Genomic DNA, 144,179 nt, shown 5'->3' with positions numbered 1-144,179 from the left:
TATAGTTTTCATTTGTTCACTTGTTTCAAACCGCTTTGTGTTGAACTATATTCCGAAGCTGATGCTATAGCTGTTCTGTTTATTAAACTTGGTGATTCAACACTAGCGCAAGCGGGAAGTTCAAAAGATATTCGTGTAGTGTTTTGAATTTGAATGATCTTAATGGAATTATAAGTAATAAACTGTTACCAGATTGGATAAACAGTTGATATGAATCTCATCCGCCAGAAAGATAAAAATTCATGGCGCGCCATTCTATTTATCTTCCTTCCGGATGGGTTTCATATCAACTGTATGCCCAATTTGGTAACAATTTATTGCTTAAATACCGTCCAACGTTTTACCAAGACAAACTATTTACATATTATTAACAGAATCGTAGTTGAGTAAAGGAGTGTAAATCAGATACGCGAATTTTGTTTATAGATACCCGCTTATGCTTACAGAACTGTAGGACAAAATTATTTCTGCATTACAACATTTTATAACAAAGTATTTGAGCTATTTCATCTACGGTCTGAAGATATAATGATGTATTAAAGTGTTGTACTTACATCAGGTAACAGACATACCTGTAAAGGTTTGGACGGCCGTGGATTCTACTACAGATGTACTTGGCAAAGTAGACGATAGTACATCAGAGTTGTCCATTTCTACACGCGTTGATGTTATCACCACAGAATCTGACGTCAGCGCATAAGTGTGATGACGTGTTAAAGATGGCGTTGTCATCGGCCTAGATAACAGTGTCTGATGAACTGAGTCGTCTGGCGGTAACGTTGTCTCTATCGTTGGCAGCTCTTGTGGCGGACAAGGGTTCTGTGTCAGACTCGCTGTGTGTGTTAACGTTATGATGTCCGTCCGATATAAGTCTTAAAATATAAAATACAATTCACAAATGGTTAACGGTAAGATAACTTAACAGTATGTAGGTTGTATGAATGGTAACTGTCAACAAGGTCGTTAGTGTCTAGATGGCTGTATGACTGGTCACTGTCAGCCGTTCCTGTTCAGTTGACTCTATGGCTATTGCCGGCCAGTGACATAAAAAGTTATGTTAATGCTATGGAGACTGTTTAATGGTGCTTATCTTTCTAAAAATAACAGGACATCAGGTGTAGCAAGGATGTATATTATAAACAGATTTATCTGAAAATTAAAATAAAATAGAAAAAATAACTATAATTTAAACAATTTATAGGAAAAATACGTGTCTTACCTTTTATGAATTTTAGTGACCCTTTTGTGTAGGTAGAACCATACCTACGTGTGTATAATCGGCATAAACCATGGTCATAAAAACGGTATCCAACACAATTGTTGAAAGTACACCAGTGCCCACAATCAGAAGCTACTGTTTCTGTAGGGTAGCTGTTGGTTTGGATTGCTGCATCGTACATTGTACTCACTTCCGTATAGCACGATTGATACTCTGAAATGGTGAATGGTACACTTTACTAGACGTATAGATATATTGAAAACATCAGTCCTTATGGTGGCTTATTTCTTCAATCGTGTTATTTTAGGTCGAGTTATGTAACGTAACTTAACGAGATAATTATGTCATCCATTAGAGTTATAACATGACTTGTTGAAATAGTTATGTCTGCAAGTCGACTTATATCCTGGAAAATTGACTTACCTTATCACGACGAGATCCACAATAGTCAGTCGCGATTGTGTAACTTGACTTTCCAATATGATTATGTGGATATGTCGTGTTAAAACTCATCTTAGCTACATTAATATCTGGTCAAAGTTGCGTTACCGTAATTCGACCTAAACTGACTCGATGGCAGAAATATGCAACCATACGTCATACAATAGCAACTAAGGATACCAGGGGGTGTATAATAGTAAGGATATTTGGCCACGATCATTAAACTTTTACCGTTTTACTATATTTTTTCCAGATTAATCCGTTTCAACCATTCCAGTCTTGAACTATTGTGAGTGTTTTGATCGATCAACTGGTAATTTCGAAATACATTTTTCAAAATCCTTTCTGCATTGATCACATCTTTGCTAGGATTTGGTAATGAAATATGTTTTATCTCTAACCTCCATACGTTTTTATATACCTAATATCAGAGAAAATGTTTATTTTAAAACCTAATGCCGTTGAACCCTATCTGTGAATGCAGAAAGTGTAATACAATTACGACAAGTATCGATAGTACATGATCAAAGACAAGAAGTCCGCGGCGTCGAGTATCAAAATGTTTTCATATTGGATGGTTCGTGTACAAGGTGGGCGGGGCCAAATATGACTTGAAGGGCACGTGGGTTAGGATGTTACAATTTGGTGTTTGTTTCGAAGATGCACGGGGCCTTCATATGTATACATGTATCAGCGAGGACCGATGATATGTCAATATATTTATAATATTCTAAGATTGATCAAATTATCGTTGGTATTATTTTCTTTACTAATTAGTACTCGTCTTAGTTTTTATTATCGACAATATGAATTCGGGAAGGTCAGGAGACTCATGATCTTTACACATAATTTAACCTGAATGCAGTTTAAGTTTGGAGATACACACACATATAATGTACGACTCGTAGTACTGTACGTACATGTAGAAATCTTCATCTTACATCTCTGGGATTTTTGGTATATTTTGACTACCATACTGAAAGGTTATAATTTTGTCGCATGCATAGGCCTATAACATCTAATTTGAAATTGTAGGTGAATGATTGTGAAATAAGGAAAATTAAGACGCGGGGATTGTTTAAATTCTAATACCTCTCAAATTTGACCTGAATATAAATTTACGATTTAAAGATGCTCCACCGCCGACAGAGCATAAATGATATTCATCACTTGAACAATAATTGGTGTTTAATCGTGTATATATGTGTCTAATTAACACAAAAAATAATATAGAATAATTTATTTTGGCATTTGGTGCATGCATAATCAGTACTTCATTCCATATAGAATATAGTGCCACGAAATTTTTTCGGGATGCAATTAATTGTTTTTTTTTGTAATTTTAACTTGAAGTAAAATTAGAAGCTCAAACTTTCCAATGGTGGTAATGGTGTAAAGTAAGTAACTTTTGTAACTGAAGAAAAATACTAAATCGTCTGCTCCTGTTTTTGATAGTGAAAAAATACCATTTGTCAGCGGTGGAGCATCTTTAAATTTAAAAATTTCGGATTTCTGTAATTAACTGGTACAAATTAGAGTTTATGTTTGCAATACAGATATATGTAAACTTATAATTAGGTACCGTGAAACCCATAATGATGTAATAACTAAAGTTTTAAAAATGAAAGGCAAATACGTATACGAAAAACCGTAATAATTTCTCTTAACAACCGATGCAATATTTGCTAAATGTACTTTTGTTAAAGCGAATGTATAATTGAAGTAATAAAAACCCGTTTCATGGTAAAGAACTTAATTTCAACGATGATATAAATTACAACACAATTTTTAAATCCAGGTGGATTTGATATCGTTGGGTTTTGAAAATAATTAATTTTATTTTAAAATGTTTAAAGTCGGATAAGCAGCGAACTTTTATAAAATGCCAGCATGTTACCATCTCCAAATATCATATAAAAAATAAACCAAGAAATATAATGATTTAAACACATTTAGGTAAAATCATCCCGGGCTATACTCGTCATGTAATTTTGATATTTTTATGTGTTTTAGATCTTGATTAATGTTCTATGTAATGAGTTGATTTGAAACTATCCATTCTACATTCCAGGTCTGTGTCCATCTACACTTTGGTCTATGTTGTGCTGCAGGTTTTGTCTTTCATCCATAGAGTTGATTTTGGAGTTTAACTTTGTGTCATCAGCAAAATTTTTAATTGGACAGTTTAGCATATCAAAAGCGGATTGGCCCTAGTACATTCCCCTGTGGTACTCCACTTGTAACTGGATGGGGTTCTGATGTTGCTCCATTTACCGATACTGCTGAGATATTAGTTGTGTAGTTTCTCAGATGATAGGAATCCTCGTCGAGATGAAGGCTTGTGTGTTTTGGAAAATATTCAGTTAAACAGATGATATCTGGCTTGTCATTTTCAATAATTTCTAATAGTTCCAGTTTTTTGTCCGATGATAAAGTGTCAACATTTGAATAGAAGATTTTGATGTATTGCCTGTAGATTCTGATGGAAGTGTCTTGATTTGGTAAGGTATTAAAATAGTTAAAACCTGAATCCTATGTTCTACCCACTACAGGTGATGTAGGTTGTTCTGGTGAGGGACTACCCGATAGGCATGATTCAGAGTAAATTATGGTAGAGTCTTCGTTATTTGTGTCATCCATAATGGTGTTGTAGTGGTATGCACTGTTATTCTGCATGCTTGATGAACTTTCATTTTTTATTGGACTCAATTGGAGTTGCATCTGATGTTTTACTTTTTGCTGGGTTTCCCTAGGTTGTTGCCATTCCATATTTTGACTGGTGATACTCTAGGGATTTGCCCGTGGGACATCTCTGTTTGAGACTTGGAGAGTTCGGCCAGGATTTTTGGCAGACATTTTCATAGAACTTGAGTCGGAGCATTCCCCAAACATCAGATTACTACTGAATGCCCTGCTAAAATTTTCTACATGAGAAACGATATGGCCCGAGTCGGAGCATTCCCCAAACATCAGATTACTACTGAATGCCCTGCTAAAATTTTCTACATGAGAAACGATATGGCCCGAGTCGGAGCTTTCCCCAAACATTGGGTTACATCTCGTCCTACGTAGAGCTGATTGTGTTGTATCTTTTTTACTGTAGTTCGATCTCCCCGGTCTTTTAGTGCCTTTTTATGCTTTCTTTCCCTCCTTTGTTCTTGTGTTAAGTCCAGAGTTAAGATTACACGCCTCAAATTTTCTGGTACAGAGTCGTTTATATTTTAGTTTTTTTTTATTTATTTTCTCTGCTATTTGTGTTCTAAGACAGCAACAAGTGGTCTGTTTTGTCGCTGTTTTCTTTTACATATCCAAAACTGGGCAACAATAGCGAAGTCGTCTATAGTGATGAGGTAATTGTCTGTATGGTTCTTTCGTCTTTCCGTTTGTTGTCCAGTGGGTCTTGACTGGTTTGCTTTGGAAGGTTAAATAGGATGAAACTATTACTTTCGGTTTTCCTGTCCTCAAGTTCCTTATGCCTGGCATCTACTAAAGAAGTAACATTTGTTGCTAGGGTTGTCTGGATGTCCTGCTTGGCCTTGGTGATTTCGTTATGTAGCAACTGTGGAGTGTTTACTTTCAGTTTATTTACTCTCACATCTATTTCTTTTTAACGTGTTTCGTTGGTAATCATCAGTTTTCTCATTGAGTCATCAATGTTTTGTAATGTTGGTTGAATTTTTTTACAAGACTTACAGTGGTATGAAGTACCTACTGTTATATTACCTGCTAGGTGAGTGTAAACTTCTTTAGTGATTCCAGTATAGACCTGACAGAAGAATAACCACAACAATCACATTCAATATGGTTTGTGTCATTTCTCAGTTGTAAGTCACACTGTCCACAATACTTTGAGTAATCTCTTCTTCTCTTGTTGATGCTAGATAGGTTATCATCTTCACCACTGTACTCCATTTGTATAACATTTACACACTGTGTGATGTGGGAATGAAGTCACAGTAGTTCATTTATGACAGTTAAATGTGTTCATACACAGTGAGTTTTCACCAGTGTTAACATCAACCTCCTCAGCCGTCAATATATAGCTAACATATCACCTGGGTAAACTCCATTTTTAAGTAGATTGTAGGAGATGTTCTTGGATGTATTGCTAATGTTGTGTTTTCGAGATATATACATATCTTTAGGAAATTTAGGGGCACGAATTTCAAGTGACCCATTTAGGTCTCGATTGATTTTTTTTTTCCTGTATTTTTTTTTTAAAATTATCTTTTTATTCATGATTTTCATTCAGTACAATTAAATATACAAATACACTCAATAGACTCTCAAACACATACATACTTATTTTAAAAAAACCATACACTCATATATTTAACACATGCATATACATTCACACACATACAAATACGAAGCTTTAATTTCTAGTACATAAGGAGAAAAAATGCTACACATTAGGAGTTTGGAGATGAGGGGAAAAATTATATTGTACTGAATATTAAGGAAAGGAATCAAAGACAGTGACCCATTTAGGTCTCGATTGATGTTGTTGAGTTCATCAATAGTCCCTTCTAGTTTTTTTGTATTACTTTTGAATATTTCGCTGGTGTTCTGACCTTTCAGACGATTCCAAATTTCGATCGAATAATAGGGCACTCCAGAAACACTCTTTGAAGGTTATTTGCATAACGTTGACCGATTTGTGTTAAACTTTCATATTGTTCAACGATGGATTGAGGTGTGACTCTGTAGACCGATCAACCTCCCTTGCCAAATCACAAGTCCTTGTCCAAATGGCCAATAAAATGGATCCATATATTCTTATCCAGGATTTTATATTTCAATCACAAAATAGATGATGTATCGTGAACCTTTTCCTAGTTTTATGTACCAAACTATGTACTTTCTCTCGTTGCTGGAGGCCTACTCAAGTAATTGTCTCCCTCTTCTGTCCGATACAATTATCAATTTACGTGATTTGCTCCCCAAATCTACAAGATCTCGTTCAGTTCTTTCCAGATATTTGGACAGTCTTTGAACACTCATTTATATACACTTTAGTTAGCTACATATACTCACAAAGTATTGGTGTCCTCACTGACATTTCGCCATATCAAAAACGGTGAGTAGATCGCACCTCCAAATTCAGACATATACTTACACATTTAACGCTTAAGCGTAGAAGCCTGATAGTTCTGTTAACCATTTAACCATTTTTCCAAAGATTTCTCACTAAAATTTCCTTTTTTTAACAATGATCCTTCCTCGATTTTTTTTCCATTCGCCATTAATGCGCGCGCAACCGGAAGTCCAAATGGTTTGTACATTACCTACCACTTCCTCGGACATCACGTAGCTTTGGATTTTCGGGACATCGCGTGTATTTTATAGCAAGGGTATAAAGTATCGGGTTTTTATCAGGTTTTGATATATAGATTTTCCTTCAAAAGTGATTATGACGTCACATCTAAAGGGAGTTTCCCTCGATCTATTTTTGACACAGGTTACTGGACTAGTAACCTCGCGTGCTTTTCGCCGGCGATTTAGGGGTTGATATCGCAGTTGATTAATACGTTTGAGAAACGTATCGGCCAATCAAATCACAGCAAAAACACCAGTCATATAATAATACATAATAAATTATGGCAAACTCCGCATTAAAATCATAAATAAGTTCTTCAAATATAGGGATTGGATTTCGCTTTTATTGTATGGACCAATTTCTATATATTCTATAGGATATATTCTACGGGGCGCTTTAGCACCCAACATTGGATATATTCTCAGAGGAATTGCTCCATTCATTATCCAATAAAATCGTCATTTGAAAGTGACGTATTTATTCAATAAAAGTCGATCAAAAGTGAGAGGAGCTTACTCAATTGAACAGCAAATGATGACTCTTCACGTAAGGTAGAATTATTCATCCGCGACGACAAAAAAGTTCAATATTGTAGTGTAAAATAAACATGACAAACAAAGGAACTTTCAGAGTTAATTCTATTTAATCAGATCAGTTAAGATATAGCATATAACAATAAAGTATTTATACTCGACCACATGTGTGAACTTGGCGACCGTTATTGTGCAACGAGGCGAAGCTAGCGCACGCTTTCACACTGGAGTTTGCCGAAGTTGTCAAAACACCGGTGTTCAAGTAGCTTAATGTGTTTGAGATTGTCGTCCTACTTGACGATATTATAATCTACGGTAGATTCATCGATAGATGGAACAACTTCACATCTGTTCGATTTGTTCGATTTATACAATGTATTTGTGGTGACGCGCAATTGTCAACACGTGGATTACTAGGCCTAGCGGTGCATGTTTTATTATACTAATGATTCAATTCTCAAAGAACAAAGACAAGAGAATATGTTTATAACAGACCGCTGTCAGAGGGCCTCACGCCCGTCCACACCAAAGACTCGATTGTAGGACAAATACAGACACAGAGGTAATGTTTATATTTGACATCCATCCTTTTTAACAAAAATGAAAGCACTGCACGTCGCCCCAGTCGGGATATTTTCCCCGTTTCTTTATACAATTGTTAATGTTAAAAAATTGTTAATATATTACATATATGTATTAGTTTTATTTTCCCAAAATTCTATGAAAAACAATAATATACACGTAATATTGCATCAGAATGTAAACAAATCCATGTGCTTCTTTAAAAAAAATTAGCATAGCAAAGCATCGCACATTTTCATACGCAAGTTCAAAGTTCAATGTTACCATGCAGTTATGGTAAACAAACTCGGCTATTATGTATAGGAGAAACACCTCAAACTGTAGATTAGTCAAGATAATGGACAATGCGAGGACCGAAGGGCCGACCATTGTTCATTATCTTGACTAATCTACAGTTTGAGGTGTTTCTCTTACTTAAGACATGGCACTCTAATGTACAGGGCTAACTATGGCTATCCCGCTATTGTGTAACTAATCTACAGCTACAGGTAAGGCATTCAACCACCTTTGACACAACATCTCAAAACATTTGTATAATGTCTACTCTGACATTTTCATGAAATTCCATTCCAATGTTTTTACAATAGAATTTTGTTGTGAGTTTGAATTCTCTTCATTCTGAGTGGAGCTGTACAAGAAGCAACATGGCAGACAGTGCAGATCAGATCTTTATGAAGTCAAACTATTTAAAATGAATATCAAATATCCATTAAGGAAGTTTATTTTGTGATATGTTAATTTAACTGCTGTTTATGTCAAAAGCAGACAATTCACTTGGATATAACTTCTCGGAAATTTACAAGGTAAAGAGGATTACCATGAAAAGGAAATAATTTTGAATATACCGCTCTACGTAATGAAATGAAGCAATAACAACAGTTAAAGAATATGATTGGTCCTTTTAAAAACCACAATATCAAGATTGAGTGAATTCTAAAGGAAAATGCATTGGAATTAAGTGAAAACGGAAAAGTGATAAAAAGAAACTAAAGCTTAATTTTTCAAATGTGTTCAGTATGCTGTGTGTGAATCTTGGATAAGGAATCACACAATCAATCACTGAAAGTATTCAATTTCGGGAAACGTGGATTTATGTGTTATGTGTATGCATTCAAGAAATGAAGTAATTTATTGGGACAAGAAATTTAATGAAAGCATTCAATTTTTCAAAGAAAGAAAGTGCATGTTTCTACTAAAAATCAAACCATCATTTTAGGAATGCCTGTGCTGTCAAAATACATGTACTAAGGAGTTTGGATTTTCAATACAAGGAGTAATTATTAGCTTTGGGGTTGATATAATTTGATTTAAGCCGATGTCTGCAAATCAATGTATTAAACAGAAAATATGTAATAATATGTATTATTGAAGTCTTGTATTACATTTATATTGAATTTAATTTGATTTATTTGTTATTTATCTGTCTTTTCACAATGCTGCATGCAGTTTTGCTCTCTACCTTTCATTGTACATAAGTTTACCTGTAGATTATATACATAATTAGTTGAAACTAATCTACAGCTACAGGTAAACTAATGTACAGTGAAAGGTGTACTTATCTACAGACAGAACAAGTACTTGAACAATAGTCCAACTAAAGCACGGGTGACAACAAAAGATGACATCATAGCCATATTTTAATTGCGTATAAGCCTAGCAAGTGTACATATAATGTAATCAAAATAGAGGCTATATCAATAAAAATGTTTTTTTCTTCAAATTTTATAACACATTAGACAGGACAAAAGACATTTTCACTCTACACATTTACACTCTAATTGAGGTTTACATACTAAAATACGTTTATTTTCATGGTAATTTAATAAAATACTGTAATAATATGAATGTTTACAGTACGAAGAAGTTTTTGGTAAAACTACAATTTGCACCCTGGCTATAAATGAAAAGCAAATATACTCTATGATAAACAATACATGACGAATGTTATTGTAATAATATCCAAGGATACAATATACAGGGCCAATAGTCATTTCTTACCAAGGGTTTCTGCCTGGCATATAAACGGCCTTGACACGTTACAATCCTCTTCTACATAAGTCGACACCTCTTCATGTAACATATAACAGGCTTCGTTAGCTCTATATGTAGGAACAGGATTATACCCAGAACTCAGACCATCGTAGTCATCTTGCCAAAGTGGGTGTTCCGAACACATCTTGTGCAAACCGATCCACAGTGTTGGTCTATAACATAAAACGTACATAGGGGTTTGGTATTTGGAATGAGTCATTTTGTTATCTAATATTACATAAAAAACGAAACCCGTACCGAGTTCATTTTAAACAAATGGACATTAGGAACATTATTTTACGATCAAGGAAACCCAAAGTAAAAGGTATGTTTTGTAGTTAAACCAATCTTAGTTTAAAATGCAACTGATAATAAGTATAAAGGCGTGTGCGAATGTCTAACCAGTAACATGTAGTATGTTGTCGGATAACATACCTGTATTAGTTCCTAGATAATCGTAAACCGGAAATTGTATAAATGCGCACATGTTGATTACGCATCACTTGAATAACGTCAGCCATGTTGTTCAGTTTAAAAGCTGTGGTCTAGTGATGATTCCTGCTTGTAAGAAGACTAACAAACTAATGCCATGCGTGTACTACAGCATGAGACAAAACCTGACGGAGATATCAATAAACCATGCAAGTGATGCTTCACCATATATAAGGATGTGGTATGATGTAAGTAAATTCTTTATATGCTTTAAATATTCCACGTGCGATATACAATGTGCTTCAAACCTAGAACTATCATCATAATTTTACAAATCTCAAAAATGTTCGTTTGTGGAATTAATTTGTATCTGCGACGTGTAAACCGTTGTACATTCATTGAATGGCAGGCGTATTTTCAATGTGTTCTACTGAATGACATTCCATCGTACAAACTTTACAAAGTTTTACTTCCCTATATTAACATCTGCTCCTATAGAAATATTAGAACAGTTGTTGCGCTAAATTAAGCGCCATTACTAATAGGCGGAGACAGTTAGCAATGAAATATAATCATTTCTTCATGGAAGACGGATTCCAATTGAATAACAAAGGGTTGTTATTAAGATAAACAAAATATGTCTTCAGAACGTGGTTCGATAGTAAACAAAACATGAATCACTGTGCGAGAAAATTACGTCCCACTGAATATTAGGGGAAGTCCGTAGTTTACGGCACTACTGTCACTCTAGTATATAGGACATCTGATTGGAGAACAAATCCGGAAGCTTCTCGAGGAAACGGCTTTTAAACGAACTATAAAATTGAGATTTTTTTTTATTATCTTACTACTTTATTATCTGTCCCTTTGTATTCAATACACACCATTCACATATACATGTACATGTAAATGACGTTCCGCAACGCTCGTCTCTCCTCCTTAAAACAAAATGAAAGTTATGGATACGAATAATCTGGGTTTGGATCTATATCGCGTTCGTAGACCGATAAACACATTATATACGTTAGGTGGCTCATGCATCATGGGTCCACATTATGATACCAACGGTCATACTACCAATGTTGCATACTGTCTTCAGCTAGATTTATAGGGACGTGATCCAATTCATATCGCATAGCTACTCCGACATCTCCGCCTTAGTCTTCAATATTCAATAGTTTTTGAAGACTAAGGCGGAGATTTAAAATTGACATAACCTAATTATTTAATTCATCTGAACACTATCCTTGTAATATGTTCAAATTACACGGCAGCTATCACGTTCAACAAGCGATACTACATGTTTGGTCATCATTACTACATTGGTTCCGAACTTTGCGACCAACCGATGACGAAATTATATAAATCTATACATTGAACAGTGCTGCTATTACGTTCATACCATCGTTAACACGATAACATCATTGAATACGTTTGTATCCAAATGCATTTTACCACGGTAAATGCCAGAAAAAAACACTGATGATTCACTATTTAGAGAAATCTATTGGGACATCTCACCAATTCAATTTCTTAAAAAAATGAAGTAAAGAAAGATCCATGTTGCTATTTATTAAGCACTTGATGTGTATAAAGTTAGATATATATAGTCAAAATAACATTTTTCTATGTAATGTGATCGTCTATTTTAAGCTGGACTTATAATAATAATTCAAATGAAAATAAATATTTTGATTTCAATAACAAGAATCACGACAACAATAAACATCTTTGACGATATAAATCAAACCTTGGAGGGTATGCGTAGAGAGCTGGTAGACTGTTCCGAATCAGCGATGCAAGGTAGTCATGCTGTCGTTGGTCGTTGATGTGGGCCAATTCCAATTTTGGGTTGTTCTGTCGACATATATCTCGTGCCTCGTGCCAGGTCCTCGGGTGAGAGTAGAACCGATACCAGCACCAACTATAATCTAAAACAATACTGCTATTTAATACCAAAATTGAACAAACAAAAGCGCAAATGATGAAAATCATTCCAATCTTAAAATATCTTCATAATGTTATTACTTGAGTTTCTCGCCCCTGTGAGGAAGGCTCTGGGTTCTGACCCCTGGCCGACACACCAAAGTCTATAAAAGTGGTAGTTTCTGCTCCTGCTTAGCGTTCAGCATACAGGGAGTGGGACGACTGGTTCGCCCGTTGTCAGTATAATGTGACCGGGTGGGGTGTGTTGCTTGGTGTCTTCGGCGGCATGCTTCAGTTATATAGCACTATAAAAAGGGCAACAGTTCCACTATACAAGTCTCAACAGTAATACTATACAAGTCTCCCAGTACCCTCACCTCGCACAACATGCACGCAACACACCGCATGCATGGGAGGCCGTCCTTACATGACCATAGCTGTTAATAGGACGTAAATAAATCAAACAAACAAACAAAAAAGTTTCAACCGATGGTATTGACTTTTTATGGAGATACTTCTCTTTTTTGCATATTTATCAGTGTGTCTGATCTTTAACATAGACCATACAAAATAAGGACTTAGTAGACTCCATGGTATGATTTACCAGTATGATGTTTTACATATAACGTGTACCAAACTGCCTTTTCAGTTAACGATGATAAATCGACGAACCATTTTCGCAAAATCTAAATATCATACAGGGGCCTATTTAATGGCCACAATGTTTAATAAGTTGCCTGTAGAAAAATAAGTCAAAAGTTAGATATTAGAAAGTTGGTCTCGTATTTTAGATATGTTGAAAAGAATTGTACCACTTTTTGAAACATATGGTGATTAGTTATCACTGAGATATCCGATTCCAATGAAACAATGACTTTTTTTGAAATAGCGAATGCAATGGTTTGACTATCGGGCGTTTACGGGACTTCTGTAGCAGTCTAATGCTAAAATATTACTTGAAAAATTGCGTATTCAACACAAGTATTTAAATAATATTTATTTCGTCATGACCTACACAACAGTTACAATAGTAATACAATTGTTTATTACCTTCTAAAGATACTGTCAGTCCAGTAAAGTTAAGGACCAGTATAAAAAAGCCAACTGCGGCCAACCAGCCATCTGAAATATTTTGAAAAAAAAACATTTTATTTCCTTCTGTCACTTTAAACACATCGTCGAACTCTAGATCTGGTGTTACATATATTTAGAGCAACGAAATGATATTTGGGAATATTTTTTTTAATACGTACCAGGCTTCTTCATGTTCAACAAACGGACTAAGGGGATTATTTTTGTTAGCAATCCTTATTTCTTAAACTTTCATCCGCCTTCTCATTCTGTAGGGTGCATGACAGTTTTACATAGGTAATATAGAATAATAAAGCATAGCTGCATCATTGTAGCTCAAAAGACTTTCAATATATAGCCTAATGATGTCTCCTTAGGACGCGCGTCATTTAAAATATCTGTACAAAAAATGGCGTTTACACACCAGTAAACAACAAAAATAAATATTATTCCTTAATTATACATGTAATTAATATATGCAAATGGCCTTTACCATTGCCATGTAATACAATATTTCTATAAGAGAAATTATACGGCAGGTTGGAAGTGTTTGTATATCCAATCTGATTAAAATACAGATCCTTATTATAACTACGTTTAATAAGAGCCTCTATTGAACGGAGTGGTTATAAGGATCTGTATTTTAATCATAATCAGATTGTTGCATATCAGGAAGAAACACAAGTCCGCCAACCCCAATTCGTCTGTGATAAAGTCATTGACAGAAGTACAAATGAAAGTGAAAATTTCTCTTAGTAGTTATCATTGTTACTTGAATATCTGGAATTTAAATATTAGGCCAAAAATATGTATGTCTGTTTAGGGTTACATTGGCAAAAAACAGGGTCGGTAGGTCGGGATTTTTTTTTCTTTTTCTTCTTTTATTATTGTTTTTCATTCTGAAATAATGGCCGACACCGGAGTCTGAGATCGAAATCCCGATTTTTGATATTTTTTTTTTCGGGTCGGGGGTAAAACATGTGGTAGGTTGGGTAACCGTAAATAGACATGTATTTTTTGGCCTTACGTGATGTATTAGTTTATGTATCCTTATTGCTTCTGGATTTCATAAAAAAAACCATTAAACAAACATTGGAGAATAACAGGATGCCTTTCATTGTGTTTCGATACATTTCTGTAAGGCAGAATTGTGAACGAATATCTCACATTTTATCGTTATATTGATACTTATAATTTCATAGTGTACATTAAGATAGTCTAGTTTAAACAATTATTAACAATAAGTGTTTAATATATAATAGTCATAATCTAGGTCAATAAACGTAAAGGCGAAAAAACAGGTATATGAAAGATTAAACCAGAGCATAGACCTTGATACAACATTTCAATGCCAACTTCCTGAAACAGAACCCTTTTAAAATCCAATTCGAGTGGCTCGCCACAGCACGTTTGTAGAATTCATGAAAATAAGGCACATGGTTTAGAATTTGTTTGTTTGTTTGATTATTTTAACGTCCTATTAACAGCCAGGGTCATGTAAGGACGGCCTCCCATGTATGCAGTGTGTAGCGTGAGTGAAGTGCGAGGTGCGTATTTTGGGAGACTGCGGTATTTTCGTGTTGTGTCTTCTTGTAAAGTGGAAGTGTTGCCCTTTTTATAGTGCTATATCACTGAAGCATGACACTGAAGACACCAAACAAAACACCCCAACCGGTCAAATTATACTGACAAAGGACGAACCAGTCGACCCACTCCCAAGCAGGATAAGAAACTACCACTTTTATAGACTTTGGTGTGTCTCGGCCAGGGGACAGAACCCAGAGCCTTCCTCACAGGGGCGAACGCTCAACTCAAGGCCAAAAGTGAGGCATTAGGAAAATAGAGGTTCCCCAACAAGTGACTGTTGTTTATCATGTTTATCAAACTCGAGTTAGTTAAATTTCAAATTTTGAAAAGACACGAGCTTTGGCGAGTGTCTTTTAAAAATTTGAAAATTAACTAACGAGAGTTTAGATAAACATCATAAACAACAGTCACGCGTTGGGGAACTTATCTATCCCATAACTTTAGCTCTATAGTTATACCGTGGTGACCATTTTCTCGTCTTCATTCAGGGAAACTTACCGTCATACATTGTGTTGTGATACATGTATCTTTGCACCATAAAATATAGTGCCTAAATAGAGAGCCAATATTCTATTGTTTTATACTTTGAATAAGCAACTATCTGCTAAATAGTAAATACAATGCTATTTAAAAGAAAATGCGCTATGAAAAGTAGCCCGAACTTGAGAGCCAATCGGAATCGAGAGATCTTGAAATTGACCAATCAGAGGCGCCGAAGTAAACGGTGTTTACACACTGGAGTGTGTAAACATAAACGATAGCCAACTGCTATGAAATTTATCACATCGGTTTTCTATTGTGAAACATGCATAGTTATGGGATAATATAAAGTCAGTTATGAAGAAGAGAAAAGATAAGATCCTTAATTTAGTCGCCTTTTACGATCATGCAATAGATGCAGCAGGTACAATTCTAACGCCCTATGTACAAGAACAAGGACTTACCTGCTACAAAGCATGAACTTCCTTCCCGTCAACTTACCTCCTTTCTGTAGACCATGTTCGCGTAGACTAACGTTCAAAAAAGAAGCGAAGTCCGGATAATAGCTGAAAATATTTTATTACATAATTTGTTTACACCAATCTATATATGAGGAAATATGTTATTTTCAACTATATTATCCCGACTGTTCAATAAAACCTTGTTATATTGCACAGTTCGAAGTTATATTGCACGCTTCCATGGAAACGTTATATTGCACGGTTCGGGAAGTTATATTGCACAGCTTTAGAGGAACACCTCGCTGTTGCTGTCTAGTTTTATGAAAAACGTCCGGGGAATCGCTCGCAACAGTGAGTTACGTTATTATGACGTCAGAATGGTTCACGCTCGATTTCGCGGTAGCTTTATAGATCTCGAATCAGACACGTCATGTAGACGTTTATCGAGTAGAGGACGCACACGGCGAATATATAAGATTAAAAGGCTGCATGCAGGTCTAATAATGTTAAAGACAATAAGACATCCAAACCGGAGTTATAACGTGACGTACGTGGGTTATACGTCAGTCTTCAATAAACTTTAAGTTTTTCCGTAATTTTGTTATGTGATTGTCATTATCATACTAATACACTTTATTATGTTTAATATATAAGATGTACTTTATAAAAATATTACCGATCAAATTCGGTCTAATTGTGAAAAAAAGTATTTTTTTAGAGGATAGGGGTATAGAAAGGCTAATTATTAAAAAAAAATTATATTCTTTCATCCTAATCCAAACAACTGCCTTATTAAGTGGACAAAAAATTAAACGACATAATTTTTTGAAATTAGGTATTTAAGTTGAAATTCAAATGCAAAAATTGGCCATTTTTGGGTCTCATTTATACGCATTCGCGTAAAAAATTCACAATTAATGTATTTTTAAGAGTGGAAACGACATTGAGGTCATTGATAGCCATATAAACTTACATATTAAGGGTAAAAAATGCTGTTGTTTGTAATATTTCAGTCAAGTAGGGTTATTGAGAGTACAATATTTCCAAATTTCAAATAAAAGCCTTAATAAACAGTTTATCAACCAATCTTTCAGTGAGCAAATTTTAAAGAAAATTAAAAGAGGGGAAATTTTAGACCTACAATGTACCTGTATCGAATCACCTTAAACCTGTAATTATACGTATTATATAAGTTGCATTGACTCCAAAAGGTCACTTTCTGTCTGGGTACAATTTGACCCACACGTTACTAACATACTCGAGAATAGGCTGTATAAAAGAGGTATATATTGTTGTTAAAGACTTTCTATCAGTATACATCAATTCGATCAAAAATATCTTTGTGTAGGGAAGAAGACGAGAATTGGAATGTTAAATGCCGTTTATCATCGGTACAACGAATCTATGGCGAAATAAAAAATGGAGAGTGAACAATCACGTTATTTACTATGAAGCGCGATCCGTGGAATTTGTCTAAAAAGCAGGCAAAAAGTGTATGGTGTTCCTAAGCCGTGCAATAGAACGTTTACATGGTACCGTACGGTATTGTACAATATAACAAGATTTTATTGAACGCTTGGGATGATATTTGAAAATACCCTATCTCTTTATAAATAGATTGGTATAATCCAATTATGTAATGAAAGTAAACCGTTGTAGGATAAACAGAAAACAGCATACGTGAACAGAGAAAGCCGAGATGACGAAGCTTTCCGATGTTTAAAAAAATCAAAATACATATTTACAGAAAAAATGATAATGAATTAAGTCCAATTAGGTATTATGGACATGCTTAATGACGTATGTCGTACACTTTTCAACGTCTGTTTTAATGTGTTCATGCTTCTTGGATGGGTACCAACTATGACAGCGTGACTAATTAGAATCATTTAGAGATATATATCGATTTTATATATTAATAATTTCTGTTGCGAATACCTAGTGATGTTATTCTCTCATAAGTTGGTGTTAAATAATTAAAATAAACTGATCATTCCCGTTCGAGCTCTATGAAAATACGAAATATTGCTTCTGAATAAAAATGGCCATTTATGTCTCCAATAAAATACCGTCATGCATACTTGTATGAAATATCATGTAGATTACAGGTGGTATCGTCCTCATCCACTCTCAGAGTGTCACACGAGTGTTGAGGATTACGTTCCAGCAGATTTGCAACTGTTTACACCAGCGTAGGGTATTTCGATTGTAAAGAATAAGTTATCCTGGTTATCTTTATGAAAAGCGTCTTTGAATAATGTGATTTGGTTTACATTTTTTAATCCAAGATTTCTATAGTGTCATTGTACAAGTGTACACTATTCCACAAACTCTAAGAACATTTATATGCAATATATTGGAAAAGAATCATCTCTACGTCGCCATCGCATATACAAATTAGAATTCGGACTAAGTCAGAAAAAATATTTCTTCGAATTCCCTCCAGAACAACGTCTTTCCAAGCTGCATATTGAACTATTAAAATGGCCTTTTTGTCGGGATGTCAGGCTGGTTGCACTACAATCCTGGAGGATGTGCGTCCGCATTATATACGTGTCCAAGAAGGTTTTCTAAGGACCTCAAATGACCTCTTTCACGAATCCTAATGGATTTGTCCACTAACTAATTAACCCACTAATTGTAATATGTAGTAACATTAATGACAACCCTTGAAATAGGCCCCTGAAATTCGAGACTAGACTAACTTTATGACTAAAATCCGTTTCACTAGTGGTGCAGATAAGTGCATAAATTGTGCACATTATGATAATCAAAGTACTGAAAGTACTGAGACTTAAGCCTAAAAAGACGTTACAAATCAAGAATTCTGATTTGCGTTGATAGCATAAATGATAAATCTCAATGTACAACAGCATGGCCATCAATTGTTGTCAAATTAAAATGGTAAAGAATTTTTTGATATACTTTTTTAGAGTTAATTTTCTATTTCCTTCTACTCAAAACAAAGAACATGCGTTATGCAATACAATAATCCAAAAACATTGCAATTCCTTAGATAAATTAATTTGATATTGGTGAACATCATATCATACACAAAATGTAAATTCCCAGTTGGACAACTGTAAATTCCATGTAAAAGTGTTGCATTATAAATGCAAGCACTCTATCATAAAATGACAATTTATTTCATTATTGATAAACAAATAGCAAATCACAAAGTAGGGTCGACCATGAGTCAATGATTTATAAATTTTTCCTTCTTTCTTCTTTTGATAATATCCTATATATATATATTCTTCGTGCTTATGCATATTATTTCTTTCATTCCTGCATATTTGATTGATATTGATTGAAAGGCTTTTTTGTATCATTAGCAATGTCCATGAAGCTAGAGCGCATCATGAAATTTGCCTCCCTCCAGTTGGTATTCATATTGACTATGAATGCCAACTGAAAGCCAATGCTTATATTAATATTTACATCCTGAATTCACTCAAGGTTATCTGTATTTTACACAATATCATAAGCCACCTATTATATAATAGTAAAACAAATAATAATTTTCTAATGATTAATATATGACTAATTCATTATAAAAACATTAAGCTGTTAGCAGATTTCTATTCCACAGAAAATAGATACTGTGTGTTATATGAAAATTAAGCTTAATTCAAAGATTTGTGTATCTATCAGCAGTCAAATGTCTTGTGACCGACTTTGATATCGATTATTTCAACAATATTCAACTGATCACAGAAAAACCATATATATGTTCATTTTACATTCTTCTTTATCAAAATTCTTATAAATAAAAGAAAAGATTTTAAAATAAAGAAAGCAAAAGTTTTATATTCATTAAAAAAAGTTTTTTTACTACACTCTTGTGTTGCTCACTTATCTATGCAAGTGGAACCATGCACACATAAATTGTAAAGACAGCCTTATATTGTCTTTAACCTCAGGTCTGTTTTCAAAAGCATTTTTCAATGTACACGGAAAGAAAGTTTGATTAATTAACTTTTTTTATTATAACTTTTAGGTCTATACGACTTAGATAGCAAGATCAGTAACAGAGATTATGTGTTTAAGTTAGATGAGGGAGACACCAGTGTGTATAGATTGTGTGGACAGCAGTTATGCTGGAAGGTAAGGTACTAGCATAGCTGTGTATTAGGTGCCATTATACACATGCAGGCACATGGGTGGTAGGAGGGGAAAGGGGGAGTAGGAAGGGGGAGAGGATTGAGATGTAGTACACTGTATAGATCAACAGCATTTAAATTAGAGGAGAGGGGTGAGATGTAGTACACAGTATAGGTCAACGGCATTTAAATTAGCGTGTCATAGGTCAATGGCATTTAAATTACTGAGTTGAAAGGATCCTGAAAGTAGTGCCTATGACTCAAGCTATAAAAAGTATGGCTTAAGTCAAAAACATGAAACTTGGCACAAATGAAGTTTTGGCCAAAAGAAAAATTTTTGGCCTCTGAGTCATCGCAAATTATACATATGACGTCATTGGTGGTCATTTTCCAATATGGCCGCCAAAACACTTGCATATAAAAAACCCATTTCAGATTAATTGTAAGTCTTTTTTCTGACATTTTTCGTCCTTAATCCTTCTTAAACAATGTTTAAATGACTGTATAAATTATTGACTTTATTATTTTTTAAACGCAGTATTAAGCGACATTTTCTGGTGATGTCAATGGCAGCAATTTTTCAAGATGGCCGCCAACATTGATTAAAACCAGGTAATAGATTGATTGATTTTTAAAGGATTTACTAATTTCTAAAAAACGAGTTCCTTCGTAAATGATACTAAAATTTTGAAAATGAATTAATAAACATTTAGTTTCTAAATAAAAATAAAAAAAAAAAAAAATAAAAGCGACATGAACACTTGCCAAGATGGCCGCCAACATTGATTAAAACCCCGTAATAGATTGATTTTAGAGGTTTTACTAGTTTTTTTTAAAAACTTGTTCCTTCGTAAAAAATGCTAAAATGTAGAAAATGAATAAATTAACATTTTGTTTCTTAATTAAAAAACATTACAGACAATAATACGCCGTCACTGCAGACCATTCTCCAAGATGGCCGCCAAAAACACTTAAATAGACCATTTCAAAATGTAATTGTAAGTCTTTTTTTTCTAAATTTTTTCACCCTTGATCCTTTTCAAACAATGTTTAAATGATTAAATTATTTATTGACTTTATTCTTTCACAGGTTGTATTTAGCGACAATTTCCGATGACGTCAATGGCAGCCATTTTCCAATATGGCCGCCAACATTGATTTAAACCCCTCGATTGATTTTTAGAGGATTTGTTGGTTTTTTTTCTAAAATGTTAAAACTGAATTATTTTAGATATGTTTTTATCAATATAAATATGATTTATGAGATCAATAAACATCATGGTTGCCACATTTTATTGTTACAGATTAATTCTTGGCTGTTTTCATCAATTTTTGAAACCTTATTTCTTTTCAAACCAAGTTCTGCAAAATGGCCGTACAAAAACTCCTATTGTCGTAACCAGATAATTTAAAATCAATTGTTAGGGCTTCGGGTGAAAGACCTATTTTTTTTCTTTGTTTTTATTCTTCTGCATATAAAGTTGTATAAAATTAAACGATCTCATAAATGGTTAAAGATATGCCAATGAACGTGTCACCATTATGTATGGCATGAGTTGAACGTGTGATAGCAGCCATTTTATCTTGGTCAAAAATCCAATATGGCGCTCTGAATTCACTTTCTGTTTTTAACTTATATTTGTCAATATTTTGTTAACGGCTTAACGAATTTCTTTGTTTTTTGGATCTGTTATTTAGAATGAAAATGCAACCAACAACTAATGTAATAATTTTCTTTAAAAGGACAACTTCTAGTTAGAAATAAAGGTCAAAGTTCAAAAGTGGAATTCTTTGAAAAATTAATCAAAATTTCCTTGTCAAGTTCTGGAACGCCAATATACCTGTTATTGCACGTAGAGCGCTGGGATAAAGGACTACCAAGTTTGTTAACATGAATGAACTTGACCTTCATTCAAAGTCAACGAGCCCAAAACACCTACAACTTTCAAACGACATCTTGTCAAGTTCTGGAATGTCTGGAAGGGGGTCTACGGCATGCTGAAATAAATTAAGGGCTACCACAAGTTAATATGTTAATATGGATGACCTTGCCATTTGTTTAAGGTCACATATGCTTTGGCATAAACATTAATCTTTAAACCATTGACATGTTATTTGGCCTGTAACATACTGATATAATGGGCTACCAGGATTCTTAATATGGATGACCTTGACCTATTTGTCAGTTTGTACTTTCAGACGTAAGGCTGAAATAAAGCATTTAAATGTTTTGAGAGTTATATATTTAGAATGCCCAAAGAAAACTACTGAAATAAATATTCAGAACTCTTTAATTCTATTGATTATGTGCCAAATTGTTTTTGTGTTCTACGTGGATAACTATGTACTACATTTGAATGTGATTGTATCAACCAACCTTTATAGCAATAGTATTAAGTTTAGCATGATAAAAAATAGATGTTTATGATTATTTTAAAAATAATCTATGTTCTTATCTTTAAACTGTCACCCTAATACTGTACCAAAGTTTTATTGTGTACATTCATGTACATGTATGTGCCTATAAACAGATCATATACTTTCATTGGCATGTATTTCTAGGTCTAATGTCGAATCATAAATGAAGGATTAAAAACAATTCAAAGTAAAAGTCACTGCTCTCTTTTGGATGGAAAGATCAATGAAAATTATTATACATAATAATTATAATAATAGGTCAATGTGTTTTAGAATTTGTTTTAGGTAACAGTAAAATTTGCATTTGCATTCCATTAGTATACAATCTGATTAAAATACAGATCCTTCTAACAACTCCGTTGACCACATCCCATAAGGGGTCATGTTCAAATGACCTTATACCACCTGCACTTCAAATCAAATGCATTTCTATTACTTGTTACATTACATTAATTGAAAACGTCCCATTATACATACAACGCACAGTTAGCTTTGTTGAGCTCTTTGGACAAGATGATTAGTCGTACATATACGGAAATGATTCGGCAGCTTTTTCAAAAAGGTTCGTCTCCAGTCAAGGTTCTAGCAACAGCAATGAATTGGCCATTTCAAAGGTCACCTGAACGAGACCACTACAATGTAAAGGGATTTTGTGAGATCATCTTATTAAACGTAGTGATGATAAAGGATCTGTATTTTAATCGGTTTGATTAGGTATATCACAGTTTGATTTCTATGGGTTCCAGAACAGTTCTTGAATTGTTCTGGAGTTGAGTGATTGGAGTCACATGACTACTATATTATTGCCTAGGCGACACTTTTTCATCTACATTGTATATGTTGATGTGAAGAGGGAGAGAACTTTTCTTTGCAAAATGCAATTTGCAGTTTGAATTACAAGGATTACAAAGACTTGTATGCTATTTTGAGTTAGTCCTATTAGCATACATGAATTACAACTGATTCGAAAATATATGGCCAATTTGCCCTTTAATGCGACAAATGGTTTAGACGGTAAATGCTGGATAATTTGACAGATCGGCCAAATAATAAATCATTAATATGGCGATTTTAGCGGCATCTTGTAAAAAAGAAGTCAATGCCGTCATATGCAATTTCCCTGAAGCACTTTTGTCAAAATAATTATTTGAAATGTAATAAATTACTTGCTAAATGTTCAAACATCATTTGAGAAAAAAATTAGTTCAATAGACTTCAAAGAAAAAAAGGAAAACGGTCAGTAGTTTGGGCAGCCATCTTAGGAATGGCGTCATATAGCATTCTTTAGTACATGTGCTGATATTGAACTGGCGTCATATAGCATTCTTTAGTACATGTGCTGATATTGAACTGGTTCTCCTAATTAATTCGTATGAAGCACAATTCCTCAATCTTGTGAACCCTCAGTGACCATAGATGGCACAGCTGGATTCTTTGAGGTCATAAATGAGGTCTGCAGTGGAGTTCCAATATTTGCCAAGTCTGGAAAGCACTGTAGAGAACTCTTTTTCTGGATAGTCTTCAAAAGTTCTTTTACGCATACATCAGATGTGACACAACCAGCACGTTCAGTGGGAAAGTCAGACCAATGAAAAACATAACATTTATGGCCTAATTAATGACCTCGATGATGTCATCTGTGCCATTTATTGTCGCACGAGGGTCCACAAGATTGATGAATGGTACTTTATATGAATTATGAAACTATGTGCTAAGGAGAACAAAATCCACCATTCGAAGAAAGTGGATCTGGTGAAATTTCCATTATGCCGGAGAAGTCGGAAACACCATATACGATATATAAGAATCTGAGGGAGATCCCACATCTCTGAACCTGTTGTTCCTGATATAAACATTGATGGATCATGAAAGATGACAAGCTAGAACAACACTGGTAATGTAGTGTCACATCAGCTCATCGACATTAAAGACGGTGCTCTGGCTCTCGACGAATTTGATACTGATATCTCGATTTCTCTGATTTGGACTATCAGCTACCAGACAAGTGAGCAGTGATCAGCTACCAGACAAGTGAGCAGTGAGCGGAGAAAGCACGCACAATGATAATTAAGAACCAGCGAAAGAAATATGTGACACTTTAGTATCCATCTGACATTTTGTTTATGCTATGCATAGGAAATAAACAATGAATGTGCTCACTTTCAAAGACACAAACGTTCTGGTAACTGTTCATGATATTGACGGAAACACAGGTTTAGCTTAGGTTATGTATTTGTTTTTCTATTGTGGTCATTTTGATACATCATTTGTCTACTTCGGTTGAAAAATATGAATGTTATGACTATTTTTCACTTTATATGACATTCGAGTTGGCGGCCATTTTGATACATAATAACAGGAACTTATACAATGTAAACATTTGTTTCTGTTGTTGATTGATAAGTGATCAAAAAACTGAATAGAAATAATAGTATGCTGTTGGAAAACATTTTTGCTGCGTCAAGCCAAATATGAAAAATTTGCTAAAAAATTACCATTTTTGAGCTTAAAATTCGATTTTATCATTTCCTGCGTAGAAATCACTACATATATTCGATTATTTTATCCTAATATGTATCTGTTGTCCTATTGTCATATTGTGGTCATTTTGATACCTTATTTGTCTACTTCAGTTGAAAAGTGTCAATGTTATTACTATTTTTCATTTTTAGTAAAATTCGATATGGCGGCCATCTTGATGACGTCATAACCGGATACTCATCCCAATTTATGCAATGTTAACATTTTGATTTGTGATCAGTGGGTCATAAGGGTTTAGAAAAGTATTAGTTCGAAGGTTGGGGGGTGTACATGTGGGACCCTCCTAGTAGGCCGGGATCTAGGGGCCCCCCCCCCCCCCCCACAACTTAACGAACCAGTGTTTTTCTGAAGCCTTATGACCCACTGATAACGAAATCGAGAGGTAACATTGTATAAACTGGGATGAACTTCGGTTATGACGTCATTAAGATGGCCGCCATCTCGAATTTCACTAACAATTGACAATAGTCATAACATTGACATTTTTTCAACCGAAGAAGACAATGAGGCATCAAAATGACCGCAATAGAACAACAAATACATATCAGGACCATATAATCCAATATATGTAGTTATTTCTACGCAGCAATGAAAAAATCGGATTTTAAGCTCAAAAATGGTAATTTTTTAGCCAATTTTTCATATTTGGCTTGACACAGCAAAAATGTTTGCCAACAGCAAACTATTATTCTAATCAGTTATTTGACTCTTATCAATCAGTAAAAACAACACCAACAAAAAAACACCATGTTAACATTTTATAAGCTCTAGTTATGACGTCATCAAGATGGCCGCCATCTCGAATTTCACTAACAATTGAAAATAGTCATAACATTAGCATTTTTCAACGAAGTAGACAAATAAGGTATCAAAATGATCATAATAGAACAACAAATTCATATCGGGACCACATAACTCAATATATGTAGTGATTTTAGGTAGGAATGAAAAAATCGGATTTTAAGACTCACAAATGATAATTTTTTAACAAATTTTTATTTGGCTTGACGCAGCAAAAATGTTTACAACAACAAACTATTATTCGTAAACAATAATTTGACCTCTAATTACTCAGTAAAACAATAAAAATGTATAGAGATACAAAAAAGAATTTTTTTATACCATCATTAAGTTTACAAAACATCTCCGGGTGCGTATACTGGGTATATGCTATTTTTCTTACTCCAAACCGCTGACACTACAGTTTCCTGGTGTATTATACGTTCCTCAAATAAGTTTGACTATTGACGATTTATAAGTAGGAAACATGAATGTAAAGTTGACAGAATATCTAGGTAGGACAAGTCATAGTTTCGTTTATTTCCTATGCATAGTATAAGCAAAATGTCAGATGGTTACCACAATGTCACATATTTCTTTCACTGGTTCTCAATTATAACCATTATCATTGTGCGTGCTTTCCCGCCTCACTGCACTATCCTCTCACTACAAATTACCAGTGGTGTTCTAGCCTGTCATCTTTCATGTAGACCCATCCATGGCCAGAGGTTTATATCAGGAACAACAGGTTCAGGGATGTGGGATCTCCTTCAGATTCTAACATATCGTATATGCTGTTTCAGACTTCTCAGGAAATTACACCAGATCCAGATTCTTCGAATGGTGGAATGATTCAAGCACCATTCATCAACCTTGTGGACACTCGTGCGACTATAGATGGCACAGGTGATATCCTCGAGGTCTTTAATGAAGTCATAAATGTTAAATTTCATTGGTCAGACTTGCCCCAGTCCCTTGAAGGTACTGGTTGTGTCGCATCTGGTGTATGCGTGGATACACCATTGAAGACTCTCCAGAAAAAAAGTTTTCTACAGTGCTCTCCAGACTTGGCAAAGAGAGGAACTTCACTGTAGACCTCATTTATGACCTCAAAGAATCCACCTGTGCCATCTATGGTCACTGAGGGTTCACAAGAATGAGGATTTGTGCTTCATACGAATTAAGGAAAAGCAACTCAACCCTTTGCAGAATGTGGCTCTGGTGTCTTTTCCATCCTACCAGAGGTCTGGAACATCATATGCGATATGTGAATCACTAGGTTGAAAACAGGATCAGCTCCCACATCCGCGAACCCGATGTTATTGATGTTACCTCTGGCCATGGACGGTTGACAAGTTAGAACTACGATGGTAAACCGGTAATGTAATGTCACATCAGCTCATCAGCTCATCGACACTCTGGCGAGAAAGCACGCACAAAGATAATGCTTATCATTAAGAAATATGTGATACTGCAGTAACCATCTGACAGTTCCTTACGTTATACACAGAAAAATAAAGTTAATAGTGGATGCGCTATTTTTAAAAGAAACAAATTTCGGAAAGTGTCGTGGTATTAACGGAAACAAATGCTTTCTTCAGTTTTAATTTGATACCCTATTAGTTGGCGTTGTGCAGTAAAAAATCATTTTGAGACGCTACTAGTCTACAAACTTTCGAACATGAAAATGGATTACAGGAAATTTCAAGTCCCACTTAGATATTAAGCCAACTTAAAATTCAAATGTGTTAAGATATGAATCGTCAATTGCCAATGTTATCTTGTAAATTCTAAGACATCCGGAAACTGTAGTGTCAGCGGTTTGGAAAAAACAGCAATAATTCTGTATACGCACCCGGTGATGTTTTGTAAACCAAATGATGGTATAACAATGATTCTCTTTTGCATTTCTGTATATTTTTGTTGTTGTTGTTTTTACTAATTGATAAGAAGTCAAATAACTGATTACGAATAATAGTTTCTTGATTGAGAAACAATTATAGCTGCGTCAAGCCAAATATGGAAAATTTGCTAAAATATTATTTTTGAGCTTAAAATCTTATCTTTTAATTTCCTGCGTACACATCACTATTTATATAGGATTATTTGGTCCCTATATGTATTTGTTGTTCGATTGTGGTAATTTTGATACCTCATTTGTCTACTTCGGTTGAAAAATGTTATTGACTATTTTTCACTTTTCCGTGAAATTCGAGATAGCGGCCATCTTGATGACGTCATAACCGGAGCTTATACAATGTTAACATTGCTTTTTTGTTGTTGTTGATTTTACTGATTGATAAGATGTCAAATAACTGATCAGAAATAATAGTTTGCTGTTGGCAAACATTTTTGCTGTGTCAAGCCAAATATGAAAAATTGGCTAAAAAATTACCATTCTTGAGCTTAAAATCCGATTTTTTCATTTCCTGCGTAGAAATAACTACATATATTGGATTATATGGTCCTGATATGTATTGTGTCTTGTGCATTTTGATGCCTCATTTGTCTTTTTCGGTTGAAAAATGTCGATGTTATGACTATTTTTCAATATTTAGTGAAATTCGAGATGGCGGCCATCTTGATGACGTCATAACCGGAAGTTCATCCCAGTTTATGCAATGTTACCTCTCGATTTCGTTATCAGTGGGTCATAAGGCTTCAGATAAAACATTGGTTCGTAGTGGGGGGGCCATGTGACCCCCAGATCCGTACCATCTATATATCGTATTGGCCATGTTTTATTAACCGGCGAATCGACACCGAAGCCATCAGTTATTTATAAATGATAAAATGCGGATAAAGTTTTGTCACGCCATGTATCATACATTTCGAAATAAAGTAGTTAACCATCATTTATTCAATCTAAAATGAGTAAGTGTTTTATTCCAATATAATGCAAAAGAATTATCTAAAGTTGTATTTTGAAGTAAAAATAAGCAGAAAATATACATATTCTTTGCGGTGGCAAAAATCGATTTATTGGCATTAATTATGTACATGTACTTAGGGATATCAGTAACAGATTAAGCGGATCGAGGCTTGGCAATGAGTTTAGCAGATAGAAAAAAATATATTTAGAAGTAAGGACCACATATTTACATAATGATATCCATCCATATCGAAACAAGCAGTGGACAGTAGTAGCTTTTTTAGATTAAATAAGTCCATACGAACATTTTATATTTTTTTCGTACTTCAACATACACTGAGTCTATTACTCACTCTGAAAACATGACGTTAAAAGTTGTATACTAGAAAACGATGTATACCGAAAGGTAGTCAGGATATCGCTTTAAACCGTTTGGAAGATACCAATATTGACCCTTACAATGTAAATTCTTGTTCCATAATATACATAGCTCTGGTAAACATTAAGCCTTGCATTAGCAAAAAACGTATTGCTGACGTCTGTGTAAAATGTCAATTTATATACTTTAAAACAGTTCTTAATTTTAATTTGCGTAAAATATGATTAACAACTTAAAGTCAAGATGTCGTTATAAAAAGGCACTTTATACTCTGAACTATCGAACGGCCATCTCAAGGTCTTGGGTTACCTGCCGATATTTTTAATTTGTTTATTATATAAGAAATAATGAATTATCACATCTGCCAAATAGTTTCGAACTCATTACATACTTAACGTAAATGTGAAAGAGAGAACTTACTTAGGCATTGTCTGGTGTTTAATACCCTTTCAATCTAATTTTACTGAAATAAAATTTTGTTGAAATTGAAACTGAGTACACTGTAAATGTGATCTTGTCGAGTAAATGCGATCTATACAAACATATGGCGAAATGGATTACGGAACAAAATATTAATTAATGGTATTAATGGCAAAATGTTTAGAATCATTTATAAAACTATCAGGGCATTACGACGAATTCTGCCTTTAATGGTTGAAGGTTCTACGTTAGTCCCTGTGAAAACAGTTTGAGACAAGGAGAACATATTTCATTTTCTTATTTAGTTTATATTTAAATGATATGGAAGAGTATATACTTCGAAGTAATGTTCAGGGAATGACAAATATCTGTACCATAGGGTAACAGGTAAGAAAATTAACTACAAAATTATTTAAAATTGTAATAATGAGTTTCAATTGCAATTGAATGTTTTATTGGTTATTGTAAAAAAATGGAAATGAATGAAATAAATATTGAAGATACAGAAGTAATACGTTTCACTTTGATAAAGCGGATAAAGAAACTGGTGATGACGATCACGAAATTTTAGGCTAATATCTTTCTCGTTTTTACATTTAAATGAACATAATTGATAAATAGTATGAATGTATGAAATTTCAATATTCTTTCTATGGACATAGTATGTTCTGATTTATTGATAACTCTTTAAAACCTATACATCCTTACTGATATGTTATAAGATAAAGATCTTTTCAAATAATTTTCTTCTCAAAAGGTAAATCAATTACTTGGACTAAAAATGTATAAAACTCCTAAACATGAAGGCATATGGAACTTTAGCGAATGATATTCAAAAAGGGAGAATTAAATGATACTATTAGGCATGAACTCTTTATGTTTTAGATTCATAGTGTTTTTTTAAACTAATCATCAATTTTAATAATATTTGAATAATAAATTGATAAGACATATTACATTTTTCGTAGTGAAATATATTTTCCACCTCACTCCTTGAAATATATAACTGGTATTCACCAAGAAACAAGGAATATCCTCTATATATTTGTTTTGAAGAAGGAAAATGTCCGCAGTGTACTACTCAAAGCATAGGTAACGAATTATATTACTTGCTTAAATGTTTATCATTATGTATATATATATGTGTGTCTTTTTTTATAAAATATCAAAGAAATACAATTTCACAAAGCATGACAATTTATTGACTCGTGCCCTATCCGGGCACCCAACCGCCTAGCCAAACATACCTGCGCCTTCTACCACTGCGCCACATCCACGTCCCCAAAAGAGGACGTTTCTATGAAGAAGTGATAGTCGGTTTAATATGCTGACATGATCACTGTGGAAATTGTCAAATTTAATCTTTGGATCAACAACACATAGTGTATATGATACACTGTGTTTAGTAAATATTAAATATCAAAGAAACACAATTTAACAAAGCATGACAATTTATTGACTCGTTCCTATACGGGCCTCGAACTCACGATCCCTTTTTATAGATAGCTTCTTTTGAAAAAGCCAAATATATTGAAATTTAATGAATTAATGAATATCACCAAAATTGGCACTTAAGTATTATAAGTATTTGTATTACAATTATTTACAAACATGTTTTTCCTCCTTCATGATATGTTATGTATTCGTTTGTTTAAATCATTGAACGTTTTCTTAATGATACATAATTATTTCACCATAAACACTTATTGTATATAATCAAAACTTGTGCTCACTGTATACATAAGAAGTGGATAACAGAATCTAACCACATACCATTTTATACAATATTGTAATACATTAGAAGATGTGAAGACACCAACTCTGGAAAGGATTAGATGATAAGTTTACTTACGGATAGGGTGTCTATGGCCAATGTCGATCTAGTCTATTGGTATCTAGATAGTAGTGCGCTTAGTCTACACCATTAGGACAAAGTGAAATTGAAGAAAATGAACTTCCATGCAGGGCATCTATGTCACACACTTCTCACTATTTAACTCTGGTTAGCGCTTGCATTCCCCGAAACCCTTTTGCTTTTAACCACAAATGATTGCGTATATATATATATATATATATATAAATGATAAATTATCTACCAATCGTCTTTGTGCTATGGCATTGTGGTCCCCATAGAGAACTCACCGGGGTAAATATTTTATGCGCATATAACACATTCATTTAAACTGGATTATGTCGTTTCGATATAAAACGACTATATTATAGTAAAGGTGGGAAAACAATGTATGGACAGAGACATTGATACTATTTAAATCTCTGGTATGGAGCTTTAACAAAATGCTGAAATCATAATTTATGTATAAGAGATTGTCCGCTAGATATCTCTCATAAGGCCATACGACCTTGTTTTATACGACTGTGAAGTTGAGCTCATTGAGCGTTTATACGGTATTCTCTAATTGTGTAACAATAATTTTAAGGGAATAACTAATACCCAATACTCTCCGTGTGATAAGGCGAACTTTCAAAGTTAGAATGGTCAGTCTGGGCTTAACTGATCAGATCAAATAATTACAAGCTAAGCAATTAACTTGTATTAATTCTATCAAATCATTAGTCATCCTGGTATCGTAATGTAAAGATACTGTATCTTATTTTCTTATTTCCGCGAGGATAATATTTTCGCGATTTGAAGGGGCATTGTTAGGATCGCGAAAATTTGATTCGAGACATATGGAAAAATGGTTGAATTATATCTACCCTACCATCCATATCGTTCACATATGATTTTCTCGTTTTAGATAAAATTGCGAAAAGTTTGGTCCGCGAAAATAGCAGGCTATACAGTATCTTTGAAGAATGTGATATGAGTCACATTTTTAATCCAAAGATTTCTAGAGTGTCTACTGGATCAAATTGACAATATTCCACAATCTCAAAGAACATGTATATGTAACTGGATAGGAATTCTCTATGCGTCACTAAAATGGTCCCATTAGAAATCGAATTAGAAAACTTTTTGCTCGAATTCTCTCCCAAGGTTGGCTTAATCTTATGGTAAAACTGATCTTTGTTGCCATAGTAACATAGCAATAGGAAATGAAAGATTGTCTAATACATGTACATGTATATATATATTATGGCTCGTTTGAGCCGTCGTTTTACAACTAACTGATTGAACTCGTATATATATTTATAACTTGACAAAGTGTACTTGACTATTTACTCTGACATAGCTGTACAGTGTACCTGTGCTGACTGGTTTGGATGTATAGTTATAACAAAGAAAGATAACTGTCTGTCTAAGGTTGCATCCCTTAGTTGTGGTATAACAGGATTAACTCTATAATGATTGATAGATACAGGCATAGGTTTTATTCCATTATGGCACATACAAGGTAGATACTACTCATCACCAAACAAAATTTATTAGACTCATTATACAATTTATTTTATGTAACAATCAATATACGTTATGGTTAAACTATTAATAAATTATACAAATTAAATATTGTTCGTGTTAAGAACAAATTTTAGCACCATTTGTGTTGAACAAAATTTATCATGATTGAATTTATAAGATTGTTCATTTTACTAATGCAAACTTAAGTCTACACCAATATGTCAAATAACAAAGAGATATCTGACAGAAACATATACAATAGAATGTACATCTAAGGGACACTCATTATTTACAGTGATGATGTTACTTTAACACTTCCTATTACTAAATATTCATACAAAACATTTAAAACATATCGGGTCATATAAAAGTATCGACTAAATGGATGATAAATACGATATGATTTACCGTCCCAAACTAACGTTCATCCTTCTTTATATATACTATAAAAGACTTTCATAAAGGGCTCGCTAAGGGGCCTCGAATAACCTCGAATACCGTCCAGCCTTTATGAACATATCATTACAGCTACAAAGTACGTTTTAATTTGTTGATATTTAATGTGAAGCACACATGGCTAAACTAACGCCGATATCTCTATTCACACTTCAAGTAAACTTTTTTCACATATAACGTATCCAATTTTGTATATGATTATATGATCATCTTGGTCACCGAAGAAGGGTGCCTACAGTAGGCACCTGATTTTGCACACATGACATGGCTAGAGATCGACAGATAAAGGTCTATCCTCCGAGTCCAGCGATAAGACTTCTGAGTTATAAGGACCTGGTAATGAGAAAGATAGCAGTCTCAAGGTCGATTTGAAGACGGAAGGTACATATGTGGAAATATAATGCAAGTATGTCGACATGTCGATTGGTTGTTAATACAATGCATGATAGAATCGGAGTGTTCCCTTCAGCATAAGGTTGGAGAAGGACGAGATAGTTTGGGGCCGTGCGAAATGGCAAGGGTATCACTGGCAGCAAACGATCAACACCGGCACCACAACCAATGCCGTAGTATTGTTTCACAACCAAATGTATGTGTGACGTATCGATAACTAGTACGAGATATGTACTCTGTCACATTCATCAAACAAATGACCAAACACCATACGTTCACAATTTAAAGGTGTGAGTGTGCAAAGAGTTCTATATGGAATGAAAGTCGAAGACCGATGCTCAATGTCAATATTGGCACTAGTACCTCTGAGTGCTGTAAATACTTCACAGTTTCATTAACGGAGAACAATAGCTTGGTTTAGATTTCCTTGTACACTGATTTCTTTACAGTATTTACATTTGTATATATGTAATATTAGAATAACAGTACTTGAGTTCGCTGGTGTTTTGAATTCGTGGATTCAAGGAAAACCGCGAATATAGCAAATAATCACCTCTCCGCGATCATAACCCGATATATACAGCACCATGTTATATCACCTTAACGTTACCACGGTTGTCTAAAACAAAAAGACAGAAATGTTATAACGGAAGTTAGATTGCTTCTCTATACGTGGGTATTTATGGTTAGAGTATTCAGCGTTTGGAGAAGGAAATCAACCATTTCATTTCAGCTTAAAATACAATTAGCTGTATCTTCTGTTTAATTATTTATATTATTTTTGGGTTGATACCATCAATATCTTGATGTAAATAATATTGTCGGCCAGATCATATGGAACCATGTGTAAATTGTAATAATAATTGATTTGTCCTGTATAGTGAATGTTAATGGAGATGTGTACAAATATGTCAATGATGGAATGTTTGCCAAAAAGGCCACATGACCCTTCAATGACAGGATGAGGTCACTCGAGTATTACAAAAGTAGTCCGCGTAAAAACACTGAGATCCTTGTATCAATATCGTGGTTCTCTTAAACTCAAGTCCGGAAGATCGTCCTCGGTGTTCAAGTATAGTTCCTTTAAAGCTGCGTTTGTTTTTGCATCGACAAATGCTGACCTCTCGAAGACTTCGTCATAGAAGTAACCGTCTTCATTCGGCTGGTTAGGTTCTTCGTCGTCGATAGAGAACAAGTTTGCCTCCCGTCTGTTTCCGGGAATATCGATAGATGTTCCGTCGTCATCCAGGGCGCGTTGGCTACTTCCGGATGATAATCTGCGCCTGCGCTGTCGATTCCAAAAGTCGCAAATTCGTGCCATTCTGAAAGTTTTCAAAAGAGTTTATGTTCATAGTACATTGTAGGTTTAGTATAAGCTCTGTATCAGTTCAAAGTTAACACAGTGTATCATAAGGATTCATAACTAAGACCCATAGTACGGGTATGTAGTTATTTCTAGGAACAATGATAACATCTATTAAAGTGTGCTATGTAGTGATTGTATTGGGGACAACCTATCTGAAATGTCATTGTCATTCCGAAAGGTTTGATTATTTTAATAACCAAGGAACAATGTATATACATATTTTTGATAGGCAATTTTACAGGCATGACCAATTAACAGACATGGATATTTTACAAGCATGGTCATTTTAGAGAAATAGGCATTTTACAAAAATGGATATTTAATAAGAATGGACATTTTACAAGCAATTGACAATTTACAAGCAATGTCTTTTTACAAACCATGGCATTTTACAAACGTGGAAATGTTACATTATTAGACATTTTAAAAGTATGATCACCTTACACATGATTAAATAAACTTGGTCATTTTACAAGCATGGTATGTTTGCATACATGATTATTTCCACATGCATAGACATTTTACAAGTACGGCTATTTTATGCATGGATACTTCACAGGCATCGTCATTTCACATGCATGTTTTTTTACAAACATGCAGAGTCATTTTACAAGCATAGACATTTAGCAAGCATGGACATTTTGCAAATAATAAAAAAAAAATATTTTGCAAACATGGTCATATTTTTTTCAAAAACAGGACATTTTATAAGCATGGCCAGTTTACTAGGATATTTAACAAACACGAACATTCGACAAGTATGGACATTTTACAACTGTGGATATTTTGTAAGCATGGCTATTTTTACACACATGTCTATTTCACAAGTGTGGTCATTTTGAAAGCATGGTCATTTGCTAACTTTGAACATTTTGCAAGCATGATATCTTACAAAGCATGGATATTTTTCAAATATGGTTATTTTACAAACATGTACATTTATAAGTATGATCATTTTCCAAGTTTGAACATTTTGAACATGGGCATGTAAGGATGGTAATCTTAAAAGTATGGACAATTACAAAAAGGGGCAGTTTGCAATCATTCATGGTCGTAGTCATTTCTATAAGCATGGTCATTTCATAAACATAGGCGTTTATTTTGGTGGTAATGGTATTTACTAAACTATCCCTGGATCAATAATATGCTGTTATCATAATTAATAATAGAATACCCAGAAGTCGACGTTTTAAGGAAATTTATGATGACGTTTTTCAAACCTACCGTTTTGAGCGGTACAAGTAAGTACAGCCCATCGTTACTATAACAACCACTACAAGTCCGAGTATTGCTATAACAACCGGCATCAGGACACCGCGCGACTCGTCATCTACAAATAGAACAAAAACGAGAGTTACATGCAGTCACATGTACAGATAGGTAGGTTGGAATTTAGCTAATTCAAGACCCTGTTTTTTTCAAATGGTAATGTTGTTTATTAAAAATTAACGACAATCGTCAAATCAACATGAAATAATTCCTTGTAAAACCACATTCTGAATATTTCATTCTTTATCTAGCTATATTCACCAATATTGTGTAACGAAGCATTCCTTATGTTTTCCCATAACAAAACTGGTGCATGGTTGGCTTCTCTTGAGGAAGAGGAACGGAATGAGTTATTGAATGATGCTAGGAAGGAGGGTAGAAAGATCAGGCAAAAGTTTCAGGAGAGATGAAAAGAAATAGAGCACATGCGTTTGAAAAAATTGCGGCAGAAGGAAAAGGAATTGAAAGAGAGAAATTGCGACAATTCAGACAAAAAGAAAAAATGACAAGTGATATACTTTATTTCGGATTGTGGCAGTCAGACACAGATATTGAAGAACACCTAGCAGAAATTTCATCAAATCAGAAGAAATTTCATCAAATCAGGAGAAGCTAAAAGCGGTGAAATCAAAGCTTACATTTTGAAGAAAGGTTCTACAACAAGTGGTCAACGACAAAAACATCTTTTTATTTGCGTTTAGAAACATGAAGTTTGGAAGAGTTGAAAGAAAATTTGAAAACGTTGATCAACGATGCAAAACTGGGTGCATCATCAGAAAAAGACCACAGACATAAGCCTCTTCTTGTGGACAAATGTATAAAGCATGGGTTTGATGACAGGTGGTATGCGGGACGTGTTCTGTCAGTGGTACCAAGTTTCATTGAATGGTACAATGTGAAGTATGAAAATGATCCAGCATTATATGTATACAAACTTCAGGAGGATTATGCAGCTGGTGATCTTGTGATCCTGCCATCATAATTTTTTTAAGTGAAATATCAATTTATACTAATCATGGTGTTGATAGATGTGTGGGGATTGCTCCGCCACTATCAACTATCATTCCTGGAAATGAATGTTTAATATGGAATAATAGAAGTTAACTACGTAAATTCATATCTAATCATTGTGTTGATAGATGTGTGGAGATTGCTCCACCACTTTCAATTACCATCAATGGATCCTTGATACTGAAGTACCTGTGGATATATCAATATATATACTGACCATCATGTATATGTGGTTACAAACTTATGTTCTGGATAACTACAAGTGCAATTGTAAAAGTAAAGAAATTCAGGATGGAGACCTTCATGCTATAATTTTGTGTTTTACAAATTCCTGGAGTACTAGTGTTATTACATGTGGAATATAGGACCTTCAGGATAGAGACCAATGCCAGAAAACAGGAGAGGTTAGATTGGCATGTTGTTGAAGAGTTACAGTTACATGTTGTTGAATCCCACCAATTATTAAAATTGACAAATGAGTTTCATGATACAACAATCCCACCAATGATTAAAATTGACAAATGAGTTTCATGATTCAACAATCCCACCAATGATTAAAATTGACAAATGAGTTTCATGATTCAACAATCCCACCAATGATTAAAATTGACAAATGAGTTTCATGATTCAACAATCCCACCAATGATTAAAATTGACAAATGAGTTTCATGATTCAACAATCCCACCAATGATTAAAATTGACAAATGAGTTTCATGATTCAACAATCCCACCAATGATTAAAATTGACAAATGAGTTTCATGATTCAACAATCCCACCAATGATTAAAATTGACAAATGAGTTTCATGATTCAACAATCTCACCAATGATTAAAATTGACAAATGAGTTTCATAATTCAACAATCCCACCAATGATTAAAATTGACAAATGAGTTTTTATGATTCAACAATTCCACCAATGATTAAAATTGACAAATGAGTTTCATGTTCAACAATCCCACCAATGATTAAAATTGACAAATGAGTTTCATGATTCAACAATCCCACCAATGATTAAAATTGACAAATGAGTTTTATGATTCAACAATCCACCAATGATTAAAATTGACAAATGAGTTTCATGATTCAACAATCCCACCAATGATTAAAATTGACAAATGAGTTTCATGATTCAACAATCCCACCAATGATTAAAATTGACAAATGAGTTTCATGATTCAACAATCCCACCAATGATTAAAATTGACAAATGAGTTTCATGATTCAACAATCCACCAATGATTAAAATGACAAATGAGTTTCATGATTCAACAATCCCACCAATGATTAAAATTGACAAATGAGTTTCATGATTCAACAATCCCACCAATGATTAAAATTGACAAATGAGTTTCATGATTCAACAATCCCACCAATGATTAAAATTGACAAATGAGTTTCATGATTCAACAATCCCACCAATGATTAAAATTGACAAATGAGTTTCATGATTCAACAATCCCACCAATGATTAAAATTGACAAATGAGTTTCATGATTCAACAATCCCACCAATGATTAAAATTGACAAATGAGTTTCATGATTAAACAATCCCACCAATGATTAAAATTGGTAGATTTTACCAATTTGATTTGCACGGTATATTAACATTTGTGTTTTGATGTCCTCAATTTTCCTGAAATGCATGTATGGAGTTTTGAAATGAATATACCTAATATAAATCCATTTATTTGCATTTAAAGAACTGTAGCTACATGTATGTCATCTGCAAGCTGTTTTTTACAAATGTATAATCGTATATTGCATGCATATTTCCCATGTGATAATGTTTACAAAAAAAATTCCCAATTTAAGAAACTGAAAAACAAGATCAGCAATCTTACATACAATATAGTAAGAAGTAGTTGATAGTCTTATTCCATATTAAAATCAAATACAAATTTGATTATCATGACAGACAATAATTCATTCAATTTTGATATGAATATATAAGATGTAAAATTTCATAATGATATTCAATAATTTGCTATAATTCCTGTTTGATTTATTTCCTTGTGACTGGTAAAAACTAAATAAAAACACTCCTTTTACAGGAACACACAACAGGAAGAGGCATATAACTACCAAGAGGTTCACATTGCATCTCAAATCACAAATAAAGGTGAGTTTTTAATGATTTTTATTTTTTTCGCTAATGGACAAAACACTTTTTCATACTTTGTAACTCAAAATTCTAATAACTGTTAATTTTTAATTTGACAAATCTTTCGTTTTAAATTAGGAAATTGTATTCTTGATATTGTTATGAGAAAGGAAAAAATATTTTACTATGTTTAAACTCCCAAAAGATGCAAGGATGCTTTTTTTTTGTTATATCCTTGAAAACACACTTTACACAAGGTGAAATTTCAAAATTTCAAACAGCTGTAAAAAGCTTATTTTGAGAGCTAGAGATATTTAAAAAAGTGTTCTGTTATCAGCAAATGGTAATTATGAAGAAAATATACATTAAAACAACACACATCTTTAAAAATAAATGGTTGGGCATAGCTACCGATACCCTCGAGGCATGAACGAACGATAAAGGTTATTACTCTAATATGATCTCCTATATCAAGGTATCAATATTTTTCTCATCACTTTAAAGCTACTGATTAATTTTTGCTATCGTCTGTTTGACATTGGGATGCTGGTGCTATGCTGCCCTTTTGGAGCCAGACCATCTGGGACGACTTTACATGGGGCGAGTTGTCCTTATCAGTATTTTTTCCACTTGTTTACATATTTTATGGTTACTTCCTTGAAATCATATCGTACAACGTTTCGCATAATTTATATATACAAATATTTTTTATTTGTTTACTTGACTTTGCACAGTTCCATTTTGGTTTTCGGACCCATATGGTAAGGACGTCCTTATATAAACCGAGATCCCCACTGCGGGCGAGTTGACTCATAAGACGTTTTGCCCATCTTTTATTTATAAACTATACGTCTAGCGTTGCACATATGTATTACATAAGCTATATGTATATATATAGAATAAATATAAATCATCATATTTGTAAGGGTATTCCCTTTTTGAACAACCCAGAGGATCGTCCTTACTAGGTAAATGGAATGTTGAGGAGGTGACTGACTGTGATTCCGTCAAGGTAAAAAATATTTACATATTTATTGATTTTCACGCTAGGTTTCAGGGAAAGGATGCTTAGCTTATCGCCTTTTAGGCCTCATTTAATGTTGAACAATAATACTTCTTTAATTGTATAATGACACCAAAACGACCGTAGCTAATTACAAAATCACAAAACCTAGGCGATGTAAACGATCTTGATTGTAAAAAGTCAGTCTTCCTCATTTTACTATCAGCTTTGTATGGTCTGTTCCATACTTCAAGAAAGTTCATTGAGGTTTAACGATTTATTAGTTTGAGTGCGTGTAAGAATTCATTTTAATTTTGATTGCGTATTAGGTAGTATGAAGGAAGTTGGTATCGAACATGGGCTACCCCTTGAAGCACGTTAGCGTTAACGTTGCATAAATGAATATGTTTAATTTGTTGTCAAATGAGTTCATACTCCTGTATACACAGTCAAAATGAAGATCAATCCTACTACCTACATCAATTTTTTGGTTTTAGATAGAATGGAGCTGGTATTTATGGCCGCCATGGATGGTAAGCTAAATACTGCCACAGTACTTAAATTGTGTATACACTAAGGTACATGCGCATTCGTACTTTTTACAAAGCCGACGAAGAAAAAGATGTGATTATGTGACTAATTGTAACCAATTGGTATTTACACCAGTTGATTATAACTGATACATGGACCAGATAATTAGTTATAGTTTATACAATAATGGACCTATCAGAGTGACCAATGACCAGTTTAGTCGTTTTATGGGTCTAGGTCAATCTCAAATTGGTTTTTGATCTAGACCCCTAATACGTCTAAAGATGCATTGGCACTATGATGTGCTCATAACAATAGGAACTGTGACTAATTCTCAGATCTCTATGACACCTGCTACTTACCGGTAGTTCCCGCCATGTGTGACGTAGTTGAGTTGAAGGATACACTCGATGTAACGCCAGGTTTAGTTGTGTCATTTGTGGTCGGAACCGACATGGAGACTACCAGTTCAGATCTCAGGACTGTAAAGCATGAATCAGTCAGTTAGCAATACATGTTCAGTATTCTACGGATTACTGAGATGGCCGTGTAGTTTAAGGGTGTAGGCATTTTAAAGGGACAATGCAGTCTAAGAGTACATTAAAAGTTTTCAGATTTGAACGATGTTTCGACGTTTATTTTGAGTGAACTTCAGTATTCTGGACAACTTCGTGTGTATAGAATGACATGTGTACAAGTTCTTCCTTGTCCATATTAAATGAGGCTTGTGATAGTGGTACTTGTTCCCATTTCGTATTCGAGGTACGTGCAATAAAAATTTGATTTTTCAATCTCCTGCCAATTACAAGCTACTGCTACGTGTAAGCATCTGACGAAATGTTTGAACGAAGGAAGGTGATGGGGCCTTTGTATGTCTACACACTTGGTTCATGTACATTTAGCATTTTACAGATTGCAATATCGATTTTCTCAAGTATCCGATTGAACTAAAGATTTCTGTATTATCCACAAACAAGTACCTGTTTTATGTATTAATGATGTTTACGTAAAGGGTTTAATATCAATATAGGGACAAATACTGGGATGCATTGTCAGCATACCGATCTTAATTACTGTTAGTATACGGTAGATATACATGTATATAGCATACATAGAGTATATACAATGTAGATCAACTTTTTCAAAATAATAGATAAATCATGAAATACACAGTAGATGTACATAGATATTGAGTAAATCTATCAAAACAGACAAAGTTGATATAAAAGATACAATACCTAAAATGTCATTTAAAATTGTATAAACAAATGTACATGTACATGGATTTTGTCAAATACACTTTGCGAATTCAAGCAGATATTTTTATACAGGCTTAGCCTATTATTCTATTCTATTGGCAGTACCATTATGCATATTAATGAGATTTGTTGAATTGAACGATAGAGTACATGTATAGTAACAGGTCAAGGACTTTCAAACTGGTTCTATAAAGCTAACAATGCTCACACCATGTGGTTCAGAATGTCAATTCTTGTGTTTTTCATGGACGACCGACATTTCCGTTTCTTGCCACTGTAACAATATCTGGTGTACCTACCTTAATAGCTGTAATGTTGTTTCTGTGGACATTCCGGATATATAATCTGGCTTTTGTTCTTCAAATGCATCAATGTCTCTTCGATAGGTAAGGTTAGATCACTCTCACATGACTTTGGTGTCCATATTTAAAAGTCTGTGGTAAGCTTATACCTTACATCCATCCATGCATATCAAAGTGTAAGTAGGCTGGTAGTTACGGTCATTTGGTCATGATCAGCTTCTGAAACTTACATACTAGGGTGTATTGTCCCTCCGCCCCTAAAATGTCCAGGGTTATACAGGTAGACAACACAGGTAAGTACAGGTGTGCAAGTACATACAGGCCGATTCCGGTACAAGGTACACTATTTACATAGAGATAACGCTACACACCTGTAATACTGCTACTACAGGTGTAACAAACATATCATCGATCTTTATCCTTATCTCTTCATATAATTATGCGTTTTTCTTATTTTGTTCAATTGATAATCATGCATGTATATCATTAAGTTTCAAGGAAAAACGAACAACTTTACCATGACATAAACATAATAAAAGCGAAATGCTTTTCATACAAATATACATGTAGATGCACAATTTAATGATTCATTTGATGACGCAATAGTTGTGATGATGTCATATTTAATGTTAATGAAAATAAATGATCGGCTTTGTTTAAAGATGACATTCGTCATTAGAACAATAAGTGGTGTTTAATCATGTATATATATATATATATGTCTAATTAACACAAAAAATAATAATAATAAAATAATTTATTTTGTCTTTGGTGCATGCGCAATCAGTACTCCATTCCATATAGGATATAGTGCCACGGATTTTTTTGGGATGTAATTATTTTTTTATATTTTTAACTTGAAATAAAATTAGAAGCTCAAACTTTTCAATGGTGGCAATGGTGTAAATAAGTACTTTTTGTAACTTAAGAAAAATACTAAATCATCTGCTCCTGTTTTGATAGTGAAAACATACCAATTGTCAGCGGCGGAGCATCTTTAATGTGCATATTTCTTATGTATAAGACGGATCGAAAATTTAATAAAACTTTTCGGAATTAAAGTTTGTAAATACAAATAAATAAATAAATAAAATATATATAAATTAATACCTCCGTGTTTGCTTAATAACAGTAGATGCATATTTAATTTAATAGAATGTCGTAGAAATTCTGTAACAAAACTCCGTCTTTCGGTTCATAACAGATACATGTATCAATGAAAGTATTGAACGAGATGATATAATATTATCTTGAAACTGTATAATCTCTGGAATAGAAGACATTTGTCCATTTTTCAGATATGCGGAAAAATACAATAAAACCTACTAAGTTATTGAATTGTTTAATACACATACACTGTGCATATGCATGTAACTTACAGATTTTAATTTTATTGAAAATATATGATTGAGGTAAACAACAATACATTCAAACAATCGTCCTCAATGTACAGGGAGAAAATATAGTTCAAACTGTACAATTGTCTCTTTTCCAAATCTTCGACCACTCGGTACATAGTAACAAAAACCAAGCTAGGTGAAATTGTCTTCACAATGTACTATTTTCCGTGTTGATATATATAATGTATATGTTTAATCTGCATATACATTTGTATGAGAACGCATGTTGATGACATACACAGAAATCTAAACACATATATTCACTGCGAAAATATATTCATCGTATTTTTGTAAGATAAATCACGACTTAAAAGATGTAAAATCGAAAACAAAAACATAAAATAATGACAATTATGCGCGGAGAAGGAATTCTTGTATATATACACATGTAATAGTTGGTGATGCAGATGACGTGAAGTGAAACAAATCCAAATCTATAAAATCATCGGGAAAGCCTAAACTTGTTACCATGGTACCATATTTTGAGAATAACATTGGGAACATTGAAAAAAAATCAAAAGTATTAACTTTACATTTAAATCAAAGAACTGCATTGGTACAAACTCATCATACCAGAGATTTAATTATATTTAAAACTCTGATTATACTAGTACTATAATCTAAGTTGAAACTGCTGATCACGATGCAAGGGAAGTAACTCTGATTAAATTAATAAATGCGGAAGCAAACCGGATATGGACGACCGTGCAGCATGACTGACTACGATATCGGTGTCGTACCGACAGGTGAGGTGTTACTATTCCGGGACAGACACGGATACCAAACACAGGTATGGCATCATCTTTGATACTCTCGATTGTAACGATTTGTCAGAGTACCAATTTGTTGACGTTATGGATCTGGACGTTGTAACAGAAACATGATGCTGAACTCGCTATCAGTTCATCATTATAGGAGACTGTCGTAATAGTGAAAGTAGGTTATATGGCTTCATCACTATAGGGAGAAAAGTATTTGTGATTTGCCTCTTGTGTTTATTAAGACAAACACAACATTAGCTAGCTTAAGTTGATTTTATAATGGAGAAATTTTTTGAAAACAATCAAACGCTAACATAGTGTTATATATTGAACAAATATAGTACATTGATGCCTGACGATACACATGTATATATTAAAGTGGTCTTATAATTAAATGCTATTTATATGTTTACAAAGAAACACACCAGGATGTATAAAATATGTGTATACTTACATGTATATTTAATGTAACTTTGGGTATTTTATATATGTATCGAAAGAAAAAAAATGGATGACATTTAACAAACATAAATTATTGATACAATATGTATCTAAATGCTTATATACAAGTCAAGAAAAAATGCATGAGTCCATATGGAGTTAAATATGTAGGAAAATAAAATGCGATGACCTAAATAATGAGAGTGTTTGATATAGAAAAACAAAGCTTGATCAACAATACTTTTGTTGTACTTTTGCAAATGTGTTTGCAATAAATATCAATTTCATCAGCAACTTTTGTATCATTTATTATATATATTTTATCAGTGTCTCAAAATGTAATACATAAAATTATAATTCACTAGATTAAAATAAATAGGTGTTATATATAAACAGTATCATAAACAATATACACATGTACAATGTATAGACAAATGTTGATCACATAATTTCAATAATAAGAGACATTCAATGCTAAAAAAGTAATATGAATTATTAAGAGGCAGACTGGATACAGACTTATAGTATTATTTGTCAGAATATCTGTTAAATATTAAAAGGATATACCAATATACATGTAGTGAAGAATTCTGCTGAGATTTAGTTTTGTCAACAACTTTGGGTCTGATGGCTATATTTATTTATAAGCAATTGGAATACATACTTTAAAAATAGTTGTATTTATCAATAATCTACTTGAAATTAATTAATCAAAAAAATTTGTTTTATCACATTGTCAAATATTTACAATATCTTAAAGATGCTCCACTGCCGATATAGCATAAATGATATTCATTCAATAATTTGTATTTAATTGTGTGCATATATATCAGAATCTAATTACAATTGTAACACAAAAAATAATATGAAAATAATATATTTCGCCTTTGGTACATTCACAATTAGTACTTCATTCTATATAAGATATAGTGCCACAGAATATTTTCCGAATGCAATTAATTATTTTTCATATTTTTAACTTGAAGTAAAATTAAACTCAAACTTTTCATTGTTTGAAGTGTTGTAAAGTTACTTTTTGAACTGAAGAGAAATACTTAATTGTCTGCTGCTGTTTTTGATAGCAAAAAAATACCATTTGTCAGCGATGACTCACCTTTAATTATAAACCTGAAATAGTAAATAAAATATATGTTAATCTATGTTGAATAACATAATTAATTATGTAACAACAGATTGATCTACACATACAAAATAGACATACAGATATAATGAAAAGGATAGATTTTACAAACTAAGGATCAATAAAAATGTTTTTCATTTGCTTCAAAATTATTGTCTCTTTCTTTTTAAATATTAAAACAGAGACTGTTAAAAGTCCTTAAAAAGATGTACACATCATGATCAATGATCATAAACCTAGAATTACCAAAAGAAAAGCTATAGAGTTTAAGTGAGTGCAAGAAATGAAATATAACATGATAACTTACCATAAATTTTGGGGGGAGGACTAGTGGGACAATTAACTTATATAATCACCATACATTGATAATCTATTTCCTCATTTATTTGCATATATATTATTGCTGTGATATTTTGCTAAAAATTATCGTTATATGAATTCAATATTTCCTCATGAATAACAGTATAAAAAACATCTGTTAAAATGTATTTTTTATTCATAATGTTGATTTCATCGAATTAAAACATATACAACCATAATATTATATCACATTGATTTATTGTGCTTCATCCATTGCTATGCCCCATCCATCGTCCAATGTTCATATAAACATTACACGTACATTCAAATGACTTTCTGTCAATAACTGAAAGGCCTAATAGAGACCTGATATTAGACATGTAACATACTGGGTGATATGTGTAACCTTGATCTTCATTCACAGTGTTCTTATAGGCTTAACTTTTTAAAATAAATTTTTGGCGGTGGAGCATCTTTAAGATTTGGCCTGAAGCATGATCATTGATGGGCTGAAGGGCTACCATTAATTTGATCTGATAATATGAAAGACCTTGAATGACCTTCATTCAAGTTCACAGGGGTCAAATAGTCTAAAATTGCAGTTATGAATGGCTACCAAGATTATTCAGATGGATGACCTTGACCTTTATTTAAGGTCACAGAAGTCTTTAAAAGTCTTCTTTTCAATTACTAATAGATTTAGACCTGACATATTAGGCATGTATATAACATGCTGGGACTAAGGGATAAATAACCAAATTTGTTCATATGAATGACCTCGAGATTCATTCAAGGTTACAAGAGTCAAATAGCTTAAAATCTAAATTAAAAGACTTCTTGTAAATTATGTACTCTATACTCTACTCTAGTACTGCCATACTCTAATATCCGACTTGTCAGATGCATGGATGAAGTGTTAATATGCTTATTCAGCATTTTGGCCTTTTTGACATACACAGGACACTTGTATTTCATCTTAGGATTTTTCTAGTACTGTATACTTCTATGTATTATGTACTAGTATCATCTGATGACTGTTAGGCCCATGGGCCTCTTGTTCTAGTACTGTATACTTCTATGAATTATGTACTAGTATCATCTGATGACTGTTAGACCCATGGGCCTCTTGTTCTAGTACTGTATACTTCTATGTATTATGTACTAGTATCATCTGATGACTGTTAAGGCCCATGGGCCTCTTGTTCTAGTACTGTATACTTCTATGTATTATGTACTAGTATCATCTGATGACTGTTAATTAAGGTCCATGGGCCTCTTGTTCTAGTACTGTATATTTCTATGTATTATGTACTAGTATCATCTGATGACTGTTAAGGCCCATGGGCCTCTTGTTCTAGTACTGTATACTTCTATGTATTATGTACTAGTATCATCTGATGACTGTTAAGGCCCATGGGCATCTTGTTCTAGTACTTATATACTTCTATGAATTATGTACTAGTATCATCTGATGACTGTTAAGGTCCATGGGCCTCTTGTTCTAGTGCTGTATACTTCTATGTATTATGTACTAGTATCATCTGATGACTGTTAAGGTCCATGGGTCTCTTGTTCTAGTACTGTATACTTCTATGAATTATGTACTAGTATCATCTGATGACTGTTAATTAAGGCCCATGGGCCTCTTGTTCTAGTACTGTATATTTCTATGAATTATGTACTAGTATCATCTGATGACTGTTAAGGCCCATGGGCCTCTTGTTCTAGTGCTGTGTATACTTCTATGTATTATGTACCAGTATCATCTGATGACTGTTAAGGCCCATGGTATCTTGTTCTAGTACTGTATACTTCTATGAATTATGTACTAGTATCATCTGATGACTGTTAAGGCCCATGGGCCTCTTGTTCTAGTACTGTATACTTCTATGAATTATGTACTAGTATCATCTGATCACTGTTAAGGCCCATGGGCCTCTTGTTCTAGTACTGTATACTTCTATGTATTATGTACTAGTATCATCTGATGACTGTTAAGGCCCATGGGCCTCTTGTTCTAGTACTGTATACTTCTATGAATTATGTACTAGTATCATCTGATGACTGTTAAGGCCCATGGGCCTCTTGTTCTAGTACTGTATACTTCTATGTATTATGTACTAGTATCATCTGATGACTGTTAAGGCCCATGGGCCTCTTGTTCTAGTACTGTATACTTCTATGAATTATGTACTAGTATCATCTGATGACTGTTAAGGCCCATGGGCCTCTTGTTCTAGTACTGTATACTTCTATGTATTATGTACTAGTATCATCTGATGACTGTTAAGGCCCATGGGCCTCTTGTTCTAGTACTGTATACTTCTATGTATTATGTACTAGTATCATCCGATGACTGTTAAGGCCCATGGGCCTCTTGTTCAATTACTGTATACTTCTATGTATTATGTACTAGTATCATCTGATGACTGTTAAGGCCCATGGGCCTCTTGTTCTAGTACTGTATACTTCTATGTATTATGTACTAGTATCATCTGATGACTGTTAGGCCCATGGGCCTCTTGTTCTAGTACTGTATACTTCTATGTATTATGTACTAGTATCATCTGATGACTGTTAAGGCCCATGGGCCTCTTGTTCTAGTACTGTATACTTCTATGAATTATGTACTAGTATCATCTGATGACTGTTAATTAAGGCCCATGGGCCTCTTGTTCTAGTACTGTATACTTCTATGTATTATGTACTAGTATCATCTGATGACTGTTAAGGCCCATGGGCCTCTTGTTCTAGTACTGTATACTTCTATGAATTATGTACTAGTATCATCTGATGACTGTTAGACCCATGGGCCTCTTGTTCTAGTACTGTATACTTCTATGTATTATGTACTAGTATCATCTGATGACTGTTAAGGCCCATGGGCCTCTTGTTCTAGTACTGTATACTTCTATGAATTATGTACTAGTATCATCTGATGACTGTTAAGGCCCATGGGCCTCTTGTTCTAGTACTGTATACTTCTATGTATTATGTACTAGTATCATCTGATGACTGTTAATTAAGGCCCATGGGCCTCTTGTTCAAGTACTGTATACTTCTATGAATTATGTACTAGTATCATCTGATGACTGTTAATTAAGGCCCATGGGCCTCTTGTTCTAGTACTGTATACTTCTATGAATTATGTACTAGTATCATCTGATGACTGTTAAGGCCCATGGGCCTCTTGTTCTAGTACTGTATACTTCTATGAATTATGTACTAGTATCATCTGATGACTGTTAGGGCCCATGGGCCTCTTGTTCTAGTACTGTATACTTCTATGTATTATGTACTAGTATCATCTGATGACTGTTAATTAAGGCCCATGGGCCTCTTGTTCTAGTACTGTATACTTCTATGTATTATGTACTAGTATCATCTGATGACTGTTAAGGCCCATGGGCCTCTTGTTCTAGTACTGTATACTTCTATGTATTATGTACTAGTATCATCTGATGACTGTTAATTAAGGCCCATGGGCCTCTTGTTCTAGTACTGTATACTTCTATGTATTATGTACTAGTATCATCTGATGACTGTTAGACCCATGGGCCTCTTGTTCTAGTACTGTATACTTCTATGTATTATGTACTAGTATCATCTGATGACTGTTAAGGCCCATGGGCCTCTTGTTCAAGTACTGTATACTTCTATGTATTATGTACTAGTATCATCTGATGACTGTTAAGGCCCATGGGCCTCTTGTTCTAGTACTGTATACTTCTATGAATTATGTACTAGTATCATCTGATGACTGTTAAGGCCCATGGGCCTCTTGTTCTAGTACTGTATACTTCTATGTATTATGTACTAGTATCATCTGATGACTGTTAAGGCCCATGGGCCTCTTGTTCTAGTACTGTATACTTCTATGTATTATGTACTAGTATCATCCGATGACTGTTAAGGCCCATGGGCCTCTTGTTCAATTACTGTATACTTCTATGAATTATGTACTAGTATCATCTGATGACTGTTAAGGCCCATGGGCCTCTTGTTCTAGTACTGTATACTTCTATATATTATGTACTAGTATTATCTGATGACTGTTAAGGCCCATGGGCCTCTTGTTCTAGTACTGTATACTTCTATGAATTATGTACTAGTATCATCTGATGACTGTTAGACCCATGGGCCTCTTGTTCTAGTACTGTATACTTCTATGTATTATGTACTAGTATCATCTGATGACTGTTAAGGCCCATGGGCCTCTTGTTCTAGTACTGTATACTTCTATGTATTATGTACTAGTATCATCTGATGACTGTTAAGGCCCATGGGCCTCTTGTTCTAGTACTGTATACTTCTATGTATTATGTACTAGTATCATCTGATGACTGTTAAGGCCCATGGGCCTCTTGTTCTAGTACTGTATATTCTATGTATTATGTACTAGTATCATCTGATGACTATTAAGGCCCATGGGCCTCTTGGTCAATTACTGTATACTTCTATGTATTATGTACTAGTATCATCTGATGACTGTTAATTAAGGCCCATGGGCCTCTTGTTCTAGTACTGTGTACTTCTATGTATTATGTACTAGTATCATCTGATGACTGTTAATTAAGGCCCATGGGCCTCTTGTTCTAGTACTGTATACTTCTATGTATTATGTACTAGTATCATCTGATGACTGTTAAGGCCCATGGGCCTCTTGTTCTAGTACTGTATACTTCTATGTATTATGTACTAGTATCATCTGATGACTGTTAATTAAGGCCCATGGGCCTCTTGTTCTAGTACTGTATACTTCTATGAATTATGTACTAGTATCATCTGATGACTGTTAAGGCCCATGGGCCTCTTGTTCTAGTACTGTATACTTCTATGTATTATGTACTAGTATCATCTGATGACTGTTAAGGCCCATGGGCCTCTTGTTCTAGTACTGTATACTTCTATGTATTATGTACTAGTATCATCTGATGACTGTAAGGCCCATGGGCCTCTTGTTCTAGTACTGTATACTTCTATGAATTATGTACTAGTATCATCTGATGACTGTTAGACCCATGGGCCTCTTGTTCTAGTACTGTATACTTCTATGAATTATGTACTAGTATCATCTGATGACTGTTAAGGCCCATGGGCCTCTTGTTCTAGTACTGTATACTTCTATGTATTATGTACTAGTATCATCTGATGACTGTTAAGGCCCATGGGCCTCTTGTTCTAGTACTGTATATTTCTATGTATTATGTACTAGTATCATCTGATGACTGTTAAGGCCCATGGGCCTCTTGTTCTAGTACTGTATACTTCTATGAATTATGTACTAGTATCATCTGATGACTGTTAAGGCCCATGGGCCTCTTGTTCAAGTACTGTATACTTCTATGAATTATGTACTAGTATCATCTGATGACTGTTAAGGCCCATGGGCCTCTTGTTCTAGTACTGTATACTTCTATGTATTATGTACTAGTATCATCCGATGACTGTTAAGGCCCATGGGCCTCTTGTTCTAGTACTGTATACTTCTATGTATTATGTACTAGTATCATCTGATGACTGTTAAGGCCCATGGGCCTCTTTGTTCTAGTACTGTATACTTCTATGTATTATGTACAAGTATCATCTGATGACTGTTAAGGCCCATGGGCCTCTTGTTCTAGTACTGTATACTTCTATGAATTATGTACTAGTATCATCTGATGACTGTTAAGGCCCATGGGCCTCTTGTTCTAGTACTGTATACTTCTATGTATTATGTACTAGTATCATCTGATGACTGTTAGGCCCATGGGCCTCTTGTTCTAGTACTGTATACTTCTATGAATTATGTACTAGTATCATCTGATGCCTGTTAGACCCATGGGCCTCTTGTTCTAGTACTGTATACTTCTATATATTATGTACTAGTAACATCTGATCACTGTTAAGGCCCATGGGCCTCTTGTTTTAGTACTGTATATTTCTATGTATTATGTACTAGTATCATCTGATGACTGTTAAGGCCCATGGGCCTCTTGTTCTAGTGCTGTATACTTCTATGTATTATGTACTTCTATCATCTGATGACTGTTAAGGCCCATGGACCTCTTGTTCTAGTACTGTATACTTCTATGTATTATGTACTAGTATCATCTGATGACTGTTAGACCCATGGGCCTCTTGTTCTAGTACTGTATACTTCTATGTATTATGTACTAGTATCATCTGATGACTGTTAAGGCCCATGGGCCTCTTGTTCTAGTACTGTATACTTCTATGTATTATGTACTAGTATCATCTGATGACTGTTAATTAAGGCCCATGGGCCTCTTGTTCTAGTACTGTATACTTCTATGTATTATGTACTAGTATCATCTGATGACTGTTAATTAAGGCCCATGGGCCTCTTGTTCTAGTACTGTATACTTCTATGAATTATGTACTAGTATCATCTGATGACTGTTAAGGCCCATGGGCCTCTTGTTCAATTACTGTATAGTTCTATGTATTATGTACTAGTATCATCTGATGACTGTTAATTAAGGCCCATGGGCCTCTTGTTCAAGTACTGTATACTTCTATGAATTATGTACTAGTATCATCTGATGACTGTTAAGGCCCATGGGCCTCTTGTTCTAGTACTGTATACTTCTATGTATTATGTACTAGTATCATCTGATGACTGTTAAGGCCCATGGGCCTCTTGTTCTAGTACTGTATACTTCTATGAATTATGTACTAGTATCATCTGATGACTGTTAAGGCCCATGGGCCTCTTGTTCTAGTGCTGTGTGATACTTCTATGTATTATGTACTAGTATCATCTGATGACTGTTAAGGCCCATGGGCCTCTTGTTCTAGTACTGTATACTTCTATGTATTATGTACTAGTATCATCTGATGACTGTTAATTAAGGCCCATGGGCCTCTTGTTCTAGTACTGTATACTTCTATGTATTATGTACTAGTATCATCTGATGACTGTTAAGGCCCATGGGCCTCTTGTTCTAGTACTGTATACTTCTATGTATTATGTACTAGTATCATCTGATGACTGTTAAGGCCCATGGGCCTCTTGTTCTAGTACTGTATACTTCTATGTATTATGTACTAGTATCATCTGATGACTGTTAAGGCCCATGGGCCTCTTGTTCTAGTACTGTATACTTCTATGTATTATGTACTAGTATCATCTGATGACTGTTAAGGCCCATGGGCCTCTTGTTCTAGTACTGTATACTTCTATGAATTATGTACTAGTATCATCTGATGACTGTTAAGGCCCATGGGCCTCTTGTTCTAGTACTGTATACTTCTATGAATTATGTACTAGTATCATCTGATGACTGTTAAGGCCCATGGGCCTCTTGTTCTAGTACTGTATACTTCTATGAATTATGTACTAGTATCATCTGATGACTGTTAAGGCCCATGGGCCTCTTGTTCTAGTACTGTATACTTCTATGAATTATGTACTAGTATCATCTGATGACTGTTAAGGCCCATGGGCCTCTTGTTCTAGTACTGTATACTTCTATGAATTATGTACTAGTATCATCTGATGACTGTTAAGACCCATGGGCCTCTTGTTCTAGTACTGTATACTTCTATGAATTATGTACTAGTATCATCTGATGACTGTTAAGGCCCATGGGCCTCTTGTTCTAGTACTGTATACTTCTATGTATTATGTACTAGTATCATCTGATGACTGTTAATTAAGGCCCATGGGCCTCTTGTTCTAGTACTGTATACTTCTATGTATTATGTACTAGTATCATCTGATGACTGTTAAGGCCCATGGGCCTCTTGTTCTAGTACTGTATACTTCTATGTATTATGTACTAGTATCATCTGATGACTGTTAAGGCCCATGGGCCTCTTGTTCAAGTACTGTATACTTCTATGAATTATGTACTAGTATCATCTGATGACTGTTAAGGCCCATGGGCCTCTTGTTCTAGTACTGTATACTTCTATGTATTATGTACTAGTATCATCTGATGACTGTTAAGGCCCATGGGCCTCTTGTTCTAGTACTGTATACTTCTATGATTATGTACTAGTATCATCTGATGACTGTTAAGGCCCATGGGCCCTTGTTCTAGTACTGTATATTCTATGAATTATGTACTAGTATCATCTGATGACTGTTATTAAGGCCCATGGGCCTCTTGTTCAAGTACTGTATACTTCTATGTATTATGTACTAGTATCATCTGATGACTGTTAAGGCCCATGGGCCTCTTGTTCTAGTACTGTATACTTCTATGTATTATGTACTAGTATCATCTGATGACTGTTAAGGCCCATGGGCCTCTTGTTCTAGTACTGTATACTTCTATGTATTATGTACTAGTATCATCTGATGACTGTTAATTTAGGCCCATGGGCCTCTTGTTCAAGTACTGTATACTTCTATGTATTATGTACTAGTATCATCTGATGACTGTTAAGGCCCATGGGCCTCTTGTTCTAGTACTGTATACTTCTATGTATTATGTACTAGTATCATCTGATGACTATTAAGGCCCATGGGCCTCTTGTTCAATTACTGTATACTCCTATGTATTATGTACTAGTATCATCTGATGACTGTTAAATTAAGGCCCATGGGCCTCTTGTTCTACATAGTACCGTATACTTCTATGTATTATGTACTAGTATCATCTGATGACTGTTAATTAAGGCCCATGGGCCTCTTGTTCAAGTACTGTATACTTCTATGAATTATGTACTAGAATCATCTGATGACTGTTAAGGCCCATGGGCCTCTTGTTCTAGTACTGTATACTTCTATGTATTATGTACTAGTATCATCTGATGACTGTTAAGGCCCATGGGCCTCTTGTTCTAGTACTGTATACTTCTATGTATTATGTACTAGTATCATCTGATGACTGTTAAGGCCCATGGGCCTCTTGTTCTAGTACTGTATACTTCTATGTATTATGTACTAGTATCATCTGATGACTGTTAAGGCCCATGGGCCTCTTGTTCTAGTACTGTATACTTCTATGTATTATGTACTAGTATCATCTGATGACTGTTAAGGCCCATGGGCCTCTTGTTCTAGTACTGTATACTTCTATGTATTATGTACTAGTATCATCTGATGACTGTTAAGGCCCATGGGCCTCTTGTTCTAGTACTGTATACTTCTATGAATTATGTACTAGTATCATCTGATGACTGTTAAGGCCCATGGGCCTCTTGTTCTAGTACTGTATATAGTCTATGTATTACGTACTAGTATCATCTGATGACTATTAAGGCCCATGGGCCTCTTGTTCTAGTACTGTATACTTCTATGTATTATGTACTAGTATCATCCGATGACTGTTAAGGCCCATGGGCCTCTTGTTCTAGTACTGTATACTTCTATGTATTATGTACTAGTATCATCTGATGACTGTTAAGGCCCATGGGCCTCTTGTTCTAGTACTGTATACTTCTATGTATTATGTACTAGTATCATCTGATGACTGTTAAGGCCCATGGGCCTCTTGTTCTAGTACTGTATACTTCTATGTATTATGTACTAGTATCATCTGATGACTGTTAAGGCCCATGGGCCTCTTGTTCAATCACTTTACACAAGGACATTAAATTTAGTGACATTAATACAAACTGATACTGATTTAAGACTATGTAGAATACTGCTGGCCAATAGTATTGGGTTCTATCTTCGTGGTTTAGAGTACAGTAATATGAGATTGTTGATTGTAGATAGATATACACTCTCTATAGCTATATATGTTAAGGACACACTAGAGCTGCATGGTAACCCATACAAACATCTCTATAGCACACACATCTACAGACTTCCTCAGTTAAGCCTGTACAAATATGAACTGGGTGTATATATAGACTTTTATCTTTAGTGTAAAAAAAGTGTAACAGCTGAAACCTTGATTGTCGGGTGTACTGTACATATAAAGTAGGAACAATATATTATTTTAAAAATTTGAAAAGGACAAGTCATATGCCAGTGAAGCTGATTTTCACACACAATCACAATATAAACTGTTAAGTGAATGGTATTACTTTTATTGTTTTACCTCCATTATGGAAAATAGAATAAAAAGGTATTGCCTATTAATTCCAGGGTTGTGTTGATAGTTTTTAACTAATTGGTGTTATAGAAATTCCTTATGGTTTAGATCTATTACACAATTTATTTTAGGTATTCTATACTGTAAACTTGTGTCAGATTCCTTTAAAATATACTAATGCAACAAATAGTCTCCAATCTAAGGAAGATAATTCTGTCTTATGAGGCATTGCAGAAGCTAATTAATTTTCAAATAAAATCATACATTTCTAAAGCAGTTAATATACACTACTAAAATAGCAATAGTTAAAGTCATATTTGTTTTTGACCATTAGGTAATGATGTGCTATTACTTTCAGATCTGAAACATTTACTCAAATGACCAGAAACTAACAGATTTTACAATGAAGAGAAGAAGTCCACCAGTGTTGGGCTTGGTGTCTGTCACCTTTCTGTTGGTCGTCATCATCTCATCGACAAACTCAATGTCTACCTCACCGCCACAAACAGATCAGGTTAACAGTACATCTACGACGAATGCATCACACCATGATCCATCCAACCATTCCACCAATCACAGCGGGCGTGGTGAATCACATGGGCACCACGTGGAGGTCGTTGAAATCCGTTACGAAGAAATCCGCTCGCCGTTCTTATTCACCATAGTTGTCTTAGTGGCTGTCATCAGTAAAATGGGTAAGTAGTATACAATGATATCAAAGGTAGTATTGAAATCTCTCTATAAAGTCATAGTATTAAAGTAATCCCTGGACTGTAACAGAGGAGAGGAGAAAAATGTAGGTACCAGGCCAGGCGTCAAACCCAGGACCTCTGAACACCAGCCGGGTGCTGTACTGTTGAAGCTACTTAGTCACCAATGAGTCCAGAACGTCCCGCTACATTCTTCTGTCTTTCACCCATTAAGACACGCAAGACTCTTAAAACCACAATGTTGGGTATTAACTTTGGTGCCAATTCTGTACCAAGAAAGGACAAAAACTGTGTATAGGGATCAGATCAGAGCTTGACCCCAGACCTTCAAACTCCCTCACTCTCTATATATATTGCATTGATTGAACTATCTAGTCAGCAATATAGCTAGGGGATCTGTCCAGTTCCACTATTTATTATGAATTAATTCCTTAATTCCCACCCGGTTGTTACATATGATTATGTAAACATTGCAGTGAAATGAGTACTCATGGTCATACCATGAATGCATGAATCCAAGTTGGGGTCTACAATTTCATTTTACATTTTTAGAGTGTAATAAGTAATTATAAAGTGTTTCTGTAGTTATATTTCTATTAAAATATATATAAAGCATAAAAAGTAAAAATCTTACAGTGCCTAAATTTTGTGTTGTAACTACCCAAAGACATACATGTTTGTTTGTCTATTTCAAGTATTTTCAGCTTTAATTCATAAAACCTGATGGTTTTCAATAGATTTCTGAACACAAAAAAAACGTGTCATAGATCTTTCAACCTTTTTTTTGATCAGAAGAAAATTTGGAAAGTTGATTTTAAAATAAATAATGACAATTAACTAAAGATGTCTTGCTGTCATGTACTTACATGTAGTTATTTTTCCTTTATTAAAAAGAAAACAAAACCAAAACGCCAAAATGCTTATGATTTCCACTCGCCCATACTAGATAAACATAATAGTTGTATATTTGTTTGTTTGGATGCTTTTATAGGTTTTCATTATGCCATTATTTCCACTCGCCCATACTAGATAAACATAATAGTTGTATATTTGTTTGTTTGGATGCTTTTATAGGTTTTCATTATGCCATTATTTCCACTCGCCCATACTAGATAAACATAATGGTTGTATATTGTTTGTTTGGATGCTTTTGTAGGTTTTCATTATGCCATTATTTCCACTCGCCCATACTAGATAAACATAATAGTTGTATATTGTTTGTTTGGATGCTTTTGTAGGTTTTCATTATGCCATTATTTCCCACTCGCCCATACTAGATAAACATAATAGTTGTATATTTGTTTGTTTGGATGCTTTTATAGGTTTTCATTATGCCATTATTTCCACTCGCCCATACAAGATAAACATAATAATTGTATATTTGTTTGTTTGAATGCTTTTTAGGTTTTCATTATGCCATTATTTCCACTCGCCCATACTAGATAAACATAATAGTTGTATATTTGTTTGTTTGGATGCTTTTGTAGGTTTTCATTATGCCATTATTTCCACTCGCCCATACTAGATAAACATAATAGTTGTATATTTGTTTGTTTGGATGCTTTTGTAGGTTTTCATTATGCCATTATTTCCACTCGCCCATACTAGATAAACATAATAGTTGTATATTTGTTTGTTTGGATGCTTTTGTAGGTTTTCATTATGCCATTATTTCCACTCGCCCATACTAGATAAACATAAATAGTTGTATATTGTTTGTTTGGATGCTTTTGTAGGTTTTCATTATGCCATTATTTCCACTTGCCCATACTAGATAAACATAAATAGTTGTATATTTGTTTGTTTGGATGCTTTTGTAGGTTTTCATTATGCCATTATTTCCACTCGCCCCCATACTAGATAAACATAAATAATTGTATATTTGTTTGTTTGGATGCTTTTGTAGGTTTTCATTATGCCATTATTTCCACTCGCCCATACTAGATAAACATAATAGTTGTATATTTGTTTGTTTGGATGCTTTTGCAGGTTTTCATTATGCCATTATTTCCACTCGCCCATACTAGATAAACATAAATAGTTGTATATTTGTTTGTTTGGATGCTTCTGTAGGTTTTCATTATGCCATTATTTCCACTCGCCCATACTAGATAAACATAAATAATTGTATATTTGTTTGTTTGGATGCTTTTGTAGGTTTTCATTATGCCATTATTTCCACTCGCCCATACTAGATAAACATAATAGTTGTATATTTGTTTGTTTGGATGCTTCTGTAGGTTTTCATTATGCCATTATTTCCACTCGCGCCCATACTAGATAAACATAATAGTTGTATATTTGTTTGTTTGGATGCTTCTGTAGGTTTTCATTATGCCATTATTTCCACTCGCCCATACTAGATAAACATAAATAGTTGTATATTTGTTTGTTTGGATGCTTTTGTAGGTTTTCATTATGCCATTATTTCCACTCGCCCATACTAGATAAACATAAATAATTGTATATTTGTTTGTTTGGATGCTTTTGTAGGTTTTCATTATGCCAACAAACTTTCATCCATCGTACCGGAGTCGTGGTGAGTACATTAACATCAGTTCCAATTTTTTTTCCTAATCTGATTTTTGGGGTTTTTGATTAAAGGTTATTTACCAGTACATTTGTATATGTATATGGAGTGTAGCATATGTGTGAAATTTTAATTAGTTTGCATGGCGGATAGTAAACATAGAGTTTCAATAAGATATTTTAGTGAGATTTGAAGCTTGGATAGCTTATTACATGTATAGCTATTAATTTGCGTTTTGTCAATAGTTTCCTGTATTAACACCAAACCATATAATATTATATTACTGATATCAGTCTGGCTTCCCTGCTGTACTTGATAAAAGTTCCTGTCTGATATATACATTTATTACTCTTGTTTGGTATGTCATGGTTCTAACTGGTAGTTTAATCTAGGAACAAAACTAAGTATTACAATTTAAAGGTTTATTTGCCTTCAAAAGTCTGTACATCTGTTTGTCTGTCATGTTTTTCAATCTATAAAAAATAACATTAAAAACCAATTAATCCTATCCTATGTTCCAATCTTTTTAACAATTAATAGTTATTACTGTGACATGTTATACACTTTGACCTACATTACAATATGTAATACAAATGTATTTGACATACATTGTAACCTTTGACCTACATGGTAAACTGTGACCTACATTGTAACCTCTGCCTTCCATCATGTAACCTCTAACATATAATGTAACCTTTAACATATATTACATGTATAACCTTTGACATATGTAACCTTTGACATACTTGGTAATCATTGGCATATATTGTAACTTTTGGCATAAATTGTAAATTTTGACATCAATTGTAAATTTTGACATATAATATGACCTTTGGCATACGTATGTACATGTATATTGTAACATTTGGTATAGATTGTTGACCTTTAACATTTATTGCAATTTTTGACATATATTGTAACTATTGACATAATAGGTAATCTTTGACAGACTGGCATACATTGTGACCTAGCTTTGACATACATATTGTAACCTTTGACATAGATTGTAACCTTTGACATATATTCCAACCTTTGACCTAGATTTATCGACATTGTGTTCCTTTAACTTATAGTGTAACCATGGACATTTATTATAACCATTGACATATATTGTAACCTTTGACATATATTATAACCTTTGACTTACATTTATTGTACATTGCAACCTTTAACATATATTGTAACCTTTGACCTACATTTATGGTACATTGTAACTTTTAACATATATTGTAACCTTTGACATATATTGTAACCTTTGACATATATTGTAACCTTTGGCATAGTTTGTAACCTTTGACATATATTGTAACCTTTGACATATATTGTAACCTTTGGCATAGTTTGTAACCTTTGACATATATTGTAACATTTGACATGTATTGTATAACCTTTGGTATAGTTTGTAACCTTTGACATACATGTATATTGTAATTTGTAACATTTGACATGTATTGTAACCTTTGACATAAATTGTAACCTTTGACGCCACATAGACTACAATCTTTGACATATATTGTAACCTTTGACCGACAATTATTGTACACTGTAACCTTTAACATATTTTGTAACCTTTTACATATATTGTAGCCTTTGAAATATTATTTGTAACCTTTGGCATATATTGTAACCTTTGACATATATTTGTAACCTTTGACCCACTTAGACTACAATCATTGACATATATTGTAACTTTTGACAATATATTGTAACCTTTGACATAAATTGTAACCTTTGACGCCACATAGACTACAATCTTTGACATATATTGTAACCTTTGACCTACATTTATTGTACTTTGCAACCTTTGACATATATTGTAACCTTTGACCTACATTTATTGTACATTGTAACCTTTAACATATATTGTAACTTTTGACATATATTGTAACCTTTGACATATATTGTAACCTTTGACCTACATTTATTGTACATCGTAACCTTTAACATATATTGTAACTTTTGACATATATTGTAACCTTTGACATATATTGTAACCTTTAACATATATTGTAACCTTTGACATATATTGTAACCTTTGACATATATTGTAACCTTTGGCATAGTTTGTAACCTTTGACATATATTGTAACCTTTGACATATATTGTAACCTTTGGCATAGTTTGTAACCTTTGACATATATTGTAACCTTTGACATATATTGTACCCTTTGGCATAGTTTGTAACCTATGACATATATTGTAACCTTTGACATATATTGTAACCTTTGGCATAGTTTGTAACCTTTGACATAGATTGTAACCTTTGACGCCACATAGACTACAATCTTTGACATATATTGTAACCTTTGACCTTCATTTATTGTACATTGCAACCTTTGACATATATTGTAACCTTTGACATAGTTTGTAACCTTTGACATATATTGTAACCTTTGACATTTATTGTAACCTTTGACATATATTGTAACCTTTGATGCCACATAGACTACAATCTTTGACATATATTGTAAACTTTGACATCCATTGTAACCTTTCACTTACTTTGTGACATTTGACCTAGTCATTATAACTCTGACTTCCTTGAATTGATTGTTAAAAGTGGCGCATTGACAATTGTTGGACAATGACAACTATCAGCTAATTAAAATAAAATTTTTATTGGTAATTGATTTATAACTTGATATTTGATTAGCTACTTCATTATTATAAGTCATTTGATTGGTTGCAGCCTCCTCATCATTGTCGGGACTGTGTTTGGAGCTATAATCTAGTGAGTGTTTTTTTTCTGTTTAAACTTTGAAATACTGTACATTAACAAACTTTTGCTCAAATCCATCATCCAGTAAACTGAAAAATAGGTGGGGAGTCTTATTTGCAGACATCCCCCTATGTCTGAAAATGTGTCAAAATAGGTGGGGGGTCTTATTTGTGGGAGGGGTCTTATTTGCGGTCAAATAGGGTATGCAATATTTATATGAGATACTTCTTACTATATTGTCCTATTGCCAGATAAGTGTAAATATTTGGTCCAGTTTTTGTTTGAAATTGATACATGTAATTGTCACCGGAAACAGGCTGTATCATTCAGGAAATTATATCACTTAGAATGGAAATGAAAGAGTACATTAACATCCCGTCCTATTGTATGAAGTGTGCCATGACTATATCATCTACAGTATTATATATAACCAACCAAGTTTTGGATTTAGAAATAATTTAATTTTAAAGGCCCAAAATGTTTCCGAAACAAAAATTGAAAGTTTACCAATAATTACAATAGTTATAACATCAGTACATTTATAGTCATGGAGTGAGACAAAGTTACATACAACACCAAACAAAAGTTTTTTGTGTACATAGATCTATGTTTGAACAATAAAGGTTCATTTGGCTGTTTTACCTCATGTCGTAGTGAATATAATCTAGCTACTATGCAGTTCGGATGGCAGTGGGAAACAAGACAACCATGTTATGTAACATTTAGTTTATCTACAGGTATTTGAAATTATTTACAAAATCATGTAAGCTAACTATTAACGTTTGGGACTCTTGAAATTATCAAACTTGTCTTGAATAGTTACATTTTTATTTTTGAAAGTCAAAAGCTGTTTTATATACAATGTATGTATACATGTAAGGTTCTTATCTGGATTTTGATTATAAAAGTAGACATTATAATCCTGTACATTGTATTTTCCAGCTTCTCTGGTTCTAGTGTTGAGCTGCAGGCGTTCTTCACTCCAGACACTTTCTTCCACTACTTGCTCCCTCCGTACGTATTTAGGGTGTACATGTATGAAGTGTTGGGTTAACCTTTTCTCCTGACTAAATTCTGACTGAATCAGTATATATATCATGCTACATAAGTTATTGTATCAAAATGCCAGACAATATCTGATACCTTATATTGATTTGATCAAAATTTGTGGCATGCATGTTTTCCATTGTTTTCAAACATTTGGGGATATAGATAAATCTACATATATAATACACCATAGATATATATGTATATGTTTGTTTTTCCTCAGAATTATCTTGGAGTCGGCATTCAATTTATATGACAGAACATTTACAGAAAACATCGGCAGCATCCTAATCTTTGCAGTGTTTGTAAGTATCCTTAACTTGTTAATGCACTCTCTGTTAATTATCATATGGATGATTGTATTGGGTCTGTCCACCATGATGTCTTTGTATAACAATGTGTGTATATATATGCTGATAATTTATTGTTTTTTTTTTTAATTTATTTGTACGAAGCTTTAATATTTACCTCTCCATCACTACCAAGTTTGTGCAGTTTCACCGTGTCCACTGTTGTTGAGGCTGCTTAGCTGTCGTCCCATTGGCTCCCCTTCTGTACAGTTATCCATGCTTCTTATAGTCAAATACTTGTTGCTTTAACACTTGATAAACACCACATACTAGCTGATCAATCAATGTAATACTTGATAAACACCACATACTAGCTGACTTAATCAATGTAATACTTGATAAACACCACATACTAGCTGACTTAATCAATGTAATACTTGATAAACACCACATACTAGCTGATCAATCAATGTAATACTTGATAAACACCACATACTAGCTGACTTAATCAATGTAATACTTGATAAACACCCACATACTAGCTGACTTAATCAATGCAATACTTGATAAACACCACATACTAGCTGACTTAATCAATGTAATACTTGATAAACACCACATACTAGCTGACTTAATCAATGCAATACTTGATAAACACCACATACTAGCTGATCAATCAATGTAATACTTGATAAACACCACATACTAGCTGACTTAATCAATGTAATACTTGATAAACACCACATACTAGCTGACTTAATCAATGTAATACTTGATAAACACCACATACTAGCTGACTTAATCAATGTAATACTTGATAAACACCACATACTAGCTGACTTAATCAATGTAATACTTGATAAACACCACATACTAGCTGACTTAATCAATGTAATACTTGATAAACACCACATACTAGCTGACTTAATCAATGTAATACTTGATAAACACCACATACTAGCTGACTTAATCAATGTAATACTTGATAAACACCACATACTAGCTGACTTAATCAATGTAATACTTGATAAACACCACATACTAGCTGACTTAATCAATGTAATACTTGATAAACACCACATACTAGCTGACTTAATCGAGGCACATCTTGTTCCTTTAATGTATTGATGCTAACTGTACAACATTTTCTCTGATATGTCATAGATATATGTGTGTTTCGGAACACAAGATGATGCTACATTGCCTAGCAATCGGTTATTTAGTGAACTGATCATGACAAGACCTAATGTCCCTTTCACGGATTGTCATCCATTTGTACCACATACACCCTAAGATAACACTTAATGTGCTGCTTCTTTGAATAGTGTTTTTGCCAGTGTGTATTTAGACAACTTTAAAAAGTGTTTTAATTATTTGATAAGTGTGTAACAGACATTTTTATTGGGGTAAGTGGAGTAACTTCATTGTGGTTAGAAATTCCTGGAGAAACATTTGTCCTGCTCTGCTTCCTGCATAGATAGTGAATGTGGAACAAGTTGATGCCATGTTTGTATAAGTGATGATAACATGTAAACAGCTACATAATATGAAAATAACTCACTGTTGTGCAGTAACTGAGTGGTGCACCAATGTCTGAGCTTTAACGTTAGCATGAAGTCTGTTATAATGTTTTTGATTCCTGTGATGGGCTACTTTCTATCCACCAAGGGAGTTTGTGCTTTGTTGGCCGTAGTAGATATTCTGCTTTGTTTTGAGAGAAATACGTCTGATCTTTCCGTGCACATGTAGCATTTTATTGATATGTGTTTCCTGGGTATTGGTAATAAGTAAATTCGCATACTGAGTAAGGTCACAGGTGTTTAAAAAAGAGTTGTGATTTTTTACATTCACAAAGTATGTATTAATCATACATTGTACCAAAGCTATAAATGCATATTTAGTAATGATTAAATTACAGGTAAAAGATTAATTTACTCTCAATAAATGGATCATTTTATTCATTTGTGTTTTGCCAGCCGGGCAAATATTACAAAAGAGGGGAGGGATAAATTACCATTAATGCATAAAATATTCCCCCGGGTGAGTATTTTACGGGGTCAAAATTTAGTTGGAGACTTAAGTATGTGCTTAGGTGTTGCATGGCTATGAAAAATGATGAGCTGATCATGATCTGTAATTAGAAATTGTAAGTTAATATAGTTGTAGCTATTAGGGAATGATTGATCACTGTGATCTGTGTATGTGGTGTTTGCTGTGGTGTGGTGACACTAACGTAGTGCATGTTGTGATATTTCAGGGGACTATAGCAGCGTGTACATTCCTTGGTAAGTACATAATATGCTTTGTTTTCAATAGATGATCCTGTTAACACTAACCTGGTATTATGTAGAAGGATGTATGAGTTGATATAGGCCAGGTACTTTACTTGGGCTACAGCTTGTGGAAATTTCCCTTCAGTCAAGTGGAAGCTCACTTAAGTAGTGATTGTCCACTTAAATACGTGATCACTTAGGTCAGGGTTATAATCAACCACAGGTTCACAAGTCCATGTCCAAGCAATTGAAAGAAAAGGTTCGGGATGGCCTGTAGCCATTTTGCTTCGGCTGTTGTCTTTCATTGCCTGTAAACTTGTTCAAAAAGTGGAATTGAGATGAAACTTACCTTGAATGATGCTGAGATCACCATGACTATGTGTATTTATTTTTTGAGTCAGCTGTCATCTAAAAAAACACATAATTTCTGTTAAGGCTCTTTGGCCTCTTGTTTTCGGTTCTTTAATTACAACATTTTATAGTTTAATTGATGCTTCAAGAGTGGATATTCAATTAGGACAATCAAATCCTCTTTTTCAGATATTGAACTTGTGTCGAACATGTATCATTTCTTTAAAAGGAATGAGCACAATGCACAGGTCACCTTATTACATGTACTATTAGTGATAATTACAGAGTTATCTCCCTTGCGACCTCCCTTGCAGGTAGGTATTCATTGTGATATAATTATTTTGTGAGTAAAACTTACATTGTTTTCCCTGAAAAGTATGACGCATATGTCACCCTCACAAACTGATGATGTCACAATCAATACTTACTTGTAAGGGCAGATAACTCTGTAATATACAAATACAGAATAAAAGTTTTCCACTATAATCTATGACTTTATGAGAATTTATGATTGTCCAGGTTTGTCCCTGATTGGCCTGCAGATGACAAGTGCGATGCCGTTTGTTGCCCAGCCTGTACAGTTACTGGTGTTCAGTGCCCTTATTGTCGCCGTAGATCCCGTGGCTGTAAGTAATCATTAATATTGGTGCCCCTAATACACTCGGGACTATTGAATGTGCTCTTATCTTCAAGGAGAATTTACATGCATAGATCTCACTTGCCCGAATGGTATTTAGTTTGAAGTTTATCAGAATTAATATGTTAGCATTTTTCAAATTGATAAAATGTTTACGTCATGTTTTTTTCACCTTGATGATTCAGATAGGTCAGGAATTGGAAATAACACAAATTAATAATTATGATCAGATTTTTCTTTCAATTAAGAAAAGTTGTCAATATATTGTTAACAGGACTGTTTTATACCACCAAAAATCTATTAATAAACCTAACAAAACACTTTTAACTTGAAAGTATTTTATTTTTGAATGTGATATGTTAATACGAAATTTACTGTAAGCTTTAAGAAGTAACCAGATATATATTTGGAACTGATGGATCAGGTGTTGTCACTTTTTAATGTTTCAGGTGTTGTCACTTTTTGATGTTTCAGGTGTTGTTACTATTTGATGTTTCAGGTGTTGTCACTATTTGATGTTTCAGGTGTTGCCACTATTTGATGTTTCAGGTGTTGTTACTATTTGATGTTTCAGGTGTTGTTACTATTTGATGTTTCAGGTGTTGTCACTATTTGATGTTTCAGGTGTTGTTACTATTTGATGTTTCAGGTGTTGTTACTATTTGATGTTTCAGGTGTTGTCACTATTTGATGTTACAGGTGTTGTCACTATTTGATGTTTCAGGTGTTGTTACTATTTGATGTTTCAGGTGTTGTTACTATTTGATGTTTCAGGTGTTGTTACTATTTGATGTTTCAGGTGTTGTTACAGGTGTTGTCACTTTTTGATGTTTCAGGTGTTGTTACTATTTGATGTTTCAGGTGTTGTCACTATTTGATGTTTCAGGTGTTGCCACTATTGATGTTTCAGGTGTTGTTACTATTGAGTCAGGTGTGCAATATTTGATGTTTCAGTTATTTTCAGGTGTTGACTATTGATGTTAGGTGTTGCACTATTTGATGTTCAGGTGTTGTACTACTTGATGTTTCAGGTGTTGCTAATGTACAGTGTTGATGATGTTTCAGGTGTTGTTACTATTTGATGTTTCAGGTGTTGTTTCAGGTGTTGTCAATATTTGATGTTTCAGGTGTTGCCAATATTGTGTTTCAGGTGTTGTCACTATTTGATGTTTCAGGTGTTGTTACTACTTGATGTTTCAGGTGTTGCCAATATTTGATGTTTCAGGTGTTGTTACTACTTGATGTTTCAGGTGTTGCCAATATTTGATGTTTCAGGTGTTGTTACTACTTGATGTTTCAGGTGCTGGCAGTGTTTAACGAGGTTGGAGTCAATAGAGTGCTGTACTTCCTGGTATTTGGGGAGTCGCTACTCAATGGTAAGATATCAGAAATATGAGAAGTGAAGTCCCAATAAGTTCACCTAGAGGGTGTGACAACAAAATCTCAACCCAAGGAGGAAATCATGAACGTCTAACCCACAAATATACAAACTGTAAAAGCAGATATTTTCCGCAATGCTTAAATTTACAATTTGTAAGCATAAAACTCTTGCTGTGGTGTTATGTTTTTACCTTTGGCTACACAGTTCATATATTCACAAAATATGTGCAGGGCAAATTTTCGTGATCAAGTGACCTTTGTATAATTAGTGGACACCCTGCCTCCCTCACCTCGCGTTTGTTTTTGTCTAAAAATGACCATATTTATATCCTACAGATGGTGTAACTGTTGTCCTGTACCACGTTCTTCAGTCCTATAATCTGATTCTACAGGAGAGATCTATCGGTGCAGAAGATGTAAGTTTTAACATCAGACTGAGAGCTAGAGTAAATGTCACCGTCAAAACAACTTATCAATTAGATATCCATTAATTTTGATGCTCCAATAACCAGATGTATATCTGTTGACTTTGTTGTCTGTGAATACCCAACCCACAGAACGGGCTGCAGGGATAATAGTGCTATTAGCTGCTCCACTCATGCAGCCACATGTCTTTGAATTCGCAGTAATTAAAAAAGTTCATATTTCTGGGATTAGAAAATATGACTTTGTGAGAATTAAAGTAAAAATTACAGTAGCAGTACCCCTGCTAGAATTGGACTAATTCAAGTACCACGGGATACCTGATAGCATTTGTGCAGGACTAGTATCTCCAGTGGTGATGAAACGTAATTATTTGTAATTTATGATAATATTCCCGCTGAAATGACGTTAACATGGGATATCATCTTTTGACCATCACCAACAGAAACAATAGTCCCACGCAAACTTTATCGGATATCACGTGGTACATGAATTATTCCGTTTGAACTCAGAGTCATAAAATTTTCTTTGATCGTGACATAAAGAGGTGTTCTATTACTTGAATGACAGGTCACAGTGACACTATTATTGTACTAAGTAAGGTCAGAGCTATTATCATCATTCTGTCTGCATAGTACAGAGTTAGCTCCATTGAGGTAGGTATCCATTGTGATGCCATTATTTTTTATTTATTTATTTTTTTCGTACCGATAGCCACAATTCACATTGTTTTCTCTGAAAAGTATGACGTTACACCTGCAAACACATGACGTCACAATCAATACCTACCCTCAAGGACAGATAACCCTGTAATATGCAAATACAAAATACTATTTTGGTTTTTTTCTGGGCTATGATGTTGAAGATATAGCCATATTTCTGCCAAATAGCACATCAAAATCTGGCCCAGATCTGGCTACTATTCCTCTCTTATATATATAGTGCCTATAGTCTGTTGTTTAACCTTTGAATAAACAGCCACCTGTTATACAGTAAATGCTATTTAAATAACATGTTCTATGTAAAGTTGTCCAAAACTGAAAGCCAATCAGAATCAAGAGATGTAACCATGCAGTAAGAGGTGTCGTAGGCCACACTGCATCGGATGGAGTTTATCACATGATATGGTATTGAGAAGTATGCATAGTTGTGGGATTAATCTTTATAGGATAAACCTGCAGTTTTAACCAATACCATTATCCTGTTGTTACTTGCAGATCTTGCTTGGTTTACTGAAGTTTCTCTTGGTGTGTTTTGGCGGTCTGTCTATCGGTGTTATCGTCGGAGCGTTGTCTTCCATCGTCACAAAGTATACCAACAATGTTAAAGGTATAATCCGAACAACACGCTGTTTAAAAAAAAAATGAAAACAGATCCAGATGGACCTTGAATTTTTCATAATTCCATTTTTTGTTCTATTCAATAATAGTCCATTACCACAGCATAATTCTTCAGGGTCAAAAATTAAGCCATATCTTAAGAGCCTGGCTATAGATTACAGCTACCTTATTTGAACCAATAAGCGCCTAAATTGGGCACTTAAAAATTGAAGCAAATTATGGGGCATTTAATACAAACAAATTTGAATTAGTTTTTCATGAAATTATTCTACAAATTAAGCCATAAATCAATTTGCAAAAATAATCAGTAAGGAAACCAACACAGTTTTAATATTTTCATTCTGCATTATGTAAATGAAATTGAGGCCCAAATTTAATGGGGGAGGGGAGCTGATAAGAATGGTGGTACCTATTGGGTTGAATACGGTAAAAAACTCAACCATTTTAACAACTAGTACTATGACTTGAATACCTCGCTGTATTTATAGTGTAATTAGCTACTGAAGACATTATTTGACATTATGTTATGTTTGACATTGCTAATCAAAAAGTTTCTATAATTAACATTTTCAGTTATTGAGCCTGTTGTCATCTTTGGAACAGCATATATTGCATTTCTGCTGGCAGAGATGTTTGCTTTCTCTGGAATTATAAGGTAAGGGATTTACTGTTACAAATTAAGTGGATGGATATATTATACATTAATCATCAATTTATCAGGTATTGAATACAATGTGATCTCTCCATGCTATGTCAGCCTATGTTTGTCCGTCTGATTTACTCCTAACATCTCTCTTAACTACATGTATATACATGTAAATAGGTGTTTCATGCCTTTCACAACCCTATATCATATAAACTATTTAACGAAATATGAATGATTTCTTAAAGATATTTTTTATACTTAAAATTTAACAATGCACGAAAAAGTTACCCGTAATTAGTTAAGTTATGTTTGCAAATCTCTATTTTGTCTAAGACATAGAATCTTCAAATTCAGTGTTCAATCACGGCCATTACATCACATGGTAAAACAAAAGTTTTGTTCAAAGCTCGTAGATCATCAGATATGTATTCAATCATTCAGTTTGTATTGCATTACATATGGAGTTTTAAGTTTATAGTCCGGATTTTCTCATATACAGTATCATCGCCTGTGGGATTGTACAAGTTGCCTATGCCTTTGCAAACATTACAAAGAAATCCCGAGTGACTGTCAAGTTCTTTACAAAGGTGCTCAGGTAAGACTTAAAAATAAATAAATTTTGAATTATCTAGATACTAGAAAATAAGCAAGAATTTACTGAGTTGTATTTATCATTTATAATTCAATGCAATTGGATTCAATGTATCAATGCTTTATAAAAAAAATGTCTAACTTCACTATGAAATAAAATTACTGTTTACAATTAGAATGTATGTACTTTAACTAGATAAGTTATAAAGGAACTGATAATTGATAACTTTTCCTAGATTTATAAACTTATTACAGCACGATCAGCGAGATCATCATCTTCCTCTTCCTGGGGTTGTTTTTTGTACAAGAACACACGTGGAACACTGCCCTATCACTGTGGACTGTGTTTTTTATCACTGTGTATAGGTTTGGGGGTAGGTATTCATATACTATAAACATATAAACAAGCCAAATTTCATGTTACATTGTATTCACATCCACAAATGCCATTAAACATAGATTCGTGAAATGTTATCTCCATGAAGAAGTTGTTTCCATGATAGCTAGAGCATGATTATGGATCATTGTCATTCATGTCTGTAAACAAGTTTAATTGACATTTTAAGACATTATGAAACATTTTCGCGGAAAGATGTACAATTTAGATCACGAAATGAAAGTAAATTTTGTTCTTGTGTTAATTTCCATGTTTACAGCTTGTTTGAATTTTCTTTCAAAAAAATATTAAGTCATCTGGTGAATGCATACTGGACAAAATATTATGATAGCTGTGATGAATGCATACTGGACAAAATATTATGATAGCTGTGAAGATAAGCCTTCTGTAAGTGTCACCGTATATAATGTCATATTACATTAAGGTATTTTATTAATACATACAGCAATGATCCTTTTTTGTTGACAGTGACGTTTTCAGCATCCTCCTTGATTAACAAGTTTGACAAGTATAGAGTGAGAAAGATTCGCTATGATGAAATGTTCATAGTGGTAAGTCTGGTCATTGTATGTTGCTGAGTTATCTCCCTTATAGGGATAGCTACCCATTGTGGTGTATAGTTATTGATTGTTATGCTCACAAACACATGACTTCATACCTCTACTGTACCTGCAGGGGCAGATAACCCTGTATGAAATATTTAAGTTGTATCTGCATCTTCATTAGTTCATTAAATGCTAAAAACCTGAGAATTGAACCAGTTTACTGTATAACATTAAAATTATGTTGCATTTATAGTTAAGTAATGTTGTATTGAAAAAGTTTGTTGAAATCAAATTTTCTTAAATAATGGTATAATATACATATGTATAGTGTCATTTTATTTAGATATGATTGGTTTGTGTTGCCCAGAGTTACAGTGGTATCTGTGGAGCGGTGTGTTATTATTGTTGTGGTGTGTTATTGTTGTTGTGGTGTGTTATTATTATTGATATTTAGTATAAGATAATTTTATGAAGAGATGATTGGTTTGTGTTGCCCAGAGTTATGGTGGTATCCGTGGATCTGTGTATTATCATTGATATTTATTACAAGATAATTTTATTATGAGATGATTGTTTTGTGTTGCCTAAAGCTACACAGTATCCATGGAGTGGTGTGTTATTATTGTTGATATTTATTACAAGATAATTTTATCCAGAGATGATTGGTTTGTGTTGCCCAGAGTTATGGCGGTATCCGTGGAGCGGTGTGTTTCTCCCTTGTCGCCTTACTGGATGAGAAGGACTTCCCGATGAAGGACGTATTCGTGACATCCACATTGTTTGTTATCTTCTTTACTGTGTTTATCCAGGTCAGATTTTACATCATTTGATTTAGACTCTTAATCATGTGTTATACATGTACTTCAATTATAATAACGTATTAGACTCAATAAGTGCCCCCATCCCTATATATAGGCCCCATCGCCCTTTTTGAGGCCTCCTGTTGACTGACCTTGATTTAAATGCAGACTGAAAATATAAATTAACCAATGGTTTCTGTAGTCAATTCTCTTTACAAATTGATAAATGACTTAATTATTTTGTGCAATAACTATATGAAATGCTAAACCAAATTAAGTTCTATTGAGTGCCCCGTTTTTTTTAGCACCCCCTCGATATGGTAATTCAAATTTTATTGAAGTTAAAAGTATGCTTCATTATAATAAAACTTCAAAGTAGAGCTTGAAAACTAGCCTGAAACCATTTGACTTAAAATCAAGGTAAAGGAACATAAACCATGTTTCTCTTGAATGGCAAATATAATTATAAGTTGCATACAGTAAGTAAATCTGGGGTTTTCATTAAAAACTTTTTTTAAACATTCACATTATGATTTCTTTTAAAATAGAGAATTACGGTAAAATTAATATAATGTGTTTGACATTTTGGATATTGAAAAGCAAAATATATTAAGGTCTTATCCCCGTTAAATCTATAAGTGATCATTTGCATGCCTATAAATCACATCTTCGGTGCAGTGAGCAGATGACAACTAAGTTGATCTAGGTTGTGTATTCATATAACTATTGCTTTAATATTACTTTGATCATGGTATTATCTCATTTATTTCATGAGATTTGACATTAAAACAAAGAGTATAGGTTACACAAAAGTCATGTGGAGTTCTTTTTTACCTTTGCATGCAAAATATTGCTAGTTTATACAAAAAATTGATGTTTTCTAAAATCAAAAAAATTATTTATTGTATTATTGTTTTTTAAAATCGGGGAAAACTAAAGTAATTTATTATAAAGATGAGGACTATGTTAACAGGGTTCTACCATCAAGCCATTGGTCAGACTGCTACAGGTCAAACTTGCTACAAAGACAAAGGAAACGTCCATGTATGTTGAACTAACAGATCATGTAAGTATGGTTCGGTTATTCTGAAATAACACAGGTACCTGTTGATTATCATACTGAAATGTACATTAATTTTGATCTTTACTTTAAAAATTGTCCAAAGGACCTTGAGGACATAATTAGGTATCATGACACCTGGGTTTATACAAAATAATGTTCCAGAATAAAAATTGAAAAAAAAACCTGTAAATTAATCAGTAATCAATTATTTGATCTATTAGGTAAACTATCACTATGAAAGTGAATTGGAGATCTAATAAACAGCACATATTGATGATAAAGTAAGAAAGCAACACCTGTTTTTATATTACAAGTATTATTTTAATGATATTGGAATATGTGCATTTAACTTATATGTAAACTGATATTATGAAGGTTACTGATCACCTGATGGCAGGGATGGAAGATCTTATCGGAAAGGAAGGCAAAAACTCAATGAGGGTGAGTAGAGAATGGGCAAAAACTCAATGAGGGTGAGTAGATAGAGGTAAAAACCTCAATGTGGGTGAGTAGATAGAGGGCAAAACCTCAATGACGGTGAGTAGATAGAGGGCAAAAACTCAATGTGGGTGAGTAGATAGAGGGCAAAACCTCAATGACGGTGAGTAGATAGAGGGCAAAAACTCAATGAGGGTGAGTAGATAGAGGGCAAAAACTCAATGATTGTGAGTAGAAAGAGGACAAAAACTCAATGAGGGTGAGTAGATAGAGGGCAAAAACTCAATGAGGGTGAATAGAAAGAGTACAAAAACTCAATGAGGGTGAATAAATAGAGGGAAAAACTCAATGAGGGTGAGTAGAGAGAGGGCAAAAATTCAATGAGGGTGACTAGGGACAGGGCAAAAACTCAATGAGGGTGAATAGGGAGAGGGCAAAAACTCAATGAGGGTGAATAGATAGAGGGAAAAACTCAATGAGGGTGAGTAGAGAAAGGGCAAAAACTCAATGAGGGTGAATAGATAGAGGGAAAAACTCAATGAGGGTGAGTAGAGAGAGGGCAAAAATTCAATGAGGGTGACTAGGGACAGGGCAAAAACTCAATGAGGATAAATAGGGAGAGGGCAAAAACTCAATGAGGGTAAGAAGAGAGAGGGCAAAGCCCCAATGAAAGGGCAAACACCGCAAATGGTTGAGTAGAGGAAGAGCAATTTATTTTGTGTATTCAAAACTATGCGCAATGCTTTCTTTCATAGAAACTGCAATCAAAAAACTTACTTTATCCCAACCGCAACAACTGACTGACGTTACTTTTTTACTTTACTTTTGTCCGCAACCCCCAAATTATGCGTTATGCCAACCGCAACTTTGATGTTAATTTTAACGACACATTTTCAAAATCATATCTCAGAAGAAACAGGTTACACATTGAAAAAGACTTTCGAGGGATTGTTGATAAGGGTCTAAACTCTTCTTATAAACTGTTGATATTGATCTGCACTCGCTTTGTGAAGCAGCAGTACGTCATGAACTTGACAATTGGTGAAAAGTGGCCAAATTTGGCAATATTTACGAAGTGTTTGCAAAACTTGATGGTAAACAACAAGGCCACCGCTTCCCAAATTTGAATAATGCATTACTCCACCAAGTGAACACTTCAGATTTCCAGAAAAATTATCCTAGGAGAAAATAATACCTTTTGTATTATGACTTACCTCCAATCACGCCTTTTAACCGCAATCTCTGCGTTACCTCAACCGCAAACTCCAAAGTACAGTTGGACACGGTGGTCCTGTATTTTTAGATAGTTCTGAGATAGTGGTTATGTAATACATTACATAATTGTTCTTCAATGACATGTAAATGACTTATTGTTTGACAGGAGTGGTTCTATCATATGGATGAGAAGTATATCCGTCGATTTCTGTTACGTGACCACAATTTAAACGAGGAGCAGTATGAGATTCTCCAGTGTTATGAGAAACTCATGATGAAGTAGGTTCTCCATTTATTGGCATATAAGAATTTATGACAATTTGTAATTTCAGACAATGGTGTATTGTTGTATACATAAATCTGGATTATTTCCTTTCACTGATGCATTAGATAAAAAAACCTTTATAAAAAGCCGTTGAATTCAGATATATAGTTTCTTGTTTGTAATAGAATTGAAACTAAAATTGCCAGAGTACCCAACATTTTAGTAACTTCCAGCGTTGTGATAAATCTACAATGTATATGATAAAGAATTAAATACTTAAGTTTGTATGAGTATTGCTAAGGAACATTATAAAAACCTTCATATTTATGGTCCTAACAAACTTCCTGATACATCTATGCACACTGTAAAGTTGTACACTTGATGTATATATTTTGTATGGTTATTACTAGGGAACATTATAAGAACCTCCATCTGTGTGGAGCTAGCAAACTTCCAGAGGATGCCAGTAAACTGTAAGTACTTGTAAAATTCATACCTATATACAGAATAAAGTACATGATTGTATTATTGTAAATGTAGTTTGACTTTGTGGACAATTTAAACTTATAATGTGCAAAAACACATTTTATTTAACTGTAACAAATGTTCTTAAAATATTGTTTGTGTTCTGCATTTATGAAGTAACTGTGAAATCAAAACCTGACTTTAACTAATATACCAATTAATCTTGCTTTATCATATCTTTGAGGTTACTAGACATTTTTCTGTTATAAGCCTTCGTTATCTTTTATAAGATAATATTTGTTATGTTTTTGATAGGAGGAATATAGACAGCAGTGCCCTCATACAGCAGATTAAGAGTAGTACATCAGGAAAAGATAAAGACTTTGAGGACCATGATCATGATGACGAATCGCCAGCAGGTAATACACATATCTGCTAACTAGTTCGTGACATCACAGGAAAAGATAATGAAAGGGTAACATCTTGAACAAGTTTCATAAGAAATGGGGGATTGTCTTGCTTTGGAGTTTGCTTAAAAGAGGAATTTCATTAATGTTTGCATTGCATTCAAAAGAAAATAAATCTTCTGAAGAAATGAGTCTTTCTCATATCAGTCCAGAAATACCAGTTCAATATAAGTTATAGTAATCAATATTTTTTCTAGACAGACATTTTACCCATGTCAACACAGATTTAGGGAATAGGTACAAAAAGCATACTTGCTCATGATAGTACACATACTTATACATGATTCCTAAACTGTAAGTCAGAGAAAAAATGTGAATTGAACTGGGCTTTTACAGTACATGTACAAAATTCTGAATAACCTCGGAACACAATAGATTTGACATTGTGTGGTCTTTAAAATGCTATACTGCCACTCAATTTCAGATGTATCGAGAGTGACCTTTACTTTGGAAGAGACACCAAAGACACCTAATGAAGCCAAAAACTTCTTTGATAAACATAAACATATTCAGAGGCCAGTTAGCCATATGGTCAGTATAAAATTTCACTTAATTTTCAGATAATGAAATCAATTAATATTTCGTTCGTAAATTAAAAGTGTCAATCATTCATCTTAAAAATTAAAATCATTCCTGAAGTATGCATATGTCCTTTAAGTACAGGTTAGCATGAATGTTATGCCCAACCTGGTAGAGACATTGATTTTAGTTTGTCATTGAGTAGGTATAAATTGTCATAATTATCCCCCGCATTCTCCGAAACGGAGGATATGAATTTGGATTTGTCCGTCAGTCTGTCTGTCTGTAACACTTCGTTTCCGTGCAATAACTGTAACAAATGTAAACCGATTTTCTTCAAACTTGGTGACAAGGTTAAATGCCTTAAGGGCTTAACCAAGTTTGATTGCGACTGTTGATGGACCTTATTTATAAGAGTTATGGCCCTTTGAATTACTAAAAACGTCATTTTCTCCCGTTTCCATGCAATAAGTGTAACAAATGTAAATACTTTTTCTTCAAACTTAGTAACAAGGTTAAATGCCTTAATGACTGGGACAAGTTCCATCACGACTTTCAACGGACCTTATTTAGCAGTGTTATGGCCCTTTGCTTAAATAAAAAAAGTCAGTTTCTGCCACTTCCGTACAATAACTGTTATAAATATTAACCAATTTTTTTTCAAACTTGGTAGCAAGGTTTAATGCTTTAAGTGCCTTGCCAGGTTCGATCAACTTTTTCAGCGATGTTATTTATCAGAGTTATGGCCCTTTAATTTACTACAAAATTAATGTCATTTTTCTGCAGTTGATGTGTAATTATTAACAATTGTTAATTGATGAAAACAAATATTGTTAAACTTGGTAACAAAGTTAAATGCCTTAAGGGCTTAGCCGAATTCGATCGCCACTTTCGGCAGATCTTATTTAGCAGAGTTATTGCCCTTTGATTTATTTAAAAATGTCATTTTCTGCCATTTACCTGCAATAACTCTAATTAATATTAACCAATTTTCTTCAAACTTGGTAACAAGGTCAAATGCCTTAATGGCTTGGCCAAGTTCGATTGCCATGGCATGTATCGACCAAGGTTAAACCTAAGCTCAATAATGTTTACCTACAATATGTCCTGAAAGCCGGGGATGGAAATTCCACAAATTTGCTTGTTTTCTCTCATACATGAGGGTAATACTGGTTTACACCATGCAATGTACTCATGTCACCTAAGAAGAACTCAGAATGTACTACCTTGCTACCCATGCAGAGAGTAATAAATTGTTGATCAAACTAGTCAGTGGTTAAAGAGACATAAAAATTGGCTATAATGCCTTCCTTAGGCTACCACAGGTTGCATGATCATCCATGGTGTTTTGTGACTATATGAAGTTGTCATTATGAGATTTAGATTCTGATCAGAAGATAAATATATAAATATAACCTTTACAACTATTAATTTACAGAATATATATGGCTTCTCTTCTGGACTACAACCTCATGACCGACTTAGAAGGTACCGTCCACTGACAAGGATGAACTCTATCAGAGAACAGTGGAAGGACAAGCGCACCAGCAACCTGCAGCTTCAGCGCATGAGGACGATCAGAAAGATGCCGGAACGAGCAATGTCCTGGCATGAGGAAGACGCAGAGGAGGCACATCTACGGGAACATCACAAGCCTGCCCCTCGATTGCGAGCTATGACCATGAACACTGATGGGTCTGCTATCCCGATAAATCACAGGTTCCGAGATCCTGCAAACACGGTTATCGAGGTGGATGAGAATACAATATTTGAGGGAACAGAAGATGAACCACTGATGGAGGACCAGGATAACCGTGATACACAAAAGAGTGGTGCTGAGGGAGACAACTCTAGTTCTATTCCAAAAGTTGGGTCTGTGGATCGACATGGCCATTTGACACGACAAGGAGCTGTGACGTCTGAAGATATACCCCTAAAGCCAATTGGCGAGGTCAAACGTCATCGGTCATTAGACTGAACAAAATTATTAGGACTGCACTTTCTTTTTGTGTGGCCTTTATCACCATTCTGTCTATCTGATGTTCATACATTTGTACCATTTCATATTATGCCAACAAAGCTACAGTTGGTTTGATAAGTTTGACACATTCACTTCAAGTTACATCTGTCACTGTGTTTGTGACATGTTTTATATATTTGATGATGTTCTATTAGTGAATGGGTCATATTTTTTTTTGTTACTAGTATGCTAAGCTTTCCAGTTAGGCAGATGGGCACATGTGAGGAGACAGATGGGTAAGACGACAATATATCAAAATTTGATTAATTTGTTATGAATTCCCTGATAGTTGTTTATTGTGTTAAAGTTCTTGTTATCATCAGTAATCTGATTATAGTCTCTTTTTAATAATTCTGGCTACTAATCTCTTACTATGAATTTAATCACACCTTAACATATTTTTGTATGGTTCATTCATCTTTTATTTCATAATCACAGGTGCCCTGTAGCTTAAATAATTATTGCATACTGTATGTTATAAATAATTTAAATACACCCTCCAAGTACCAGAAGAAGCTGTGCTCTTTATTATATTTGATCGTGTCCCTGATGCCTTAAAGTGAGCTTTTAAATTGTTCTCTTTCTCTGTATCTATGTATACTCTATGCACCTGTGGCCATGCGTAAATAACCAACAGGGTTGTTGTTTCTGTTATATTAACAAAGTTTTACATTATTTGTAAGACCATCAGTAGTTATTTTTATTATATATATATATATCACTCATTGTTACTTATTATGTTATATATACTGTAGATAAACTATTACTAGGAATACTATTTTACATACATGCCATACGGAAGAATTCTTCAACAAATATTACTATATTTTCTAACGTTAAAATTTTAAATATTATTCATAATATAAAATGTGTGAAAAACAGTTCAATTGTTTCCACTAATCAATCAAATTTAAGAATGCTTTTTTAGGTCACCTGAGACGAAGTCTCAAGTGACCTATTCTAGTCACATTTTGTCCGACGTCGTGCGTCGTATGTCCGAAGACAATTTACATTTTCGACTTCTTCTCCCAAACTGCTGAAACATTTTCAATGAAATTTTGCTCAAACCTTCTAAGGCATAAGGCCAACCAATATTGTGAACTATATGGTCCCCATTCCCTAGGGGACTGTGGGAGGGGCCAAAAAGTGTAAAATTGACTAAAATTTCAAAATCATCTTCTCCACTCACAAATGTTGTAGAATCAAATACTTTTCATAGAGGAAAAGGTGTTAAGGTCCTTTACAAAAATGCAAATTATGTGACCCTGAGGTCTCGCTTTACTCCCTGGGGAGGGGTTAAGTTTAACATAGTTTATAAAGACAAAATAAATATTTGAGCATTGATTGGTCAGTTGAAACAGGAACACCGTCAAATGCTGTCAGAATTTTTGCCATAAAATTTTTATCCATTACTGACCCCAGGGGCCTTAGGAGCAAGGCCAAAGGGTGAAATAGGCTATGATTCAAAAATCTTCTGAAATTCTCGAAACGGTTAAATCAAATAATCTTAATAAATGGAATGGTCTAAAGAATTATATGACCCTAGGGTCTTGCGTTTCCCCCTTGGGAGGGATCAAGTTTACTATAGTTTATATAAGAAAAAACAAATTTATGACCCTAGGGTCTTGCGTTTCCCCTTGGGAGGGGTTAAGTTTACTATTAATAGTTTATACAAGAAAAACATATTTATGAGCATTATTTACTAAATTTTCATAGGAAATGAATAAAATGGTTAGAATTATCACCTGAGATAGCATTTTAACATCATATCCCTAATGGTCCTGGCCGACCCTAGGGGCAAATGGTTGGGGCCAAAAGGGGTCAAAATGACAAAATTTTCAAAAAGTCTTCTGAATTCACAGATTTGATGGAATCAAATACTTTTCAAAGATTTAGAAATTTAAATTTATAAAATCACTGGCTATCTTTAAGAGCCTGATGAGCCAATAGTGTTATGTCTTTGTTTCATTTGGTATCCAAACTCAGGTGACCTTTAAAACCCGTGGGCCCCTTGTTAGTTCTACTTTCTTGCTTTAAGCTGTTATTTTGTATTTCTAGATCTAAAGACAATCAAGTAACTACTAACCTCGTTGGTTAAGTATACGAATACAATGTAATGTAAAAACCTTTTTTTAATACTTGTTGTAATGACAATGTTTCCTTGTCAATAGAAGTGTATATTGCCGGTATGTGTTAAAAATGTGCCATATCAATAGGATCAGAGAGAATATCATATTGTGTACACAATATTACAAACAATATCCATTACGGAGATATTTATAAATTTAGAGCTGTTCTGATATTGATAAAGGCTGTCAAAAAGTATATTTTGAATATCATTTTGACAAGAATGTATGAACTTGAAATGAATATAACTTACACATTTACAATAGTGTCTTTTGCTTTCTATAATGTTTCTATAATGTTTAGTCCCATGAATAATCTACAATTGTTGTCTGTGGTTCCTCTACTAACTGTATACATTTACATGTACTAATTTTCTGTTGCGACCCTTGTACACTCTGTATTTATACTTGTTTATTTAGTGATCTCACTCCTGATTTACTCTAAAGATACTGTCCTATACAATGCAGTAAACATTTGGCGTGTCTCTATCCATTTTGATAGCTGTTATATAAAAATTATGTATTACATTCCTGTCTTTCTGGATGCAGAATTCCTACTTCGTGTTGTTTGGATTATACGTGTACTGTTTCAATCATTAATATCTCTGCTTAGAATTGTATATGTACTAAACTATGATCATGTTAATATGAAAAATAATTGATATCTAATATTTACTCTGTTTGTTGAATTTGTAGAGATACGTTTTTGTTATATATTTTTTAAATCTGTTATACAACACCTTTCATATTTCTGCTAGGTATCATCATAATGTGATATATGCATGTAATACACTATAGTTTATAGATTAGCAATGTGTACTTCTGCTTAACGTTCAGGACATGCATGAAGACAATTGAACGATAATTACATGCATAGTCACTATCTGAGTAAAATGACAAAGTAGGGTGTGCTCTTCTGAGTCTTTACACTTGTCTGTTATAACACAAATTTGATAGATTAAGATTGATTAAGATAGTCTAGGACATCAAGGAAAGAGTGTACACTTTTACATGAAAATCAACATAAAACATTTCAGTGTCCTCAAAATCATACGCAAACACTAAACTCAAAGCTTGACATTATATGTACATGTATATGGGGGATATGTAATTGCAATAGGACGTTAATTAATTCAAACCAGAACCAATCATATTAAAGGTGTATTGTTTACCTTGTTTACATAGATAATGTATATCAATTGTTACTGGTTTATGCAAAGACAGATAGTTGTATTGTTTTAACTTCAATTTTGTTCTTTTTTTGTATGGTTATACATACATATTATACATGTATATTATTTGTTATATATAGTATATTTGGTACCGATCTATGGAATTGCACCTTCATACAAAGTACATGAGAAGTGACTGGTGTTCTTCATTTTACAGATAAATACTGTTAGGGATGGAACAGGTATATATCTATTTATTAAATTATCGATGTGAATAAGTGATGGCAAATAAAGTAAATCATGTTCATTATAAAGAACACCTTTTTAGGATTTTTTTATTTTTTTTAGAGTGAAAAAAATTAAGTCCATTGACCTGTGACAAATGCATAACTAATGAAAATTACTCCCGTTCACCTTAAAACTGTAACCTTTGCAAACAAACTGTTTGCAAGACAATGAGGCGCTAATGTTTTAATTCTTTACTTGGAGATACAGTTTGCATTTAATTTTTATATTTAATTGTTAATGATTTGAAATTGAGATATTCCCACGTTAAAGGCTGACGTTGATAATTATGTTATACATTGCATTCTGTGTCTTACTCTTTTGACAATGTTACAGACGTTATTTAGCAATTGAACAAAATATGTCGGGTTTATTATTTTGTGGATTTGATGAAAGCTTATTAAGATGTACGGGGTTGTATTTTAGTATTCGATTCCTTAGATATAGCCTATCCTTACAAGTTTCAAATTTTGGAATTTGTTTTTAACAAAAACTGGACAAGTAAAACATGTTACCAAACTAAATGGCTTCGGCAATCAAATTGGCAGTTAACTAAATGAATTATTATTTCGATTTCTGATGAGTTAAATAGTCTCATGAGTCTCATAAACCTATATAGTTTCTACTACGTTACTATAACAGTATTATACTTCTACATTCCGGTGATGAACATTGTTTCTACATATTTTTTTTATTTCTACTTGAAACTTATGAAATGGGATCAAATTGCATTGTACCTTCATATAAGGTAGCCGTTATATCCGTTTGGCATATTATTTTTAACCAGATAATATCTATAATTACATTTGCCAATTACGGTTATTTTACGTAATGCATCTCGTTTAGCTACCTCAAGGTCCATGTACTTGTTATTCAAAGCCATTTTTATTTTGATAATGTTAGAAAAAGAGTTTAATTTCGTATAAATACATTTTTGCTAATAAATTTAGCTTGATCATACAACGTCATATAAATTGACATACATTTTACATCTTGATGAACAATGGTTTCATGTAGTGGGACTTACTTTCCATATCTTAAATCTAAATATTGTTTTCCAGAATGCATTTGTTTGTAACGAGAAATATTTCTTATTTCTATTTATTATATACTCTCTGTTTTGATGTGGAATGGAAATAAGAATGCATTACACATCCGAGCTATTTATAATCGCCAATAATAGTGTATACTGTAAAATGGTCAATTATTGAATGTATTGGTTGGAATCAAATTTTGTTAAACTGTACTTTACAATCGATGTATGTTAGGGTGATGACATTTACCTTTTGTGTGATCGTATCATCTTCTATTTCCCCGAAACAGAAGTGGGGAGTACACATATTTCTTGCTATATAGGCATGATTGGCTGGGTCCAATCAGTTCATCAAATACATTGATGTTGAAAAACACTTCAAAATGATATATTAAATCTAATTGTCATTTAAATATTATGAAGCGTAATAATCTGGTTGGATCTGATAATATGTCATGAAAACATGTGCTGTAAACGTATCTATTTTAGCGACATTAAATTCTAGCGCTTACGCTACTTTGGACATGTAAGCGTCAAGACGATTTCGCCAATTAGACAATCTACCCCAGGATTCAATGCAGCTACCACATCTTCCTCTGTCAATGGCGCACGTATACGTACTGGCCGTCTGTTCGTCTCGTATCACAGAATATTACGCCATGGCGATTGTTTAATATATTGCGCCCAGCTTACAAGTAAATCTGGTGTTTCCAAAAATTAATTCATCATTGTTTGGTTTAAACAATCATCAAATTATATTCTGCCGAAACTAGCAGTCGCGTACAGGTTAATGATACAAATAGAAACTTAAAATACGTATTAAAGCATGTACTATTAGTGCGTCCGAAATAAGTCAGCATCTTGAAGTAATATGGGCCACTTGCAGATGTGAAATGTGGCAACCGCAATGCACCTTGGGAGAGATTGGCAATCAGCATCATGGTTATATGAACGACATATAGAAATACCACTAGCGTAATCATTATTTTAGTACTGCATTTCTAGTACGAAAAGTGCTGAAATTAGGTTATCGCAAAAGTATGTACGTTGGCGATAATAGATAGCATTTATAATTACTTTTTAGCTCGCCTATTTGAAGAATAGGGGTAGCTAATGTTGTCACCCCGGCGTCGGCGTCGGCGTCAGCGTTGGCGTCCCATTTCACGTTAAAGTTTTTGAGCAAGTTTCTGTTTCGTCAATTGTTTAAGCTTAAGTCACCATAAATGTTTATGATTTTATTTTCCTAATGTGTATGGATGCTGAACGTGATAATACAACCAATTTTGGGCCCTTTAGTTTTTTTGGAGTCTGTTAATTTGTCATATTTCCATGTTAAAGTTTTTGAGCAAGTTTCTATTTTGTCAATTGTTTAAGCATAAGTCATCATAAATGTTTATGATTATATTTTCCTAATGTGTATGGATGCTGAACGTGATAATACAACCCATTTGGGGCCCTTATGGGGTTTTTGAGTCTGTTAATTTGTCATATTTCCATGTTTAAATAGTAAATACTTCAACATCAGCTTCTTCTGAATAGGCGAGCTTTGCTGTTCTCCAACAGCTCTTGTTTTTCTCATTATCATAACATGTTGTATAATTATGTAGCAATTGTTGAAATATATAGTTAATATATGTATAAAGTGCATAATAACCGGATGATATTTTAGAACATATCGTAAGTAGTCGTATTGTACGTATTTTCTGTACTGATCGTGGATTAAACGGTTGATGTAACAGTCTATTCTAAGTATGCACAATTGTTAATGTTGATTTCCATGCTTTGTTGTATACCTTTAATCACGTCTTCCTTACTTTGACTGGCCTAAATAATGTTATACAAATTGGTTTTCTGCTTTTCTACGCACAATGAACCTTCATATATTGTGATATGACAATATTATTTGTTCGCAAACGCACCTTATGTAGAATTCTAGCTGTAAGGTTTTCACTGGTCCGGGAAAATATCATCAGAAAATGAGGAACTGAACATTTTTTAGTATTTTAAAAAGAGTACATATTTTTATAGTTGTAGTTTAGAATAAATAGCTGGTATTATTAGTTTCATTGTTTAACTGGAGTTTAATTAGCTAGTAATATATGTAGAATCTAGACAGTACTGGTTAGATCTCAGGGTAAGAGAGCATTGAATGGTCTGATGTGTTCATTTGGCGAGTTTATGTCGTATATAATTGAGCAATGAATGCAATATCTCGTTGGCATCATGAATGACAGACTGTATATTCTTGTACGTGTGTATGTAGCGTGCCATGAAACAAGAATCTGTGGTCATTGCATTGAGTATGCTGAAGATTAAAGAAATATTTTATTTCACGATTTTAATCTGAGGTTTTTGAGATATTTGGTATTTTTTCTATGTATTAGTAAAACATCAATAAAAATAAACGATCGTTAGTCCATTGTGTAGCCAGGGAGATCACCCTAGTGAATACTCTAGACTAGCGAATTAAGATCGTTTGATAAATACGAAATCAAAAAGAACTATTGATTATTTAAACTAACTGATCCTTTTATCAGTTTTGTTCAAATGAATAATAATAACCACATCAGAACTACTAGGTATAAAAATAGTCACGTTATTTTTTAGGATATTTCTTTAAAATTTTGAGGATTTGATTTCTTTAAAATTGGAATTTATCCGACTTTGTTATTATTTTGGTCAACTGTAACACCGCGATAGATTAGGAATTGCCATTCGTGTTTAATTGAATAGCATCTCAATCATCTACACCATATCGGCACATATACTAATTGACTGAACTATGTGCTATTTTACAAATCGACAAAGTCATAAAGGCAATTGTGTGCTCGCCAGTACACAAGTATTTATTTGACCAGCTAGTAATACGCTCAGAAATCAGCTTAATCGTACCCTGTCTATCACTGATATATAATCGGATAATTAGTAAACGTAATTAGTTATTAAAACACATCACCAGGACCGAGCTTCTGGTCATTTACGCGCATGAAACTGAAATCAGAAATCAAACATTCACAAACAAACATCTTTAATATATTTTTCGTTACTGATATACTAAGTAGACATTAAACGTTAGGGATTCTACTGAAATCTTGTAATAGACATTAAACGTTAGGGATTCTACTGAAATCTTGTAATAGAAGTTATATAGATTTCATTTAAACATTATTGAAAGAGCGTATTGCTGAATTACTAATTATTACTTGCCTTTCATAAAGGTATAACTGTAGTTATGTGTTCAGTAACACATCGCGTTTACCCACCTGTTTCTGCCTATCGAATATTACCACTCCCATCCACCCACCTCCCGTTTACGGAGGATAATTAATTGTGTTACATCTGTACTAATTTTAAGGCTTTAGATCCAAAACCGTTCAAACTTCCTTATGTCAGACTGTTTCCAGGTTATAACTTAAAAAACTAAACGACGGAGCTAGATGACATGAAATTTTTTATATGTATCAGGCTAGCGTGCTTTTTGTGCCTCGTACTATTGGGCACCTCCCCTTTTCTGTATCTTCTATGTTACCACAGAAACACATTTAATACTGACGACCCCGGGGAAGCTACCAATATTGAATGCTGTGTAATTCAATTGACACCTCTATTAGGTGTAAATAAAATAGTTTAAAATTGAATTCCGACCTTGTACAACACCACTATCTAAATAGGCAACCTTGAAAACTTTTATATCAAAATATATACTTCTCTGTGTGTGTGTGTGTGTGTTATATACTTCTGTGTGTGTGTGTGTGTTTGTGTTAAGGTGGGTATTGCAATTCTGTGCGTCACCATGCCGTTGATGTTTTCTTAATGCCTGACGTGTTTTATATTAAATACGCCTATAATTGTCGCTTATAACACGAAACGGGTCTTAGGCATTTGATAGCTGCTACGTTCGTCAACTATAATAATAAATGTTAAGTTTCTGGATTAAATACCTGGGTGATTAAAAAGTATGTTACGTAAATTCTCCGATTTTAGTACTTTCATGTGGTGTTCACAATTACACTTTATCAATTATACATATATTATTTTATATTAAAGATGCTAAACAATCCACAATTATTCAGTTCTACTCTTACCTTTACATGAATGTGATCATGAGGATCTAACGACTTAAAACCTTTTGATATCTGTAATGTTGTTAATATTTACTTTTAGTCAAGTATTGCGCCCACAATGTCACAGTACATAATATTGGTGTTTTGTTAAATAAAACGTACTAGATTCATGTATTATATATATATATGAACACGTACATGTAGTTATCATTTATTTGTGAGTTCGTCTTGTTTTTAGCTCACCTGTAAGCTTATACCATGGCGCGGCGTCTGTTGTCCGTCCGTCAACATTTCCTTTAAATTGCTACTTTCATAGATGTCTGTATGAATGGTAACAAAATTTGGGCAGACACATCCTTTGGGAGGAGGGACAGAATATGTATTAAGTTTGGCTCTGATCCCTCGAGCAGACTGAGTTTGGCCAAATGGGAAATTAGAGGCAAATCTCTAATTCCTTTAGATACGAAACAATGATCGTGTATTGTGAACATCACTCGGTATTTCAAACCAGGTGAACGATACACACCCTCTGGACCTCTTGTTTACATCAACAAATACATTTTACCAGAGTCTAAGGCCATATAATATTATATTCATTGTTAGTTTGCTTCAATACTTGTTTAACCTTTTTGGATGAAGATAATTGTTACGTTTAAACTAATTTAATGAATGTTGGCCAATACAGAAGATATAAGGAAACATTGCGTTTCTAATTTTCTTGTTAAGACATTAACATGTGACAGAGTTTCTTATAAAGGTATGTCTTTAAGATACGGATTGCTCCAAGCAATAAATGTGGGGCAATGCGTATATATTCCACATTATAAATATTTTGCAATCACTGTAGGAGGTTGTAGTATTATAGTAATTGTAAATTCATACTTTCGCCGACCTAATCCTTAGCGGATATTTTGCATAGTAATGCCAAGTTACTTTCAAATGTTATGATTCCGGTAACGATAATATTGTAATTGTACTGACACAGCATACTACCACTGTAACGCTTATCTTCAACTGTAACATCCTGATATATCGCGATCTCGGTGTGATAACTGTGATAACATGGCAGTACTGACCAGGCATATTCTGATACTTCTTTCAGGAGAGTCAGGCAGGTTTCTGTGTTAAAGTCAGGCAGGTTTCTGTGTAAAAGTCAGGCAGATTTCTGTGTAAAAGACAGGCAGATTTCCGTGTAAAAGTCAGGCAGGTTTCTGTGTAAAAGTCAGGCAGGTTTCTGTGTAAAAGTCTGGCAGATCGCGGTGTTAAAGTCAGGCAGGTTTCTGTGTAAAAGTCAGGCAGGTTTCTGTGTAAAAGTCTGGCAGATTTCGGTGTTAAAGTCAGGCAGGTTTCTGTGTAAAAGTCAGGAAGGTTTCTGTATTAAAGTCAGGCAGGTTTCTGTGTAAAAGTCAGGCAGGTTTCTGTATAAAAGTCAGGCAGGTTTCTGTGTAAAAGTCTGGCAGGGTTCTGTGTAAAAGTCCGTCAGGTTTCTGTGTAAAAGTCTGGCAGATTGCGGTGTTAAAGTCTGGCAGGTTTCTGTGTAAACGTCAGGCAGGTTTCTGTGTAAAAGGTCAGGAAGGTTTCTGTGTAAAAGTCATGCTGGTTTCTGTGTAAAAAGTCAAGAAGGTTTCTGTGTAAAAGTCAGACTGGTTTCTGTGTAAAAAGTCAGGCTGGTTTCTGTGTTAAAGGCTGTAAACAAGAGTAAAAAGGATTCGTAAAAGTTATGAATGGCAATACTAAATATTTCAATTTAATAACTGTTCGTATCTCACGTATAATTCAATTGGGTGTTCACAATACCTTTTAATAAGGACAGCAGGGCAATTGTGATCGAAGACCTATATTAATAAAGTGAAAGTAATTTATATTCTTCTTGAACCGTCTAATAAACAAATGTCTCTTCCAACATCAGTACTAACGACATTGTTGGTCATTAGCATGGTTTGTTTTACTGCTACCAATAAAACCTTTAAATGACTATTACATGAACAGCAATGTGGAAGGTGTCATACTTTTACCATAATGTTAGTTACAACTGTTGGTTTGGTAATATGAGTAGTTCATTCATTTTATACAGTTTACGTCAAAATTACTCCAACAGGTAATTACTCTATTGTTTTTCTTAATTTTGTTTGGGTTAAGTCAAATCCGGTCAAACAAAATCACATGTATGTAGTACATGTTATAGTCACAAGTAAGCATTATGTGGTGGACTGTTCCTCTGAAATGTACATAAATTTTGTTCACATATGTTTTCCAATTGACATGCTAAGTCAACAATAACTGAAGTTAGTCATGATGCATACACACTTGGTCAACTTTGTTCACCTGGTCGTAATGTAATTGTGAATTAAAAACATAAAATGGGAGGGCTGACCCTCCTGTGGCCTGAGGGGCTAAAAGTGTCAGTTAGGCTATTGGCATATACACTTCACCGAAACTATACATACAGTGTCATCCTTCAGGGAATATTTAATAACAAGGTATGCGTTGCAGGCCGTCTGTGCCTCTTGTCCTGCTTAAAAGTTTGCCATATATCACTAGTTTAAACGGTATAGTACATTATTGAAGTCTACTTTCTTTTGTTTTCGTGTTTCTTTATAGAGGATACTGGATAATTAACATGATTTCGACACCTGCGTGTTCATACCTTTAAACTCTGCTTGAAAATGTTTCCTAACATGCATTATTTAATATTTTCTACTTATTTTGGCAGTTACTACTTTTGTAGAGAATGCTATGCATTTAACACTCGATAATCTGAAATCGGCATATTTGGCTCATTATAATGGAACGAGCTAATTTGGTTGCCATGTCCGATACCTTTTATGTTTTGCGTAAAGATTCCTGCGGATTAGATGGTTTTGATAGTAGGTTATACATGTATTTTTAATTGATATTATGTTCAACGTATAAATGCATATTAATGAAAAAAATGATTTCATTAAAATTGGACCAACCAGAAAATAAACCGTCCTGATTAGCATCTCATAAATAAAAAAGGATTCTGTCCTTACCTAATTAAATGCCTAACAAAGGCCACATATATGTATCTGGGCACAAAAAATATAGCGTATCGGTCATGGCGAATAATAAAAATGATATACAAGTATGTGTACCAATACTGTAATGCTTGCCGAGACAGCCACTACATTATAAGATAAGATGTGACATAAAATTGCCTTGACACATGATCATGATAACGCCTGACTTTCGGCTCAACTAATCAAACATTACGTTACAAAAAAGTATCATAGCTGATAGGAAAACTTAAGTCTAAGAATGTTTCCCAAACATGGAACCTGACATCGGAAAATACACCTTTCTAACATCATTTAATAAACTCTCGTAATAACAACATAGACTCTCCTCCAATGATCTATATGTACACCTGTATTGTCTATGGCTTCACCTATTGTTTCATTATGTAATTACTAAAAAGTGAATTTACTGAAATAAGGTCACATTGCAACAAACTGTGAACGTGTTCCAAGATATCTCACATTGATTTACGTCTCAAACTCAACTGGCGACATAAATGTGGCGTTTTGGTTTATAATTGTGTGAGAGCCGCCATTCTTGTTTTGGAAGGTTCATCAATAAGTTATAAAGTAAAGATTAGAAATCGCCTCGGTTACTGAATATCTGTAACTGTTTGCTCTAGTCTAGTTTTCAATTTAGTAACGATTCTCCTTTTCACCTGAATATTGATTTTGAACGTTTCTGTTGAAATGGTAATAGGACTACCGAGAATTCGTTTATGATGTTATCTGGCCTGTAACTTTACACTCTAGAGCCAGACATGACGCACATAGTGCAAGACTATGACTTGGCTAATGATCTATTTATGCACCATTTACCTCATATTTTATTGTTGTTTTCCCTACTTGTAACTGCGTTTAGCATTCTACTTGTCAAAAATACAACTAATAATTTAACAGAATGCAACATTGTTTTAAGGTAACTTCCTTAATTCTGCAAATTTTGAAAACAAATAATCCTCAAACGACATACTGTATTTCAGTGAAATCGTGCTATTGTGATTACAATGATACGCTATTACAGAAATATTCGTAAGAGTTTCTTAAAATTACTTCTCATCAAAGTCGTATGTTGATTGTATTATGAATACATGTGTAGTCATTTTTCAGTTGCGATCAATACAGATATGCAGTTCTCTTAACAAGATCTTATGTTACGAGAAAGGTTATGTACTATTAAAACACCTGTCGGAGAAATCTATGAAATTTTCCAGACAGAGGGATGGTTCCTGGGTAGTTGTTCATTTATGCTTAAGTTTATACGACATTGAATGTGTGTATCTTAAAGATGCCACACCGCTGACGAATGGTATTTTTTCTCTAATCACAAACGGGGGCAAGCAAATTTGCGTTTTTCTTCGTTTACAAAAGTTACTTACTTTTACATCATTACCACCATTGAAAAGTTAAGGCGTCTTTTTTCACTTCAGGATAAAAATAATTAGTAGATTCCCAAAAAAAATCCATTACGCTCTATGGAACGAAGTACTGATTGCGCATGCACCAAAAGCAAAATTAATTATTTTATTTGTATTTCGTGTTAATTAGACACATATACACACGATTAAACATCCGTTATTGTTCGAATGATGAGTATCATTTATGCTCAGTCGGCGGTGGAGCATGCTCCGTCGGCGATGGAACATCTTTCAACTAATAAATTGCTATCAAGTTGATGCTGAACAAAGACTACTGCTTCTGTACATTTGGTATTTTACCTTGAAGTAGCCAAATATAATAACGTCTCCGTTATTGTTCTTGTCGTTGTCATGGAAACATATTGTCAATCTTGTCCCTAACTTTCCCACAATGGCACTTTTGGTACATTCACAAGAACACTTTAAATTTTTAGGATATGACGTTCAAAACATTGTTTGTAATGGTTCTCTACGGGGACATAATTTTGAGGCAGCAACTTTTGATTTGATGCGCTTCCTTGTCCATGTGTATAGACCAAATACAATGCGGTATGATCATTAGAAAACAGAAAATATGCCATCCCCGTGAACGGAGATAAGTCGTGGTTTATCAGAAAACAGAAATTTTGAAATCAAGACAAAACAGTTTCATGTCAAACGATTTTAAAAACAATTTTCAAGCAGCTATACGTATTATATTCTTCACGTCCTTACCCATTTTAGGGGATATACATGTATAATCGCAGGTTTTGCAGTAAATAAGAAATGAACATTTCGCTAATCAAGTAATTAGATTAATCAGTATTTTAATAACTGCACCCAGAACATGCATTTGTTGCCCGATGTTCGAGACACATGTCTTGTTACAGATAATATTTGTTGATAAAACGGTCATCATTAAGAAGCAATTTAACTGGTGTGCGAAATCGCTCAGGGAAGCTGTTCAACATATTTCCTGGTCGATGGCGTTACCTATCAATGTCTATTAACTGTGTATTTAAACAGAACAAAACTGTAGCATCCGAAAGTTGTCACCTTACTGCCCTTGCTTTCCTGATATTTGATGCCAAGGCTTTCATTTACGTAAGTTGATGAAACATTCTATGGTTTCTTTCCTTTTCAAACTCATCCAATTAGATATACGTTATTATGTTAAAAACACACAGTTGATGGTCGGTATCGTGATCTTCTGGGGATATGTTATGTTTTGTATTTAGACGTTTCTATGTATTTCACAGTTTCTCTGTATACCTTAAGAAGGATGTAGCCGAAATGTCATTGACTTTTAACAACTTTATTTTGACGAATTGTTAACGCGATTAAATTAAACAGTCATGCAATTGATAAATAGGTTATCCTGCTGTCTGTTAACGGTTGATTTATGTTTTCCTGCAATGAACAGTGTAAAAAGTATGTTGATTAATAAAATGAACCATATAAGGAGTTTAATAATTGATACCTGTAATTGTTACTTTTTCATGAGACTTTGTTATTATTTAAGCTGTTTTGGTACGAAAACATTAATCCGATAATCTTTAGGTCAATGTCGTTTAGAAATATCACAGTATGCATCATACTTATCATACATGGAGATTCCTACAACATTACGGTAATTCTCAAGTATCAGACATCCTACTCTTCAGTACTATCCTATATAGCCTGCTATTTACGCCACAGGTCTTACTCGGAGAAAACTAAATGTTACATAATTAAAATTCCAGCTGATTTGTCCATTACGTGGCGGGTTATATTTTCATGACCTCACTATTGCGCGATGTAGTAACTGTACACCTGTGACGTTTTAAGCTATAGCTGTGGGGTATGTAAGTGTAAGTATGAAGTACAGCATGGTCGCAGGTTGATTATGTTAAATGTACAATTAAAATTAATATACAGTGATCCGTTTTGAGGAGGTTCGGTTATGGGAAGTCACTCTGTAATTTATTTTCATATTGTCTTTTACACTAGTTCTTACAATAGTCACATTTCCGAATACGATACCACAAGCAAAATAACTCTGAACGCCTTCACTGCCTGTATGGTATGCTTTGCGGATACCTAAAGCAACCTTCAGTGCAGGATTGCGATTCTTCATCTAGACATAGAATAAACAGCTAGATAGATATATGACAGTGACACTGAATTGCACCTAGCTACCGATACTGCTATGAACGATGTACTTTCGTTCGTTGTTAATATCATTTGATTAGTCACAAGCTACCATCAACGGATTAAATGTCTATTTTACTACCAGAACAGCTATGAAATACTTAAATAAAGATATAAGATAATAATGTTCTTTACCAAGCAAATCCGGTTCAATATTACACATGACAAAAAATAACAAAAACACCGATCTGTCGCTTCTTATCCAAATTACAACATACATCTCTTGTGGTTTCCTTCCTGGACAGCTATATTGTTCGCTGATCTTACAAGTCCGTCCATTAATCTGATGGTCGTGAGGTAATTAATCAGGAAAGTCCAGCTTATCACTGGACGCTTGATTACTTTGTACAGAGTACTTATTACAGCTATACTATATGTCGTGTAGAGTGTAGCCGCCACAGGAACAGAGGCTACGTATTCCATCACACCGTGACCACTATGTTTCTTCGCAGAATTTCTTATTTTGGTACATCCAATAAGGTTTCAAATTATTTTGCTATATATTCAAATCACTGATAGTGGCGTGATGTTCGACAAATCTGGTTTCAAATCATTTTGTGATATATTCAAGGCACTGTTATTGGTGTGATGTGTGCGAGTACCCTCCTGAGTGGGGACATTGTACATAATAGTGAAGGCTTCAAGGCCCACAAATTGGCTGCATTCAATAATTACATGTTTTGGGAGAAACTTTTAAACATTCGTGAAATAATATGGCTTCAAATGATGTTGGTATACAAATAATAACAATTTTAAAATCATCCCATTACATGTAAGAAAACATAGTATCATCTGTACAAAATGCACGCGTTTAGGCCTGCATTTCATATCTTTAACTGGAGTCGTTTTGTATTTAATTTTGATGTTTATGTATCGACCGTCATAAAAAATGTCTGAAAGTATTTTTCCAATTACGCAACTCAAACGGATATCACGCGTGGCAATTAGGGTTGCATTCGAATTTAATTTTTTTTTCAATCTAGAGATGTTTCGGAAAATTAAGAATTAATAATGCATTAATACCAATACGACGTAATGAAAGGGAGACAAAGTACAGCTTCCCTGAATAATAAGCGTAGACGTGTTAACGATCTGGTCCTGACTCCGCTTCCATAAATTATGGAAGCGCGGTAATACATATGAAAATATATTTCTCTTTAACATGCATACACACAAGTCTTGTGACTCAAACTAATGACAGAATCTGTTTTCGAAATGAATGCTTCTTCTTAAACTATTCCATTCCCCATTGTTACCATGGGCAACTACCCTAGCGCTACTAAATAGCCCTGGTATACCTTCGCTGTTTTATCAAACCAACCATTATTCTATCAACTCGTACTATGCATTTTATATAATAATTGGATAAAATATTATTTTAATCATGTGTAAACATGAGGAATATTTTTTTCCTTCCATATAGATTCTATTTTATTGCATTCTTCGGCCGACTTATTACCACAAGCTCTCCACCTCTTGGGCCGCGAAAGCCGATCCGCGAGTGGGTAAGAATTCCCGATTTATTACCACAAGCCCTCCACATTTTGGGCTGCGGTAGTCGAGTGGGTAAGAATTCACGGTTTATTACCACAAGCCCTCCACTGGGTCTGCGGTAGTCGAGTTATAACAACAAGCCCTCCATCACTGGGTCTGCGGTAGTCGAGTGGTAAGAATTCCTGATTTATTACCACAAGCCCTCCACTGGGTCTGCGGTAGTCGAGTGGTAAGAATTCCCGACTTATTACAACAAGCCCTCCACCTCTGGGTCTGCGGTAGTCGAGTGGTAAGAATTCCCGACTTATTACCACAAGCCATCCACTGGGTCTGCGATAGTCGAGTGGTAAGAATTCCAGACTTATTACCACATGCCATCCACTGGGTCTGCGGTAGTCGAGTGGTAAGAATTCCCGACTTATTACCACAAGCCCTCCACTGGGTCTGCAGTAGTCGAGTGGTAAGAATTCCCGACTTATTACAACAAGTCCTCCACTGGGTCTGCGGTAGTCGAGTGGTAAGAAATCCCGACTTATTACAACAACCCCTCCACCTCTGGGTGGCAATATTAGATTCCATGTGAGGACTTTGCTAGATACTGACCGCTGGTCGGTAGTTTTTTTCCAGATATATCAGCTTTTATTCATCATCTGAACCTCGCACAACCTAAAATGACCATGTCTGTTAGTACGACATTCAACTAATCAAGCTAAATCAAATCATTTCATGCCTCGACCCTAAGCGAGCTTACAAGCAGGTCATCGAAAGTGATTTTCATAAAACCTGTTTACTTAATACAGGCTGTAAATCTATGATTAAATTGAAATATTCAAGAAAGGTTTTATGTTTGCATTCTTACGTTGATGAAATCACGTGATTTGTAATAAATACTTTATTTGTGAGATGCAGTAGAAGAAAACGTCACAGTTCATTAGAAGATCATCAACAACATCATATATACACGGGTATACTATATACAAATATTATTTTATGTACAAAAACATTAAATAAATATGAATATTTCATCTTCATGAGTCTCCGTAGTTTATCACATTGTGAATTTGATACGAAAATAACAAGTCACATAAGCGTGCCAATGATTAACAACAAATAAGGAATTGCTTTAGAGTATCTCCCAACAGTCAATGAAGTACAAGCCGAGCACGTTACACATATTTAGTATATTTAGTTCACACCAGATCTTTTGATTAGTCCAGCTCCCATCCTGTCCAAATACCGCTTATCCATTTCTATGTCATCGTCATCCATGCGTTTTATCAAACCTGCACCCATTCTGTCCAGATAACGTTTGTCCATTTCACTATTGTCGTTGTCACTGAAACGCTTGATAAGTCCAGAACCCATTGTATCTATCATTCTTTTCTCCTCTTTTGATTCATGGTCAGTAAGACGCTTGATAAGTCCAGAACCCATTGTATCTATCATTCGTTTCTCCTCGTTTGATTCGTGGTTACTAAGACGCTTAATCAGCCCAGATCCCATGGTATCTATAATTCTTTTTTTATCGTCATTTTCGTTGATATTTCCATTGTCCAAATCATCGGATCGTTTAATTAAACCTGCTCCCATTCTATCAAGCATTCTCTTTTTATTTTTGGACCGTTTAATAAGTCCCATGCCAAGAGAGTCAACAGGGCGTTTTATAAGTCCCATACCAAGAGAGTCAACAGGACGCTTTATAAGTCCCATACCTAGAGAGTCAACAGGACGCTTTATAAGTCCCATACCAACAGAGTCAACAGGACGCTTTATAAGTCCCATACCAAGAGAGTCAACAGGACGCTTTATAAGTCCCATACCAACAGAGTCAACAGGACGCTTTATAAGTCCCATACCAACAGAGTCCAATAGAGTCAACAGGACGCTTTATTAGTCCCATGCCAACGTGATCAAGAAGACGTTTCTTGATCAATCCCATTCCTAGATGATCCAACATGCGTTTACTCTGTTGCGTCATTTGGTGATCTTTCTGTTCCATCAGGGACTGTAGAATGAGGAACTCGACGGTGGGTCGGATTTTCTCTATCACATTGTCCTCACGTTTAAATAGCCCATTCCCTAATCTGTCCAAAGCCCGCTTTGTATCTTCGCCATACATCCGCTTTATCAGACCACTTCCAAGTGTATCCATACGGCGTTTGTCGACGTCATTATCATCTACGTCGTTGTAACTGTAAGAACAACAAAACAATTTCAAATTGATGCAAGTAATTATACGTAGTCTGGTAAGTTATTTGTTCTGTTATCTAACTGATCAATGAATTGCTGCTCCACTTACAATGTATCTGAATGGATATGTTGTTTAAAGAACGCGATGTGAAGATTTATCGCTACTATTACATTTATATATTTATAAGGAGAACTGATAACTACATGTAAGTTATTTATTGAGGAACGATAGGTATTACCATGAATTCTGGGCATACGTTTCTTCTGGTATAATATATCAAGTTGAGTGGAGATAATGTTAGATTATTTTGGTGTTATCTAATTGTCAAATTTTGGCAGTGAAAGGGCATTTATGATGACAATTTGTTTTTTTGTGTTGTATTATTTAATGAGAAATAGCATGCTTTATGAAAACAAAATTTGAAAAAAACCATAACGAGATTACAACATTAGTGTTATAACACCAAATCTAGTTATATAATGTAATATAGAGTCTATAAACAGATAATATGATACTGTAACAGGATCCTCTAACACGGAGGAAGCCAACCAAACACATCTCTGTCTATAACGTTATCAAATCTACCGTAACTTGTAAACACCTCTGTTGTCACCAGTCTAGTCCTGTACGGAGACACGAAGCTGGAGAAAGCTATGGCCAAGTATCAAGTCCTAATGTAAACAATGCCTGTCAGACGCTGCACAGTATTATGACAGTGGTTGGCTGTGATTCAATGAAGACTATTCATTTAAGCATTGAGCGTCTTTCAGTTGGCATTCGCTAGCACGCTTCATGGAATTTTTCTCTGTCCAGTTGGCATTCACATTGGCTATGAATGCCAACTGAAAGACGTTCAATGCTTATATTTTCATTTGCTTACAATTTTACGATTAAATCCCAAGGAATTTTGCATCTATAATGAAATATATCGTAATGGATGGAACAGTCATTTGAACAGCCGTCTTCCATGATCGCTGGTACGACAATTGTGACGTCACAATGATAATCACGTCATAATAAGCGCTTGAAGTTTATTGTCTATATGACTGCTAACTGCGTTTGGTAAGGTTACATAGTAAGACTGCAGTGAAAATTTAAATATAAAGGTGTATACCTAAAGTATGTCATAGGGCCATGACTATCAATATCGGGCATTTAATTCGTATAAACAGGATGTTACATAGCAAAAAAACATTAATTTTCATATGTCTACAGGGATGTTTATTGATACAATTATTATGCATATAATGTTTTCAATTGAATTGATATGTATTTAATAATATATGTTTATTATATCATTATTGACAGAATATATCGGTATTGTGTTTTTGCCAATAACGGTTTTTTTTTAAAACCAAAACTATATCAAAATAAATATTATTCAGCACATTACATGGCTGATATGCAGTGATTTAACCCGTGTAATATTTCTGCATATCTCACTGTAGTAATTTAAGAAGAAACCATTTCCACTGGCTGTACCGGACAAGAAATTTGTTGTGACGTGAAGACAAACACAATGACGTGACGTCACGAGTTCGAAGACGACTGCCTCTGCTGAAACTTCGATGGATAATTCTTCGAATTGTAGGCTGTTGTAGTTATGTGGTAATTTCTGTTTTTATATATATATGTGGTTTTATATAAAATTTTATGAAATTCGTTTTGGTGTTTAAAGTTTGATCGCTATAGCTGGCAAACACATAAATTCTCATATGATATGAATACTCATTTAAAATCGTATATATGTATAACATACATGAATGTCTATTACAGACGTTCGATGACTTGGAGTATACTTAATATAGAACCCTGCAATAATTTCCAACAACTTTTTAGAAATATACACAAAGAGGTTAACACGTTGAAGGGCCCACAAGAGAAGCCAACCAATTGAAATGTATTGTTAGTTGTTACGACCTCCAAACGAAATAATAACCTGTTACATACATTAGCATATAGAGGTGGTACGGATCGTCTTGGAATGTTTAGGAAATTCTTTCATACAAATAATTTAGTCCCGCTGTTTATGACAACCCGACGTTACAGATAAAAGAAAGGTATTGATGCAATCTTTGCTATATTTACGCTTGACAATTTACACTAATGCACATCTTTTTTTTCAGTTGGAGGTGCTAAGAGAAACTTCAATTGTTAATCACATTTCTAAATCAGATAACATCACAATCATGTATAATTTCACTCGAATTATCAAGTGAATATTACCATAATAATACAGTTGTCGCACCAGGATTTGAGTCTCACCAAGGCCTTTTTAATATCGCCTGAAAAACTAAATACACACCGGACAATTTATATACCACAATAAAAACAATTACTGGCCTTAGTGCTAACCAATATCACGATGAGAAGACGTCTTTATCACCTGATTACTGTAATCAACTGTCGACATTACGAGATGTCTGACAATAGATTTCAGATTATTTTCCCCTTATTTTTTGCACTTTGGCGAGTTGACATAACATATTACGTAGGTAGATATATGTGGTACCATTTAGCCCACTTTGATTCACATTAGCCTGAGTTTTATACTAATGCAAAAATACTATGCCACCGATGAGGTACTATGCCTTCTTTAGGTTTGCAACATAAGCGTTGTCTGGCAGCATGGATTGCGATATGATTTTACTAATGCGGTAAAAGCTGTCACCACAAAACCCGCCTAAACCGTGAATGGGTGTAGTGTCCCTTTGGGGGGGGGGTTAGTAGATGTTGTAATATATTAATGGTATATCTTCTTTAAAATTGTGGGGCTCTTACTCATTAACAGTGTGACCTTGCTGAGGCATACAACCGAAGATACCGAACAACACACCATACAACCGAAGATGAACAACACACTGGACAAACCAGTCGTCTCACTCCTTTCATACTGAGCACTAAGAAGTAAAAGACCCTTTTTATAGACTGCTGTGTTGGCCAAGGCAAAGTCAACCACGGAATTGTCATGTATTAAGTAGGATGTTTTTAAGAAAGAAATCGTATGAATTGATGTATATTGATTTTGTCTGATACATTTGTATATGCATTGAATATGATATTACATTGCATTTGCATTAACTGTTGTAAATATTCTTTTCTGTTACTTATGCTTTCCAAAAATTACTACTACATTATTTAAATATTGAGGTTAAGTAAGAGATCCTGTCAAAGGAGCTTTGAAAACAAATGCTTTTATAGACTCGTTCGCAGATCATGCGTCGTGATTTGATACAGTGCGTATCATCTAATTTGGCTTATGACTATGTGTGTAGTCTACAGTACGCTTTTGATGCGTCAATCTTCTTTGACTTTGAATGATATGGCAGGACGTTGGCGTGTATTGGTTTTTATCAGTATAGCCTTACTTAACATATTATTTTTTCAATACTTCGACTATAATGTAAAGCATAACGGGAGTTTGATGAGGATGCATTTACCTCAGGTGTATTGAATACAAAGACTCGTAGAGCAGATGGCGGCATTGTGGAGTTTATAGACGTAGCATTACAGTAAATCATAGAGTTAATCAGACTGTCTGATACTATATCCTCCACATATTGGTGATATCATTATATATTATATATTAAACTCGCCCCAATGGAGCCTTATACCACCCCTACAATCCACTTTATAACCTAGAATGCTCTCAGGTTAGTAATCCGATGGCGTATTACGACAGCACAGCCTTAAGCTTGATATATCAACATTTATCATTATATGATCAAGTTTTAGTGTCATCTTAGCCTTGTATACTTTTTGTATTAACCTATACTCAATACGAAATTATCGTAATTTACTACTTTTCATTCATCAGTCTAACCTACATAACGTGACAGCCAGGAAATGAGGCTAAACAAATATAGAATCAAATTGATGTTGTATTTTAGTAAATCTTTAAGGACATGTGACTTAATAGGTACAAAACAATTTACGTAATCAATGATGACTTGTGTAAACTAATTTTACAGCACTTTTATGAATTTGGCGATCAACTTCTTTTTCATGCACCCCGTACTTTTGTTCAAATTAGCGACCGCACCTAAAATATGTTGTTGGATGATATTGGAATTTGCCAGCATAAGACTCCATCCCGCGATAAATATTTCGTAATCCAGTGGAATGTGGCGAACCGATTGGTAAGTACTGTCAAGTGGCGGATGTTAATATGTGGACAAATATAAGGTATCACAGACGTTAGAATGGTCAACTTGACGATGCTAGGTCATGTGTATGTATCACTAATACTTCAAAGGAATTAGGCTCGGTTTTGATTTCTAGAAGCAAATCTACGAAGCTATTAGTACTTTCTTTCAAATGTTTTTAACGTCAGTATTATAACATGATGTCATATATGAAGTTTTTACTAAGATTTGTTTCTAATAACTCAGAAGCTGGAAGCTACTAGTCGCCTTGTTCCTAGCTAACCTCTGTATCACCAGGTCATTGTTTTACCTGTGGTGTGTATTGATGACGATCTAATGATATTGACTATCTGTCCATGACAATGATGTCAGAGTCTACGCCTACGTCACCAGGTAAGGTGCCGGGATCCTACTGAGGTGGGATCAAGGAATGGACATACAACTCTATACCGCTGCACTAGTGGACCACACTCTTACAGTAGAGGTAGAGGGTCAGACGCAGTAGTCGTTCAATGATGCGTTAGTTGATCAGGGTTGGGGTAATTAAAAATGTAATTGTAATTAATTGCAATTCATTACATTTTTTCAAGTAATTGAAAGTAATTTGTAATTAAGAAATATTTCAATTACATGTAATTGTAATTGTAATTAATTACATTATAAAAATGTGTAATTAACAATTACATTTCAATTACTTTTCAATTACATTTATATATTTACTAATGTCTAAATAATTACCAAGATTAATGAATGCATGACATTTATTTGGCTATGTAGAAATTTAAACAGGTAACATATGCGAGACAGTAACCATAGTATACAGTATAGTATAGGTACCTGTAGTTTACCCCTCAAGCAATATACAAGTTTGAAGTTGTGAACACAAAGCCTGTGATTACAACTCACAAAGGTCTTGCTTATATAACACCTGTTGATCACCTAATTAGCAAATCTAATGAAGGCAAAAATATAGATGATAGTTCAGATTTGTCTTCACTGCCCCTGCCAAGAAAATTATAATTAACAGAAGACTTTTTTCAGTTTTCTTCCCACTATATAAATAACACTGTTACGAAAGAGACACAACTGAGGTCTTAAATCCAATGAATTGTAGGCATCTACATTAGTGAAGTTTCACAGAGAAATATTGTGACCCATTAAAGTTCTGGAAAGATTATTCTTGCAGATTTCTAAATTCGTCTTTTTTAGCTAGCAAGTACTTAGCTATACCAGCCACTTCAGCTCCAGTAGAGAGATTGTTTAGTGTTAATTTCTGGCAAAGTATTCCGACCAGACAGATAGAGACTGTCTGATGATGATTTTGAGATGCTAATGATGATAAAATGCAATAAAAAATATGAATACCTTGTACATAAAGCTGACGCATTTGACAATATTACTGCTAGGTCCAATAAAAAATGTACATGTAAAACAAACACACCCTACCAATACTCAATTGTACCTTGCGGTTTATGTGAAGTGAACATGTGTTCTATCAGAATTTACTAATATCGACTTATTATATCTGTATAACTGCTACAGTGTATGATTATACAAATGTGTATATGCAATGACGTATATCTCACTTTTAAATCCTTGGTATAAACATATAAAAAACATAGTAAGAAAATGTAATGTGTAATTGTAATTAATTACTTTTTGAATGTAATTGTAATTGTAATTAATTACATTTACAAAACTGAGTAATTGTAATTGTAATTGTAATTGAGTTTTGACCAAGTAATTGTAATTGTAATTAATTACATTGCAATGTAATTGACCCCAACCCTGTAGTTGATTTTGCGTTAGGTAATAGCTATAGCAAAGGACGTTTGTGGAAATGCGAGTGCGTACGTTAATTGGTTGACTATAGCGGGCAGTACTAGTGATGTGTCTCTTTGCTATAGCGGGCAGTACTAGTGATGTGTCTCTTTGCTTAGCGGACAGTACTAGTGATGTGTCTCTTTGTTATAGCGGGCAGTACTAGTGTAGTGTCTCTTTGCTATAGCGGGCAGTACTAGTAATGTGTCTCTTTGCTATAGTGCGTGGTTCTAGTGTTGTCTCTTTGTTATAGCGGGCAGTACTAGTGATGTGTCTCTTTGCTATAGCGGGCAGTACTAGTGCTGTGTCTCTTTGCTATAGCGGGCAGTACTAGTGATGTGTCTCTTTGCTATAGTGCGTTGTACTAGTGTTGTCTCTTTGTTATAGCGGGCAGTACTAATGTTGTGGCTCTTTGCTATAGTGCGTGGTAATAGTGTTGTGTCTCTTTGCTATAGTGCGTGGTAACAGTATTGTGTCTCTTTGCTATAGCGGGCAGTACTAGTATTGTGTCTCTTTGCTATATCGGGCAGTATTAGTGTTGTGTCTCTTTGTTATAGCTGGCAGTTCTAATGTTGTGTCTCTTTGCTATAGTGCGCAGTACTAGTGATGTGTCTCTTTGTTATAGCTGGCAGTTCTAGTGTTGTGTCTCTTTGCTATAGCGGGCAGTACTAGTGTTGTGTCTCTTTGCTATAGCGGGCAGTACTAGTGTTGTGTCTCTTTGCTATAGTGCGCGGTACTAGTGTTGTGTCTCTTTGCTATAGCGGGCGGTACTAGTGTTGCCAACTTTACAGAATTATCCCACTGAAGCAATCTCGCCAATGACATCGACCATGCCGCCCCGTTACACACATACTGCCGACGGTCAAACCGATGAAAATGCTATCCGCTTATCTGCTTTGATTGACATATCAGTACCTGGTGAAGGCGAATTCCATTGCATTTGTTATTTGGAGACTATATGACCTGCAAGTACGTAAAGAAGTAAATAAAACACGAAGGTTGCATTTGATAGTAAACTTTTGTTTATAGTCCATCATTTGTCCCCCACTAATGTAACTAGTACTGAAAGGTTTAGTGTAGTACAGGGAGTACACAACGTGTAAACATCAGGATAGAGTAGTATAGATAACAACACTGGAGAATCAATCTAAAGATAAAAGGACTCCTACGGCGTTTTTAGTATCTCCGGACCGGAACGATAATGTTCCGAAATGTCTCCAATTCTGTGATTGCATTAAGAAAGGAGTGGATTTTTATGGCTTTTGTCCTTTGGCATTAACCCAAGAAGGTCAAGTGAAAACCTCGTTACGGAAAAACAAAGGACCGGACGACGGAAGGATATGATAGAACACACAAACACGTCGATTCCAATAAGGGGTTTTCCTTATACCAACACGGCATTGGTATTTCTTTGGCAAAAAAAAAATATATATATATATATATATATATCTCATCTTAGACTGGCCACCAGAACTAAATTGAGTCCTATACTAGACTATTTCTTTTGTGTGTTTGGTAGATATAGACATATACCAAAAGGGGTGGCTAATCTGTAAATCCGAAAGCACTTTCATCCTAATATATTAACATGGAAGTGTATACATACACTTTAGTTCGATCTGTCCCAGGGGATGTGGATGCAGTATTCAATACCAGATCGAGACTACTATTGGGAACAAGTGACTGTAACTTTACTGTAAGTTTTATCAGAAGCTCCGTTAGGGTAACAGGTGCATTTTGTCACTATCTACCGTCCTATTTATGACAATTAAGCAACAAAATATCTAAGCGTAAACGAATTCCTACGCAATATGTCAATGCGGGAATTAAATTATCAATGCTTCCCAATAATTCAACAGTTTCCGTAACTTCACCATAACACCATTTGTCATTTAGGAGGTCATGGTATTCTTTAAATATAATTCTAATGATTAATATTTCACTAGCACGGATAATATACTTTTCGGAAATTAGATTACACCAAGGAAAGCATGATATATTTGTTATGTAGTGGTATGAATCTCAATAACATTATTGATTATTGCTTCAAGTGTATTTAATTAAAACACATCATGTAAATAGGGCGATGAACTTGTACTTGCTGTCCCTATTACACAGAGTAAATGACGACTTTATTTGATGTCTTATCTTTTCTCTTCTTCTTAGTTTACATTCTTCTTCCTAACGTCTCTCTTGACATTAATGCATATTTGACCTTGTGTTGCGAGCTCATAGTTCATCAGACTGAATTGGCCTTTTTGTTAACAAAGACAGTTCAACTTAAGGTTCTAATATTATTAAGTATACAGAATGTGTGTTTATAAGCATTTTTTTCTTATATATCTGCAGCATCATAAACCGCGTATTATAATTATCTCTGGCACCAAACGTAATAATAAACGGTGTTATGAAGGCAGTAAACCAGTACCTAACTCCGTTAAACAGTTTTCAGGACTTTTACGCAATGCGCGTGTGCGTGTGTTATATACACATCACAAATCCCAAATCACCTATGCAAGGACAGAATGGTGACTCTACACAATCAAGCCTATTTTACATACCAGCATTTCATAACAAAATGCATGAAATGTTGACATACGAACCTCATTAAGTTTTATTGTTTTCGTTGGTAACTCGAATCTATCATGAGAGTTGCGTTACAATAGCTATTTATCAATCATGTGGTACTCATGAGAAGAATTTACCTTTTTTAATACTATTGGTTTAATTCAATGTTGGCTTCTAAAGAACTACATTTGTATAACGTGATATAAGTCGTTATAGAAGGTGTCTGGATCTGTGTCGGCTTTAGTTTCAAAATAAAGATACATTTGTTTATAGAGAGTTGCGCATAGTCGATGTTCATATATCTCAGTCCACGTCACATTTAATCTAGATTTACTGGTGTAAACAGAATAAACCCTGTGGAGTAATGGTTGATATGGAGATGTATACGGACGCACTGAGGACAGAAACAACATCGTAAATAAAATAGCTTCACGATAACGTCGTATGTTCGGACATTTTCTTCATAGCGGTATGAAGGAAAAAGTGGCTCAGTCAGATAGTAGGATTTAGAATGACAACAAAGAAAAGTGGATTGTATGTGCTTTACTCACTATCAACTCTGGGATCGTAAATAAAATAGTTTCAGCTATGATGTATGCCAAGGGCAGACCAACACAGGCCATGGGCTAGGAGGGTCCCACATGCACCCCCACCCCGAACCTCCGAACCGATATTTTTCTGATCATTTATGACCCACTGATCACAAATCAAAATGTTAACATTGCATAAGTTGGGACGAATTTCCGGTTATGACATCATCACGATGGCCGCCATCTCGAATTTTGACTCAAATGACACTTTTCAACCAAGGTAGACAAATGAGGTATCAAAATGACCACAACAGAACAACAAATACATGTCAGGACAAAATAATCCACTACATGTAGTGATTTGTACGCACAAATGAAAAAATAAGTTCAAAAATTGTACTTTTTAGCGAATTTTTCATATTTGACTTGACACAGCAAAAATGTTTCAAAACAACAAACTGTTTTTCGTCATCAGTTATTTGACCTCATATCAATACGTTAAAGAATAAAATATATAGAGATACAAAAGAGAATTATTGTCATATTATCATTAGGGTTACAAAACATCACTGGGTGCGTATACTGGGCATATGATTGTTATTTTTCTAACTCCAAACAAAACCCGTGAAACAATTTGAACAGAGCTGTATGAATCACATATGTATCTAAGTGGTATATTTTGTTTGAATTGATCATTTATTGTGCAGCACGGACAAGCAGAATTATTATCCATATCCGGTTGTTATGGTATATGATTGAGAAAGTATATACACACAACATTAAATATTCACCAACTAATTTCTTCCGTAAATTTCTGAATCGTAAAATATGACTGCATCTAGATCTAGATATCCGCTATATGCTTTCTACTCATTGTTTTGTGCGAATCTTCTGACGTAATGGAGACATATATTCCGACAATAAAATAGTAGTTAGTATCAATAATGCACATGTTTGTGTATGTCGTATATGACAGTGAACACATGATCAGGCAGTAATTCTGTTTGAGTACCATCTCCGGCGGAGGTTTTTAACAACGTTGACAGTAGGTCCTCTCTGATTGGCATCTCGGGCTGACAAAACTACTTACACCAATCATATTTCGTGTTCCTGTAATGGACCCAGGGACACCTCGACTTGTTGTCGTTTGGTTCCGCTCACGTACTTTAAATGGATATACATACAAATAAACGCATCCCAGACAAATAGGCCGGAAAACTCGGATAGATGGGAATATTTACTGCATTGAAATTATTAAAAAAAAACATAAATAATGTGTTGTTTTTTTTGTTTTTTTTTCTGATGTTTAGAAATCTAGATATTCTACGCGTTTGATGAATTCATTCGTTCAAGTAGACCAGAAGGCAAATCAAAAGCGATGTGGTGACTATTTCATTCAATTTACAACGTATACCAAAATGTTTGTTTGTTTATTTTAACAGTTTTTAACAGCTATGGTCTTGTAAGGACGGCCTCCGCTGTATGCGGTTTGTTGCTGTATGTTGTGCGAGGTGCGTGTTTTGGGAGACTGCTGTATATTCGTGCTGTACCTTCTTGTAAAGTGGAACTGTTGCCCTTTTTATAGCGCTATACCACTGAAGTTTCCCGCCGAAGACACCAAGCAACACACCCCACCCGGTCACATTATACCCTGTACGCTGAGCGTTAAGCAGGAGCAGAAACTACCACTTTTATAGACTTTGGTGTGTCTCGGCCAGGGGACAGAACCCAGTGCCTTTCTCACAGGGGCGAACGCTCAATTCAAAGCCAACAGTGAGTCGGTGCCAAGGGAGGCATTAAGAGAGATAAAGTCAGTTAGGAAGAAGAGAAAAGATAAGATCCTAAATTTAGTCGCCTTTTACGATCATGCTATAGGCAGCAGGTACAATTCTAACGCCCTACCTGCAGGGCAGTGACTGCTGCATGGCACCACAGAGTTAATGCGAATAGTTTGGAATGTACGATCCATTTTAATATTAACTTCATTGAAATAATCAAACAACGTTATAGTATAGTATTGACTTGTTGCAAACGGAACGGAACACAATAACAAATAATTATTAAATATAGATAACATTGATATCTCGAACAAAAGGTAGAAACAGCTTACTCAATATCGCCTGAACTACACAAGGATAGATCATTTGTATATTCAAGTAAATGTTCTGGACGTTTTAGCATTTAAAAAGTACTTTTAACGCCACGACTCTGTATAGTTAAAATCATCGTGATGACGTGAATCATTTACACTACATGGTCCACTGGCACATCCTCTCCACATCCCCTTTAAGACATTTGTTATATCGTTTGTCAGCCATTTCTCCTGCATTATTGACGGGTCGTTTCAAACTTGCGTGTAACAAGTCAGTTAAATGAATTTAAGTCTCAATTAACTTTTCGAATTTATAGAAACAAAATAAAATAATCCAGGTTACAATTTCGTTAATGGATCAAACCTTCCTCTCAGTGTGGGAGATTTCCGGATTCATAGTTCCGTAATTTGATTTCCTCATTATCTGGGATTTAGAGCAAGCACACTCTTTCACATGGAAGTTGTTGGTGCTAAAGAAGTTATTGTGCAAGTTTGATATTGCGGAACTGACATTGAGGAAGACAAAATAGTCGCTACACCCATAAGTGTCTTTTTCTTCTGTAATTACTATTTTATTTAAGTTTATTTATAGAATCGAATCGGACTTTTAGTATACTTCTCCAGGAATAGATGCAAAGATCAATTACAACAGGATGATAAATTCTAAACAGTATATAAACAAGTCCTCGAGTTCCACGACTGTTGTTTTTAATACAGACGATAAGATCGATCATATTTTCAAATAGGCATTATATGTTTTAAAAAACCTAAAACTGTATCCAGAATTCCTGGTTACCGCTCAAATTAGGGAGCAGGCCTGTTGTTTCCAAAATTATAAATAGACACGACATGAATACTACATTGTTAAGTATGGCGTAGTCTCCCATTACAAACCAAAGTAAGCCTTATCTAGAATTATATGATATATTCGATATTCTGTTTTATTTTCCACCTTCTTTGATATGTTTTGTTTTCCAAATATTTGGTGTTGACCATCTACATGAAGAAATGTTATGCGTGTATTTCGCACTTTATCTTTCGTCCCCAACCCTATGTGACAGATATTCCGTTTTTTAACCCGCCGTTTATTCTGGAAGTTGGAAGGAAGAGTGTATTATTAAAGCACCAACCAAGAATATATTCTTTTACAATTCAAAAACTATTAAAATAAATCTCGATATTAAAATGATATTCAACAACCTGTAATTGCTGACAACGATCATTATATTATTGGAAGGAATATAAAATAAATAAGTCAAGGAATGAAATTAAATTACTGTGTACCTTCCACAATCACTGAACGTTAAGATATTGGAGATATATCATTGAGCTTCTAAGAGATGAAGATTTACGCTCGTTGGAATCACAAGAGCGTTTGAACCGCTTGACAACATTGAGCATACTGCAAAGCCTCATATCTTAATTGATTTTCATCAAAATGAATCCAGGATGGCAGCTGAAAACTTTTGACCTCAGTATGTGGAATGAAATGTTGGAGATAGGGGTTTTTCTATATTTTCACGTACATCTTACCTAGGAAATGCTTCACACTTCGTTGCGCCCTTACACATTTTGATATTTCAAATCATAGAAGAATAAAATGAAAGGTGATTTATATTTTATTTGTGATTTTAATCCTACGATTCAGTCTATATTTATACAACTTCTAATATACAAATGTATATATAATTATCAGGAAATCGCTTTAGTATGGAACAAGTTTATATTAAACAAACAATCCATCGGTCTTCCGCCTTGTTTTCTGAACTAAATTACACCGACAATGTTGATTCCGACGCCATACATACTTGCACTCGTACTAAAGCAAAAATGAAGCGTTGGAGGTCAAGTTCGGGCTGAATCCATACACCAGCGCTGAATGCTATCTCGAGTATCACTAAGGTCTCTGCTTCTCTGTTTCCCCGAAATCGAATTAACTTCAGTTCTAAATACACGGTTATGTTTTAAAAAATTTGTTGTTTCAACTTATTGGCAAAAATAAAGACGATTTATAAAGCTGTAGTTTGTATAGATTATCACACAAATATCGATGAAGCATTAGTATCAATCTGAAGCACTATAAGTTATACTAAAACTTCAGCATGAAAGAATTTTAACAAAATCATGTATTATTCAGTACGATTATTTTTTATAAAATATATTCAATGTATTTGTGAATTGTAGAATACTTCTTGCATCTACATGTATATTCAGCATCACCAGGTTGTACATGTACGTATGTATATCTATTTAATCAAATTATGAAGCTATGACTGTCTCAATGATTCCCATCAATTGTAGTGTCGTTACTCGCCTGACACTGTATATTAAAGATGCTGCACCGCTTGCGAAGGGCGTTTTATCTGTATCAAAAACAGGAGTAGACAAATCCTTATTTGTTTCAGATACAGATGTTACCTACTTTATACCAACACCACCATTGAAAGATATACATGTGAGCGTCTTAATTTACTTCAACATAACAATATATAATATAATTGATTGCGTCCCCAAAATAGTCCATTGCGCTATGCTCTGTGTGGAATGGAATACTGATTGTGCATCCACAAAAAGCAAAATTACTTATTTTATTTCACTATTAATGTGTATTAAGCATACATTTACACGAGTGAACACCAATTATTGTTCAAGTGATGAGTATCATGTGTGCTCTGTCGGTGGTGAAGCATCTTTAATTGTACCGGTGTAGTATCTGCTTGTATCAGAGAGAAATCAGTTCAGTTAAACGGCTTCTGTAGATACGTGACAATAGCGAAAGTACGCTAACCTAGAAACCACAGACAAATCCTTGGAGGCTCGTTTACTCTGAAAAAGAACCGGCCAAACATATATACGGCTGCGATAGATAACGAAAGTCTACAGATTGGAAAATGAAACAATTAATAGAATCAAACAAGTATTAGATATAATCCAAAGCACTCTTTGTGTACAGTTTAATGGCTAATAAACATAAAATTCTGCCGTAAATGCGGATTCCTATCGAGTCTTCACTTTTGCCATTGTGTCGATACCGGAATGCAAAATTGTATTATCGGTTGTTTAATGTGTTTATAAACGCATTCAGCACTTGTTGGTAGCTTACTTTCGGAGTTACCTTTTCATATTGCTGTTCCTCTAAATAAACCACGCCTTTTAATAGACAATATACTAAATAACGCTGTAAACGAAACCGTTTACTGCAAACCGCTATAATAATACTGCTAATAAATATTGACTAAGTAATAATTACTGTGTTGTATTGAGATTACACACACATGATGTGGCTCGAACCAAATGAGGATTCTAATCCAGTTTTACCATATTTTGTTGTCTTGAAAATCAAACTTATTTCGTGTACAGGGTTTACTAAACAAATTCTACTGATATGGGGAATAATGTTTACGCGATGGGTTTTCTTTACTATTAAAAACGATGTTATTTGATAATAAGAGAATTTCTCATCGATTTTTCATTTTGAAGCTTTCCATTTTGCGACGGTTTTCATTTGGAAGTTGCAGCAACACCCCAATTGTTGTAATATATATATGGATGTAATTATCTATTCTCAAGAGATTAATTAATTACTCCATGCACTCTTTAATCTAGCATCGTACACTCACCCTAGCTATTAGTACGACGTTAATCAAATATCCCAATAAACCAGCAACTCTTTTTCTTGATGGTGAAAGTACATTTGGCAAAACAATGTGTAGCCTATCCTAACAATATGTCATTATGGTACACTTGTTATTTCTGTAATATACCGAGTAACATCCATAATATAGTGGTATTAGATACGACCTGCCATTGGCAACTGAACATTTTTTTAAATTTACACATTTTGATTTTTCAGATACGAAGGTGTTAGTGCCATGACAACATTCCTTTGTAATATTTGCTGTTGCTCTTCATATATCATGATTTTGAGATAGGCAATACATGATCGTCAAGTAACACTACCCATATGATAATGCTATTTTCACGAATGGTATGTTCTATATCTAGAACTACTCTTGTAAGCAATGCTACCACAAATTTCCTTTTCTCGCATTTCTCTATAGGGGCATGCCAATGCCTATATCATAGAGATTAAGAGTAAGGTCGACGTAAACCTTTCTCATGCTTTTTGCATGTTTCGCGTTTTCAGTCAGAGTTGGTAAAGCACACACTATTGATTTGGTGGGGAGGTCGCGCTATACAAATAAAATAATTAACCAAGACGTCGATAATGTTGAGTGGTTTGTTATCAAAGATTTTTATATATTTACTTCAGCGTCCGATATATAGCTTAGCGCCATTCCGGTGGTTCTAATAAATGATATCTATGATATATACACAGAAGTGTGACGTAAGCGATATTCACGCGTACATGCTTTTTGCTCTGCAAAATGATTTAAATGATTCATGGTTTACATGTAGTAGGCAAGGTTAACAATATTGTATACACAAACGAACATTCATCCTAACAGGGTTCGATATAGTGATTATTTTAAGGAAGGTGCTACCTTTGGACACCTGCGGTAAAAAATGAACCTTGTGATAGAATTACTAGACTGTGTGGGATTTCGGCGTCGCAAGCATTTATATTTTACCTGCTGTCTAGATGAGGGTTGCGTATAATAAAATTATATAAATGGTTTATGGTTTAGAAGGCAAGGTTAACAAAATATACACAAAAATGAACTGCACCAACCCAATATCTCCAGTAAATCAATGTTGTTTTAAACTTATACCCATCAACTTTTTTTGATAGAATACATCAATAGTGAGTAAATATGTTAAGGGAGTTACTAACTTAGGACACTCCAAAACAGATGAACCTGTTGTCTAGATAAAGATTGCGTAAAACAATTATGAATGAACGCGGTTGTTACGAATAAAATAGACGAAGATATCATCTTTTTAAAACACCCACTTCGTATTGATTAGTTATTAATAATCATTTGGTGAAAAAGAAGCTTTACATTCTATTATGATATACCAGTATTAAACTGTATCCCAGTTAATGGTTTTCATGTTAGATCGATTATGATAAGACTACATTTAATTTTGCTCGACTGCCAGTCAGTGCCTACTTTCGATGTCACTCTTGTACAAGATATCCGGACCATTACTTCCTCTGAGCGTGAATCTGTTCCATCCACTTCCGCTGAACTAATAGTCAGTCTCGTGTGATGACTGGAACAGTCAATCTTGTGTTGTCACGGGATTTAGACCTAGAATACGACTCGTAGGTAATCAGTGGATCCCGACCAATAAGCAGCTTTAAAACGTTTTGATTTAAATTGATAGATATACTTACTTCCGAATGAAGATTTGATATATGGCTGATGCTACTCTACTCCTACATAACGGCTTCCCCTAAGGACTCTGGTCTGACAGTGATGGACATTTTTTTGCAGAAATATATCTATGCATTACCCATATTCACAACAGTCCAAAGGCAACAAATGCATATCGCGTTCGAGAAGACAGCATATATTATATTATGGCGTTATACATGATTTCCTCCATTCACAGTGACGTCTGTGAGGATTTATACAATCTTCGAATAACGAAGAAAATAATATATTAAGTACCTACTGAATCAATAATGATGATTGCATTGGTGCTTTTCATCTTACAAAGCTATGAAATATAATTTAAGTATTTTCAAGGGTGTGCGCAAGTGACACAAAACGAATAACACATTCAGAATTAACCAGACCAAGTATCGATAAACTATGACATACATTTAAGTATTCTTTAATGTCGTCTGGAAGTAGTACACTAAAACTTGCGAGAATATTGGTCATAAATTCACGGTAATGGTGCACATCTCAATGTCGGATGGCCTGTCCTAATGAAGTGTATTGGACACTCCTTTATCCCTCCTGTATTGATTGTCAGCCCACGAGGCCGGCCGTCAGTCCCACTGACAGGAGTGTTCTAGGCAGTAAGCCACCAGTTTGATGAGACTTTCTAGAAATGCCCCATAGGGAGCATATAAGCTATGTTTACTGCCCTACCATCACACACTAAATTACCTATATCAGAACACTAACCAGGCATGTAAGGCTTGTTTAACGAAGTGATACGAGGTTAATTACTGATTAAAATGTTATTGTAAGAAGTTCGAGATTTATATTTGTTTCAGATCATAATTATATATGTAAATTTATATGTTTTATATATCTGAGCAAAATATCAAAAAATATTTCTGGTGTAAACGATAAGTAGATAGATAACTATACGAAACCAGTGCTTGCCAACTGGGAATGATGTGTCAATTATAAATTGGATCATGAAATGTACTTTTAGCAGGTTACATATTGAAAGAAGGCAAAGCCTTTCAGTATTTATTCGTCAAGATATCGAATCATATGCATGTCTGACGATACATTATTAAACTAACATGTTTTCCTATTCCCAAAAACATCTCTAACGATCCATTATTAAACTAACATGTTTTCCTATTCCCAAAAACATCTCTAATTCCAAAGTTGCCGCTACTTAACCTTCTTCTAGAAGAAGGTTACATTTAGTGAAATGTGACGAAGATGTGGGTCAGAACAGAACAATTATAATACAGCATTGGGAACATTTGATCAATTTGAATAATGGTTGCGTCAAATAGCCATGGAACATTTACAATTTGGATTGTTGCTTATATTGGTGACTGAGATTTAATTTTTATCATCAAATGTTTCATTCAACATTAAACCGTGCATTTTATAAAGAAGTGTTTCTATAAAACATTTTAAAGATGCTCCACCGCCGACAGAGCATAAATGATATTCATTATTTGAACAATAATTGGTGTTTAATCGTGTATATATATGCCTAATTAACACAAAAAATAACATAAAATAATTTATTTCGCCTTTGGTGCATGCGCAATCATTACTTCATTCCATATAAGATATAGTGCCACGGAATTTTTTCGGGATGCAATTAATTATTTTTCGTATATTTAACTTTAAGTAAAATTAGAAGCTCAAACTTTTCAATGGTGGTAATGGTGTAAAGTAAGTAACTTTTGTAACTGAAGAAAAATACTGAATCGTTTTGCTCTTGCTTTTGATAGAGAAAAAATACCATTTGTCAGCGGTGGAGCATCTTTAACAAAATAGATTACAAAAAGCAATAGCTAGACCACTGACTCCGTATGACTTGGTGCTATTTATCTCCATCTTGTCGGCACAGATCCCAACTAAGTCAGATTTCTTTGACCTCATCACATCCTGTCTAGGAGAATCGCCTCACCTGACCCTTTTACACCTGGTTTATCACCCCACGCGGTCGAATTGACCGTCTTATCAAACTAAGATCAATAGGTCACGACGGCATGTCTTAGGCCGCCCTGTGCTGCCTCTCATATTGCCGGAATCAAGTACCGTCTCCACGCTGACTATACATTATTCAATCAGATCCTGGTGCAGTCCGGCGGATAGACCCCACCGACAGAAAAAAGCTATTCTTAGTTTCGAACTATCATCATTTTACTTCGAGAGATTCTACAGAAGGGTGTAGAGGAAGCTAATACAGTAATCCTATAACACGTCCTGATATTCCCTGGAATGAACCCCCGGGGAGAATTGGCTATCTTTAGTATCATATGAAATGCAACAATTTCGTATAATAACTGTGCACTATAAAAAGCACGGAATTTTCTATAATTCTAGTATATAAACTGCTTACGACACTTTTTCTGTATTAGGCTCAGATTGATACCACTACTCAGACCAAAGGAGAGAAAGTTGGAGGAAAATAAATCTGGCAATATATACGGATTGCATCGATAGGTCATACTATTTTTAAATTTTTTGGTATATTTTCAGTTTTTTTATATTCTGTATTTGTGAAATGGTGTTAAGGAGTAAAACCATTAAGAATTAAAGTATGTGTAAGCCTACTTTAACTTTTATTCAATATTCCTATATAAATATTGAGTACAATTGTGTTCATTTTAATTGTGTTGTGTACCAAACTCGTGCTGGTAGATTGAGAAGGTTGATACAACCGTGTATTAACAATTAATGACTAATTAAACTAGGGATTGTCAGAATGCTCGCGTGTTTTCCATTTAATAGCCAGAACACCAACAAGATATAACAATTATTTACTAAATGTTTCATGTAGATACCGTTTATGCCAAACTCCCATTTAAGTAGTTAAATGAGCGTTTCATTGTATAAAAGTTTTATACGACCGACATACAACGAAAACTTTAGCCAGCTGCCATTTATACTATGTATGATGGGAATAGGTCTTAAATTACATAATAGCACGGTGATTTTCACGTCTTTTGAAACACATAAAACGATACGATATGTTCAGAGCGTTTGAATCTATTTTCAATTAGTTTATGTCATGGGCTACCTCTAAAAGAGCGTCGTAATAGGTCCTACACAGGTCTATTCATGACCATTTGCATAATGATAAAAGCAACATAATGATACTTATACTATAAAATAATTATAAAATATTTACTCAAATACAGCAACATGTAATATGCGTATTTAACGTCGTAACATGGTTTCTCTCATACCTACATATGTAACACTTGCTGGCAATACACTCATGTCGCCTTAGGCAAGCCTGGAATTTTACAACATTTTGTAACCCTCGGTTAGAAAACCCCTATCATTCATATCTTTGTTTGTTTGTTTGTTTGTTTGATTAATTAACGTCCTATTAACAGCTATGGTCATGTAAGGACGGCCCCCCATGTATGCGATGTGTTGCGTGAATGTTGTGCGAGGTGCGTGTTTTGAGAGACTGCGGTATATTCATGTTGTGTCTTCTTGTATAGTTTGTTTGTTTGTTTGTTTGATTAATTAACGTCCTATTAACAGCTATGGTCATGTAAGGACGGCCTCCCATGTATGCGGTGTGTTGCGTGTATGTTGTGCGAGGTGCGTGTTTTGGGAGACTGCGGTATATTCATGTAGTGTATTCTTGTATAGTGGAACTGTTGCCCTTTTTATAGTGCTATATCACTGAAGCATGCCGCCGAAGACACCAAGCAACACACCCCACCCGGTCACATTATACTGACAACGGGCGAACCAGTCGTCCCACTCCCTGTATGCTGAACGCTAAGCAGGAGCAGAAACTACCACTTTTATAGACTTTGGTGTGTCTCGGCCAGGGGACAGAACCCAGAGCCTTCCTCACAGGGGCGAACGCTCACCTCAAGGCCAAAAGTGAGGCGGTGCCAAGGGAGGCATTAGGAAAGATAAAGTCAGTTAGGAGGAAGAGAAAAGATAAGATCCTAAATTTAGTCGCCTTTTACGATCATGCAATAGCGGCAGCAAGTACAATTCTAACGCCCTACCTGCAGGGCCATCATTCATATCTACATATGAATGAGTCATATATTCTTATACGTGGTTTAATAATCTGTAATATATGATTTAAAAGTAATTCACAAAATATAATATATATGTAGCGATATATTCTGCACTATTTGCACAGAAAATGAAATTATCTATTGGGTTTAAATCTTGATAATATGGAATACACGATTTATATTGAGTACTTATAAATGCAAGCTATATGCATAGCTTATTTAATGCTGCGACACAACTATTTTAATAATTTTATTTATTTTCTTCGTATCCCTTTATGGGGCCTCCATATCCTGTTGGGGGCCCCTTCAGTAGCCAGTTTAGCTGCTCTCTGATTGGCTGGTTATTTTTAGCCAGTCTATGCGAGAAAAAATTTTCAGCAGCGCCATTTTGTCCCGCAGCTTTGTGCATCATTTAATTTAAACTTGGCGATTTCAAAGACAATTTTAAGCCCACCCTCAATCCACCCAATTTGTTATCTTTTTGTTTATGGCATAATAAGTATATCCTGATGTATTTACCAGAGTGTTTAATTCTGTAGAATTTTGTAATTCGGCGTAATTCTGTGGAATCCCCACCACAGGATGTAAACTGTTGTTATATATTGTGCAAAAGTTGTATTTCCACATGGTAAATTTTGAAGAATATAATAATATGGTTCTTTATAATAAAATGTCATCTTTATAAGATGGCCATTTCAATTCAAATTGTCTTTGAGTCTTATGTGGAGCAAGCATAAAATACCTAAGTGCCAAATAACAGCAAATGTAGCTTAGTTGAGATATACAGTGTGTTTATTTTATCAAATCAAGAAACCAAAGTATTTTATATTTATATAGTCAATACCATAATAACGTCGCTTTTCCTGTTAATGTCAAAAAGTCAATTGTACTTTAATATGCAAACATTGCAAACAATTTTTCGTAAAATTCAATTTCGTTTTCAATTATTTTTTAAATGTTTTATTTGCAAAACATACAAGAACTGAAATAGCAGGATATATATTTATTTATACGTTTTAGTGATTTTTAAGGCAATGCTTGCTGAAAAGAAAGAAAAGAAAAGAAGAAAAGAAAGCGTTTTGTTGACAATGGCGCCAGTTGCACAGATAGCATGAGGTTTTCCTTAGAACGTATAATTATCAATAACACGTCGTGTAATGGCGGGAACGTTGATGCATGACTGCGCCGATCGGATATACCTTAAAAGCTTAAGATCATGAAAACTACTCATTTCTTTTCTTCAGAGGGATACCATAGTGCGTACAAGCTATGCTATTATAAGGGAGCCCGGTTAAATCAGTAATGTGATAGATAGATTGTCATTACTACTTATTTGTCATTTCTAAACAGCAACTTGTATGCCGCTTCGTTACCCCGTGACGTTTAACTGTTATATGGCCGGTGTCTTGGTACTACCGACTTACCGAGGGAACAATTTACAATATGTACCTGTAATGACCATGGGCATGCTAATCAATATCAGAGAAGTGGATAGAGTGCCATGATCATACCATTGGACGTCAGCTTCCAGGTGACAGCTAGAGTCGTTAGGGCATCTCGGCATTCTCAACACCCAACCAACCAACCCCGCCCCCTTTCTTAAAGTCCTATTATGTTTTTATGAATACTCTACAAACTAAACGACGAAAATAAAATGACAATGCATTAGCGTCGTCTTTAAATATCCATCAGTTGACAAACATGCTTTGGGTCAAAGGTTATATAACCTTATAAAGCGGTTCTCACATGCTATGTTTACCCACGTGTGGACTGTGGCACCAACAGAGCGTAACAACGGAATTCCCTGGTATTCCCCCATTATTGCTACAATCCTGATTAGCTAAGACATTTTTAATTGAGAAATATCGCCATAATGATAATAACTCCATCATTTTACGAATATTGGTGATTTTTTACGATTAAATATATTTCGAAAAACATAATGGAACTTACTGTAGCCGTATCATTTAGGTACCCGGCAGTTATAATACCTTGATATACTTCACTAGTTTCTTTCGAAGACTAAACTTGCCTGTCAGTTAAAGTGTCTCTATAATCAACCGCTTACCTCTATTATTTACATTGCATTTGTATTTTCTTTCCAAAATGGTAACAGAAAAAAATAAGTCAAAACTGTCATGTTTCTTATCTTTGACTTTGATAAAATGGGTTAGATATATATATGTATATGTACAATTGTGGAAACCATAAATGGATTTCAAAAATAAATTATAAAACTATGTAGTGATTTGACATGTATTTGAAGATTTATTAGCAATTTTGAGAATATCAATGACAGGCAATGCCATTGTGTATTTCTAATTATGTTGGTAATATTATTGAATTAAACATAATGAAAAACAAATAAAGCAAAAAAAATTATTATTTGAATATTTACATCTGACGTCAATTGTCACATGCAAGTGCAAACTCAAACTCAACTTCTGAGTTGTACTTTATGTAATATTTTATCTTATTTGATTCCGACACTGTACGGACAAATGACGGATGACTACCCTAATTAAGGTAGGATCTTGTGACCCGTGTATTCTATGGCTTTACCACAGGATTATGTAAGGTTGTAGACAAATCAATCTACATCAGTGAGATAAGGTGCCGGTCACTGAGATGTTATCCTGTAATACACCGTGTAGGTTACTGTCCTGCAGCCGACTCGAGGTAATCTATCTTACATTGAGTTTGTTAACACTATCATAGTATTGAACAACATTTCAATTTCGACTTCGGACTAGCTATCCAAGATTACATCAGAACATGGATCTACAGTTCGGTAGCTAATGCCGATCTATTTTCCGCTTCATCTACTGCAAGCATTTTCAATTATGTCAACAGCGATTCGTTCACGAGATTAAATATAGGTTCTAGTGATCAGAACCTATAGTTATTAAAGAAACGCTGAGTTTTGATTACATCATATCCTTTGGGGAAAACGATTAGGGATTATAACGAATATTACTTCTTTAAATAGTTTCTAAAATATAAGCCGTTATATTAAACAACTTATGCCTTATACGTTTTAATACAATTATCACCCAAAACAACATTACATTTAAACGAGATGGATCTAAATCTAAACGATTTCTTAGAAATAAACAGCAGATATTTTAATGTAGTATTTAGAACTTAATGCGTCGTTATGGCAATATTTCATCAGTAGAGCCTATTAAATGTAGACTTAAGACCGACAACATTATAACCACATGCTAGAGCAAACTTTAACTCAATTAACAAGGACAGAATTCACCCAGTAAATCCCTTAGTTGACACCTGAGCACAAACAAGAACGAAAACACAGGGTGTAGAAGAATATGTTTATCGTTGGCAAAATAAATGACTCAACAATTACATGAAAAATATTTAGGTTGTTTCCTATTGATGATATACTTGAAGTGGTCATACCTATCTTAATTGTTTCCTACTTCCCTATTATTAACACGGCAATTCACAATACCCATCATTACAATCTTGTATTTATTTCTTAATATTGAAATTGATTTATCATAATTGTAAATATCAATTATGATTCATCATTATTATCGAGTACAGTACTGTTGCTGTGCTTACGGAGGCATGTGGTGTTCCAACCAGGTTATTTAGTGAGTTGTACTAAATAAAAACCAACTGTCTGCTACGTGAATGATGACCACTGTCTCCGGGATGGCCTGACATGTAGCACGCATATGCGAGTATCTTCATAATGCATGGCCATATAACATCCAAATCGTAGCAGCTCTACCTTGCAGCGGGGTTTTCTTTTCACGATTGCTTGTTAATCCGGCGCTCCATGACTACAGGATTATTCCGCGCTGTCCAGTGTAAATCAGGTAGATTCTCCGGGGGAATCGTCTGAAAAATTCTAATCCGGAAATCGCGTCATGCCCAAAGGAATTCTGGGATGCTAATTGTTTTGTTATGAAGAGAAATTTCATTATTATAGGATAGTGTTGAGAGGGTTTAAGAGTCTCGGAGCAATAGAAAATGATAGACTTCGTAGACACATATCGATAGATCCTTGAACGATGGACAGGACGGTAAGGCTCGAGTTTAAATCAATGTGGTCAGTCGGTTTAAGACGTCATCAGGGCATAAACAACGTAAGCGCAGTGAATTGAGGGAAAATGACATCGTCGTGGAACTCTATATAAAAATGACATTTTGAAATAAAGACGGATTACAATAGAAATCATAATAAGCTTGCAAATTACCAACAAAATAGACTCAAGAATATGTTTTTGTCTTTTGTAATATTGTTTATTTGTGAGATTGCTAGTCTGATATACAAAAAAATTGCTATTAAACCTACTGGGTATATACGATTGTTTTGTACATGAATGTAAGATGCGTATTCTATTGGCTAGATTGATTTTGACGGCATTATGGCATCATAATCAAACATACATATCAATGTACAATACTCATAAATGAATATCTCCTTTTAGTTCCGTCGGCCAGTATTTAAATGTATAAATTGCCGATTTTTTTTTCAAACTTTTGAAATGTCGTGCATGTGTCAATAGAGAAATGTCCGACTCTGCACATAACTATTACTGAAAGTAATCTTTTTCATACCAACGCTGTATTGAATGACCATGAAATTCTAAAGCCATGCCATCACAGAGTATAACTGGTAATCCATGTAATGTAGTGTGATATTGTACCGCAGTTGGTCTCGGATACAAAGGTCTGATTCTAGTGCACAAAGAAACTTCGACAACGGACCACCACGCCGAGAACCTCGTAGAACAAGCGTAAACAGCAGGGCGTGATCAATTGAACGAGATTCATAACACATGAATTGGCATTACATGTTGTTTTGTTGTTATCAATGACATGCGATATTAAAGAACATTGCCACCATAGTAGTGTACAGCTATATACCGTGTTTCTGTTCGGTACGGGCTATGAGTTGTGGTTTGCAGTATAATTCAGAGATATCATTAAAAAGGAGGCACAGATTCAATTTAACAAAGAGACACAACTAGAGTAAACCACAACATTAAAAAACACACATATATTACAGGTAACACGTCAAATACAACAGCCCTAAAAGACCTTTGAAGTATTTAGAGTACTTAGAGTAGTAAGTGCCGACTTTTTTTCGAATTGCCCATTGTCAATAAAACACTTCTATGATGTCCAACATTATTGTCAGTGTTGCTTGTTGCGATTGATTTACAAAGGTATTATTCTCTTGCTGCTAGCGATGTCCTGTTTCAGGTCGATACTATATAAAAGGGCTGGTTCAACCATATATAAGACTGATAGAGCGATGTATATACTTGTTGTCGGTATCCAGTACCTAACTTCAAAAACAAAGATTGGTCTTTTGGAATAATAGCTAAACCCACGTACATGTAAATTTTAAACTTTTTGGGTGAATTAATGGTTTTGTTATATGATTTGGCGTTTGTTTTGTATTCCCCATAATAACTTATTAAATAACTTTAAAGACTAGAACTAGTTATAGCTGTACACTGAACATACAGTGTTCCATCCTAACATACCTGGAATAGATTCCTGTTGGAATGCAGGATTTTCTAGTTTTCACCAACACGCAATGCATTCTGTGGAATTGCATGCTGTTTAAGCCTAGTATCTGTACGATACCACGGTATCACAGATATCACGATGGCGACATCACCAGTGTGTGTTACATAATTAGAGGAAAACACCATTATCTCAGTCGACAGGTCCAACATAGGTTTGAATGCTAACCAAATCCATCTCGGTCGTTACTGCATGATACACAGTGACTAACAGACTTACTGCATGAGTACCAGAGTATAGACGCAGAGGTGGTAAGTGGACAAGCTGGTCCAAACACATATAGCTTATATAGCTGTCCAGTGGCATTAAGTATTCAGCATGCAGGACATGGTGGTGGTTGATAATAATTCCGCAGTCAGCAGTCTTAAAGGTAAAGTCATGGACCTATGGAAGCATGTTAATTGTATTGTAGTAAGGATGACCTGTGAAAGTGGTCAGAACACCATACTAATTGATGGTGTTCATGACAACCCAAATAAGAAGATTTTTTTCAAATTATCTTATTTCACTGTAGTGCTGAGAGAAAGAATGATGGAAGGACTCATACATAGCTTCGAACATTTTTGTATCGCAAATTCACCAATATTTGCCGACAACGAAGAATGTTGGAAACTCATTTATCATAAAATCAACTGTTATGCACTGGATATGTCCTAATGCACATAAAACAACGTAGATGTATCGTATGTCCTAGCTCCAGACAATGTAATACAAATTGAGTTTAACTAACCATACTTCTGCAATAGAAACTTCCACGCCGATTAAAGACGCGCATGCAAGCTCTACAGGTATTCGTCATAATATTTCAACACATATTCCATGCAGTGTCGTTGAATATTTCTTCACACAAAGCCTGTTTACCAAATATCAAAATATACGTTTTGGTGATATCTAATTCGTTGCACTTTATATATTACATTCGTTGGGTTTCATTTCCTTAGCTTTCTTTAATTTTCCTCTCATATAAATTTTGGATGCGATATTTCGAAGATTATATTAAGTTCGAAGACTTTTAGTGTTGAAATATGAAACGGTGACATTTGTTTTTTTAGAGTATTTTTTATGTTTTTGCAAATTATCAATCACAGAGAACACCTTATGGATTTCCTTTCAGCGAGTATCAGTTGCTGTGAGCAGTACCTTATTATAATTATACACCTCTACAAGGTCCTCAATCCAGATGTAATGAAACTCATAAATGTTTAAAAGATAGACAGATTGCTGTCAGTAACATCGGTTCTCGTTTAGGGAACAGAAGTGTGCAAGGTTTAAATAATCAAAACACGTTTCTCGTCCCCCGGGATAACAAGCATCGCCATACACCTTGTTACAAATTGGTTGTTTTTTTGACCGAGTTTTGCCTTCAAAGTTGACTAATTATGGAAAAATAAGAATCGCGCAACACACACTTTCTAACTATTTCGAATGGATATTCAAAAAGGTCTTTAAAACAAACTTGATAAAGGAAAAAAGGATTTCTTAAACGAAAGCTTTGCTTCCAAAAAATATTACAAAACATGCAATTCCAAATATTACACGACTGTATATCATGCCTCGTAAAAGCTTGACCGGTGATCAAAGGTTATAAATAATTATTTTATGTTTCTTCAATTTACCTGTGATCAGATTAACCGTGCGTTTCATTTGCGGATTCGTACCAGTTGTACTTACTTGATACGGCACAGCCAAATGGAACGCGTTTGGAATTTTCCATGATGGCGGCACCCATATGAAAGATTTTTCGTCGTTAACAACAAAATTGATATAAAAGGAATACCTTAATAGTTTCGACATACATTGAAATAAATAATTCATGTTATTTAATCGAATATAAATATCACCTGTCTTTTTTCAACAAAGAAATCATTTCAATCACAAATAAAAAAAATCTCGAGTCCGTCATCTTGGATCCAAGTGGTACGCTTCTGAAAACGAACCACTTGTACCGGTTGTACGGATCTGCTGGTACGGCGCGTTCCATTTGAGATACAGCAGATTCGTATCGTTACAACTGGTACAACTCTGCAAATGGAACGCACGGTAAGTCTACAAACATTGATTAACTTTCCATGAATAGCCTTATAATATTGGTGCACCTATGTAAAAGTGACAAAAAACAAGATGTGAACGTAAAAACAATTACCAATGATCCTATTATCTAGTACAAGGCCGTTGTGCCTTTGAAAGAAATACTTTGGCCATGGAACAATAACTACAACTTGAAACTGCTGGGGTTAAAGTTGAATCTATACTGTAAGATTCGATTCTGATTTATTAGTAACTGTTTCATAACAAAGGTAGAGTAAAAAGTTACTGAAATGATACATGGTAAATTGTGTATTAAAGATTGTAACGCGATGATCGGTATCTTAATCATCTTAAGATGGCATAGATATAGGTAAAGGAAAAAATAACAATACTCAAGATGAGTTATCCTATTCTACATGTAATTATACATTTATCATGGACACCAATTCAAAATTCAAGTTAAATTAACTTAATTTGAAGAACTCTCTTCACTGATGTAAGTGGCTTGCTAGTGGGTGATGGGATCGTGTTGTGTCCCCTTGTGATATCATGTTCTTTCGTGTAATTGATACTGACACAATATGTCTTCTTACTCAATTTTAATTTTAATCTAATTTTCCATGTACGAAAGGTAGCTGTTTGTACGTTAGTCGGGTAGTATTCTCGTCCATCATCCCTATCCACACCCTTCTATATAACGCATACTACCAGGCGTAGGTTTTCGTGCTTCCATCGATACACATGATACGGAGACAATTATACGGAACTTGATTATATGGATGCCTTAAAGAAAGATTTATTTACATTTTTGTTCACGGGAAATCGACACCCTTGGTTGCAGGAAAACGTAAAAAAGTGTATATGTATATTTTATTCGTTATAAAAAAATCAGTAAAACACGTCTGAAATACTGATGGTGTCGTTTCCACATACCCATTTCATTTTCTGCGACGATGTAAGTGGCACTACCAACACGAGATGTGTTAATGCAGTATATATAACGAACGTGATTTTCCATGTCTAGGATTATCTCAGGATAAATTTTAATGTATCTTTATACAACATCTCCGCTGGCCAAGGTTAGCAACCTCTTACTCCTCTTTAGCATGTGGATCTTCCCCCATAGCTAGCCAAGATTTTAAACACGCCGGGGATAAACAAGAGCATCAGGAGAGTCAATGTCACTTCTTTGTCCAGGAGGCATGATACAGACCCGACTCACATATCACAACGATAATGATAGTTTTAACAGATGCATGTCTTTAGTATGTTTTTGTCTTTCTATGCCATATTGTAACTGCCCAGGGTTGCAGTGTCTGTCTGTAGATTTAACAATTCACCATTAGAACATTCCTTTGCGCTCAGAATAACAGTTTGGACCTGAGTTCATTTTACTTTACAGTCACGCCTGCTTGTCAAATTATTGTAATTAATACCCTGTAAAATACGTGGTATTCGAGATTCCCTTCAGTAATGGTCCTTGTTAACAGAATATTTAAATTGCATGTTCACAATAAATCTAAACTAATGTACAGAGATGCCCTGGTCTTCTAATGTCTGACTAATTCTATTATCTGACATACAGAAAAATGAAACATTAATTGTTACGGGTTTGCTCCTCTGGACTGTACATGATATAACGAAGGCGAAGCTAAATATTAATAAACGTCACGTGTGGAGTTTGAATGTTCATTGTACCTGATGAATTAGATATTATCACATTGATTAAATGAACGATGTTTGACAGTTGATCAAGAGGGAGATAGGAGTGTGTATTTCAAGGATTGTGGCTCAGGTCCGTAATGTTTTGAGCTGTTTGGCAGGTCTGGACTAATTAGTATTCATAGACACGATATTATAACGATTATTGCAATGGTATTGTTCGAGGTTTGACAATCGCGTTTGTCACATGTTAAATTTATGTGTTTGAAAAGGTTTTTGTAATTATATATAAATTATACATATTCCTATGTAATGTCTAACCGTACCGTTATCGATGGGTATAGAAACGTGTTTGCCAGACACACGCCGCTTGTCTACCTATAAATCGCGTTTATTGTGTGTTTTGTTGTCATATTAACAATATAAAGTGCCGTTTGAGTATTACAAAATTTATTTCATACGAAAGTCAGCTTTAATATCAATTTTGGCTTATGTTACTGCTAGCGTATATGTTGTTGTGGAAATAAATATTTTGAAGGTATCGTACTCTAAATAAATGACGGCTTTGGGTGATATGATGGAGTTTTAATTTCACACACAATTTGTCTTTGATGATATAAGTATCCGGTATATGATTGCGTTTGTATCAAACTAGGATAAATCGTAGTGGATGTGTATGAAGAACAGCGGATGAGAGCGGTAATATGGGTTGAGAAAGAACTTAATTGTTGAATATACATTTATGTTTATTGAACGGAACATTCTAAAAGGTCGCATTGATTTATGGAAAACTTTCTAAAAGCCGACTATCTCGTCAAATTGTACTTAATGTACGAAATCTGCAATAGACGTGTAATACTTCAAATCCTCCGAGGTCCATCTAGTAATACAATGGATCGTGTACAAGGCAAGGCTTATTTCCTATCCAATGACAATTACACTGAACATTCATTCGTCTTCATTTGACCTTTGTAAAATACCATGACCTATTTAGGCATTCTATATACACTACGCGTGCAATATAGGTCATTGCCATTCGCAACTAAGGGATGATTCACACGTGAGTTATAAATATAGAACTAGCGAATGATTGGTGTATTAATTATACATTTTTATTTGTCATGCCGTTCGCATGGAAACGCATGAACAACAGGCAAACGTTTTGTCAACAATTCAATTAAATTGATAAAGAGATATGTTGTGTTAGTCATGCGGTACGGAAAACTGAACAATGATTGATGAACTGAATAATTTACACGGATGTCTGATTGCTCCGTTTAATACATTGGTAAATCAATGCAGATATGAAGCTTTGAAACATACACTCTGAAATACATGTGGATATCTTTAACACATTCATGTGCCTAATTTTATCACTTATCATCTCATAGTGTTTTCTTTGAATTTAAGGGTCTGCTCTAGTGAATAGTCAAAATTTTCTCATGACTAATATACATTTTTGGAAATAGATGATTAATGAGTTATTATAAATCAAAAATAGCCATTTGATGTAAATAATGATTTTCACTGTTTTGGGCATAAACACGGCAAACTACTGTAAAGCAATATTTTGCAAATTAGATGCCTGATAAGTACATGTATTAAATATTTACAAAATTGTCAAAAGCAGTGTTTTCTTTTTATAATAAGAACATATTAATATCACACAATCAACCAATTATTTTTGCCTAGCACAGCCGTATATATTAACCCTACCCTCCCCCCCTGTAATTTAAAAATGAAAATACCTTTTTTAACAACTTTTGGCACATTTAACTCTTCACAGAAAAAGAAAAAGTTCCCATGGCTATCTTTTTTCAGCAACAATTTACCTGATATAGCTAAATATGTTGTAGCGCCGGCGAGTTTAGTAAAATATATTGAAGTAAAAAAAAAGTGTGAAATTTCACCTCTCTGCAAAATGAAAGAAATGCAACTTTTCAAAATAGCCGCCAATTGGTCATTTCCTACAATTTGTGAATAAAAAATTCTTAAAGCAATAGAAATATAATTTTGACATATGATGTATGTTCCATATTGTACCTTGTTAAAACTTGCGACCCTTAGTCTTTAAACATTACAAAAACTCTTTGATTAGTGAGACTCAAACCTCACCAGAGCAGATCCTTAACGGTCAATCAAACAGCTGGGGTAATTTATAGCCAAAATATTATTTTTCAAATTTTAATCTATTGTGCTCATATATAATACTAAAAATGAATCTTTAGATGATATACTAGAATATATATACACTGAGTACCGGAAAAATCCAGCGACCCGATGTCAGTACTTGGAAATTGCCCCACATTTGATACTAACTCTCAGCCTAGAGGTTAAGGGCTTATGGTAATATATCGGGACATCGTAATCATTGGGCCACTATAGCCCACACTTTTTATATGAGCCAAACGGTTTCTGATCTTATTCTATAGCTCTTTTTTCTATATAAACTAAAGCGTTTCCAATATAGATAATAAAAACAATATTATTCCGCCGCTATTTGTATAAGAATAGTGGTAATCTACTTAGTTATTATCCACTCTACAATTCGATTTCAACTATCTTTAAAGTTTTTCTTATTTCACCTAGGGTTAATGTCAATATTCAATTTTTCAAAATTCACACTTAAATTAATTTCCCACGTACGAATCTATCCGTTTGTTGAAAAAAACTCAGTTTTAAAGCTTTTATCACAAAATTCCATACAATTTTTTAATTGTGCTTGGTGTATAATGAACAGCAAAATAGTAATCGGAGGGAATAACATGTTCGACCTACATATAAAAACATGATCTCTTGTGGTACAGCTGACTGAGAAGACATCTCCACTTATCTTTTAAACATTAATTGTACTTGTAGAAAATTAAACGATCCCCACACACCTATTAAATATGGCAGTATCATAACGAAAACGTCAAGGTATTTGTTAGCCAGGTAAAATATCGACCGTTCTGTAAGGTACAGTATTAAACATCGATACACATGTTATATATATGATTAAATCTGTTATATTTTTGTTATATATGTAACATCGCCACGTCTCATTACATTGTGTGTATCCGATTGTTTTCATAACACAATGACAATATCGTATTAAAACTTTGGTACCATATTATAGTATATAACCTGGTAAATACAGTACAGTAAATAATGCATGAGTGTTCTTTGTTCAAACGTAGTGTCAACCGGGTCTCTTCGCACATGTATACAATAATATAATCACAAAACCACACACAAAGTAGTACCACACTCCCAAAGCATCCACATAACCACGAACAAATTAGTAACACCATCCCAAAACATCCACATAACTTCGAACAAAACAGTTACACCATCCCAAAACATCCACATGACTACGAACAAAGCAGTAACACCATCAACATCAAGCAGTAACAGCATACACCCCAAAACATCCACATAACTACGAACAAAACAGTTACACCATCCCAAAACATTCACATGACTACGAACAAAGCAGTAACACCATCCAAAACATCCATATAATCACGAACAAAGCAGTGACACCATCCCAAAACATCCACATAACCACAAACAAAGCAGTAACACAATCCCAAAAAACATCCACATAACCACGAACAAAGCAGTAACACCATCCCAAAACATCCACATAACCACGAACAAAGCAGTAACACCATCCCAAAACATCCACATAACTACGAACAAAGCAGTGACACCATCCCAAAACATCCATATAACCACGAACAAAGTAATAACAACATCCAAAAACATCCAAAAACATCCACATAACCACAGACAAACTAGTAACATCATTCCAAAATATCCTTTGTATAAGTCAGTAATTGTGTCAGTAACTGCAAATGTTTGAAGGTTTCGTGAGATACCATTACTTATGTACAACAGCAAACATAAAGTTGACATTCTAAGATACGAAACAAATCATCCTAATGGCACAATTCTTTGTTTAAACTGCAAATACTATCATATATTTATCTTATTACACTATCATTAAATCAATAGCGTATTAAGATAGAAATGGGGAAAAAAACATCATGTGTATGATGTTGCGCAATACCTGCAATTAGTAAGCAAACACATTCCTCATTATCCTATATTATTTGTTTTACTAAAGTAGCGCATTGAAACCTACATAAAGTATCGACAGTTTAACATCCACACAGAACTCAATAGATAAGTTTAAGGCATCCGAGTTCTGGTGGTTGGATATTGTCTACGTTTTGGGAATTAAACAAGTGGTCGTATTTCAACTTTGTCAGCAAAACGCAGAAAATGAAAACTCCGATAAATGTATGATTTCTGAATGTACTAAAAGCTTTGTCGCCCGTTCATTTTATACCATTATAATACAATCAAACAAACTATTTCGAGCAGTACATTTATCATCAGACACCGAATGCCACTGGGAACCCTGTCTCTAGTCCTAGACTAGCATTGACCCGGCAGAAACCTTGACTACCGTCCCTAACTCAATCTTGGGGATTGCGTCTTAGATTCTTTGAAAACTGCACCCAAACATTGAGATAGAATCATTCCTTTGTGTAACGATACTGACTAGTCTTCATTATTTAAGCTGCACTATCAACGGTAGATGTAGAGGTTTAAGTGAAATTTTGTGAATGAAACTTTCTAAGACATGAATTATACATTAAAACTAAAATTACTTTGCAGCCTAATTGTAATTAGGATTAAACAGACTCACCTGTGCTGGCCCGAAGCCAATCGAACTGCCGCTAACATCACAATTATGCTGGCTAGCTGTGTCATGGTGAAAGCGTGAATCAAATACCACTCGCTAGCTCCTAACTTCCAACAATACAGAATTATAACTCCATCACTCTAATATACCCGCTGAATCCTTCCCAACATCATCTGTCAATCACGCTCAATTAACGTCACATGACCAGTTAAGCCACGCCTCCCCCAAATAAAACTGACCAGTACTAGGCGTTGTGGGCGGATAGAACACAGCTATGTACAGAGGGGCTGGTAGATCTGTAATTATACTGGGTGGTGACTGGGAGGAAATCTCGTTATATTACATTCAATGTAGTACGAACACTGCCAACTGTAGTTCACATTAAGATTAATATCATAAGTACGTACAGGAAAAGACCATGTGAAAAAGACATTGGTTTACAAGTGTTAAATGTTAAAACTGATTTTACAAAGAGACGATGAGATTCATATAATAAAATTCCGCTGAATTTGTACCTATAAGAAACCTCCTATATCTTTACATCATTAAAATTATACCATTAAGAATTCTTATTATGTTATTGGCATTTACTTACTTACTTTAGAGCACACATATCTAACGTCTCGCAGCCAAATTAAACTTGAGTATTTTTGACCGTACATATACATTTCACGGCTATAATCAAAGTGTTTTCCAGTATCGGAAATGTCACCAAAATTAAGGTCTCATTAGTATAACTAATACTATAGCCTGCTCGTCATTCCTGTTATTAACTTCAATCTGATACAATAAAAAATATTCACTTGTAGTAAATTCAATGTTCTAGGTCATAAAATGCATTGACATTCAAAACCTTTTATATTTTGCATTTCTGTGGAACTACTAGAGTCCCGTCTCCAATTGTCTCCAAACTGGTTGGTTTGGGTTATCATGCTTAGCGTCTGATTTCCGGCCGGGGAGATTTAAGGACGCGGCCTCATGTGTGCAACGCGTTAAGTAGTGCTGTTTGTGAAGTGTACCTTGTAATAGTGGAACTCTTCACTTTTTATAGTGTTATCTATGTTACTATTAAACATCATGTCAACGAAGACACCGAACAAGCGCACACACCGACCTAACCTAAGAAAGTGTTTTAACGTTCCGTTTAAGGAAATTTTCTATCAATTTTAGATAAAATCATTCTATATTCCTAAGACATATGAGAAATGTTGCCAGTTGTCTTTTTTCATGGGTTTACTAGTGATGAATCCACTTTAATTCAGTTTTCGATCAACTCCTATTTCCCAGTTCCGTTTAAGTAAAACGGAACTCGGAACCAGTTCCGAGTTCCGTTTAAGGAAATTTTCTATCTTTTAGATAAAATCATTCTATATGCCTAAGACATATGAGAAATGTTGCCTGTTGTCTTTTTCATGGGTTACTAGTGATGGCAATCTACTTTAATTTAGTTTTCGATCAACTTTCCTATCTCCCAGTTCCGTTTAAGTAAAAACGGAACTCGGAACCAGTTCCGAGTTCCGTTTAAGGAAATTTTCTATCATTTTAGATAAAATCATTCTATATATGCCTAAGACATATGAGAAATGTTGCCTGTTGTCATTTTTTTCATGGGTTACTAGTGGCAAATCCACTTTAATTTAGTTTTCGATCGACTTCCATTTCCCAGTTCCGTTTAAGTAAAACGGAACTCGGAACCAGTTCCGAGTTCCGTTTAAGGAAATTTTCTATCTATTTAGATAAAATCATTCTATATGCCTAAGACATATGAGAAATGTTGCCTGTTGTCTTTTTTCATGGGTTACTAGTGATGAATCCACTTTAATTTAGTTTTCGATCAACTCTATTTCCCAGTTCCGTTTAAGTAAAACGGAACTCGGAACCAGTTCCGAGTTCCGTTTAAGGAAATTTTCTATCTATTTTAGATAAAATCATTCTATATGCCTAAGACATATGAGAAATGTTGCCTGTTGTCTTTTTTCATGGGTTAATAGTGATGAATCCACTTTAATTCAGTTTTCGATCAACTCCTATTTCCCAGTTCCGTTTAAGTAAAACGGAACTCGGAACCAGTTCCGAGTTCCGTTTAAGGAAATTTTCTATCTATTTAGATAAAATCATTCTATATGCCTAAGACATATGAGATAATGTTGCCTGTTGTCATTTTTCATGGGTTACTAGTGATGAATCCACTTTAATTTAGTTTTCGATCAACTCCCATTTCCCAGTTCCGTTTAAGTAAAACGGAACTCGGAACCAGTTCCGAGTTCCGTTTAAGGAAATTTTCTATCTATTTAGATAAAATCATTCTATATGCCTAAGACATATGAGAAATGTTGCCAGTTGTCTTTTTTCATGGGTTACTAGTGATGAATCCACTTTAATTCAGTTTTCGATCAACTCCCATTTCCCAGTTCCGTTTAAGTAAAACGGAACTCGGAACCAGTTCCGAGTTCCGTTTAAGGAAATTTTCTATCATTTTAGATAAAATCATTCAATATGCCTAAGACATATGAGAAATGTTGCCAGTTGTCTTTTTTCATGGGTTACTAGTGATGGAAATCTACTTTAATTTAGTTTTCGATCAACTCCTATTTCCCAGTTCCGTTTAAGTAAAACGGAACTCGGAACCAGTTCCGAGTTCCGTTTAAGGAAATTTTCTATCTATTTTAGATAAAATCATTCTATATGCCTAAGACATATGAGAAATGTTGCCAGTTTGTCATTTTTTCATGGGTTACTAGTGGCAATCCACTTTAATTTAGTTTTCGATCGACTTCCATTTCCCAGTTCCGTTTAAGTAAAACGGAACTCGGAACCAGTTCCGAGTTCCGTTTAAGGAAATTTTCTATCTATTTTAGATAAAATCATTCAATATGCCTAAGACATATGAGAAATGTTGCCTGTTGTCATTTTTCATGGGTTACTAGTGGCAAAATCCACTTTAATTTAGTTTTCGATCAACTTCCATTTCCCAGTTCCGTTTAAGTAAAACGGAACTCGGAACCAGTTCCGAGTTCCGTTTAAGGAAATTTTCTATCATTTTAGATAAAATCATTCTATATGCCTAAGACATATGAGAAATGTTGCCTGTTGTCTTTTTTCATGGGTTACTAGTGATGAATCCACTTTAATTTAGTTTTCGATCAACTCCCATTTCCCAGTTCCGTTTAAGTAAAACGGAACTCGGAACCAGTTCCGAGTTCCGTTTAAGGAAATTTTTCTATCTATTTAGATAAAATCATTCTATATGCCTAAGACATATGAGAAATGTTGCCTGTTGTCATTTTTTCATGGGTTACTAGTGATGAAATCCACTTTAATTTAGTTTTCGATCAACTTCCATTTCCCAGTTCCGTTTAAGTAAAACGGAACTCGGAACCAGTTCCGAGTTCCGTTTAAGGAAATTTTCTATCTATTTAGATAAAATCATTCTATATGCCTAAGACATATGAGAAATGTTGCCAGTTGTCTTTTTTCATGGGTTACTAGTGATGAATCCACTTTAATTTAGTTTTCGATCAACTCCCATTTCCCAGTTCCGTTTAAGTAAAACGGAACTCGGAACCAGTTCCGAGTTCCGTTTAAGGAAATTTTCTATCTATTTTAGATAAAATCATTCTATATGCCTAAGACATATGAGAAATGTTGCCTGTTGTCTTTTTTCATGGGTTACTAGTGATGAATCCACTTTAATTTAGTTTTCGATCAACTCCCATTTCCCAGTTCCGTTTAAGTAAAACGGAACTCGGAACCAGTTCCGAGTTCCGTTTAAGGAAATTTTCTATCATTTTAGATAAAATCATTCTATATGCCTAAGACATATGAGAAATGTTGCCTGTTGTCTTTTTTCATGGGTTACTAGTGATGAATCCACTTTAATTTAGTTTTCGATCAACTCCCATTTCCCAGTTCCGTTTAAGTAAAACGGAACTCGGAACCAGTTCCGAGTTCCGTTTAAGGAAATTTTCTATCTATTTAGATAAAATCATTCTATATGCCTAAGACATATGAGAAATGTTGCCAGTTGTCTTTTTTCATGGGTTACTAGTGATGAATCCACTTTAATTCAGTTTTCGATCAACTCCCATTTCCCAGTTCCGTTTAAGTAAAACGGAACTCGGAACCAGTTCCGAGTTCCGTTTAAGGAAATTTTCTATCATTTTAGATAAAATCATTCAATATGCCTAAGACATATGAATAATGTTGCCTGTTGTCATTTTTCATGGGTTACTAGTGGCAAATCCACTTTAATTTAGTTTTCGATCGACTTCCATTTCCCAGTTCCGTTTAAGTAAAACGGAACTCGGAACCAGTTCCGAGTTCCGTTTAAGGAAATTTTCTATCATTTTAGATAAAATCATTCTATATGCCTAAGACATATGAGAAATGTTGCCAGTTGTCTTTTTTCATGGGTTACTAGTGATGAATCCACTTTAATTCAGTTTTCGATCAACTCCTATTTCCCAGTTCCGTTTAAGTAAAACGGAACTCGGAACCAGTTCCGAGTTCCGTTTAAGGAAATTTTCTATCTATTTAGATAAAATCATTCTATATGCCTAAGACATATGAGAAATGTTGCCAGTTGTCTTTTTTCATGGGTTACTAGTGATGAATCCACTTTAATTCAGTTTTCGATCAACTCCTATTTCCCAGTTCCGTTTAAGTAAAACGGAACTCGGAACCAGTTCCGAGTTCCGTTTAAGGAAATTTTCTATCATTTTAGATAAAATCATTCTATATGCCTAAGACATATGAGAAATGTTGCCAGTTGTCTTTTTTCATGGGTTACTAGTGATGAATCCACTTTAATTTAGTTTTCGATCAACTTCCATTTCCCAGTTCCGTTTAAGTAAAACGGAACTCGGAACCAGTTCCGAGTTCCGTTTAAGGAAATTTTCTATCTATTTAGATAAAATCATTCTATATGCCTAAGACATATGAGAAATGTTGCCTGTTGTCTTTTTTCATGGGTTACTAGTGATGAATCCACTTTAATTTAGTTTTCGATCAACTCCTATTTCCCAGTTCCGTTTAAGTAAAACGGAACTCGGAACCAGTTCCGAGTTCCGTTTAAGGAAATTTTCTATCTATTTAGATAAAATCATTCTATATGCCTAAGACATATGAGAAATGTTGCCAGTTGTCTTTTTCATGGGTTACTAGTGATGAATCCACTTTAATTTAGTTTTCGATCAACTCCCATTTCCCAGTTCCGTTTAAGTAAAACGGAACTCGGAACCAGTTCCGAGTTCCGTTTAAGGAAATTTTCTATCTATTTAGATAAAATCATTCTATATGCCTAAGACATATGAGAAATGTTGCCTGTTGTCTTTTTTCATGGGTTACTAGTGATGAATCCACTTTAATTCAGTTTTCGATCAACTCCTATTTCCCAGTTCCGTTTAAGTAAAACGGAACTCGGAACCAGTTCCGAGTTCCGTTTAAGGAAATTTTCTATCATTTTAGATAAAATCATTCTATATGCCTAAGACATATGAGATAATGTTGCCTGTTGTCATTTTTCATGGGTTACTAGTGGCAATCCACTTTAATTTAGTTTTCGATCAACTTCCATTTCCCAGTTCCGTTTAAGTAAAACGGAACTCGGAACCAGTTCCGAGTTCCGTTTAAGGAAATTTTCTATCTATTTAGATAAAATCATTCTATATGCCTAAGACATATGAGAAATGTTGCCAGTTGTCTTTTTTCATGGGTTACTAGTGATGAATCCACTTTAATTTAGTTTTCGATCAACTCCTATTTCCCAGTTCCGTTTAAGTAAAACGGAACTCGGAACCAGTTCCGAGTTCCGTTTAAGGAAATTTTCTATCATTTTTAGATAAAATCATTCTATATGCCTAAGACATATGAGAAATGTTGCCAGTTGTCTTTTTTCATGGGTTACTAGTGATGGATCTACTTTAATTCAGTTTTTGATCAACTCCTATCTCCCAGTTCCGTTTAAGTAAAACGGAACTCGGAACCAGTTCCGAGTTCCGTTTAAGGAAATTTTCTATCATTTTAGATAAAATCATTCAATATGCCTAAGACATATGAATAATGTTGCCTGTTGTCATTTTTCATGGGTTACTAGTGGCTAATCCACTTTAATTTAGTTTTCGATCGACTTCCATTTCCCAGTTCCGTTTAAGTAAAACGGAACTCGGAACCAGTTCCGAGTTCCGTTTAAGGAAATTTTCTATCTATTTAGATAAAATCATTCTATATGCCTAAGACATATGAGAAATGTTGCCAGTTGTCTTTTTTCATGGGTTACTAGTGATGAATCCACTTTAATTCAGTTTTCGATCAACTCCCATTTCCGAGTTCCGTTTAAGTAAAACGGAACTCGGAACCAGTTCCGAGTTCCGTTTAAGGAAATTTTCTATCATTTTAGATAAAATCATTCTATATGCCTAAGACATATGAGAAATGTTGCCAGTTGTCTTTTTTCATGGGTTACTAGTGATGAATCCACTTTAATTCAGTTTTCGATCAACTCCTATTTCCCAGTTCCGTTTAAGTAAAACGGAACTCGGAACCAGTTCCGAGTTCCGTTTAAGGAAATTTTCTATCATTTTAGATAAAATCATTCTATATGCCTAAGACATATGAGAAATGTTGCCTGTTGTCTTTTTTCATGGGTTACTAGTGATGAATCCACTTTAATTTAGTTTTCGATCAACTCCTATTTCCCAGTTCCGTTTAAGTAAAACGGAACTCGGAACCAGTTCCGAGTTCCGTTTAAGGAAATTTTCTATCTATTTAGATAAAATCATTCTATATGCCTAAGACATATGAGAAATGTTGCCTGTTGTCTTTTTTCATGGGTTACTAGTGATGAATCCACTTTAATTCAGTTTTCGATCAACTCCTATTTCCCAGTTCCGTTTAAGTAAAACGGAACTCGGAACCAGTTCCGAGTTCCGTTTAAGGAAATTTTCTATCTATTTAGATAAAATCATTCTATATTCCTAAGACATATGAGAAATGTTGCCTGTTGTCTTTTTTCATCGGTTACTAGTGAGGAATCCACTTTAATTTAGGTTTCGATCAACTCCTATTTCCCAGTTCCGTTTAAGTAAAACGGAACTCGGAACCAGTTCCGAGTTCCGTTTAAGGAAATTTTCTATCATTTTGGATAAAATCATTTTATATGCCTAAGACATATGAGCAATGTTGCCAGTTGTCTTTTTTATGGGTTTACTAGTGATGAATTTACTATAATTCAGTTTTCGATCAACTCCCATTTCCGAGTTCCGTTTAAGTAAAACGAAACTCGAGTTATGTTTAAGGAAATTTTCTATCATTTTAGATAAAAGCAGTCAATGTGCTTGGGACATAATAGAATTGTTGCCTGTTCCGAGTTACGTTGAAGAATTTTTTAATGAATAGACTACGAACCAGACCTGAGTTCCGTTTAGGCCGATGCTGGCGTAGACATTGCTGTTAAAGACTGAATATCCTGATGCTTATAATCGCATCGCAATACGGGTGCCTTTTAGTAATCAGGTTGTCCGTCTGCCTGTCGATCGGTCCGTCCGTCTGTATGGTTGTCTGTCCGCCTGTCCGTCCGGCTGTCTCGCTTTTTGTTACCACTATTTATCAAAAGACAAGGAACTGTTTCAAATTTCATTTGTAGGTTACCCCGGCGCCCATGTTTTGTATACTGCATTTTGGGACCAATTGGTCAACATGATGGCCGATAAGCATATATTTTGGATTTTGATAGTTGAAAATTGTTACCCTTTTATCTTAGAAAGTACCAACTGGATCGGTCTCAAATTTTATAGGTAGATTTCCCTTAGGATCTTGTTGTGCATATGACATTTTTGGATAGATCTATTAAAACAATGGCTCTGAAGGACATTAGTTGTCGATGGGCCATAAAACTCGTTCAAGCAAATTCATCAAGATGGCCAAGAGGCAGCCATCTTGTATTTTGATATTTACAGTTTAAAAAAAAGAAAAGATCTCTTTTTCCATTGTCAGAAATATATACTACTTTGGTAGGCGCCGATAATTCTCTGGGACCTTTTGTACTATACTGTCATCAATCTTTTTCGAGTGATAGCTTCAATTGTATATTCCATTTTCTAATCGTAATGTAGATTGAGCGGGGCCTTTTCTGATATGTCAGTGTTTTAGTTTTTTTACAGGAATCGTCTTTTGAACCTTCAATAACATAAAGTCACAGTAAAATTCTATATATCGTCGATTTCTTAAACGGAGCCAATAACGAGGTCCCCGTTCCGTTTTAGATTACATGTATACCAAAAATAGGAACCAGACCTGAGTTCCTTTTAACCCCACGCTTGCAAATTCCATGTTAAAGCTGACGATGCAAGTTAAAAAATATATATTTGAGATTTAAAACAATTTTTTTTTTTTCAAATATCGTTTCTGAGACAACCCTTTGCGTTTCTAAGGACGGGCAGTCGCCATTTTGTTTTAACTCTGCTTGGATAGAAAACGCCTACCGGCCCCTAAATAAAGCGCATGGATCGACACACTTGCGCTCTATCATGTACATATAGACCTAGCAGTTGTCCACTGTGTATCACCTACTAATACGTAAAAAAAACACTTACCTGTAAATCTGTGTAGGGCTTATTTTAGCAAGAATACATGTCAAATCCTCTAAGTTGTCATTTAGATGCTTGTCATAACCTAATTACAATCACTGGATTGCAGCTCCACAGACGTCATCAGCCAGGTCCACCTCTCCTTGAACGTTTCGACTTTGAACGTCCTCAAGATGGCGAGTCGACAAAGGTTGGCCAAATCACTGCCCGTCTGTGGATAGTGTCCAGCTCATGTGTTGTCGTCTCCACCACAGCCAGCTGGACGACTTCTCTGCTGTTCTTGACAGTCGGTCCACTGCTGCTTTTCTGTCTCTGCCCTTCACACCCAGTGCTGCAAACATGCTTCATGTGGAATGTGCAGGTAATCCTCTGCATACTATCTCCACTCTAGGGCCCCGATGTCTCCTACAAATTCTTCATACTTCCCCTTCTTTCGCTCAAATGCCTCCTCACATCTTTCTTCCCATGGAACTGTCAATTCCACAGTGACCATTTTCTTTCCCTGCGTTGACCATATGAGGATATCTGGACGCAGATTGGTCTGGATGATTTCGGGGGATGCCAGTCTTCTGTCTAAATCGACCCTCATCTCCCAGTTCTGTGCGCCGTCAAGGATACCCCCCTGGTGAACAGTTGAAGAAGTGTGTCCTCCCTCCCCGCCTCGTACAAAGTTGATGAATGTACAACCCTTAACAGGCTTCCGCTTCTAATCCTCTCCCTCTCCAGGATGTCAGCCAGTTCATTTAGCACCTTGTCATGGCGCCATCTGTAGCGTCCTTGCGTAAGGGCGACATTGTATCCTGATAGTACAAGCGCAAGGTTCCCTGGTCGGTTGCACAATGGACAGTCTGGAGTCTCAGTCAAGCCCCACCTATGAAGGTTAGTAGGCGAGGGAAGCAGGTCGTAAACTGACCTCAGCAGGAACTGGATTCGGCAAGGTTCCATAAGCCAGATGTCCGACCAAGACAGTCTTCTGTCTATAGTTCCCCACCTCGTCCATGCTCCCTGGGCTCCCAATATCCACCACTTTGGCTTTCCTGATTTCCTCTCCTCCATTTTCCTGATGTTGTCCTGTACCATCTTCCTCTTGCCGGCTTTTTCTGATGTCCCCCAGCGCTGCACATGACTTGTACCCAGTCCCTGGCATCATACGCACGTTGTACCAACGATGCCTTGATGTCTCAGTCGGCTCTCATCTGCCTCTACTGCGTTGCTTGCAGACCATTTTCCTCCCCGTTCTCGTCTCTATGCCCGCGAATCTGATGTTATCGTCTTTTGAGTGCCTCACAGTCATCACCTGTCTTGCCTTAATCACCTTGAACTCCTCAACCAGTGATGAAATTGGGAGCTGTACAGGCCAACGCTCGTGAAGCTTGGGGGTACTGCTAGCCATCTTCGCAAGAACTTGCTGATGGTTCTTTCCAGTGCCTCTACTGTCGTTGTTGTAACCTCATACAATGTGCGCGGCCACGTCAGACGAATCCTGGGATCCACGGAACCAGACCTGAGTTCCTTTTAACCCCATGCTTGCAAATTCCATGTTAAAGCTGACGATGCAAGTTTAAAAAATATACATTTGAGATTTAAAACAATAATTTTTTTTTCAAATATCGTTTCTGAGATAACCCTTTGCGTTTCTAAGGACGGGCAGTCGCCATTTTGTATTAACTCTGCTTGGATAGAACACGCCTACCGGCCCCTAAATAAAGCGCATGGATCAACACACTTGCGCTCAGTCATGTACATATAGACCTAGCAGCTGTCCACTGTGTATCACCTACTAATACGTAAAAATTCCACTTACCTGTAAATCTGTGTGGGGCTTATTTTAGCAAGAATACATGTCAAATCCTCTAAGTTGTCATTTAGATGCTTGACAAAATAAAATTCCAACACAAGTGAATAGAAATCCAAATTGATAATCCGTCCACAAATCTCCACGTATATCATCGTACTCGATGCTCTCGACTGGCTATATACACGTGACGTAGCTGTCCCAAACGGGCGACAACTACCAAGGACACAAACGTGTCGATGTAAGTGTAAATTTTGTATATATTGAAGTGTTTTATTAGTTCTTATTATACATATTTTGGGATCTAGCTGACAACACATTTATGTATTTCTTCATTGAAATCTTGTCAGGTGAGTGCAATGTTTATCTTCAGTTTGACATTGTTATTTTGCAATATCACGGCATGTGTATCTTAGACCAGGTATGTTTAGAATGATGCACGTGTGTCAAGTCCCGTGCTTTTTTATAAGGGGTGGCCAGTGGTGGTTACTAAGCAGAGCAAAAGAAAAATGGCTGCCACTTTCTTGGATACGGCACCGTTA

At 34.6% G+C, this 144,179-nt stretch overlaps 2 protein-coding genes and 1 pseudogene across 4 annotated transcripts; 1 reads left to right on the top strand and 2 right to left on the bottom strand.

Moving 5' to 3' along the window:
* Positions 1 to 32,963: 32,963 nt before the first annotated feature.
* LOC138307576 (uncharacterized) lies at positions 32,964 to 43,001 on the bottom strand. Its single transcript, XM_069248377.1, has 4 exons — positions 42,649 to 43,001; positions 41,453 to 41,572; positions 36,397 to 36,502; positions 32,964 to 35,128 (listed from the first exon to the last, which is right to left on the bottom strand). Exons 2-4 carry the CDS (start codon positions 41,544 to 41,546, stop codon positions 34,825 to 34,827), a joined length of 504 nt encoding a protein of 167 aa, XP_069104478.1. The 5' UTR covers positions 41,547 to 41,572; positions 42,649 to 43,001; the 3' UTR covers positions 32,964 to 34,824.
* On the top strand, positions 39,530 to 83,451 carry LOC138307575 (sodium/hydrogen exchanger 4-like). 3 transcript variants are annotated; one of them, XM_069248376.1, is made up of 23 exons: positions 39,530 to 39,574; positions 57,051 to 57,387; positions 59,896 to 59,941; positions 62,622 to 62,663; positions 63,594 to 63,665; positions 63,922 to 64,003; positions 66,246 to 66,273; positions 67,132 to 67,238; positions 68,550 to 68,625; positions 68,966 to 69,045; positions 70,270 to 70,381; positions 70,966 to 71,047; positions 71,538 to 71,633; positions 71,885 to 72,003; positions 72,495 to 72,577; positions 73,252 to 73,380; positions 74,345 to 74,437; positions 74,810 to 74,875; positions 76,254 to 76,366; positions 76,763 to 76,825; positions 77,133 to 77,236; positions 77,709 to 77,815; positions 79,242 to 83,451. In XM_069248376.1, the coding sequence occupies exons 2-23, from the start codon at positions 57,096 to 57,098 to the stop codon at positions 79,779 to 79,781; spliced, it is 2,532 nt and encodes an 843-aa protein (XP_069104477.1). In that variant the 5' UTR covers positions 39,530 to 39,574; positions 57,051 to 57,095; the 3' UTR covers positions 79,782 to 83,451. The 3 variants fall into 3 exon arrangements, with proteins under 3 accessions (XP_069104477.1, XP_069104475.1, XP_069104476.1); XM_069248374.1 differs by lacking the exon at positions 39,530 to 39,574 and adding an exon at positions 44,717 to 44,841; XM_069248375.1 differs by lacking the exon at positions 39,530 to 39,574 and adding an exon at positions 44,849 to 44,987.
* Positions 83,452 to 97,414: 13,963 nt separating this feature from the next.
* On the bottom strand, positions 97,415 to 133,404 carry LOC138307904 (feeding circuit activating peptides-like; annotated as a pseudogene).
* Between the last annotated feature and the right edge of the window lie 10,775 nt (positions 133,405 to 144,179).

The sequence above is a fragment of the Argopecten irradians genome, chromosome 14 (genome assembly GCF_041381155.1).
Source record: "Argopecten irradians isolate NY chromosome 14, Ai_NY, whole genome shotgun sequence".
NCBI classification, from domain to species: Eukaryota; Metazoa; Mollusca; class Bivalvia; order Pectinida; family Pectinidae; genus Argopecten; species Argopecten irradians.
Note: the sequence above shows the minus strand (reverse complement) of the source record. Positions and strands in the feature narration are given on the sequence as shown.

Coding starts and splice junctions, on each gene's coding strand:
- LOC138307576 (XM_069248377.1), bottom strand. CDS start 41,546: ATGTCGGTTCCGACCACAAATGACACAACTAAACCTGGCGTTACATCG. Junction 36,503..41,452: donor ACACATGGCGGGAACTACCG/GTAAGTAGCAGG, acceptor TTCTATTTGTAG/ATGACGAGTCGCGCGGTGTC. Junction 35,129..36,396: donor TACTTGTACCGCTCAAAACG/GTAGGTTTGAAA, acceptor GAAAACTTTCAG/AATGGCACGAATTTGCGACT.
- LOC138307575 (XM_069248376.1), top strand. CDS start 57,096: ATGAAGAGAAGAAGTCCACCAGTGTTGGGCTTGGTGTCTGTCACCTTT. Junction 74,438..74,809: donor ATGTTGAACTAACAGATCAT/GTAAGTATGGTT, acceptor GATATTATGAAG/GTTACTGATCACCTGATGGC. Junction 76,826..77,132: donor CCAGAGGATGCCAGTAAACT/GTAAGTACTTGT, acceptor TGTTTTTGATAG/GAGGAATATAGACAGCAGTG.